The 144179-nt window shown below is 40.9% G+C and overlaps 2 protein-coding genes across 8 annotated transcripts; both read left to right on the forward strand.

The window, feature by feature from the left end:
• Positions 1-24195: 24195 nt before the first annotated feature.
• col8a2 (collagen, type VIII, alpha 2) lies at positions 24196-75831 on the forward strand. Of its 2 annotated transcripts, XM_005453852.4 has the most exons (4): positions 24196-24527; positions 24733-24952; positions 65735-65926; positions 70725-75831. In XM_005453852.4, the coding sequence occupies exons 3-4, from the start codon at positions 65764-65766 to the stop codon at positions 72626-72628; spliced, it is 2067 nt and encodes a 688-aa protein (XP_005453909.1). In that variant the 5' UTR covers positions 24196-24527; positions 24733-24952; positions 65735-65763; the 3' UTR covers positions 72629-75831. The 2 variants fall into 2 exon arrangements, with proteins under 2 accessions (XP_005453909.1, XP_003448963.2); XM_003448915.5 differs by having other exon boundaries at positions 24196-24952.
• Positions 75832-76919: 1088 nt separating this feature from the next.
• ptp4a2b (protein tyrosine phosphatase 4A2b) lies at positions 76920-99033 on the forward strand. Of its 6 annotated transcripts, none has more exons than XM_003448875.5 (7): positions 76920-77077; positions 94035-94372; positions 94703-94811; positions 94893-94985; positions 95078-95208; positions 96637-96711; positions 97732-99033. In XM_003448875.5, the coding sequence occupies exons 3-7, from the start codon at positions 94716-94718 to the stop codon at positions 97841-97843; spliced, it is 507 nt and encodes a 168-aa protein (XP_003448923.1). In that variant the 5' UTR covers positions 76920-77077; positions 94035-94372; positions 94703-94715; the 3' UTR covers positions 97844-99033. The 6 variants fall into 6 exon arrangements, with proteins under 6 accessions (XP_003448923.1, XP_005453910.1, XP_005453911.1 ...); XM_005453853.4 differs by having other exon boundaries at positions 94035-94327; XM_005453854.4 differs by lacking the exon at positions 76920-77077 and adding an exon at positions 77221-77351 and having other exon boundaries at positions 94035-94327.
• Positions 99034-144179: the final 45146 nt, after the last annotated feature.

Raw genomic sequence — 144179 nt, forward strand, 5'->3', positions numbered from 1 at the left:
TAGAATACAAAGCCAAAAGCCCTTATCATTCTCTAAATTTAAAACCCTGGGTGTTGGACCCAGAAACCATGACAACAACCTTAAAGGGGCTCTCCCATGCACATTCCCAGCTACAGTTTTATTTATTTATTTATTTTTGCTACTAGACTTTTCTAAACCAGCTTTCCATTACTCATCATTAAAACGTTCTTTATTTATCCTATACAGAGGCTGTACTGCAGTCCCTCAGTTCAACTACTGTTTGACACGACCCTCTTTGAGCCAACTTTCTTCTGATTGGCTGCAAAGTCTTGTTCAGCAGGTGGGTGGGAGTAACCCTAGTAGTTATAATAAACTATGTGCTGACCTCTTTAGTTGAAATTGTTTTATGTGGCCAAATATGAGCATAGCTACAACAGGAAAATAAAGGAAAGCATAATAGTTCCATATTAAGCACACCCTTCCCGTGGGAATACTGTGAATAAGACTCATTTCACCTGATAGGAGGCAGCCTTTCTGCAAATTGACTGACTACTACCACTCTCAGAGGGATTGCTGAAGATTTACAAATAAATGCGATCTGATTTACTGATTGCCAGCATGTTGCCATCAGTCTGAATGAGTCTTTGTCAATGAGCCCAGTTCGAGGGAACTCAACGGAAATTGCTGCCAGCTGATTGTGCTGTGGGTATGTTCCCGTAGAACAGGAAGGTTGCTGAGTGCAAATGTAATAGTTAAATGTGAATTTCTGTTTATATAGACAGCAACACATATATGATGTTTGACGATTTCTCACAGTTAATTGGTTTGTTGTCCGAAACAGACTACATGCAATTGCCAACTTGAATCTGGGCAGCAGAGTGACATTTATGGCAGGTTTTAGTGACAGTGTTGGTGTGCCTTACAATCTCATATTAATAACTAATGTAAGATAACTTTATCTTACTGGATAAAACAGAAAGTTTGACTTTAATGACATAATTTGCAGTTGACAAAGGGGGATAAATCACAGTATTTGTTATTGGAAGTTAAAAATCACCTTAATATCCTATCGTGAGGTAAGTATTGTCATGATATCGTATGGTGGGGGGTCTGGTGATTCCCACTTTTACTAAACAGTGTAGCAGAGGTTAAGCTTCCTCTACTTTTTAGTCATGCAAACAATATCAGTCTTGTAGATTAAGGACGGGTAAAATAAATCTTCAGGATGCAGTTCATTTCACTCATTTCACTGGAAAAAAAAACATTCGTTCTGATTTGTGTGGTGAGTCATGCAGTGGCACGTCCGGTTTGCACAGAAGATGCCATATTTGAGTCACAACTGAGTGAGACTCAGTGAGACTGCTCAGTCCTTTCTTTGGCTCTGCCATGTTTCACGGCTTGGTTTGAATTTACTGGAGATTTGACAGAAACTTTGTTCCTTAAAGCTTTTCGCACCGAGTGCAAGCTAAACAGCAACCTGAGCCGAAAAACTGTAAAGAATCTATCTGGTCAGGTAAGAGAACACTATACATAGTTACCTTCGGGGACTTTTGCAGCTAGAAAAAAGCGTTCACAAAAATCACATAACTCACCACCCGTACCTGGTACTGTAAGTTTGTAGTACTGACCTGGGAGACAGCCATAATTAATCTAAAGGAATATGTTCTATACTCCCACCCAAAGTGGAAAACGTTTAAAGCAACAGTGATTGACTGAGTTCCTTGATTTCAATCTGGAGTACATTTTAGTCACGTGTCTTCATCAGTTAAAATCCTTTAGTTGGAAATGTTTCTGTTTCTGTTAAGCATTTCTCAGACATTTTGCAAATGTTAATATAGCTATCTAGTGAAGCTAATCTTAAGTTGAGATCATATTCATGCACTAAGCATATAAAAGTATTTCTGAACACATTTTTGAATGTGACCACTGACAAGCCACACACATGCTTAAGCACAAGTTCAGGAAAATCTCAGACAGAGCGTCTCACAGAAATCACACCATTTGACAGTCAGATATTTAGGCGGATATACACCCACGCACGCATGCCATTCCACGAGTTAAACTCACCAGCTAAGTCAGCGATAACCTACAAAAAGCATCCTCATCATCTTTAAAACAAACGGGAATCCCTCCAAAGAGGCTAAGTGAGGTTCCGTAAAGTTAAAGATACTGGTGTTTTATGGCCTGCTATTGGAGCCACATGTCAGGAATCATTTAGGAAAGAATGGACTTCTACATGTGCACCCCTGTGACTTTTTGATTGTTGCAATTACATGTGCGTTGCTCTTGTTAAGGTTTCTGACCGTTTGTAGTTTCTGGCTGAGTACACAGGTTCAAATATTTTTTCTCCCAATTTATGGGGGAGCAGTAAAGATCGCCTCTGAGGCTTTGCCACAGATGGTCCCAATGATCTGTAGGCCCGAGGACCCCACACTGGAATATTTGTACCCTTTGCTTTTCTACCCCCCTTCCCTCTTTTGCTCCTTCTCTGCATTTTGTCATTGCTCCTGCCAACCAGCTCTGCTCCGCTCCCTGAAAGCTATAAAATGAGTGTTTAAACAAAAAACACTGGCATGCTTTTGCACTCCTTCAAAGTGGACTTTTCTGGCATTGGAGGCAGTACAGAGACTGGACTCATGTCTCATTGTATACTCTCAGACACATTCTCAATTGACAAACTCAGAGGGGTGGGCAAATCCAAGCATCACCACAAACATAAGACACATGGTGGACAGAGACAAAAGAGCTGAGTGACAACCAATTAAAAAAAAAATAATCAAGAAAACAGCTCCACTACATTATACCTGAGCTGGCCTTGAGAGTAAGCGTTCCCAGGACTCTGGCGCTGCAGTTCCCAGGAGGTTGCTCGCTCCAATCTTTCTAATGAGAGAACCTTCCAGGCTAGACATTGTGGGCTCTGGCTCCAGCTTCCAGCCCATGCTGTTCTCACCACAAAGAAACGAGCCAAGTTATTCACTGATTCCTTTCTGACATCCCTGGCCAAAATGTCTCCAATCCCATCGTCCTACGGCCACCACTATTCACTTTCTCTCTACCACTTATCCTTTTGCTTTCTGTTAATTTTCTTTAAATTTCACTCATTCTTTTCTTCTTGAATGTGGTCAGAGTTGTTATTATGACTCAGAGAATGCAGACGCTTCAATTAACAAAGGTATGAGCACTACTGGGAATTAACTTTCTCCACATAACTAGTTACATGCATGTAATTACATTACTGTTTCGAATCAAAATGTTGGTTAATGTGTTGGATTCTTATGTTTCTGGAATTCCTTTGCATCCTTTTGCTGTACAGAAATATGTTCCTTTGGCAGATTTCCAGACTGCACTACAGTAAAGTGTAGTCAGCAAAGCCTTGGGATAAACTAGCATGGATGATCATCAAGAATAGGATTGCTTACAAGGAGCTGTATCTGTGTCTAGAGGGAATACATTTATGCTGACATGTTTTTGATTAGGTGTCTTGTTTGAATATGGACCAGCTCTTGTTCACCGGTCAAATCAATGCACACTGCACTCAGTAACATAATGCTGTGTTCAGACCAAACATGAAGCAGAGCTGAGCCTTGTGTTGCTTAGAGTCATGGTAAAAAGAATTCTAAGGTTTTACCAACCTATCAAAACATAATAAAAAATAGCCTTATCCTCACCCAATTAGGTACATACAATCTCAGATGGCTTACAAACTGGAAAACTCAGACATGTGTCAATGCCATGGCCCAGTCTTTCCAGGAGTTGACATCACAAAGTGTCCCTCAGGTCAGATAATACAATACTCAGACAAAGTGTAAACAAACCCCAAGAGCAATTTTCAGCCTCAGTTAGTATATTAAAGGTTAAAGATCATGTCAGTACAATTTTGGATGGGTTGACAAGAGAAAGCCACTTCTTTCTAAAAAGAACATGGAAGAATGGCTTTGGTTTGCAATCTTGGATCTGAGTAATGCACAGCAACACATTTGGTAGACAGCACAAACATCTCATATCAGCTGTCAAAAACGGTGGAGGGATGATAATTTGGGCTTGTTTTGCAGCCACCGGACCTGGGCACCTTCCAGCAATTGAGTCGACCATGAACTTCTCTGTATACCAAAGTATTCTAGAATCAAATGTGAGGCCACCTGTACAGGAGCTGAAGCTTGGCTGAGGCTGGATCATACAACAGGACAATAATTCCAAGGACAGCAGCAAATCTACAACAGGGTGGCTGAAAAAGAATCAACATGCAATGACCCAATCCAAGTCAGGGACCTTAAGAGAGCTGTGCATGTACAACTGCCTGGAAACTTCAATGAAACGAAAAGAGAAACAAGATCTAGCACTGCTGTATAAATAGTTTGACAAACTTTCTCTACAGTGATGTGAAAAAATATAAATCCATACAGAAAATGATTACTTCCAATTATTGCAGCCAACGGTGGTTCCACAAGCTTCTAAATCAGGGGTGTCCAACTCCAGCCCTCGAGAGCTACTGTCCTGCAGCTTTTAGATGCATCCTTGTTCCGACACACCGGATTAAAAAAAAGAATGGCTTTTTACCAGGCCTTTGCCAAACTTGATGGCATGCTGAAGAGGTAATCCAATCATTTGATTGAGCTGTGTTGGAGTAGGGATGCATCGAAAAGCTGCAGGACAGTAGCTCTCGAGGACTGGAGTTGGACACCCCTGTTCTAAATCATGGGGTGTACATTTTCAAAACTTATGAGATATCTTAGCCATCTCTCTGTTTTTTCATGCTGTTTTTATGTAATTAAAACATTTATGTATATTTTGATTCAGGTTAGCTGGAACTCTGTAATCTGTTAGGTGTAAGATGCACAAATAGGAAATCCAAAGGCACAAATACTACATGGACAACCACGAGGTGAACTATCTCTTTCATACTTCTACAGGAGTACTGCTGTGCTTGGCGTCTTTAGTGAATGTCAGTTTTTACTCAGCATGTGATAGATCAGGTTGACAGTAGAGAGGAAATAGCATCGGTCAAAAGGTTGGCCAATTCTGAAGGAGGAGGTCCATCTGTGCAAACAGCACCTATACTGGAGTTATTAACTATCCCTCGGGGAAACCAGGGGTGAAAGCAGTGACGTAGGTCAAAATGTTTGTGCATTTTTTGAAAGATATTTCCAAAGGAAGTATCAGCTACAAATTTCTAACTCATGACATGTGATAAAAGAAAAATCACTGGAACATTTGGAGCGTCCTTCACATCAGGCAAAAAAACGTTTATTTCTCTCCTTCCTCACTGTCTACTGCCCTTAAAAATTTAGGAGAGAAAGGTCATTTGCTCTTTTTTTCACCCCTCCACTTTGCTTTCAAGAATGTCTGCAATGCTTCCCAAGAATCCTGCCTTGTTGACTTTGGTTTGGGATAAAAGGTGCAGTCGCCTCTGTTCTCCAAGCTGATCTGAAAGGTGATTAGGCTGGCCTCAACATGAGCCCCAGCATAGCCCAGCACATTGACCCAGACAGATTACTCTATGTTTCTCTGCACTCCTGTTAGTCAGGGGTCCACAGAGAAGAGACACATAAGATAAGAGGGGAGAAATTAAGGACAGAATGTGGGTATCTTAGTAGTGGTAGAGGGCACATTGTAATAAAAGGGAGGGGAATTCACATCATCATTGTCTTTAAATTACTGGATGCTGTTTTCTTCATGTGTCTTCTCCCATTGGACAAAATCTTACCAACACCCACCAACAGCTGGCTGTTGGTTCAGTGGTGAAGGATACTGTACATGCCATTCATTAAGCAAGGTGGTTATCATGGCTTTTTGTTTAAAGATAGAAATAGGTCATATGGAGTCCTCTTTACTAAAGCTTTGTTTCATGATGTCATAGCACTAATTCTAAAGCAGCAGATCTCTTTCTGTAGAAGCCTGTGGTAATGGTGCATGATTGTAGCACAGCCTGGTAGACCATAAAAAAATCCCACAGGCAGTGGAGTTTTTTTTTTGTTTTTTTTTTAACATCATTATCAGTTATATTGTAGCTTTATTCACTTTTGCATTATCACTCCAATGACCAATAAGCTGTTGCTTCTGTGTGGCAGTTGCTGGTCCTTGAGTTCAAATTTGGATTCAGCTTGTGGCAGTTTTCCAAAATGTGTTTAGTTCAGCACAAAGCACAAAGTAAGATAAAAGATATTTAGAAAATTAAAATTGACAATTATTTACAATGAAGTCAACATAGCACAATTATTCATGTGTATATCTTGTCTTAGTTCTAAATCTAACATACCGTGTTAATCATGTCACTCTCATTGGAGGGCAGCTATTAAGGGCAGCACTGTTAATATGTCTAGTTGACTAGTCAAATACATAGTTTACTGCCTACCTACATAGTTTACTGTATAATGTTTCTTGAGTGCAAAGGACATGAGCCAGCCCTCATTTCTTCTGCGCTCTGGGGAGGCCAATCCATGACTGTCAGTGTTCCATTGTGTGTTTTTCTATCTAGGTATGGTCTTTGCTGCGTTAGCAGTGTGTTTGGGATCATTGTCATGCTGACTGACAATCAGACACTTTCCAGATGGTATTGGATGGAGGATCTAATCTAACAATACTTTTCCGTGTTCATAAGACCTCCAGCATTTACCATAGTGATGATCGGCTTAAGTGCAACATACATGCTTAGGCGTACCGCTTCTTCTTTTGTCCAGTTTCCTGAATTTATTTAAGGATACATTTCACACCATACCAAGCTATGCCAAGTTTTACTGTAATAGCTCTTTGGGAATTATCTTGTTGGTGCAGAAACACTATTTTATGCCTGCCAAACTGTGTTATCCTTGGCATTTTTATTAGAATCAACTAAACAATGAAACTACTCTTATTGCAGTGTCTTTGCCTTACAAAATCAGGGAACCTTGAGGCAACTGTTGATCTGTTTAGTGGTATATAAATAAATTTTAATTGAACTGAACTGAATTAAAGAAATGGGAACAAATTGTATTTTTGTAACATGCTGACAGTAACACAGTTTTTAAACATATAATTTAAAGTAAGTTGTTTCCTATTGTTAGTGCTGTTACTGCTATGGCAGCATCCTGAGCGTCACCAAGTTCATCTTGGTGAGATGAATTGTCCATCACAGATCTACATCAGATCATTTGAGTATTTCAGGTTTTTCTAAATGAAGAAAATGAAGAACGCATTTTTTGCAAACACTTTAGGATGCAGTCTATCTCCATTTGAGAAACAAACACTTCCATCATTTATTATTTGCCATTCATTCAGGTGGTCTTCTTGTGCTGTTTCATACATAGTTCAGTTGTTCTCCAGCTGGGTTTTTCCAGCCCCGTTGATGTTCACTTGCTTCTCAGCACAATGTGTTGGGGTTGCTCTCATTTTGGAAGTGCTTTGAGGTCGTATATAGCCCAAAATATGCTGCCAGTCACATTTACAGATACATATGGAAAGCATGAGCCATTATTCAGCTGGATAGAATGCTGGACTGCAAACCTCAATGCACATGAATCAGATTACTGAAATGTTGGTAGGTGCATTCATAGGTGAGAGCACAGCTCTGTTGCTGTGTTTTCAGTCTTAGTCAAGATAATTATAGGGCAGACAGAGATCTCGGTCTTCATATCTTGCTCTTGGCAAGAAAGTAAATGAGTATTTTTCTTTCAACCACAAATTGTGCTACTAATAATCATGGATCATGATAAACCTTAAAAAAGTCCATTGATGTCCGAGTGAACATGCATAAATTCATTCTTTTTCCATCTTCAGTGAAACAGTTGATCTTGGAGATGCATTTTTGTTCCTTTGCTGCTTCAGTATTCTTTTCCTTTCTACACTGTAATTACCCTCTCTTTTTCCTGCCCCTCTCCCCAAAACTACCGTCAGGAAGCTGTAAGTAAAGCTGATGTTTTGAAATAAGGACTATTTCCACATTCGCCATGCACTGATACACGGGTGAGAGAAAATCGCGATTGGCTTGCATGGGCCAACAATAATATTGTGTTTAATCTAGATATCATTACATGCAAAATGAGCAGGAGAAATTCAAGGGCACCATTGTTTCCCTCGGTCAGTTTTTCAAGGGTTCAATGATGGGGTGTTTCCTTTAGAAACCCAAACCTAGAGAGATGTGGAGGTGCCACAGTGTTTAGACAAAATGATGAGAAAGACCTAAAATCACTGAGACAGATGGTAAAGGTTGAGACAGGAAAGAAATTAGGACAATCACTGCTTACCTTCTACTTGTTTTCTTCATACGTTTATGAAATATACTATTTGTGTTCGATGACAGCATGAATTATCTGGCACCCAATCTTGTAACCTACTTGGAAATGCATCACAGTGATTTCAGTCTTTGCTGTTTTTGCCCCCCTTCTCTGCAAAACAAATGTCAGAACCACTGCTGTTGAATCAACAGGTCAATTGGCTTCAGCGTCAGTGGGTAATGATGATTTTTTACTTGGTGAAATTGTACAGAATTGTGTGTGATTCTCAAAGAAAATGGCCAGAATATTACAAACATTATGTTGAAACATAACAACATTTAAACAGGTAAATCTCATTGGGACACAAAGTCTCATTTTCAAGAGCGACCTGTTTTAAATATCCATGCAAAATTACAACATGTTAAAACATACTATAGTCATTACTACAATTTGACAAACTTGTGTAATTAACGCTAATTACCAAAAGCTAATAAAATCTGAAGCCTAAATTTCAGCCAGCAAATTCTAAAGCTGTCAGCTAAAAAATTAGACTGAGCTTGATTTTTCTCTATTTTGGGATTTCAATTGCCAAAGGTCAGGAGTGGGAACGTCAAGTGGAAACCCACTTCTACTTGGCGTTCGGATGAGGCACTGGGACACAGGCAATCCTCTGCCGCCCCGTTTCTCATTGCCTCGCTCCAAGAGGAAGAACTAGGGCCAAGTGCAGCAGTGGAGAAACAGGAGGAGGAAACACAGGCAGGGACATCTGTAGGTTCCCCAAACTGAGCCAGAAAGACTGACGAAGACTTGTTGGAGCTTATTAGGGAGGGCACACAGTTCCAAGAAGACAGAGGAAGAGTGAGAGGAGCAGGGCAGAGATCAACTACTCATTTATCCTTTTTGGAAGAAATATAGATTTGTGCTTATTAGTTATACAAACTGGACTTGTGAGGAGAGAATTGATTTGTTATACAAACAATAAAAAGCAGTATTTACAGCCACATCTTTATTTCATCATCAGTCATGTATTAGTGAATGTGGCTATGTTAAAAAGGCTTAACTGAGTTGGAACTCATCAAGAACAATTTCTTTCTAAAGTAGTTTTTCTTTACTGACTTTGTTTATATTTGGAAAATATCTGGCTTTGGAGACCCCCAGTGGTAATACCCAAAATGATACCAAATGATGCCAATGCCAACAATACCCCATGTTAAAATGCACATAGAGCACTGTGCAAAATTCCCAAGCCACCATTCAGTTTTTTAGATTTTCCTAAAATGCAAAATAGGTGGAGCAGTTTATTGAAAAATGTGTAAACACACAGAATTACAGTACAGCAGGTGAAAAAAAGAGTTCGTCAACATAGCCTGAAATGATTTGTAAATTCTTCAAGTAGTCTTCGGGAATAGTTCTCCAAGCGTCTTCAATGGCGTTCAAAGCTTGTTTTTGGATTTTAACTGCCTTTTGTTCTTCTCTCTCCCAAGATGATCCTTCACTGCTTCAGTAATGTTTGAAGTCTGGGCAATGGGGAAGCCAATCCATGACTAATAATGTTCCAGTATGTGTATTTCTATCAAGCTATGCTTTTACTCCACTGGACGTGTGTGGAGATATTACCCATCAGTTTCTTTCTAGTTGGTATTACATGGTAGATCAACACAGATCACTTTTCTATGTTCTTAATTCCAACAATTTTAGCAAGATGCCCAGCACCACTGGCTGAAATGCAATCCTAAACTAAGACAGAGCCTCCACAGTGTTTTACAGACAGCTGTAGACGCTCTTTATTGTATCTCTCTCCTAATCTCTTCCTCGCTGATGATTTCAAACAAAGACTTTACATTTGGATCCATCACTCCATGAGACCTGTTGGTACCAATTTTCAGTCCAGCCTTTTTCAGCCCTTTCTCCTTATATGTAATGACTTCTTAAGCCATTGAGACCATTTGATGAGGCATCAGTAAATAGAGCCATGTACATCTCTCAGGTCCTGTGTCTTTCGGGTCTTTTAATTTTTCCCTATTTCTTTAGAACATGACTTTCAGATACTGTCCATCTGCTGTATATAGTTGTTTTTAGGCCATGTCTATTTAATTTCTTCAGTTTTTGTCTAATAGCTCTTTGGGAATCACATTTTTCATGCCAAAACACTATCTTATACCTGTGAAACTGTATTATTTCTGGTATATTTTTTTTTTAACTAATTTGAACTAAAGAAATGGGGAAAAATGTTTGTGTTACAGGCTACTGGTAACAAAGCTTACTCCTGGTATCTTTTTCATGTTTGGACAGGCCAAGAGGTGGACTTGAACTGTGTGAAAAAAGCACCACATACACTACCACAAAGTAAAACACTGAAAAACCTTCAGAAAACACGGAGAACTATTTCTCAAGACCGCTTTCACAATAACAGGAAAGTCTCATTCTTTGGAAGTGAAATACAAAGAAATGAGGGTTGGCTCAAGACTTCTGCACAGCACTCTATTTTCACTGGGTTTGTACTTTCAAGATGCTTTATATTGAGCTTAACAATGTTTCACGAGCACTTACTTTGAGCACACCAAACCTGATCCCACTATCCACATTATCTTTATGATCCATTATTCTGTAAATGGTGTAGGTGAGACCAAAATTACAGACTCCCTATTTCATGTTCTGATACCTTTGCTCCCGGCTCGATCCTTGCATGCCACAGTGTAATTAGTATCCAGTTTCAAATGAGGTTTCATTGCATTACACAAAAAGAAACCTCAGCAACAGGTTAAATATGCCATAGAACAAAGAAACTTTAAAGGAAGAATTCATGATGATGGAGAGGATGAGTGGTACAGGTTCAGGGAATGAGCAACAAACAAAGTTGAATAATGCAGAAAATAAACAGGGAACAAGAAATTAGTAACCAGGAGATTAGTGATGGTGGTAAATTTGATCAGCTGGCGTGACACTCAGCTGTAACTGGTTGTTATGGTGCTAGACATTGTTGGGAATGCGCCACTGCACTGGGTTATTATCCTGTCAGCTGCATCTGACAGATCAGTGCCAAAAACTAAGGCTCGTTGATCACTTGAGTCTGGCTTCCAAAGTGAGTCAGTCCCCACAGACCTTCGTGTTAAAATGCCCAACTTTATAGTAGAAATAAACATGTTTACAGCCTGGTGCAAAAGCGGTTTTGGTTTGTATGGGAAATTTCTCCCTGCATGACAACTTTACCAGGTGATTTTTCTTTTTCTTTTTATGTTTTTGTAACTCACTACTCATTACGCGCTGAAGTTGGGTAAGGCCTAAAGTAAGTCCTCCCAACTGTTTTGGAGCCTTTTTGACCATTTTATTCCAGATGATGAGAAACAGTAACTTGCATGACTAGCTAATTGTACCAACAGCCCATCCAAGAGGTTTGTGCTGTGTTTTTTTTTTTCTTTGTCTATGAAATTCTACTAGAGTTTTCTTTAATGTTAGCAGGAATTAGCAAATATTTATATCTGTGCACATGATCTTTGAATCCATCTTGCTAGCAAAGCTAGCTAGCATTGGCCAATAACTAAACAATCCACCACAAATAGTTTTTTCCTTCTATCCTTTTTTTCTTTGTATTGCTTTATTTACCCAAATACAAAACTCATCTTTCATGACTGGATACAGAGCATCAGATAAGCAGGAACATTTGCCAACCACCAGATTCAGATCAGTATCCACAATTGATTTACACCCTTAGATTGCCAGGGAAAGGAAAAGCTGCTGGTCTCCCAATCCCGTTCTTAATAACCCCTCAGAGACGACGAGAGGAAGATGAAGGAGGAAAAGGGAGCTCAGAGAGGGTGAGAGTGCCACGGGATGTGATTAGGCTGGACCTCCCGTTTATGATTTCTGTATTACAGGCGCTTGGTGCCAGACATTCTCTCCATGGAAGGAATGTCTTCTTAACCAGTTCCATGTGAATGGTTTAGGAGGGAACCGCAACCCACTGGTTGGGTTGAAGGCTTTATAATACACACACCAAAGGAAGAAATATGTAAAGGATGGAGGGCAAGAGGCTGCAGCAGAGAGAACACGAGCATTAGAAGGAGAAAGATGATGAACAAAAGATCAGAAGTAAGCCAAAGACTTCACATACAGTGCTGTATGTATAAGGTTTAATCCACTTTGAACCTATCATTTGTTTTCCCTACTACAACCCATGCCAGCTCTTAGTGAATTGAATGTTGAATTGCAGAATATTATGTTGAAGTGGTTATTCAAATACAGTTAGTGGCTTTAGGTTTCATATAAAACACAGACAAATATCTTTTCCAGGATAGCATGACTTAATCTCTATAAGCAATAAGAGAGGAAGAAAGATCAACCTCATGCAAGAAAACAAATATTTATGTAAGAAATCATCTATATATATGTGTGTTAGCATAATATTGGTTGAGATGTATATAAATCAGAGTTCATGAGGTACATATGGAAATATCATTGCCATGTATATATATATATTTTATACAGCTTTCTATCATGCCCCCAAATCTAGTACAAACACTTAAAACATACTCAGACATTAAACAACATCATAAAAGCCTTGCATGCTGTGTTTAAATTCGAGACTTCATGAATTACACCAACTGTGTTAGCAGCAATTTCACGCAATTTAACTGTAATTGCAACGCTAACAAATCATTAATATGCTTTTGTTCAAAATGTTCTTATTCTATTCAGCTTCTCTTCCCACGAGAAATTGGCCGCGAGCGTGCGCAGGCTCAGCTCCGTCCTTCCGCAAGTTATTTGTATTTTACCATTCAAGAGTAGCACGATATTGGATGCTGAGTGTAAACTTTTTTTTTCCCCCCTGGAATTTCTTCTGGACTTGATTGCGCTGGATTTTAGCCACATTAACAACACGATAACTATGGTTTTGTTGAAAATGGCTGCAGTCTCTACTCATGCTGTGCAATAAAAGGTTGCAATTAGAAGCCTATTCAAACTGTTGTCAAGATTACTGATTGAATAAACAATTATCTACCGTTCGAATAACTCCTAATTCACAGCTTCACAGCCTCGCAGGTGCTTAAATGACCATATTTAATGCCTGTTTTTGTAATGTTTATCCCCTGTTGCTTATTTTCATTCTTCTATTTTCTGTTCTTTCCTGAGCACACACATGCACAGCTGACAAAAGTCACAACCTAGTTATTATACAAGCTGCTGGCCTTAGCTCCAACAATAATGTTTATTCATCTGTCTCAGGAAAGAAAAGACACGCCTGCCGGTAGCAGCTAGTCAAAGCAGGAATTCTATGAGAGAAAATGTAGATATCCTGCATATTTTCAAGCCAACAGCTGTCACCCATAAACACTTCTAGATGTGCAGACAGACAAGACACAAGCCTGAGGAGAGATAAGCTATATCCCTGAGTCTGCAATGAGCAGTGGTAACTAGAGAAGATTTTTGGTGACATTCTTGGCCCTGAGAATATGAAAGCATGTTATTAGACAAACTACATTCTGCTACAATCCTAGCGTTTTGTTTTCAGCACTCGGTGCCATTGTTTTACAGATTCTTTCTTCCTCTGCAAGATCAGGATGTAGAAAACATGGAGAAATTTAGGACATGATTGTGTTCCTGGCAGGTAACCTCTGGTTCCCCTTAAGAGGTAAATAAAACTGACCTCTTTAGACTGTCATCTTTCCAGTGTATACATATTACTGATGGTTACTAGGTGGCTAGATTCAGACTGCCTTCATGTGCATGAGGTATTTCTTATAAACATTATATGTGTGTAATTGAGTGGCACTGTAATATTATACTACCCAATGTCAGCCTGTTATTGTTTAGTCCCATAACTCTACATTACTACTGAAATCCCAACATTTCCTAAGGCTACAGCATGTACCTAGTAACACATTGTCTACTTTTGCGGTAAAGCATACAAATCAACACTGATCTGCGAATCTTTCAAGCATGAAAAAGGGAACCTAATTAAAGACATGGACAAGACTTGAAGTTAGTGATTGAGATTATAAACTCTGAGTGTTTGAGAATGTTTACTGACATTGTGGCTCAAGAAAACAAGATGGTCCTTGTTTTGAAACCAGAGGAGTCGCCCACTGCTGGCCATTAGGGAAAATACAGGTATAAGCAATTTCCACATTGGCCTTACTTCAGATCTTTTATATCTAGTCAATGACTTTGAACTCTTTTATCCATAATCTCCTGCTTATATTGAGATAACCAGGACATGTGGGGGTCTGTGGGAAGAAGTATCTCCTTCAATGAAGACTCTTCTCGATGAATTTTAAGAGTACACTGGACTAAACTAAACTTCTTCCATGTCTCTGACAGTATGCAATTATACTGTATGCAATTATACTGAATACAGCATAATTGCTGGACACCCTCACACCCTTATTTTATGCATCACTACATAGCGGCACACTACTTTCCGTAGTTGCACTGAAAGTTGGCTATAAATTGTGAGGTGGAGAATACCCAAGGTTAACATAATTCCTGGAGATGCTGAACTGCATTATGTCCATTTACTCCCCTCTCTGTGTTCCTCTTTATTACTGCAACTGTTTTGTGGCACATCTGTGTCTGCCTCTTTACCCATCCATGCATGCCATACTCTTTATCTAGTAGCACCCACATCCAAGAAACTGATTTAGGTCTTAGTTGCTCACTTGCCACCGTCATGGGTGGTCCTTGCTGCAGTTTTTCTACTGTGGTGTTTGTGCAGTTCACGGGTCTTTTGTTTTTCTGGCGTGTCTTACCATGCTAACCAAAGCCGGAGGCCCGCTGCCTGTTTTCTTTTGCGTATCTACACATCTGCAGGCTTTCGGGGAGAAACTGGGCAAAAGAGTGGAGAACAAAAGTAGGGCGGAGGATCAGCAAGGCAGAATAACAGAAATGCTTTGCATTTAAACCTAACTTGCCACATTCTCCAGTAGGTGTGTATGTGAGAGTTAGTGTAAGCCCTGTTCTTCTGACATAAACTGTGGTTTGCAGGCAAAGGCCTGGCACTAATGTTGACAGCTTCATTATTTATCCTTCATTTTGACTGCTTGTTTTGTGTAATATACACACACATATTTCCATCCTTGCTCCGCCCTGTCTTCTCTGTTTCTCAGGAATAAGTCAGCATTATGAATTTTGCATGAAAAAAGGGTGTCCCCAAAGAGTGCATTACGCATGAAACAGTCACTCAGTCACTGGTGCTTTATGGCTAATTCACCCCGATCTGAACAAGGTCATATTGTTCGCTATTTATTCTCCCACAATGATGAAAGTTGAAAAACAATCCCTTCCGACAGTTAATATTTCTTAATGTCCCACTGAGAACCAATTTTGTGTTATTCAAACCGCTTTCCCAGATGCATTTCTCAGGACATATCACCCACTCCGAATGCGAAATTCATGATGTGATATCCACAGACTGTGCGGGAACTGACCCGTGAGGCTGTAGTGCAATTTCTCTGTTTCCTTGTGTATATACGACATTGGGTGTTGGGACACGTGGAAACAGCTGTTTAGGGAGGAGGTTCCTGTAAGCGCCAAGGTCAGGACGCACTCACAAAGCCAGACAGGACGCCAGGTGAGACGGGGCAGCAGTATACAGCCCATGAGTGTGAGCAAGTGTGCATGTGCAGACGAAAGCTTATTTGGCTTCACAGGCACTGAAACACAAAACAAACAACACTAGAAGCTCATCCAGGGTCAGCAAGTGGTCAAGTGAATAAATTAGTTTGTTATAATAGGACTAAACTTACAACAGCTTGTTTGAGGGGGCTGAGGAGACCTAAGGCATTTGCAGCAGGAGCACAGAATCTGCTTAGTGTGAGTACAGAGGCCAAAGGTCAGGGAAAAGGATTGCTGCCACTCAAGAGGTCACAACCCAGGCTGTTGTAATGCTTGGGAAAGCAATACTTGCAAACACAGTACTGGCTGTCAGGATTGTTGTCTTATCGCTGTATAAAGTTAATGTTTCTAGGTTTCTATTAGCTTCCTTTTAAACAATTCTGCTAATCCAGCAGGGATGGAAATTGATAAGAAACTAGTCCATTATTGATTTCACTTATCGGTTTGATTCCTTATCGATTCTCTTATTGATTTTCATTGGGTTCTCACTGGCTCCGCATGTTTGTGTTTCTTGGAGTCATTACTCAAAAAAAGTAATGGGTTACACATATTACACAGAACACTTGTCCTAAAAGTAATGCAGTACATTACTTCACTACTCTCAGGAGAAAGTAATTCTTTATACTACTCCTTATGTCGGTTTAGTGTTTTCTGTAAAATGACCTCAAATGCATTTTTTCTCATAATTACCATTTAACAATATACACTGATAGTCTACAGTCACACAAACCAACACACATCCTTATCCTAATAAGGACACATGCATGATTTTTCTCAAAGTACTTGGGTATAAACACAAAGCAAAGATGGAAACTAGCATAAAGCGATCACCACAGTGATTCTACTTTAGATACATGAACGTGCACAGCGTGACTGCTCCTCACTGCTTTTGTTACCTGTTATGGTTCAGGCTGTGGGTAGACAATACAACTGAGTGAGTGCTGAGCGCTGTTTTATCATCATTCTGGTTTCTTGGCTAGCTTAGCATTAGCATGTTGTCTATGCAGGTGCTTGTAAAGAGCTGAAGTTGAATTAGCTGGATAATGCAGATGTTTCTGTTCTGGATGAACTTTACCATTGCACTCTTGTCCCTTTGCTCAGTAAAAATAAAAGTAATGTCGATATCCACCCTGTAGGCTGCACCACTATTTTCCTCTTCCAGCACACAAACTGAAATCAGCTAATTGTTGCGCAAGAGTAGGCGGAACCAATAAACCAGCGGTCCCCAACCTTTTTTGTGCCACGGACCGGTTTATGCCCGACAATATTTTCACGGACCGGCAATAAGGTGTCGCGGATAAATACAACAAAATAAAACTAGTACCGGTACCGAAAAAAAGAAGATTTATTCATAACACACGTGAAAAGACCCAGGAAAACCGAGTTAACGATAAAAACCCTGAAAACCATACATTTCACACCTGAGCCTCAACTCTCGCAGCCCGGTACCAAACGGGGGTTGGGGACCGCTGCAATAAACAGAATTGATAGGCAGGCAGATAAACAATTCAAAGGAATTGAACTACCAGGAACTGGTTCTCTACAAGAACTGGTTATCGATTCCCATCGCTAATATCCAGTATGGCTAAGAAGGGAGAGATAAAGAGATAAAGATTTCAGCTCAATTTTCACCCTACAGCTACAGTGTATCAGTGAATCCCAGTTTTTAATATACTGTCGTGTGAAAAAATAAGTACATCAAACACCTTATCAGACTTTCACATCATTGTGGATGACCTTTGACCCACGTGTCTTCACGACTGGGTCAAAAGGCTTTGCGTCAGTCCCTTGAGGTTTATGTTCATTCACTTATGCACAGTTCTCTTGAAGATCCACCACAGGTTTGAGTTAGGTTGAGGTCTGAACTTTGATCAGGCCAGTGCAACATTTTGATTGTTTTCTTTTTAGCCATTTTGTTGTAAATTTTCTTGCTGAACTTGCTGATCATTGTCCACTCATGTTTGACTGCAAAAATGCAAAAAATGCAAAATTATTACCCCTCCACCACCGTGCATGACAGATGGTATCATGTGTTTGCGCTAAAATGCAGTGTTTGGGTTTCACCAAACATGGCTCTGCACATCACGTTCAAACATCTTTCTTGTTCCAATCTTTGTTCAGTGGTTTGTTCAGAAGCAACTCTCTAAAGCTTCGTCGCGCTATCATGGTCATTTTATATAGAAGAGGCTTTCTCGTGGCAACACTTTCAAACCAGCCATGCTTGTTCCGTCCTTTTCTAACTCCACTGTTATGAAGTTTAATATTTAACAAGCCAACTTAGCTACTTCTTATCTTCTCAATTCCTATGGAAACGGTGAAGATAGGCTTAGTTCTTCATAGGACTGCATAGAGACATTTTCTTTTTCACATGACTACACATTTAGGTGAGGTGAAATGAGTAGCTGAATTGATGAGTAATTTTGGTAACTGAATAAGTTAGTTCAATATCTTTGCATTGCTGCTTAGACAAGTAGGCTCATACACCAAGAAGTGTTACATAGACCAGTATTACAGCAGTTTTCACTGAACTGTATATTGTGTGAGAGACCAAGAGCAACACTTCATCTGGGTTAAACTCTAACCCGTCTCACTGGGTCAATCGTGTTTTAGTTTTCAGAGCAGGAATTCTGTAATGGTTACTTATCATATTTGTTTAGCCTGTTATCGCAAGATCACAGCTTAATTAGCTTTTTTTCTTCCATATCGGCCTTTTTTTCTGGCAAATTACTTATCTAATTATCTAGAGATAACAAATATGCATTGTGTCTTGCCAGTTATCCTGAGAAAACAGTTTAGGTCGCTATCTTGACATATCAAACACATTTTTGCTTGTAATTACAGTCTGAGTGTATCATTATGTCAAAATAAACCCTTTATTGCACCAATAAATGTGCTCCGTGGACCTGACCCATTGGATACGGACAGCGGAAGAAGAGCAGCCGTGATTACTCAGTAACTACCAGGGCTGCCGAGCAGAAAATAACCAGACGGTACGTTCATTGTTTTGAAGTGTTTTCAATAGAGTCAAAACAAAAACATGCTCGAGTCAGATTGAATTATTTAAGTGATCACGAGAATACGTCTAGTCAGTGTGTTTGATACCATGATTAAAATCATGTGTGCAAACGAATGCGATTAAGAGATGCAACAACTGGCGCCACACAAGTGAAATCTTATATAACTACATAATAAGATAATTAAGTCACAGCTGCGAAACAGGTTAATCAGAGACCGATTCAGATAATTCTGTTATTCTAGGAGGAAGAGGGATAACACATTCAGATTCAGCTGTCGCTTTGTTGCATTTCACCTCCAGTGGAAGTCCTGTTTACACAGAAGACATTTGATTTATTTTCTTATAAAAAGCAATCATAGTTAGGATACCCTTCAGTGAACTTGGATGCTCATCCTTGACCCACAGCATTAGCGCCACATATCTAACTCGAGTGGAGTCTTTGGATGTTCTGCTGAAATCTCTAAACTCCGGCAGTCAAATTTATTTATTGTAACCTGACTGTTTAGGTTTCGTGATTCTGTTGCTCCCGCTGTAAAAAGGAAATAGCTGTCTTGCCCAATGGTTCGGAAACGGAACACGGGTTTAAAAAATGTAATAAAACAAAAGCTAAACATTTCTCTGTCTCTATTTGATCTCAGTTCCCTTTGCCCTCTCATGGCCGGCTAGCCGAGACGGGGGGCTGTCAACAAGCGGTAGAAAGAAAACGGCATTCGAACAGCCGACTAGCTGGTAGAGTGATGAGCTTATCAGTCAAGCGCAGATCTCTGGGCGTCTTGTTTTTGCTGTTTGTGTGCAAGCATGTTGACAAAAAAGTTAGTGGGCAGGGAAATTGCCGTTTCAGAGTGTGTTTGTCTTTGGATGAACCTTTGAGATCAGTCAGTAAAAGGCAAAGAAGAATAATGAAGTTGGATTCTTGGACGTACAATAGCCCGATGATCTGGTGGGCTGGCTTTAACTCAAAGGACTTCTCCTTTTCGGGGCATGCACGTATCCCATGACCCTAATATGTGTGGTATGGGGGATATGTACAACAGCGCAGTGAGAGTTTTTTTGTGTTTGAGATATAGCAGCACTGTTGCACTCTGGAAACAATTACAAGGCAATAATCTTCACATTCTTTCATCTCACCACCAGCTCAGCTGATTAGGATATCCACTGGTCTGCGAGGCAAACCTCAAACATGCACGTACACACTTGCTGTTTTTTTTTCCTACCCTTCCTGCTCATACAGCACAATACAGTACAGTACAGTAAATGGGCTCGCTCTTCTTTGGTTACTGACCAACTCTCTTTCCTTTCTCCCACACACACTCACACACCTGACATCTGATTCCTGACTGATGATTAATGACCCCAGAAGTCTTTCAGCGGGGACCACCCAGGGTCAAAATAACCTGCCATAAATACAGAAGCAGTAAAATACCATTCAGTCGCCACTCTTCTATTTGCACATGCTGCAGCATCGTGTGTGTGTGTGTGTGTATACGTGTGCATGTGAACATAGGTGTGCCAGAGCTAGAAATCTGGACTTGTGACTGTGGAAACACTTAAAAATGTGCACACACCTCCCTGCCTCCAAACACCCCCTGCCTCTCCTCTTTCTGTCTCCAGTCATTTTGGTGCATGTGTGGCGCGTGTGAAGAAAGTGAGGGGAATTACTCCAACAACACCTTCCAAAATGCAGAACAATTCCCGCTATTCTCTCCTGAAACTCTTCTCTTCTTTTCCCCCGGTCTTCCCTTTCCCCAGTCCAACAGACGGAAGATTTACCCCAGCTGTCCTCTAATCTCCATAGAGAGCTTTTTCCCAGGGTGGAAACACTGTCATCCTTTTTCTCTCCACTCTCTCCCCTTCCCCCTTTTTATCAGTGTCAAATGATTACCCCTGGGGGAAACTGAGCTCGGCAACAATATGCGTCAGGTGAGCCAAGAGGAGTCTAGCCAAAAAAAAAAAAAAAAACTCCTCCTCTACCTGCTCTATCCATCCACCTATCCATTCTTCTCGCTTCTCTACTCTCTCGTGCCCTCCCATAACCCCACCCACACTCTCCACCCTCATGCCAACTAAGGGCAGAGCCCCAAGCCCATCTCAGAGGAATTTCCTTGTTGAAATTCACATAAATTTCAGAGGCTTCAAGTTTTATCCACAGTGTGTGAAACTACTGAACCTCCAATCTCACTCTAGCATTCACTTTCCATTCCTCCCTTGCTTCTGTATGGCACCTTCTTTAAAAGTTTCCGTCTTTTCCTTTTTGGTTATCCTCTTCGCATCAGCTTTTTAATGTTTTTTGCATCTCTGTTGTGCTGCTTTCTTATTCCCTTCTTGAAATTTCCTTTTCTTATGCCTTATCCCTTCCCTTCCTCCCTCACCAGCTTTTTTCACTCATCTTAAACTGCCTTGTGCAGGCACAGCCTGGTGAATGCCAGGCATTCCTTTGTAAGGTTAGAACAGACAAAGGTGGACCACATCACCTGAGAGAAAACGGCCCTTTTGAATTGTCGCACAAGGGAAAGAGAGGCTGATAGTGAATAAAAGAGGGACTTTAGAAGCACAGGAGAAAAGAGCAGGATGGAAGAGAGGAACACCTGTCCTCTGCTGTCCTTGTGTGAACCTTCAACTCTGACCTTCGCTAATGGATATCAATGGCTTGTTTGAATAAAAGGGGCTTAGCTGAAGGAAAGTGCATTAGGTGTAGGTGCTCCTAATCCTGCTATGAAAAGTGAATGAACGCTGTGAATCAGAATAATGACTCCAAACACTCTAAAGCGTTACCCATGTTAGGTTATGCTATCAATGCAGTCACTGCCATACAATACTTCACTCAGAGAGTGACCACTGAATCGAATAAACAAGGTCATATTACAACCCCAAATTTAATTTCAATCAAGCTCACAAGCAACTCCACCCTCTAACACACTCCAGCCATTCACAGGACCCACACAAGGAATACACATGCTCAGTGCACCCCCAAACAAATTCACTCCACCCTTAACACACCACCTTTGAGAACAGACCCCCATACGTTAGCACATAGGGAGTCTATGTTTGGGCACACTAGGTGTGGTGTAGGGCGTAGTGCATCTGTGACGCCAACCTGTCCCTGATGTCTTATTTTTGGGGTTTCTGACCAACATCAAGGGCAAAGCGGGTCCGTGTGATGCAATGCAACGATTTTCCAGCCACTGTTTGTTTTTGTTCTTACTAATGGAATGGAGCGGAGAGGGAAAAAGTGGAGTGAAAAAAGGCAAACTTATGACGACCAGGTGTTTTTTCCCTCTCCTCGGGAATGTTTCACCTTGTAAAAGCAAAGCGAGTGGGAGGGGGCTTTCGTACCACGTTATAGTGGTGAGTGGTGTGGGGACTTTTCAGGGGGTGAGTGTAGGCTGACCAAATGAGTGAACATAAGCGTGTGTTTTGTATGTGTGTGTGAGAGTATTAGAGGGTGAGCTGAGATTTGTTGATGAGCCCGAGGTGGAATTCTTCAGTGCAACTGTAGCATGGCCATAACTGGAAGAGGCGGAGGCTTTCTTGTGGTTGTGTGGGAGCCTCCGCTGAGTGATTCTTTTTTTTTCCTCATTGAGCTGCAAACAGCGATCGCTTGTGCGGCGGGGCGTGATCAACAAGCGGCACGCATGCATGCAGAAACACACACACCTGGGGGGGCGGGGGATGAATGGCAGGCCTAACTACTACACAGGGTTCCTATTGATGACATCATTACTGGGCATATGGTTACTCCACCCTTTACATGTTCAGAGGACCATTCAACTTGCACCATGGCTCTTTCACAGGAATGACGCCTGTTGCTTATTTTTTTTTAAATTATTCAATTTGGTCGGCTCCAGTCGTGAACAGGATACTTTTTTTAGCTGATCACGATGGCACAATTATCAGCAGTCACATTTATGACCATCCATCACTACAGATGTCTCCTTTTTAGCCCTCTCGTGCACGTCTAATCACTTTGCTATCTTGATATTTGCTGAAAAGAGTGCAAAAAAACCCGCATAAAACCCCATCTGAACTATAAATTTTGCCATAATGGCACCCTTCAAAAAGCAGATCCCCATTAAATATTATAATAATGATCCAAATATGCCCTTTTGAGACGCTCTCATGCAAGGAAAAGCTGACTTCAGCCCGACTTTGCTTATAAAAGTTGGTAGATTACACAGTCTGGGGACGTTTATTACTCTTCATGTGCAAAACATGAATGAGACAAAGTGCCGCGGGGCTGCCAACTTTTGATAACTCTCTGTTACTTGCAGAGTGACTGAAGCAATGAATCAGTGGATGCTGCCGAAATGACAGAGCCTTAAATAAACCAGTAACTGGCACAACGTCATAATGAGGGAAGAACTTGGGCAACTCTAAAATCCTCTTTATTGTTTCTCCCTCCCGCTCTCTCTTTCCTCTTGCTGTGGATCTGTTTGGAATCCCAGTCTCTATCTGATCTTTAAATCAGCCAATGGCTCTGTCCCAGTAGGTCTTTCAGGAAAAGGCTAGGCCAGCTTTCCTCCCAGTGCATCCAATCAGAAGCGTGGAACAGCATGCTCGTCAAGGTCCACTACCATAGCAAAGAGCCAGCTAGCACGCTGCCAGTTAAACACTGAATGCTAAGTCTGTTTTGATCCTACTAAGTTGCTGCTGTGTGGGAAGTAACCTGTACTAAATGATAAGGGATGACTGTGGCTCGTCCAGGTTGTCAGCAAACATCCAAAACATTACCAGTTTTCATGACAATTTGCTCATTTTCCCGGCAAACACTTGGCACGCTTCAAAGACGAGCAATAGTTGATACTTGTAATACGTGCCATGAATAGACGAGGTGGACTAAAGAAATGTGAAAAGATTTGATTCAGCACCACGCTTTGGTGATCAAAACAAAGAAAGTGGCATCATGTGACAACTGCACACGACCTACAGCAGGTTTTAGGTGATGGTGCAATGTCCCTTTGAGCCTTACCGTTGTCCACTCTCATGTCATCCACAGACTTTATCAATAAAGCTGCAAAAGAAATAAAGCATAAGCTGGATCTCATTTGCAGGACTGATTTGCGAGCATGTTTCAAAACAGTAAAAGGCTAAAAAGGCAGCGTGATTTCCTGGAGGTGAGTTTGGGAAGGCGAGGAGAACAGTGAGAAGCAGAACATGAGACGCCTCCGAATTCCCCTCTTCTCGTCTTTTTTCGTTCCCCTTCCCTCCTCTTCATCCTACCCCACCCCTCTCTGTGCGGCTGCTACCCCACCCCATCCTGCTCACTCCCCTCCTTCTTCACTGCAGCCAGCCACAGACACTTGCTTTTTGTATCAAGGGGGCTAACCCAATGAACAATCCTGTCTGTCTTTCCCAAAATAAGCTGGTGGGAGAGGGATCGCGTAGTAAGCCAGAGAGATTGGAGCAGCGAGGTGCACAGCCCCCCCCCGCCCCACCTCGGGTTATAAGTCCTTGGAGTGGGAGCACAACCTGCTTGGACCCAGATACACTGCCTCGCTGCCTGCCTGCCTGACTGACCTGAGTGACTAACTGACTGAGTTCCACTTCACTGCTACTCACTCTCTCTCCCTCTGTGTCCTGCTCCCTTGCTCCTTCCCTCCTACTTTCCACCCTGGAGAGCAAGAGCGCACAGATTGGGAAGGTGCTCCTCAGACCTGCGTCTGGACAGCTCGAAGACGACACAGAGAGGACGTTTTCCCATTCTCACCCTTTCATCACTCCTGTCACTTTTGCCACCTCTGCCCCCCCAAAAAGTACATGGATAGAACTTTTTTTCTTTCTTCCTTCCTTCCTTTTTGTTTGTTTTTGTTTTTGCTGGAAGCAGAAAATTAAAAGTTTAGCAGACAGTGATCTCAACCTACAGTTGAAGATTTTCAGTTTTTAACTTTTGCATTTTGGGTTTTTTTTCTTTTCTTTTCCTTTTTTTTATTTGCTTGTTATTCTTGCACCTGCGAGCAGCGCTGGACCAATTCCGAGTGCCAGATCTTTGCCCGGGAGGACCCTACTTGTTCACTGAAAACCTGATGCCATCACATCCCATGGGAGACACGAGTGGCTGAAGCAAGGAGGGAGGTAGAAGAGACCCCGAACCACCTGACGCGCACACCTAACGCTGCCCTTGCCCAGCGATCCTCCCCCCACCCCTGCTCTCCTCCACCGAGTCTCTGAGGAAAGAAAGGTAAGCAGGTTTCCTCTGAATCCATTAGCATCCTCGTGGCCTGTCATCTTTTCTTTTTTGTGCCTGAGGTGGCTAAAAGCAATTAAGAGAGAGAGCGGGAAAGGAGGAAAAACAGATTCCATTTGTTAGTCATGGGACTTGCATAATTCTCCTCAGTCCCAAGCCAGCGCACAGAGTAACAACTTGCAGATTAAAAAGAACTGAGTACACCAAAAGCACACTCAAGTGTTCCACTCACACTGTGTGGACGCTGATTTTTATATAAAATTGTAGCCGCGCACCGTCTGTTGATTTTTGAGTGTCCCGTGAGAGCGATGATCTGGATTGTTGCTTTGTGTATGTGAGTTTGAGGTCTGGGCTAAGACACTGTTGATGCATCCATGCCCATACATCTGGGACTTTAGTTGATGATGTTGAAGGGGGCGTGGTGTGCATTGCAAGTGTGTATCGGGGGGCTCGGCTGTGCAGCAGGATATGTTCAAGGTTACAGATGTAACAAGGGTGTCCTCCATGTGGATGGATCTGTGTTTTCTGTGTAATGCAAAAGCTGCTCTTAATCATATAATGATTGGTATGTGCAAGTGCAAAGGAAGATTGCAAACGCACATAAAACGCACACATGCTCTTCTCTTCTCTGCTCTGTCCATCCACTGTGATACCTCTGGCAGGCGACACTGCATTCCTTTGTAACGGCATCCTTCCATCGCAAACAGAGAGAGGACAGACAGTTGTGACTCCGAGCCCTCGGGTGTACTGCACGACAAACTAGCAGGGATAGATAGAGAAAAAAATCTAAAAGGGGAAAGAGGGCAAGACGTTATCGCGTTATTGAAGCTAATAAAACATTTGAAAGACAGAGAAGACTCCAAAATGCAAGCTCTGCTGAGGAGATACATTTTTGATCACGTGTTTTAGTGCACCAGCAGCAGCAGCAGTGGCGGCAGTGGCTTGCGGTGGCAGCAGTAGAGTTTCTTTGCAAAGGAAGGAGGGGAGGTAGAAAAATACACAGAGTAAGAGAGGTGTAGAGCGAGAGTAAGAGACAAAAAAGTGGAGGGAGGGAGTCTGGAAAAGACAGCGGTCTGGAGATCTGAAATCCAAAAACATTTGGCAGCATCTCTCTACTTCGCTGGCCTACGGCAAGAAAAGTCTACTAAACGTGTACCTGTGTGTATGTGTGAGTGCGTGTGTGCTGGTATGTGTGCAACCCCACATGCTCGCCCTTATGTGACTGGATCTCCACTAGAGTGTGTAAGCAATCGTATGGGACACACACTGAAGTGTGAGCGCTCTTCTTTGTTGGTGAGCAACAACAGGAGTGCGCAGAGCTGCTGGTGTGCAGCAGTGAGCCAGCTTCCAGTCAGCTTTCCACACGTGCACGGCTTTGTTTCGATTAAAGAATTGATAGATTAAAAGGTTTACATTCCTCTCAACTTCTTCAAGAATTAACGGCCTGTTTTGTGTTCAGCGCTTGACAAAACCTGGGCTAAATGACTTTCACCGATTTGCACCCTCCAGTGGGCGGCGACTGGTCAGTCAGTGGCTGACTTGTGGTTACAAGCAGCTCAAGTGTGTGTTTTGTGTGTAGTGCATTATATAACCGCAGTTACCAGACTCCAACCAGCTGCCCATGCAGGCCTTTGATACAGAGTACCAAAAGCGTGACCAAGCATACACAAGCAACAGTCACGCTGGATACACAGCGGCACACACGGCACACTTTATGCCCCGTGTAAAGCAAACACCTCCATGTGGATTTACACCTCACTCACTAACACACACACGTTTCCAACAGATGAACATACTCGCACTGTCAGCGCTGCTGCCAGACTGCCTGCTCATATACTGCTGAGCTTCTCATCCCCCACTGCATTCAGTTTATAGGCTGTAACATGTGAAGTTTTTACACTCCAAACTCAACACCAGCTCTTGAATTCTTTTCCCCTCAGTAGTTTAAAGGGAATTTATTTATTTTCTTCCTTAAACGTCACAGTAAAAGGATAAAGGACATCTTTGTGGATCTGTAAACTCCTGGGTGAGCTTTCATAGCCATTACAGCGGCACAGACCAGAGATGGCCAGCAGAAAACCTGTACTTGGATGTCGCCCTCATTACAAAGACCCATCTGTTTTGCTAATGTCCTGTATTTGTGTGATCCAAGAGCAAAACAGAAGGATAATAAAAATAGAAATGTTGCTGTGCCGATGACCTGTGTCACCCTCTTGTAAAACAGTCCAAAGTGTGTGGCCACAAGGGGGCAGAATAGCAGGCAGTTTCAAAGACACCTGGCACTGTAAACTTAAAAGCATACCTCCTCTTTACTAATTTTCATATGAACCTTTATTGAAACATTTTCAAGTAATCTTAAAAATATGATTCTTTTTATAAATTCCCTCACAACTCCGATAACATTCAAAGAGGTCTCCTAATTCTCTGTTACAGTACAACTGATCATAATTCATTTTCATTTTCCCTGACTTAGGGGAGGGGATATCAGTCCATCACATCACTTACCAACTGTACTCAGTTTTCAGCCTCCCCTCTCGTGCTGTTAAATGATGCCAAACCACTTTTAACAGACTGTATCAGTTTCATGCGCTAGATTGTGCTTCCTCGCAGTCCCTTTGTAGCCGTGGCTGTGTAAGCTTTTGCATGTGTGTTTGTGTTTGAGAGTGGGCAAGCACTTGTGGCTCTATTACTTTCAGTGCTAGCAGGAAATGAAGGAGAATGCCACTCATTTTCCAGCAAAAGTAAACGCCCACCTTATTCCTACACACACACATACACAAAATCACATGAATGGATACACATACAAGTTCTCCCTGAGCCTTTTGAGTCGTGGTCTTTTTGTTTGTCTGTGGTTTTATTATATAATCCTTATTTTTACTTTGTTCTTATTTTATTGGGGATTTTTCTTTTTTCATATCTCTTCCTTCTGTGTTCCTAGCTTTTGTTTGTTTGTTTGTATTTTACAAGTACTTCCTATTTTATTTAGAAACTTTTTCTATGATTTTAGTTTGCTCTAGTGGTGTGCAATACTGCAAATTCTGGTACTGCCGATACCAACACCGATGCCGATGCTTTTATCTTATATAGGCAGCTGATGCAGGGTAGAGCAGTGTGTAATGACTTAAGAGATAATCATCAAGAGACCTGGAATGTAAGGTCTCTAAAGCACTTCGAGTCAGCTTCTGTTGTTTAAACGTGCTATAGGCTATAAATAAAACAGACGTGACAGTCAACACAAAAAGGTTCAGGCATTTTTCATAGTTTGAGATATATGTTTTCATTTCCAAAAGAAAAAAAATTTATTTAACACAAATCAGCGGGCTGCATACTGATCTCAGAGGATATTAGGCTACTATCGACTCTATACCAATACCAGCACTGATATCAATACTTAGATATTCGGATCCATCTGTCCACCTCTACTTGCCTCCTATCTTCCTGTTTCTGCCCTTGTTACTGTGTTGTTTGGGTTCACCTACGCCATATTATGCTTTTCTACCAGATGTGTGTATTTGTTAGGTTGTCTGCTTCCTTGCTCCCCCTTCTGTTATTTTGTCGTCTCGTAAAGTTTAAAGATTTCCCTGCCTAGTGAGTCTGGATTAAAGTTCTTTTGTTCAGTATGCCAGCTGTTAGGTCAGCCTTAAGAACTTTCCTCCATGATTTTCCTAACATGACTCTGTGGTACACAAACAGACACAAATACTGTGCGTGCAATTGTTCAGCACTCATTATGGGGAATGCTAACTGGTGCTGCTGATATACTGAATGAAGAATTGCAGTGAAGGATGGGGGAAACACTATACAGGTCCTGGTCTTAATCAGAGCCTGGCCCATAACATTAAAGATTAATGGGCTGGATTTGTTTTTCGGCTAAAAGGGGAATTAGAAAAAGACACAGTGAAAGGCATGAACTTGTTTCCCCGTGCCGACGCATGGAGATTTGCATCCTGCCTCCTTTCGCTTCCTTTGACCTCGTGTGTTTATACTGCCTAAGCCTATTTGAACATCAACAGTAGCCATCTTGGCCCGCACATGCGAGCTGATATATGTGGAAGTCAGTTAGCTAAATGGCAGATAGTGAATCTGCGCAAACATACGGCCCTCCAGAGTGGATGGAACAGCATGTTATTAATCAGGCCCTTGTTTTGAAGGACATTGTTTTGGCTCTCAGCTCAGAGCTAGAGGACAGAAAGACGAGGAAAGGGGGAAAAAAAATGCAGTTTTCTCTCATTTGAGCTCTGTTTCATGTGGATTAGAATTTTGACAGCTTTGCTTATTTAGTTTTCTATTTGAATTATTCTCTGATTCATTTACCTGTTTCCCTTTATCTGTGTTTACCGATCTCCCACTCCTATTCCCTCATAACTGTGTCTGGACCAGAGGAAGTTTTTCCACTGGGCTGGCAGCAACAAGGGGATGGAGAAAGAGAGACGGGGGGAGAGCAAGCAGTGGGGAGGCTTGGCAGACGTGTTATTTTCCCTCCGCCTCCCATTGACTCTGTCAGCAGTGGTTCAATCTTTAAAAAAAAGAAAGCGTGCAAGCTCAAAGTAGCTTGACAACATACCCTTTTCGGCTATCAGAAGAAACTTATCAGTCATACAGCAGCAGGAAGAAACTGGCGGTGGCATTTCTACCCCACCCCCCCAACAGCCCCCTTTCTCCTTGACTTTTATCCAGTTGTTTCGGCTTCTCTCCGTTTTCCCCATTTCTTTCCGTCTTATTTTACTGGTTTAGTCTACAAATCCTTTTGGACTGAACCCCAACTCTTTACTGGGCTCAAACTAAAATCCCTGTGGTAAAGCAGCGTTCTTCCCCAATGCCAAACATTGCTTTTAGTCAGTGAGGCCTGAACAAGGCGCAGTAAGGAAGCAAGCCGCGGACGGAATACGTATTGAGCAACCGCTTCCCGGAGTCACATCTATGTTTTTCCAGCGGTGCGTCTGAGTGTTGTGGGATGACAGCTTGTGTTTCCAAAGGGAACCCAACAGGAACAAACAGGAATGAGAGCTTCGGTGCTCATCCAGCAACAGAGCTGTTTCTAGTTAATGAGATGTGACATCTGCTGTTCTGCTGATGAGGCTGAGTTTTCCTTGGTTTTAACTCTGGATGCAAGGATGCAAAAATTTCCCAGCATCTCCAGGGGATGTGTGGAGCGATGTCGCTGCTCAAAAGTCTCATAACACCGAGAGAAGCCAACAAGAAGACCATTTGATGTTTGGGCGGCCGCGTAGCCCACGTGTTTGTATGTCCAGATAGTTAGTGCAAATGACCATGTGTGCGCAGTGCATGTGGGCAAGTCTATTTGTCTTACCTCTCATTCACTGCCCCCCTCTCGCCCCCCACCCTTAACGTCTGGCGAGAGTTTTGTTTGGGGCTTCCAAAAGCAGGACTTTTGGCCAACTCTTAACAGGGGTCAGCTCCTCAGTATAAAACTTACATTATCCCTCTTTTCATCTTGTTGCAGATGTACTTCCAAGGCCAGCAGTTTATTTTTATTATTTCACTTCAGATGCGGGATGAATATATCTCTCTCTGATGGGTCAATAGTGAGTAAGGGTTTGGAAACAGCTCTTCTGAGACTATTTGAAAAGCTCCAGACTTTGTTTTTGTTCAGTCTGTGCTTGATTTAGATTTGTGCGTAGGTGTTTGTAAAAAAAAAAAAAAAAAAAAGGAGAAGAGAGACTAGGGTTATTGTGGTGTTATGATCCCCTTGGAGCTGGATAATAAAAAGTATTTTAGAAAGCCAGATTCTCTGGAGTAGAAAGGGGGATGCTTACTAAGTGACACATGTATCACATGCTAACACAGAGTAGAGTTTTCCCAGTGACCACTTGTAGACAACAACAACGTCTGCTATCAACAAACAACCACACTGCTAAATTTGTAGCTTCTAATTTCTTTATACCACAGAAATGTGTATTAACCAGATCCCTGGAGCAACAAAAGTGTCATCCATTTGACCTACGCCATCTAGTGGTCACAGGTATGGTGGCCTCAAACACACTGCAACTTAAGAAAACACCAGAAAATAGAAAAATGGTGCAACAGCACACAAAACACAACAGGAAAAAAAGCACCAAAAGCTCACCAAAACCCCTCACAAAACACAACAGAAGTATTTTTGGGAAGCCAATAACGTGACGGAACAGCAGCGGAAGTGACAAGCTAACAGTAAATGGCTAGCAGCAAACATGTATGTGCAGTATTATATGAGTCATGTGATTAAAACACACACTACCTGCATCTTTTCCTCCCTCACAACATGAAGAATCCTCCATGTCTTTTGTCTCGGAGCGACCCTTCACATGTTTTGGTTTCTGTCACTTCCACAACTGGTGGGTCACAGTAATGTCTCCGCATCAACACTTCCATTATGTTTTGTGAGATTTTGCTTTTCTGTACTTTCATTGTGTTCCATTCAGGTTCCAATATATTTCCATATTTCTACTTGCTAGTGTTTTCATAAGTTGCAGTGCATTTAAACAATCAGGACCAACATACATAGAACTTACAGGTAATAAGGAAGAAAAGGAAGAACCCAAAATTTTATGTTTGTCTCTCTTCATGTAGGTTTTTGTATATAAAGAGCCTACCTGTGCATGTACATGGAGTTCACTGGGAGAAGTGCGAAAAAATGTTTAAAAGAATTTTTAAAAAATTACACAAAAGCACAAGCTGTGACTGCAAGAAACATGTTTCATTGTTCTTAACTCTCAGTGTATTTTAGCTCTTTGTATTGTTACATTAGCTTTGCTTACTTTTCTGCAGCATGCTGAAGGACCAACAACAGCACAAGAAAGAGTACTTCACAGACTTGTTTGTGACACTGCCCCCTGGTGCCATTAAACAGCTACAACATATAGATGACAGTCTGCAAAGCTGTATGTGAGCAAATGCCGACAAGAAGGCAGTATCAAAAAAGTCACCTTTGTGCTACTGAGAGTGATTGCTGGCATGATTAAGCTGCGCTTGTCCACTGCGATGGAAGGGTTGCCGCAAGTCGGTACAAAGTTGTTATCAGATATCATCTTTATCCTGTGATGAAATATTTCTATGCCGATGGGAGCGGGAACCTCCAGGATGACAATGCCCCAGTCCATATGGTTTGAGGTGTCACTGAGTGGTGTGATGAGTATAAAAGCCATGGACTTTCACATGGACCAGTTTTAAACCCAACTGAACTCGCATTTGAAAGTGTTCTCCACTGTCTTCGCAAAAGCGCCAATACTTCTTATAGGAATGGTGCTTTGTCTCTCCAGAAGATCTCAACAACCTTGGAAAATCAAAATCAGGGCGTATTGGAGACATATTGGAGTCTCTGATGACAAAACCTCACTAAGACATTTATGTTGGTTTTTCATTTCATTTCTCACCTGTCTGTTAGGACTCAAGAGCTAAAGCTGAATTATTGTTGCTTCATTACTCTGTTCATACAAAGAAAGAAATCTGAAGAACTTTAAGTCCGTGTCTAGATGGCAGTGGTTGGGATACCTATATGGGCCAATCGTACATTGGGTTCACAAGGGAAAACTTCTTTCCCTATTTTCTAAATAACAATGGCTCCTTCTTGTATGCATACCATATTTCTAACATTTATTATAACTACACTTTATAGTAATTTTATCCCAAACCACAATGTTTACCTAACCATAATGAGGTACTAGTTTTAAAACAAACCAAGATTTCTCTGGAACTTTTGTGTATCCAGATTTTAGCATTAAGTTCGTCAATATCTCTAAAGCCAATCATTTCATCTGCAGCACTTGTTGGTCTTAAACGCTTTCAAAATATTACATTTTTTATGCTCATAAGATGGGAGAGATTTATTAACTTAAGTAACTATATTGCAATGATGATCATTTAAATGCTGCTCAGCATGATATAAAATGAAAACACATTAGACTGTCAGTGTTCCTTATGTCCTTTCACTTGCAGGTGACCGCAGGTACTGACCACATGACCACAAACATATGTAACCCATCTTTTATCCAACCTTAAAAAAACTAGCAGGGTTTGCCAGTTTCTGCCCAGATAAACACCTGAAATTTAACTTGGCTCTCAGTGTTTCTCGAGGAAGTGGGTTTAAAACAACTTATCCCTTCAGCGGACCACCCCCTCGCTTTTGAGCTGTGTCTTTTGAAAATGCTCTTATACCATACTATATTGGCATCTCAGTAGCACAAATTACACCTCTAATGGGTCAAACTGTCTTTGTGTACACTTATTTATATTTACCATGGCTCCGTTCCCGTATGAAGTGAAAAAAAAATAGAAGAAAAAGAAGAAAAAGTAAGCTCTTACATTATCCCCTGATTGTTCAGTGCAGGGTGCTTTTTCTCTCAGACTTTATGTTTAAATGGCTTTGGCTTAGAGACCTAATCCTTTCTGTAAAGACTTTGAGGCCATTGAGCAACATGTGTTTCATAATGCAAATGCTCAAAGGCTTTAGGCAGCATACAACACAACCAGTCCTTCAAGGCTTTTGTCTTGATCATTTCCTGTAATCAGCAGCAAAGTAGTGAAACGACAAAATGGAAAAAAAAGCTTTGTGCTCATTCCAGCTCGTCTGAGGTGCATGCAGTGCAAGCTTTGCTCTACTGTTCTTGTGTGTGTGTGTGTGTGTGTGTGTGTGTGTGTGTGTGTGTGTGTGTGTGCATGGTCCTAACTGCAGTTCTTTTGTGTTTATCCCAACAATATATGTAATGCTTTCTGGAGTCAGACAGCAGAGGCGATGCTGTTTGGCAGCGCTTCTAAGTCCCTAAAGAAGCTGTTGTGGAAGAATTATTGTGTTTCATGCTCACAGGAAAGGTTCTGCCTATAGAAAACAATTTAGGACGGATACATGTGGAGTTGCATTTCATGGAAAACATTTGAGATGCTGCGCAGTGAAAACCAAGATAAACACCAGACTGCCTGCACGACAGCCTTATCGGCTGCCTCTCCACTGTGCATACGTTCACAATATAGAACTGCTGTTGGCTCTAAAGCAACGCAGACATGAACTATTTTATTAAAAACTGAGGAAGGTCAAAGACTTACATGATCTGATTCAAATCTGGATATTTTGCAGGTGATATATTACAGAATAAGCGGACAGAAATAAAACATGCCTAACCAGACATTAACCATGCAAGTCTGTGATTGTTTGGACAGTGAACGCTACAGAAGTACAACCACTTCTGGGAAGATGTTCTTTGGCCAACCAACATAATACTTAATTAGGGAGGGCATTGAATCAATTACCACTCACCTTCATGTGGTTTGCAGATGGCTATGCACTCTCTCTCTACACTTTTCCATCTATTTCATCTGCAGGCCGCCAGTTAAAAAAAAGCACCCCAAAAAAAGCAAAAAAAAAAAAAAGACGTTGCCTCATTGCTAATTTGAACCAGAGGAGAGGTCATTTCCTAACAGTGGGCCCCGGCCGAACCAACAACCAGCCCAATGGAGCCTCAGCTGGATTGCTCCCAAAACTGGGCAGAAACCACACAAACCCTAGTCTTCCTGACATGTGGTGAAAGTGTGATAGGGATATGGGAAACATCAGCACGAGTTAGGAAAGAGAGATGGAAACACATCCATCTGGAAGACTGAAGTTGGACAGAGTAAAACTGGGGAAGGAGAAAAGTTGAAGGGCCTGCTTTTGGAAGGAGGAGGTAGGAAGAGATGAAAGCACATGGACAGATGAAGGTAAAGAACATAATACTGAGAAAATAAGCTCGGTATGAGGACACGTCACTTTGTAGCAACCATGTGCCATCTTTGATCTGGTTGAAGTTTTGAATGAAGTCACCAAAAACATGCAGGGTCACCTGTTTACTCCCAGATGCACATCATTTCCTTTGAATTACTAAATATGAAGTTACCTTTTTTCTATTCCAATAAGTGTTCACCCACTATGCCCATTTTTCAAATTTACCAACAACCTTTATAATACCCAAGAACTCTTGCAATCAACATGTCATCAATCTCTATCAGTCTGAGTATTTCTTTTAAGATTTAAAAGCCACAATTGATGAATCACAGTGCTGCCTTTATATTGTATTAATATTTAATTTAGCAACATGGTCTCATTTAGTCCTGTCATACAGGATTAATTTGTTCTACTCCAATCACTGTCACTAGATATTCTGTATCTGTCATTGTCTGGAAGGAAGAGGCAGGGATAACAAGGAGGTGGAGGAGGAAGACGAGGATGCAGACATGTCTGCCAGATCAATATAGTGAGACAACGTGTCCTGAATGCTGCGTCCCTGCCATATGACAGCCCGCTGATTCAAACCTTATGCTGGAAGCAGAGAGACAATGAGCAGACTCCAGTGTTAGAGGCTTGTTCACGGTTAAATTGCAAAGAAAAATTTGAGGAGGGCTTTCGCTTGTACTGAAGCCTTGTTTTTCTGAACTTTTCGTTGTTACAGTCTGGAATTTGCAAAGGGCCACTTACACATAGGGACAGTGTTACAGTGAATTATTGCAGATACCCCTGGCATTGTGGACTTTTCTTTTAAGCATTGTTGGTTTTAACAACAATGCTAACTCTCATCAGTGTTGTTTTTAGGTGCTGCAGAAGATTCAAGCAAAAAATCAGCTAAACTAATCACGCATATTTAGTCCAGCACCTTACAGTTGGAGAGTTGGGAGAAGACAAATGGTTTGAAAGAGAAGTGAAAGAGTGAAAGAGCCAGCTCTTTTTCCTAATGCCATAACCCAGTGCGTCACGCAATACTGCTAAAGAACACTTTGTGGGTTACTGACACACACTAGCAGTTTTGACAAGAACTGCATTATCTGACACACCAGAAATAGAAGTAGAAAGTAGCACGGAAACCACACAAATCTAGAAGTGCATGGTTAATTTAACCTGGCAGAAAGCATCTTCCCCCCATTTCCTTTTATTAAAACCAGTTTCTAATTGGTGTTGCCTCTTGCCGGGGTCACCGAGCTGCTGCAATGATGTAGGTTTGACGCAAATATTTTTTGGTTTCTTTTGGTCTAGAGACTGAACAACAACACCTGGCAACCTCTGGTTGTGAGAGAAAAATCGGTATTCCCAGATTGGTTGCGGACGGGTGAAACTGGTCACCAGGCGAAAGCAGATACTGCACAAAAATACTTCTTGTGATTGCTTTGTTCACTAGTTCACTAGCAGATTGCTGCAGTTGCTCATAGTTTGCATGGTGGACACAAACTACAGAAGACTTGTCTGCAGCCACTCACTATTTACCCTTTGAGATGTTGTGACACTTGAAAAATGTGACACAAACAGGAAACAGAGAGTGTTTGCTTTCAAAGTAAAAGTTTGACTTTTCATAAGGCACAGCTTTTAATTTTAAAGTGAATGTTTCGTGTTTCCAGTTTGTCTTGCATTTTTCACAGTTTCACTACAGCTTGGTGAGTATTGTTCATGGATAAGTCAGTGCAAACCACTGGTGACCACATCAACAGGCGACCTAAGGAATCGCAAGGAGGTTCTTGGGGCAGCATCGAATACTATTCTGCGACCAGTTACACGTAGCAACAATAGACGACTCGCAAACCAGTTAGGGAATGCATATTTTTCCTTAGTAACCAGTGACTGCTGACAACATCGAGCAACCACTTGCCAACCAATCCCTGAATACACAGTTTTCACTTCTCACTGCTAGTGACCACTGGCTGGTCTCCAGGCCTGCATGAATGGATTTTTAGCAATCGAGTTCACACCAACTGCCAGCAATCTTCAGCAGCCACGCGCAGCCTGCGTATTCTTTAGTGGTAGTCAAGTAGTCACAGACAAGTCTCTAGGCTAGTGTGACCGAGGCCTTAATGGCATGTTTCCTTGCTCTGATTGCTAATTCATTCTTGATTTTCATACCTCTGCAGGTCTATCAAATTGCCTCTGAGACATACTAGACTAATAGATTTGCACTTACTCATTTGTCTTTCCATTCCAGGCTTCTACACGAGTGACAAAACTCAAGACTTTTTCAAAAAGTCTTTTAGACATTGCCACAGGATAACAATTTTGTTAATTTTGAATATAATATGAGAATATGAGATAATAGGAGAATGTACAGTCCATTATATTGGTTGGTTCTTCTATCATTAGTTCTTCATGCTGAAACCATACCCAGGCTGCAAACATTTTCACTTGTTACAAAATATATACATTTTTGCCAGAATCTGTGTTTTAGCTTTGTCTTTTTTGTTTGCAGTCTGATGTCTTGTCTTGAGGTATGCTTAGGAAGCTTAGCTATGACAGACCAGGCCATTACCTCTCACGTGGAGACAATGATAAATCCAGACCATGTCAACACTTGTTGGAAATATGCAGATGCCCTGTCAAAAGCAGGACAGTACACTCTTATAGTGCCCTAATGAATTGTAGGGGTTTCCTTGGGGGGTCTTTATATGCGTGCATGTGATCCAAAAAACAGCTTCTCTGACATTTCTCTCTGTCTTGTGTCTCGTTTTGTTTCTGTGTATAATTCTGTTGATTGCAAATGTCTTGCTGTTTTCCCCAGAGTTTTGGTTGTTGAAAGGCGATCTCCCAGTGTGCACAAAGTGATGATGAGATTCAAATTATTCCAGACTTCTTTCCTAAGGCAAATGATGCTTCTGTTGTAGAACACATTCTTACTGCTATCCTCTTGCTGCTGTTAGTCACACTAATTTCACAGGTTTTTTCCACGATTCAGATGGTGATTGTTTGCTGGCATTTAAAACTTTTGACCTGTGAAATTCAAAATGTATTAGTACATTGTGATAAGAACATGTAAAAAATGCATAAGCTATGATTTGCACCAATACTAGGGTGTTACATCATGTTGTGTTATTGAGTCACTTTGGAGCAGCACTCAAACCAAATACAAAGCAAAATTTCATGTCACATTACTTGTGTGAATACAGTGGCATTGAAAGTACACACAAACACCCAGCTGCCTGCAAACCTCATGAGTAAGGATGTTCTCAGTGTCTGATCTGAGGTGAGAAGAGCTGATGTGTCTTTGCAATCCAGTGTAAAGCAACTTTCTGCATAAGTTTAAACATTTTTAGTTGTGCAAATGCAGATTCACCTGTCTTCTCTAGTCTTCATTCCATGTTTAGTTGTAGGTTGAACAAAATTCAGTCACTGTTAAGTTACGTACAGGTAATGCTCATTAAAGTGACACGAGAAACCAACACAAACAGACAACATAACATCACCTTTGCAGGGGACGAATATCAAAAGAACTAGGACTATAATAAATGTTTTTAAAAAACATACAGATGCTAATAATTGCTGTATGTGTGAAGACGTCAGTGCAAGGTTTCTTTGAGATTGCCCCACCCGTTAAGGAGGAGATATACCAATTAAACAACCTCCTTTGTTGTGGCGACGCAATAGCATTGAACTCAAACTCCTACACATACCACTACAGGCTAGTTTAGCTTGTTTATTCACAAACTGGTGTGAAAGCTAAGGTAGTTAGAGCTCCACCAAGCAGAGGTTGGCATCAGTGGTGTTCTTACTGCTGCTATACTTCTTGACCAGTGATGAATATCAAACAAATGGTAGAAATGCTCTCCACGGAGTCTGCGTCTGTTAATCTCCTAATCTACTCCATGTGACAAAATTCTCCTGCCTTTATCCCTACACATTACACTGCTCGCAATGCAGTCATTCAGATGGGGCGAGGGGGGGTTAGCTGTAATGCTGCCAGTGTTCAAAATTGTCCAAATAGTTCTTAGGCCTGCCAGACACAACAGCATATTCACAGTCTCTGCTTGCCTGTGGATTTTATTCAGTCTGGCACATTTTGATCCTGCATTTGTTGAGTCTTTTAGCAAAATTGGCATTTTGCTTTGCTTGGCATTTTTTGATACTTCCTACATATCTTGCTTGTCTATTGTCAAGAGACGCCACGGTGGCACCGTTGTCCGTGTCCATTTTCTGCAAAGTGCATGTGAGCCAGTTTGGCGGCGCTCCTGAACACATTCAGGTAAACGTCAGAGACAATATATGACTCATCTGTAACCTTAGATCTGCTGCATCCTATGTACTCCCTGCATCTTCTCTGTGTTTTCCCACTGGTGCTTCACTCACTCCACAGAGGGCGTCTGGAATGCGTCTGCAACCACTTTCGTTGCATTTTTCAGATTCAAGAAGAGAATTCAGACAGTAACACAAAGCATCTCTGGTGGGTGGGAGCATAGATACAGAGGACACAAAGTAATGGATCGTGTTGTTTGTTAGCTGAGAAAATGGTCTGATCCCCAGATATTGAAATTGAGACTGTGTAGAGTTTAACTGTTTGAAAAGTGTGTTAGAACAAAGAAACATCTTTGCTTTGCTTTCTTATTATTCTTTGGGAAACCCAGTTTTAAACGCACATGTTAAGGTTTTGTCTCCGCTATCAGTCTAGACTCCATTTATTTACACATCTGTGCTTGTACGATAAGCAAATTGTAGCCATTACCGTATGAGTGTGAGAAGGCAATTGTGTTTCATTTTTCTCCCCTCACAGTGGGGATAAATAAGCAGAGGCAGAACGGGTGTGGGGTGGGGGATGTGGGTCAGAAAAAAGGAAAAGTAAAAAACGTGCACAAGCAAAAATGAGTGTGACCACTGTGGGAGATGTGGTGAACATCAAGATGGGGGGGAGTGGGGTTGGGATGGGAGGGTGGGTGGTTGGGTGAAAGAAATTTGGCGTCTCGGATGGAAACGGGGGCCTGGAGCCGGCACACACTCGCACATAAACATGTGCGCACATACGCACACCAAGACAGTCCAGACACCGGCACTCATCATTCAAACGGCTTTTTAAGAGCCATTCAAGTAATTCCAATAAAAACCGCAGCCGTTATAATACCTTGTCCACGGGAGACAGAAAGAGACTAAGTTATGGCATGGGCAGGGGTGAGAGGTGGTAGAAAGAAAATGCAGGAAAAGTAAGTCAGACAATGTTTGTTTTCAAGTCTGTGCTTTGAATCCTTTTTTTTTCAAGACATTCTTACTCTCTGCTTTTCTCTGCGAGCACGAGGAAAGTTTGGCAGTCTGGAAAAATAATTTAGAGATACAAATAAGGTGCAAAGTTTTGGTATAACCACCATGCTTATCAGCAATCATTTTAATACCTCCCTTAGATAACAGTGTGATTTTTCCCACCTGGTTTTCTTTGTGCTCTTGTAGGCAGTTTCAAGTACTGATCCCATGTTGGCAACTTGCTGCTGGGAAACATTTGACCCTGTTGCGTTTTGCTTCCGTTTGCTACCTTTCTTATATCCCCTAATGTGTGACCCATGTGTCACCCGTGTGCTACTGTTTTTTGGCTTAGTGGCTTAGTCATCCCCAGCTCTCTCACTGAGACCCCAGAGTACTCTCTGACAACAACCGCCTCTGAAAATGTGAGACCAGATCAGCATGTAACAGGAAAGTAGGGGGAGTTTATCTGTCTGCTTCATGACCTTAAATCTCCATCCAAGGCCAACAACCACATATGCATCATTGCATTCCGACGACTGTTATTTTGGCATTACGTCTATTTGCACTGTTCTCAACTGAGGAGCTGTGAAAAGCCGTCTAAACACAGCTCTCTCATACCATGCAAGTCTGGCCAGCGTTAGGAAAGCCGCGTGAGTGCAAATATGGTCCAGGGAAATGGAGATGTTGGATAAGCAATGCTTCGCGACTTCATGCCTTATATCCTTCTTTAGCTCTTGGGTGTCTTGAGCTTTTTTTTTTTTGCTCTACTTTTTCACTCTATCCCAGTCACATTCTGAGGCATGTATATCTCTGTGAAATCTGTAAAAGCTCGTTTAACCCAAATGACGAAAACATATTTTCTCAGTTACCCTTTGCGTTGGATAACTAGGCAGATTTTTTTTTTTTTTTACTTCTCCATAATGTTTGTCTGAATTTTCTGAATCAAAGTAAATGAAATTTCATAAATAGTGTTTAGCAGATAAACAACTTCATTACAAAGGATGTGCAATTTGGAGTCTACCCAAACTTTCCAAACTACAGACAGTTTTTAGTGCTTAGAAGTAATAATTTTAATTTACACAGTTAGTTATGTTACTTTTTATAATACCCCAATACTTAAGAAGATTACCGCCACACCTGGAAAGCATCCTTCATTTTCTTATGATTATCCAATTCAGGGTTGTTGGGGGGTGCTGGAGCCTATCCTAGCTGTAATAGGGCAAGAGGTATACTTTGTACAATCAGTTGCATGGCAGACAACCATTCATGCTCATATTCCACCAATCACCACTGAACCCAACAACATGTCTTTGGACTGAAGGAGGCCAGGGTACATGGGGAATGCCCCTATAGGGGATTGGTTGAAGTAACTTTGAGTTACCAAAAATAAATAACCTTTGCGAGTTCCATGAATACGTTGATTATATTGCACAGAATGTACGTTTCCTGTTATGTCGTTTCCTCTGAACATACTGACTCAGCCTCATTTTAATGGCAATATTGCTAGCATGTCCTCCAACAAACAACAAGGTCATTAGTTTCCTTCAGAGTGACCGCTTTGTCGAAATTAATAGCTAGCTGATATTCTTATAGCACCTGTAGCTCTATCGTCATGCTCCTCTGTGGGCCACCAGGTGTTACGGCGTATGTTTAGTTAGCAGGTGCTTCTTAAAATTAGCATTTCACTTTGATTATGTTTTTGTACTTTTCTATCACAAATTAAAAATAACATAAAGTAAATTCTGTCCTTGCTGCCATTTTGGTAGCTGAGCAAGACATGTGCACAGACACTCCTCCTCCTCGACAGCGCCTTAGCTTCTTGACAGCAGAAGGTAAGAATCAGAAACAAATCCACCTCAAATTTACAGGACATTACAAAAAATACTGAGTACTCTGATGAGTGACTTTGTAATTGTAATGCAATCACTTCAACACTGTATAGCATACTATATAAAGAACCAATTATCAATGCAGGAAAACTCCTAGCATGCCAAGCCTTATGCTAACATGGCTGTGCTTTGCCTGCCCACTGCTGCCAATTTGCTTAATTAATAACAGAAACTTAAGCCACCTAATCAAACAGCTGCAGAATTATTAAATGAATTTATAGAGCTCAAAGTGGGAAGCAATACATGCTTGATTGATAATTTCAGCTACCAGCTGACTCCATAGTTAGAACTTGATCAGTATAAGATTTTTAAGACTGATACCATTACGAATATTTAGACTTAAAATTCTGACATATTGGCCGATATTTTTTTCTTTCAAACACGTGAAATATAAATAGATTTCTTTACCAGCTGTTATTTGTATTTTTGAGTCCTTATTAAGATTATATTTTGTTTCCATCGAAAAAGTTTCATTTTTAAATTTTTTTTATTTTTATTTTTATCACAACAAACCTTGGATTACATGACAACCACCTGACCCACAGCTAGTTGTCATGTTCAGAGTGCCCTCTGGTGGACAAACTATGCATTATCATGGTCATAACAAGGTTGAAGGGTGCTTCTCCCATCTCTCCTTTACTATTTACATTTTAATGTATCAACCATTATACCAATATATTGACAAATAGCTATAAATCAGCCCCTTAGATAGACTGATACATCATTCAGACTATCCGTATACTAAACTCTGTAAACACTGATTTTCAGCCAAGACTAGCCAACCAATATCAGGTAACACCTGTGGTTGGCAGTTGGTTTGCACTGATGTGACACTGCTATCTGAGAGTACAGGCATACATCATAGGAATCGTCATGGTCCTCTGTTTGCCAAATTCTGGTTTCCATTGCTGAAAAATTCCAAGACAAAATAATTAAAATCTAATACACATAAAACCAAAGCCATCTAGCTAAACCACTATATGTAATTGAGGAAATATGTTTGAAACTGCATCCATGCACACCGACATAAAACATTTTCTAAAGCTCATTCCTCATAATATTTTTACAGACTGTTCAAAAACAATTACCCAGATCTACTGTACAGAGCTTGTTCTATCGACCAAGACAAACCGCACCCTGGAGATACATCACCTGTCACCTTCAGCCCACCTGATGTTTTCTTAAACTTGAACATAGTCAGTGTCTCTTGTACCTATCTCATGTTGTTATTGATAGAAATAAAAACACACACACACACACGCATAAAGTGTTGAGGTTTTCACTCCTAACACTCCAAACCTAAGTAAACATGCTGGTTTCCAAACCATACACAGTCGCGCTAAAGAGACGCGTCAGTTGGGGCCTGGGGTTATGCTTTCTCAGCAACAGATGAGTGATTGAAAGGAAAAAAGGGGATTTGTGGGCAATTTACATACACGGGACTTTGAGTCACTTTGGGGTCAATTGCAGGGTGCAGGCAGATATTTCTCTACCTCTGGATGGGCTATCATATCTCTGTTTGATAACATGCTTTTTCACTATTTTGCTCCCAAAAAGTTCTCTGCACGATGGAGAGAGATTTGGGATGAAGGGGGAGTGGGGGAGGGGGCAGTTACAGTAAATGGGCAGACAGAGGGAAGATTTTCAGATTTGGTTGATGATGCACATATCCACCTCCCTTGCCTCTTTGTTGCCTGCTAGTACAGTGTTGCTCAACCGAAAAACAATAGCAGACGTTCTCCATCTGGTTGCAGTTTGGATCCTGTGCCAGTTTGAGTAGGAGTGATACAGAAACCTCCAAGAGGCTTAAAACAACAACAGCTCACAGTCAAGGGGACTGGTTGCATATTTCTAGCTACTGGAGCAATAAACATACTCTCTCTCAGATGCACACAGACACATGTTCAAGCACAGAAATCCATGGGTTCAACTCTTAAATTGATATAATTCGGAAGTCTGCTGAATTATTACATTCTGGAGAATCTCAAAATAAACAGCTATTCCGATGGCAATAAAATTAAGAATTGTGAGATGTGACAGGATGAGTATGAGGGATAGAAAGTATAATATGTACCAAGCCCATGGCAAGCTCAGTGGTAGAATGTCCCTAAGTGTTTAACGGAGTTTGCCTCTCCACACCTGTGGAACCAATAGTGAGCTACTGAAGTCAGATGTCCTGTGAAAATATTTGGTGGAATAAGTGAGGGATGGGGGGTGGGGGATCTGTTTGGAGGTTCATACCTAAAGACAGGCGTGTACTTTGGCTAAGGCGTAGGATTTCCATTAAACGTCAGGTTTGAGGAACAAGATAATATCTTCTCCAGAGTCTCTAGAAGCCCATCTTCACTTTTGTCCCTGTTACTCATAGACACGCTCTGAACCGTGTGCTGGCAAATCTATCAGAAGGGGGAAAAAAAAAGCATACGGTCATTCTTGCAGGGTGTATGTTTGTGGAAACTGCGTCACTCGCTATTGAGAGCCGTGGCCATCTGCATATTTTAAACTAAATGAAAAGTATAAATCTCTTTGTGGATTGAGAAACACATGTCTTCATTGCTTATGAAACCTGTTTTTTGTGGCAAATTGAATTGCTTAAAAAATGCTTGGCTTTCTCGCTAAAAGCAACTTTTTTTCTACTTTTTGCTTTTACCCGACAACTGTGATATGCTTAAAGGTTTTATAAGGTCAGAGAGGATAAGCAGCCAGAATGTGGTATGGAAATGGGCCTGGTAGCATTAGGGGATTGGTTGAGGCTTTCCACTGATGAAAACACTCTCTCAGTTGCTCCCCACTTCTTTCTTTGAAGTCAGTGATGGTAACAGTTAACACAAATGATGATGTTCCCTTTGCCTTTGCAAGTATGGAGTGAATTGTACTGTTAAGGCTGTGAAGGTCTTTTGCAGTGCTAAGTTTGCACGTAAGCCATTAAAGTCAAATATTTCAGCAACAGTTGGATGGGTTGCATTGACTTTTGGTCAAAGTTTTCATTTATGCTTGAAAGATGCCCTCATCCTCTCCGACTTCCGGCGCCCCCCGTGTGCGGCAGCCTGTTACAGCAGCTCTGCTCATTCTGAGTTTCTTTCCTTCTTATCTTTTTTCTTCTAGTAATTTTTATAACTAACGTATTAGTAATTAGACTCTGCAACCATGTTCTACCGTTTTGTGCTAGTTCTGGTTGTTTTTCTTAGTTTTTTTCTATTTTTTTCACCCGTGTCTGGGGACCCAGAGCAGGGATCCTTTGTTTACAGTAGGGATCAGCTGTTAGCGCTGCGTCCCGCAGCGGTACTGCCGGCGGACAGACCCGACATTCCCAGCGAGCTGAGGAGGAAAAGACGGGGGTGTCGTGCTGGGAAGGAGCGCCGTCGCCCGAGAAGGAGACGTTATCGACCATCTCTTCCTTCTGTAATTATTGGAAATGTACGATCTTTGCCCAATAAGATGGATGAGCTAACGTCGCTAACCTGGTCACAGAGGGAGTACCGGCAATGTAGCATCATGATGCTAACGGAGTCGTGGCTAACACCGCTAACTCCGGACACGAGCGTGACACTACCGGGATTCCAGATGCTGCGAGCGGACAGGACGAGAGAGAGCGGTAAGAGGAAAGGAGGGGGACTGGCAGTGTTTGTGAATGACAGATGGTGTAACCCTGGGCACATCACTGTAAAAGAACAACTCTGCAGCAGAGACATTGAGCTGTTAGCCGTTAGCATGCGTCCATACTACCTGCCCCGGGAATTCTCGCATGTTATCGCGATAACAGCGTATGTCCCCCCCTCGGCCAACGCGGATGCAGCCTGTGACTCTCTCCACTCAGTGGTCAGCAGACTGCAAACACAATCTCCGAGAGCCCTTCTCATAATATCAGGGGACTTCAATCATGCCTCACTGGACTCCACACTGCCCACCTTCACCCAGTATGTGACCTGCCCAACCAGAGACAATAAAACACTGGACTTACTGTATGCCAATGCTGAAGAGGCATACAGTTCATCACCTCTCCCTCCCCTAGGCAGATCTGATCACAACCTGGTGCACCTTGTCCCTGTGTATGAGCCCTTAGTGCGCAGGGAGCCACCAGCCACCCGCACAGTGCAGAGATGGTCGGAGGAGAGCGAGGAGGCTCTTAAGGATTGTTTTGAGTCGACTGTGTGGGAGGTGATCTGTGACGACCACGGAGAGGACATCGACAGCCTTACTACATGCATTACTGACTATATTAATTTCTGTGTGGATAACACCGTACCTACCAGGACTGTACGGTGTTTCTCCAACAACAAACCCTGGATTACTTCAGAAATTAAAGCTGTCCTCAAGCAGAAGAGGAGGGCCTTCAAATCCAGAGACAAAGAGGAGTTGAAAAGGGTGCAGAGAGAGCTTAGGGGACTGATAAGGAATGGGAAGGACAGCTACAGGCAGAAGATGGAGAACCAGCTTCAGCAAAACAATGTTGGTGAAGTCTGGAGAGGCCTCAGAACCATCTCACTCCACAAACATCAGAACTCTCTGCCTGGGAAGGATGTGAGGTGGGCAAATGAACTGAATCATTTCTTCAACAGATTTGATTCAGCCATGAGGCAGTCTCCAACATCGGCTGCAGACTCACCCACCCCCACTGCTGCTGTTCCACCTCTGACACCTCAGACACTTCACACCTCCTCTATTCACCCTGCTCACTCCTCCCCACCCCCAACAACAGCATCCAATACACACTCAACACAAGGCTCCAGCCTGTCTCTCTCAACCACCCAGGTTCGGAGGGAACTGAGGAGGATTAAAGCCAAGAAGGCAGCGGGTCCAGATGGCATCAGCTCGAGGGTCGTCAGGTCCTGCGCGGACCAACTGTGTGGTGTGATGGAGCACCTCTTCAACCTGAGCCTGAGGCTGGGAAGAGTCCCACAGCTCTGGAAAACTTCCTGTGTTGTTCCAGTGCCAAAGACTTCATGCCCCAAGGACCTCAACAGCTACAGGCCGGTGGCTCTGACATCCCACCTGATGAAGACCCTGGAGCGGCTGGTCCTGGCTCAGCTTCGGCGCCTTGTGAGCTCATCACTGGACCCACTTCAGTTTGCCTACCAGCCTGGCATTGGAGCGGATGATGCCATCATTCACCTCCTACATCGTTCCCTCGCTCACCTGGAGACTGCTGGGAGCACTGTGAGAATCATGTTCTTTGATTTCTCCAGTGCCTTCAACACCATTCTTCCCTCGGTTCTGAAGGACAAGCTGGAGAACTCTGGAGTGGACCATCACCTCACTACCTGGATTTTGGACTACCTCACCGACCGACCACAGTATGTGAGGACTCAGGGCTGTGTGTCGGACAGGGTCGTCTGCAGTACGGGGGCCCCACAGGGAACGGTTCTGGCTCCGTTCCTCTTCACCATCTACACTGCAGACTTCTCCCACAACTCCACCCAGTGCTTCCTGCAGAAGTTCTCTGATGACTCTGCAATAGTCGGCCTCATCACTGATGGGGACGACAAGGAGTACAGAGGACTGACTCAAGACTTTGTGGACTGGTGCCAGCTGAACTACCTCCAGATCAACGCCAGTAAAACCAAGGAGCTGGTGGTAGACTTCCGCAGGCACAAGCATCCTCCACTGCAACCACTGAACATCCAAGGTATGGACATCGAGGCTGTGGACAGCTACAGGTACCTTGGTGTTCATCTGAACAACAAACTGGACTGGACTCATAACTCAGACGCCCTCTACAGGAAAGGGCAGAGCAGGCTGTACCTGCTTCGGAGACTCAGGTCGTTTGGAGTGGAGGGCCCACTCCTGAAGACCTTCTATGACTCTGTGGTGGCCTCAGCCATCTTTTATGGTGTGGTCTGCTGGGGGGCAGCATCTCTGCTGGGGACAGGAAGAGACTGAACAGGCTGATCCGAAGGGCCAGCTCTGTTCTAGGATGCCCTCTGGACCCAGTGGAGGTGGTGAGTGACAGGAGAATGGTGGCTAAGCTGTCATCCCTGTTGGACAACATCTCCCACCCCATGCATGAGACTGTGACAGCACTGAGCAGCTCCTTCAGTGGGAGACTGCGGCACCCACGGTGTGGGACGGAGAGATTTCGCAGGTCTTTCCTCCCCACTGCTGTCAGACTCTACAATAAAGACTTTTGCAGCTGATCAAACACACAAACCCACACATGTGCAATAAGACTGCTATACGTGCAATTCTTCTTCTGACGAAGTTGTGTTTTTGTATTTTCCTACTCAGTTGTATATAGTATTTGTATTTCTATTTTATTCTATTGTATATATTATTCTATTCTATTTATTCTATTGTATATAGTATTTATTTTATTTTATTTATGTATTTTATTGCATTCCAGTGTTTTCTAATTTCTACTACATAACTTTGCACTTTTGCTGTAACAAAACAAATTTCCCACCTGTGGGACTAATAAAGGCCATCTTATCTTATCTTATCTTATCTACAGTTGCACAATAAAAGAAATGGAGCTTTTGAGATTTTCCTGTATATTTTTTCATACATATAAACATCATCAGATTTTTACACTAGTCCTGAAAGTAGATTAAGAGAATCAAAATAAACAACCAAAACAAAGATACTTTGTCATCTATTTAAGTCGTTTTACTGTGAGAAAGATGATTCACAAGTGGAAAACATTGAAAGACTGAAAAAGTGTGGTTCGTTTGGAAAGATTGCCAAGAGAAAGTGCTTCTCTCTAAAAGAACATGGCAGCACAGCTTAGGTTTGCAAAGCTACTTCTGAACAAAAAACAAGAACAATGTTCTTTGTGGACATGTTTGGTCATAATGCACAATGCATGACTCACAGCACCACAAGACAGAATATCAGCACAAACACCTTATGCTAACTGTGAAGCACGGTGGTGGAGGTGTGATGATTTTGGCTTGTTTTGAAGCCACTGAGCCCATCATGAAATCCTCTGTATAACAAAGTATTCTAGTCAAATGTGAGGGCGTTTGTCTGACAGCTAAAGCTTGGCTGAAAGTGGCTTGTGAAACAGGACAAAAATCCCAAGCATAGTAGGGTGGCAGAAAAATAAAAGAATCAAGGTGTTGCGATGGCCCAGTCAAAGTTCAGACCTCAACTTACAGCTTAACTTGATTCTTCAAGCTATTGAATCATGGAATGTATGGATTTTTTCTTCTTCTACACTTCTTCTACATCTTCTGCTTAGTTTTCATTAAATAAATAATGACGCAGTGTGGCATGTTGTGTTGTTGTTCATCGAAGTTGCATTTACCTTACTTTAAGACCTGTCAAGGAACAGATCATTTCTTGTTATGTCTTGAAATCCTTAGAACCCACTAGGGGTGAACTTTCTTTTTACCAAGACTTTATTTCAGTCAGAGATAAAAGTATTTGAACCTTAAGTATTAACATGTAATTTGAAGGTAAAATTAGAATCCAGTGCTTTTCATCAATGACATGACAGATGTGAGTGTGCAGCCTTTGTTATTTAAAGCACTGGGGTTTATCAGTGCCTTGTTTACAACACACTTAGGAATGTCATCATGCCACAAGCAAAATTCTGGCTGACTTCAGGAAAAGGGTTGTTGACGCTCATCAGACTGGAAAAGGTTACAAAACAATCTCTAAAGTGTTTGTTCTGCACTAATCCACTGTGAGACTGTACTGTACATATAAAGAAGAAAATCCAAGACCAGTGTTACCCTCCCCAGGAGTGGTCAACCAACAAAGAGGCTAGCCTGGATTCCTGGTCACAAAGGAATCCAGGGTAACTTCTAAGCAGTGAAATTCCTCTCTCAAGTTGGCTAATGCAAAGGGTCATGAATCCGTCATCAGCAGTAAAACAAAAATGGGTGTGCGTGGCAGGACAACAGCTACTGCTCTCCAGAATCAACACTGTTGACGGGCGTCTACAGTTTGCTCAAGGTCCTGTAAACAAGCCTTTTTCTTGCAACTGTATGCAGACATGTTTCCCACACAGTGTGTCCTGAAATGGTTGATCCTCAGACTTTCTGTCGATCATCCACCTGAGGTCGATGTTTTTGTTTGTTACAAATGGCTCAGCTTTGGTGATATCACCACATGATCTGATTTACATGTGTTTAGTACTGTGCTTTTTTGTGATCAACATTTTATTGATTTACAACAGGGTTGGGTTAGGGGGGTTTGTTCTGTGCTTTGTGGGTAAATTTTACTAATAGATAATATTATTCACACAAAGCTAATTAGAGTAACACTGTGCCTAAAAACGTCTAAAATACCAGCCAGAGGTGTGCATATCTATTTGTCTTGTGGCTTGCAACTCATCATTTCAAACTGCATTCATTCAGCCTACCTGGGGCTTTTATTTCTTCTGAAAACTTGTATGTGGATCCACAAAAACTGATTTTTTTTTTTTCCGTCTCAGCTGGAATGAGTTATGCTTCTGCATCTTGTTGGACTGCTATAAAAACTGAAGATTTATTCAGTGTATGAGTAAATAAGACAGAAACATAACAGTCAAGCAGTAATGTTTAAGGTGATTTTAAGGAGTGATGCTATGCCTTCAAAAATACATTGAAAGCACAACATACATGAAAATGGGAATGTTATCCACATTTACATCACACATCCTACAGATTTGTGTGTGTGCGAAGAGAAATACCATTCTGTCTAAAAGGGGGGGGGGGGTCTACACAGATTAGCTAAGTGACAAGGGTAACAAACGTGATCTGTAAGAGTTGCTGGCAGTGGCATGAGATTTGACCTTCTGAACCTTCCAAGTGCTTCATAATTGGTTACATTTCCCAGGTCATGGTGGGTCACAGGGTACACACAGTTGGAAGTGAGGAGGCAGTGATGGTCTGGTGGCTTTTGACTGACAGGTGCTTAGCTGGTGGGCAGATGGCGGGTGATAAATGTCAAGATGGAGAATCGTCTGAAGGTTCAAAGAGAAGCTTAGACTTTGCCTCCTTTTACAATGCTAAAGAATCACAGACTCCTCTGTGACGTAGACCTTTAAAGTCTTCCAGAGAAGTTAGAGCAGAAGGTATGAACAGAAAACGGCTACATCTCGAGTACAACGCTAATGCTGAGCTGTCAATTCATGTTTAACATGTCGGGCTCGGATTAGAGGTAACAAAAGCCCCTCTTTATTTTCCTGCCGTCTTCAGTCGCTAGCACGGAGCCACCAGTGGGCAGGAAGAGGGCGAATAACTCGGTGGATCAAACCCCCGTCTAAAATTGTGGCAAAGTGCCGGGCTGCCCCATACCACATAACTCTTCCCCTCACCCAGACTTTAATCTTTATTTCACTTTGATACCAAAGACAGAATCGCTAATGTGGGAGGAATGGAAGAGGAAAGGGAAGGAGGTGGAAAGAGAGGGGGAAGGGGCGGTAATGGGGGAATAATTGAGTAATATGGTTTCCAAAGCTGTATTATTTTTTCACGAAGCTGAGAAACGTATTCAAGTCTGCAGATCAAAGGATGTGAAGCTTTTTATGTTCTCAGACCACAGTGAACGAAGGAGCTGAGGTTTCCCGCAGCGGCCTGCTCTCTGTCATCCAAAGAACTAGAGCAGCTTTTCCCCGTCTGCCTCTCTTCTTTCTCCACTGTCTGTTCAGTCCTCGCGTTTAAGCTGCTGTGTCAGTTGCTGGAAGTGGTTTCTTGGCGCGGCAGAAAGCAGTTAAAGTCCCCTAATCAGCATGTAGATGATATCTTCTGTTCTGACAGTTAAAATGGCACACTGTTAAACCTGTCAGCCCTGCAGACCTGCACTACTATCTCTTATTTCCACATGAGAAAGAATAACAAGACCGTCTTGAGAAAAGCTTCAAATAAATCACAGAAGAACTGACTCGCTCTCTTTCTGTGGCTGTTAAAGTGTCAGGTGTTTAACAGAACATAACTTCTGCTGTGTGTAAAATTTGACAGATCATTAACACGGGTGTATCCCAGAGGAAATGACACATTTTCTCATCTATGATCTCATTCACACACTTGCGCACATGAGATTGGAGGCATCTGCCCAGGCAGGGCAAGATCACCCTAATCTGACTGACAGGACAACGCTTGGCCCCTTGGACCCTACTGCACTTCGCATGTGTTTGCAAACCAACAACTTGTAAACAAACTGGGTTTAAGAGGGTGCTCAACATCCACTTCTTCCCTCAAATCCTCTTCTTGTCCTGCCGGTTCCTTATTTTGGCAGGTCGGTCATTTAGGTTTGTTTGGAGTGAAAACATAGCGTCGAGAGGTTTGGTCCACTGGAAGCACTGAACATGACTTCATGAAGGTATACCTTTCACTCCCCTTGCTTTATTAATGTTCCACATTGCGTAGAATGTGTCATACTGAACAGAAGACTTATTGTATTGGAATGAATGTGTGGTAATGAACCCTTCTGGAACTTCTTTAACTATTTTTATCCACTTGAGGTCAGCATTCAAATTTGTAAACACAACACTGACACATCATTGCCTCTTATGTATAGCTTATAGTTTAGAAAATTCCTTTTTTAAAGATTTTTTGGGGGGTTTAGCCTTTATTGTAGCATAACGATGGAGTCTGAACAGGAAGTCTAGGAAAAATCGTAGCGGAAGACACGCAGTACCAGAGTCAGATTCGAACATCAGCCTCTGTTTAGCAAAAATTTTGCCTATTCATGCATTATTTTAACCTTTCTTCCCCAAAGGAAGTCTCTGATTTTTCAGTTTAGTCGATAACTTTATGTGACTGCTGTTCGGTGCTGGCATGACAGTATGCAGGCAGCATTTTTAGAGCTATTTTCTGCGACAGAACAACATGTCCATCATCCAAATACTTCAAAGGTATTTTCTCAAGACATGTGCACCTTGCGCTGCCTGTAAAGCCGACAGCCCCAATCTCTGTGTCTGTTTTGATTTATTTGGTCTGGACAGGGTCTGTTTTAGGAGCCTGGCCTCCGCCGCCTCTCTGCATCGGGCTGTCCTCCCCCGCTGCTACTCTAGTATCCAAGGATGTGTCTCATTCTCATGTCTGTGGTGTAAGTTTTATTCCTCTCTAATTCTCATATTCCTCCCACCAATCCTCCCGTCCCCTCCAGCTGCCAAGTGCAGACAAAGAAGCTGCTTCAGCCCTCTTTTGGTCTGGTGATTATCTAACTGAGCGCCCATCAATCTAAACTAACTCCAGACTCGAAAGAATGTCCCCTTCTTCTTGCTGCCAGGTCTGAGATAAACACATATCTGATCTTGAGAATCAGCCCTTAATGAACCATTAATGCATGCGGACTGATGTAGCCTTCGCCTGCCTTATCATAACCTTCCAAAACGGAGCTCCATTATTGCTCGATGCACTGATACAATCTGATTAAAAGCAGCAAGCACAGATCCTACTATTCAAAACCAGAGAAAACATGTGCCGAGTGTTGCTTTATTTCCTCCTAATTTCCAACCATTTGCTACACAATGCAAAACGAGACGGTTATTATTGCGTCTAGCCTCACCGTGGTTGAATGTGCTGTTTTATTGAGTCTTGGCAGCGCTGCAGGAATTCTATGAGGCAGGTGAACAAGGAAATGGAGCTCATTCAACACCACGCAATTATCTGAATGTTTGTTGTCAAATGCTTCCCCCCCCCTTTCTTCCTGATGGGCAGTGCTCGAGCTTGATTCTTGGGCTCAGACCAGGCACTTTATAGTCCGTGTAACCATACATTTTTTGTGCTTGCAGCAGTAACAGATCACTAAATTAAATCAAAGTTTGCACATTAAGGCCTCACATAGCATGCAAATATTATAAAATGCTTTAACAAAGATGTATAAAAGTTTGCAGATTTTTTATCCATTCCCCTGAACTGGGCCCGACTGACAACGTCGGCCAACGCCGTCTTTGATCTGCTCATTATATCTTGTCTCATCTGGAACATTCCTCTCTCCGCGTCTCTGATCACCTCCTGATGACTAAGATATGAGATAAGAGAGAAAGAATGAGAAAGGCTTGGTTTTAATATAAAAAGAAGCCCCGATGTAATCAATTGCAGGAAAGGGAACTAAACAGGGAGTCACCCTCATTGAGTTAACTGCCAAGAGAGTGGAGGGTTGTTGACAGAGCAGGAGGCGAGGTCACAGGGAGAAGCAGAGTATCAGAGTGAGGCTGAGCGATAAAGCGAAAGCCCGCCATCTTTTTCTCATCTGCGTCGTAAGTTTTTAGGGAGGAAATATTGAGTTAACCCCTGTATACTTGAGACATGTTTCCCCCTGTCCTCCTTCAAGCTCGAGTTGATTTATTTCACCTCTTCCCCTCGGTCTCACCTCCCACACTTCGTCGTCCAACATCTCCACGTTTTATTCTGTCCCTTGTTCACCTCAGTTCAGCTCAACAGACAGGAAAACGTACAAGACATGACAGATGTTAGAGAGCACGCCAGGAGAGTTTAACTGCAACTTTTGTTGAACGCTATCGCTGCAACCGGAGTAATCTGGTGCGGTAAAGGCAAGCGAGCAAGCTGCCATTTTCAGAGGAAGTTCATTTTCCCCCAAATGTTTGCCAGGGTGAACTGAAATGCTGCCTTGTATTTTTTTTTGTTTTTTCTCTTGGCCTGGCTGCGGATCTGCGCCACATGATTATTGAAGCAAGATGCGGTTCCGCTGCCAAACTGGCGTATCTCCGTCTGTTCTCAGGTCCTTGATAGCAGTGCAGATGTTCTCAGGGAAACGTCTTTAGTGTTCAAGTATGATTGAATCTGAGCCACACATCTCAAAATGCTGTATTATTTCTTTATTTAAATAAATGTATTACTGACATTTAAAAGGTGGTACACGAATATTAAAGGTTACTTTCCCAAATAAATTACATAAAACAGAAAAGATCAAGTATGCAACATTTATTTTACATTGTGGGATAAATATAGCCCACTTTGATCTTAGGTGGGCTGGACCAGTGGAACTCCCCTTTCTTTTCATATTCTCCTTCTTATTTCTTTAATACATGATAAAGAAATACCACTATGGTAAATGAAAAAAACGTGTCAGCATGACTTAAATTGTAAGAAAGAAATGTTTAAAAGTATAGAAAAAGAGAAAGTTTCTGTTAATTCACAGAAATTTTTTTGTTTTTACTTTATACCCATCATAAAAAATCAAAACAAAACAGAAATTTCTATAGGAGTAAAAAAACAGGAATTTTCTGTCCTTTATCGTTTATATACTACTTGATTACTTAGGTGTCACATGAATGGCCATGGGGGAAAAGCTGCAAAACATATTAAACCACAAGTCCAAAATGTATCGCCTTCTTATTTTCCAAAGGCATCCAGTGGGACTGATCAGACTCTTTGCTGGGCCAATTCTGACCCCCAGACCTTATGTTTGAAACCCCTGGAATAGATGATAATAAAAGCTGATCTATAGTAAAGTATGTATTGCATATACCTTTGAGCCTTACTGAATGTTATTCTAGCACATTGAATTTTGCTGTCGTGCCTGAAGTACGTGTTTTCCCGTGCATTATAAGTGGCTTTCACTGTAAATTCACCAGAATGCCAGAATGTATTTGATGCTTTTTGTAGGACGACCAACACAGACTTGGTTTAATGTGGACCCCCATTGTTCAAACTGAACACAGCTTTATGTATGTGTCGAGTACACAATGTACAGTTTGTAGGCACCTGGAGGCTTTATCTCAGTGTGAAATCACAAACTAAATCAGACATCTAGTAATACGCAGTGGTGTGAAGTAGGACTGGGCACAAACCCAGCTCTGCACTCTACTTGTCATCGTCTGACACTTCCCAGAGCTCCTAATGCCGTCTAGTCTGACCTATGCTTCTCTCCTGTGGCTCTTATAGCCTTCATAGGAGCTGGTGTGGGCCCACTGTACAATTACTCCAACGGGACATATCACTTGGTTTTCTTACAATTTTTACACGGCCCAGTGTGTGTGTTTCAGCCGCCAAATAGCTCATTTTATGTCTTTCATACTCAAGAAGCAGACTGATTATGACTGCACAGATGTAGCCGCACTAAAAATCCCACTTATCACATGCTTGCTTCGCTGACACTGATCAATCGAATTAGACACTGGCTGGAAAGTCTAAATTCTAGAGTGAAATGGGAATTATGGCAGGATTTTAAAGTCCTTCTTGCATCCCACCCTTTTAAATTTCTTTCAATCGAACTTTAATGTCATCTTTACAACGACATACATACTCTACCCACACAAACACAGATGCTTGAGCACACAAAGCTTTGTTTATACAATCCAGCAGTAGATTCGGGGAGGTGTGAGGCCAGAACTGGCAGGATCTTCTTACATAGCCAACAGTCATAGCCAGCAGCTAATAAAGACTTGCATTGATCCTGATGGGTGGGGTGGGCTTCAGCAAGGACCACAGTCAGAGGGGGCTCTGTGCTGTATGCTGGTGGTCTGGTTCATATGCATGTGTGTGTGTGGTGTGCTTTGTGGGCTCTTTTTAGCTGGTTATGTCTGAAGCCTGAAAGAACCAGCTGGAGTCAGCGGTGTTTAAAGTGAGTGATCAATCAAACGAGGGCCAGTGAATTGTTAATGGTCCTCAACTGGGATTCAAACCGTCTAATGAATATCGATTTAAAACATGTGGGTGGCTGAACGAACAAGTGATTCTGCACAGAGGGGGATTTAACAGATTTCTCTCTGCCCTTAAATGTTTAGAGAAAAAAATGGAGGAAAAAAAAAGAACCAATTTGGTTCCAGGCAGCAAAACTTTCATCTTTAGCATCTATCCATCCATTTCTACTTATCTATTTAGTGCCGTGGTTGAGCTGGAGCCTATCCCAGCTGGCGGTACATGCTGGACAAGTCTCTAACACAGACAGCCAGAGAGCCATTCATGCTCACATTCACACCTACGGCCAATTTACCAGTTAACCTAATGTGTTTAGATGTGTTTAGATCTCTGGACTGTGGGAGGAAACTGGAGTACCCAGGGAGAACCTACTCAGGCATGGGGAGAACATCCAAATTCATCCATCTATCCATTTTCCTCCGCTTATCTGGCACTGGTTCGTGGGGGCAGCAGGCTAGGCAAGGATCTCCAGACCTCCCTCTCCCCAGCTACCTCCTCCAACTTAGGGGAAGGGTGAGGTGAACACTGAGGTGTTTCAGATGAGATGTAATCTCTCCAGCGTGTCCACACCCACTGGGAATGAGTCCGACTTATTGCTGGCTATGCTTACCAAGCTCCTGCAATGGTTATACAGGGATTAAATGACTTGTAGCAACAGGTCAGATTGTTCTCACATGTAGATTTGTTGGGCAAACTTCCAGACACCCTCAAAATTCAGTTCAATTCAATTCATTTAAATTGATATCGCCAAATCACAAAAACTTTGCGATACCAGGAAGCAACAACTCCCTTTTAACAGGAAGAAACTTCAGGCAGAACTAAGTTCACAGGAGACAGGAGGAAGAGTTTAATAATAACTAATGATTTATGCATTTATTTATTTAGTTAGTTAGGTTATGGTGCTATGTAGTATTGGGTTAGATTAGCAGAAAGGGAAAAGTTAAATTTCAGTGCCAATCAACACTGAAAAATTCCAGTAGTTAAGATCAACTACTTTGGTCTTGTTTACATGTATTTAACTATACTTTACATATATTTAGGCCCCAAACAAATAAGAAATGATGAAGCTCATGTTTATTTACAAATTGCAGATTCATTCTTCAATTTCTATGTGGCGCCAAACAGCAGAATTTCTTTCTCCCTGTCTATTGTCTGCTTTTCGGCTGTCTGTCCGCCTGCCTGCAGAGAAACCCATTCAGATGGAGCTCAGTCAGTCTGTAGAGCAGTAGCCTCCAGCTTAGAGGCATTTCAACTCCTTCGGGGGGATTTGACCAAGATTTCCTGCCCCTTATTAAATTATAATCTCCCTTCTGCCTCCGTTCTCTCTCTCCCTTGCTCCATTTTCCTCCATTTTGGACAGAAAAATAGGTCTCCCTCTTTGTTTCGCTGCCAACTGATTTGTGCATTTGTGTGCGCTTGACACGTGCGCGTACGTGTGAATCTGTTTCAGATGCAAGCAGAAGCAGTGTGCATCTGAAGTCGCTCAACAGGGAGCTCAAGAGCCAAAGCTGTTGCTTTCCTCTTCTTTTTTATTTCTCTTCTGCAGCTCCCCGTTTTTCAATCTGCCCCTCGTTTCTTAATGACTTCACATCCTTCGCAGCTTCTCGTTTTCTTCTCCCCGTCTGTTGCTTCTCTCTTGTTTACAGTCGAAAGACATATTACCCTTTTTCCTCGTCCCTCGACACAACCACAAGTGGTAGTCTTTGACAATGTGATCTGTTATTGCTCTCCGTTTTCGTGGAGTGTCAAACTGTGGAATCCTTTGATAGAGACAGACTACCAGAGGATTTTTCTGGGCTTTTCCTTCCTGGAAGTTAGCCCCAGCTACGTGCAGCTTGGGATTTTTTCCAGTCTTGGCAAAAAAGAATGGAACAATTGATGGTTTGTGATTGTTCCGGGTTTAGGCCCCTTATTTCAGGGCCCCAGAACATTTCTCACCTTCAGAGCCCCGAGTCTTAAATAGACCCATGTGCTTCTTCTCCACATGAGCTTTGAGCCCTTGCCACAGCCAGCTTTGACTCTGGATGAACTGCCACCGTGAATATTTTCTCACATAGCAATAACAAAGCTGTATAGCAAAAACCTCACAGAGAAACTCATTAAAGGGAAATTATGAATCATCTGCAATTATAAATCATTGAAAGGTGGCTTGTTTTGAGTTCTTTTATTGGTCCCGGCTTTGTCAGTTTTCTGTGCCTTCCCTGACCTCTGTCTGCTGAACATTTCAAAGGCGCCATTCTGGCAGAAGCAAAGCCACCCACCCAGTGAAGGGAACAAGGTAACAGCTACTTGGAGACACTGGCACAGAAGCAGGAGACATAACACAGACCAAACCCAGCCCATTACATTAAAGACATACAGATTACTGTGTCCAATCCTTGATCCTGAACTACACCATCCTGTCTTAACAAATACGTGTTCACTAAGCCCTTCCCCTTCAGAGTGAATAGACTGTCCTGGTTAGCTTTTCGTCACCTTTTAAGATGTACTGTATGGGCCTCTAATAAGACTAAGATTAAAATATTTTGGAGGATGCTTTTTACAGCATTTTTACAGCTTCTAGAAAACCCAAACCACACGTTGTGTAAGAGATACTAAAACATGGAGTAAACATAACTTTACTAAAGCCAGTACATGCAAAAGTACATCAGTCATTTTACTTTATACAACCCTGTGACAAAACTCTCACTTTCAACAGGTCAGATGGAATATGAGTTTTCCTCCTGCAGGAGAAAAAAACATAGTTTGTTTGTACATGCTGTCATTAAAGCCTCAGTAACACACTCCTAGAGGCCTGTTGGCGACTATATGGAAACCACCGGTTGCTAGGGAAGAATGAGTATTCCCTAACCAGCTGTAAATGATCATTCACAACGCTTGACTCTTGGTAACCTCTGCATTGGTGGACTTCCCTTTCTTTGCATAGAACGAGCAATGCAAGTGGGCGCTAACGCAGAACCACAAACCTGCCTTAGATGGGGTGGAAAATCGAGCCTTGTAGCATAACTCTTACCCCCTTAGATGGCTACTCGGGGTAACCCTTGTTTTTCTTTTCTGAACTGAGTTTTTGTCATATTTCAGGCCCGTTTCCAGAACAAAATGACTGGCTGTGCATCAGAAGTTGGTGAATACGATCTCTCCCTATACACTTTGCCAGGGCTACCCTTGGAAAAACCCAGAACCTATTCAAATGGTCCGGAAACCACCCCTTTACTGCTATATACTGGGCTGACAGAATTCATTCAGGGTAAAATAAAAAAATCATCTCTTCAAACCATAATTACTACTAACCAAAGTACTTCCTGTGATAAACAGGAAGTGAAAATTTAAATAAAGACTAATAAAAGTAAAGGTAAACTGCAGTCTCAGATGAGACTCAAACAGCAACCATTTAGTTGAATGTTATACATGAAAATAACACATGATCAGTCTCCAGCCTTCTCATATTGCCTTCTTTCAGCCTTTAAAGTGGAATCACTTTTATAGAAACAATTAGTTTGGGTGTTTGTGGTAAGACCATTCAACCGATACGATTGTTTTGTTGGAGAAGTTCTTGCACTAACTTTGAAATTACTCATTTCTCCAAAGCCACAGCTAGTCTGTGTGTTCAGCCAACACACACCATAGTCCTCGACTAAAAAGGGAGAAACTGCTGTTTAAGTTTGGTTTATATTTAAAAGACATTGTTAAAAAAAAATCACAATAACACTTAATTGATGAAACGGCTGCTCTTTCATTGTGGACTTCCTCTACTTTGACTTTTACGTTCAAATAAACAGCAGGAAAGGTTCCGCTTTGCTTGCTTCTGGCAGCAAACAATAAAAGTATTCACACTAGCAATGAGCAGCACAGACAGCGAGCGGCCGGAGGAAGCCGAGTTTATTCAACTGAGAGCTGCATAGAGCCAGAGTCATCATTTTAGTTTAAAGATTAGCTACATTACTGAGCATCCTCAATGTTTTCCTTTTGAGGTGAGGTCACCTGCACATTGCTCTTATAACACCAAACCCTTCACAGTTGTTGCATTCCAAATGTGCAAATCTCGAACTTTATATTAACGTCGAATATTTTTGCACATGATGAGAGGAGTTTAATGTAACGTCAGTTTTGGAGAGTTTAGAGGTGCACTTTCATCGAGCATTTACTGGTCTGCAGAGAGGGAAGCAGATTGCTTTTTATAAGATTATTATTTTTACTATTTCCTTTCGATAACCTAATCAGGTACTCATATTGAGTTGAGGTGCATTGGCGGGGCAGACGGAAAGGTGTAGCTGTTGGTGTCTGCCCCCCACCGATTCCTCTGCATACTGTAATCCACTTCTTGGCAGGTCTGGGGTAACTCTGGGTGTTTTGCAGACTTTCAAAATCCCTCTCTCTCTCTCTGCTTTATCCTGATTCCAAATGCTACATATAAAGATGAGGTGATAGAGCATGAATTGCTAAAGCAGCATGTGGGTTAGTCTGGCTAATATGCTGGAATGGATTACTTTTCATGGGCCTGAAGCTGTTCCTGCTACGAACTGAAGAGCATATAATGGTCCCTTGTAAAACTCCCATGCAATTGTACATGTGTGAGGTCCTGGAGCTTTATAATTCTGAGACTAATTAGCCTCACTTTCACTGCTTTAACCCTTTGTCCCTCACACAGAGACATGTTCGTGAGTACAATACATCAACCTGCAGTTTTATGATTAGCGTGTCTGCTTCTGCACTCAGATTAAGTGCCCTAGGATATTAGACGTGTTCCTCTGAGTGAAGTCATCAAGAAAAGAAAACCCTCTGTGTGACCTCTTCACTCTCCCCACAGCTCCCCACACTTTACTCAGCCTTCATTTCCTTTATTCTCACATGTTCTCCCTCTTTAACAACGGCGTCAACATAAACTCGTTCCCCTTTGAACGTCTCACGGCTCCTGTAAATGTAAAGGGATATAAAGGGTATTTCATCCCGTAAGGTGTATTTCATTGGGTGATGTCTGTGCGTCAGCGCCTTCCTGAGGGCTGTTTGATTTGGTGTGCCTGCGTATTTGTAAATGTGCGGTCATGTACATATCATGTGGATCAGTATAAATAGTCTACCTCATGTCTCGACATGAGAAAGAACTATTTACAGTGTTTCTTATGGCTGCTTTATACTTAACTTATGATTCAGTGGAAACAAAAATAAGAGGACATTGGGGCTTTTATTGTAGCGGGTCAAAGGGGACTTTTTTTTCTTTCTTTTTTTTTTCTCCTGAGAAACAACCAAACAAAACTTTTCATGCATTTTTCCAGCTGCTGGTAACTAAAATAACAGATGTTAATGTCTAATTATATATGCATTAGCTTTGTGGCCACTTTTATACACACGCAGCCATGTTATGTGAACAGCCGTGCTGTTTCCCTGCTGCTTATTTGCACAATATTGAGTTCTTCAAAGCCAGCAGGAGTGTGACCGCAGCTCAAATATTACGCTCGGAGCTGACACCTTAACTTGCCACCGAGGCTGTTGGAGGGATTACCTCATACTGAAGAAGGTGATTCTCGAAGAAAAACACGCTCGCTTTTCTCGCCCCTTCACACACAAGCCCTTAGACTCACTACAAACTGTGTTTCGTGACTGCTGTGCAGACCTTCTCCTCTGTCTTTGAGTAAAATAAAGTGGCACATTTCTAGCACTTTGTCCATTTGTTGTCTTGACATCTCCAGGTGCATGTATTTCAACTACAAATCTGCTAAGGGCATTAACACTCACTTGTCTAGACTGCAGATTGATTAATAAACCACAAATGTATAAACTGAATTTGAAAAATCTTCTCCTTTTTCTCTCTGGTCTAGGGTTGCAATGGCTGTTGTGCCCATTCTCAGCTCCTTTCTCACTCTAAGGGCGCCAATCTTTCATCTCATTGACTTCCCCTCACAAGCAGAGGACTTGAACATGATTTGGGCTCTAGCTGTTTGCCTGAGATGACTATTTTAAGGATATCCACTCTTAACTGACATCACACAGAGCCAAAAGTGTAAAGAAGCGGCAGTGATAGTATCAGAATGTCTTCTCTTTCCAACATTTGCTTGTTAAATTCACAGAAAACTGGGCTGATAATGGAAGAGAGCTTGGGAATAGGAGCTGGGTAAGACTTGTGGGTTCATGGTTGGAGTTAGGAACGGTTATGGTAATGGCTGTGGCTACGGTTTGTCAGAATGGGATGAATCAGCTAAAATATTTGGTCAGGTTTTAAGTGCCGTTCTCCCTGCGAGGCTTGTGGTTTTAACCAAACTATTTAACCGCTATAGGCCTTGGTTGTTCTTGAACCATTTGGTGTTTTTTCTTTCTTTCTTTCTTTCGTTTTTATGAAAGTCGGCATAATGCCCTACATGATGTTAAGGTGATGAGTTCTCCACTCAGGGAGCGGCTCAAATGTTCACCACAAAAACAATCACCTCCTCTTCCCCCCATGACACACAACCCTCACACTCAGTGTACCTACTGTAATCTGTCTGTGCCGCATGGTTTAGGAAATGTCTGGCGGTCTGGTCCTGCACATGCACAGCTTAGGGGAAATGGAAGCAGAGTACCTTGGAGCTCACCTCCTCAGCGCTGATCATATTAGAAGGCAGACGCAGCATTAAGGGAATTGTGTCTCCTCGCCTGTCTGAGCAAGCCACTTGAGATGCTTCTGAAGTTGGGTTTGGAAGATGCCGAGTCTGCTTTGGCAGCTCAGAGCCTGCGTGGATTAAGGTTTTTGGCTCGTTTTAAGTGACGTCCAATGCATGTTCAAGAAAGGTGATTACCTAAGGGAATCTATGCTCCTTTTGCAAAGCTGCGGTGAAAGAGATGCAAACAAAATGATCTTGTAATTATGACTCCATATGCTATCATCATAATCATCTGATAATATTAGCACAGCTAATAATCCTCTCGTTCATACAGTTATGTGGAGAATGCGAGTACGCCCCACAGGTACTGTTGGCTTTTCTCAGAAATGATATGATGATGAGAGATGAAGAAAACCATCAGAGCATGGCTTAAAACGGCCACAGGGAGGTGCAAAGCTGCAAAAGGTAGATATAAAGCAGAACTGATGATCACTTCTGCAACAAAATGAATGAGTGGTGCCCTTTCACCTTTCATTGCGACACTCTCTTTTATTTCTTCGTTAATGTTCCTTTTGTGCTCTGTCCTTGTGTGTTTTTGGCTCTGTTGCTGTATTCTGTCTTTTTTCAGTCAGATCTGTTTTGTATAATGCGTCACTCATCCTGCCAGACGAAGCTTTCGCGCTGTAACTTTGGATCCCGCTCGTTGTTTAATGGTCGAAAGAGGCTTTAATTCATCATGAGCTCCCTCCACTCCACGTTCAGACTTGGGGTTTGTTATGATGTGTTTTGAATGGAATGATTTCATGTGAAAATGGGTGAAACTTAACAGGTTTTCAAGTATTTTTAAGCCACCCTGGATAACTGGTTTCTAGAAGTCTTGTGCTTTCTCATGCATACCAAAAGTGTGTGTTTTGTTACGTGGGTGTTCTTGTGTGAGAGAGAGCTCGTATGAGTCCAGCGGTGGCTCACGGTGGCCAGACAGACGGGATTGCATTTTTTAACATCCACTGCAGAGCTTTTCTACAAATTAAATACTTGATAAACAGATCGTAAAGGTCTCCCAAGTGCCTGTCTGTGACTTGTCCCTGTTCATGCACAGTTTCTGTGATGCCTTGCAGAATGGTGGGCATCCAGAGCTGCCTGTTAAATTGCATCTGCACCAAAAACCGCAGACCCCCATACCAGACGAGCTCCCCTGCCAGCCAGCCAGAAAGTCGGCCAACGACCAAACGGCGTCTTACCAACGCGGCTCTTTTTCTCCTGTTTATTTCTCTTAACATCTTTTTCTGCGCTTTCGTGATTTCCCGTAGATTACATTTTGATTTGAACACTTTTCGAGAGATCGTTGATTCTTCCTTACAGCATAAGCAAGCATAAACCACAGACTAATCATAATTTGTAAAAAGGAACCCCAAAACTCCCCAAACACTTTGATAAATTGCTCTAAAACAGGAATTGAACAATCTAGCTATGCAATTATTAAACAGTCACAAAAAAAAAACACAGCAGGAGAAAAGCTGTAAAGCAGACCTGGAGTCAGCACATATGGTGGCAATAAACACACCTTTTTTTCTGAGCATTTGTGATTTAAAAACCACTGTGAATACCCCCAATTACTCCTAATGATGCTGCCAATTAACAGCAATGTGCAATTTTCAGATTAGCAAACGTCAGTTAGTGTTGGCGTGTGCTTTCAGAGTGATCGCTCTTTTTGCTGTTGAATGCAGAGACTAACAAGCTTCAAACTCACAAAATGAACATGACAAGACAGGTATTAGTAATAAAAGAAGAGATTTGTGGGTGTTATTATTTATTTTTTCATGTAACTACACAGGATGCTGCTATAACACACTGACCGGGAGCCTTATATGATTCATAATGACTGAGACCTACTATAGCATGGCTACAGTGGTTCTGAATTTTGCTTGTGCTTAAAATAATGACCCAAAGTTATCAAAGTAACTGCAGAAATGAAACCAGCCTCCAGTACTGCCACCAAGCCTTAGTATTATTCTGTGCCCTAAATGGATGATGAGCCAGTTTAAGGAAAGCAATTCAAGGCACATAGTTTTCTGTGGCTGTGCAGTGCATTGTCCAGAGTTTTTATGCTTAATCAAAGCATGACATGGTTGGCATTTAAAGATGAACAGCGTGAGCCTGAAATGACATTTTGCATCTCACACCATCACAAAACAACTCCTGACAGTCATCTGTTCAAAGACATCTGACTAAAAGAACTCACGGGAGAGTTGCAGTGGAAACGTGAGTCTTTAATACACTGCTTGAAGCCAGCACACCTACAGTGGCTCTGTCGCACAAGCGCACCAACTGTTGTCTGCTGGTCAGCTGTCTGATCGTGGTTGTGAAAATATCTGGTGGGGAGTTTAATGTAAAGATTTCATGTAAAAAATGAAAGTTACGCAGTTGCCAAGTGCCATCTAAACCAAACACAGCCTTCGACTATGCTGAACAAATACTATAATGTAATAACTGTTTGTTATTTTTGCGCCTAAATAATGTGTTTGCTCATATACATTTTAAAGTATAACTTTTTATACATACCCAGTGTCTATCTTTAACATATCTGCAAAAGCAAGACACACAGTATCAATTTCTTATAGAGGACATAAGGAAAAAGATGCCACTGCATTACTTCAGAAATCTGAAGTAAATTCATTTAACAGCCATTACCAATAAATGAACACTCACAGAGCTAAATTCTCGCATCACTTAGGTGATTTTCTGAATGTCTGGCATTGTAAACTATTCAGTAAGATGGACCAAAGAGTGAAAGTGAGTTTTATTTTTCTGTGTCCTCTCTCTGTTCCTTTCAGTTCTTTGCGTGTGACACCTAAAGCCTGGGATGCTGTTGACCATGCTGCTGGCTTCTGTCTCTGTGCTACTGATGCTTGTGGTACCTGCTTTTGCCGGAGGGTACGCCCCCATACCCCACATGAAGTACATTCAGCCCATGATGAAGGGGCCTATTGGACCTCCGTTTCGCGAGGGGAAAGGACATTATGTTGGTGAGTAGTTCCTGTGAGTGTGGCATCTGTAGCCCTTTTATGTCTCATTTGGTCCTGTAAAAGCAGTCTAATAGGACCCTCACACTTTACTGATTGGTCATTTAGGTCATTGGAAAACACTGATAACTGCCATTTTAAAACCCCAGTTGCAAAACAAAATGTAAATCAAACAAACAGATTGTAGAGATTTGTAAAACTCATAAACCCACATTTTATTCACAATAAAACATAGAAAACAGACCATTTTAAGAACAATGCCACACATGTTTAAAAAAAGTTGGAATGAGGGAACAAAAGGTTGAAAAGTTAGTGGTACTAAAATAAAAGGCTAAAATGGGTTTATTTTACAGAAACACAACTTGGTATGAATGGTATAAATTATCACTTTTCTAGACAGAATCACAAAGTGCTGCACGTAAGATAAACAAGTAATAAAAAGGTAAAACAGACAATATAAAACAGGCAAAAATGTAACCAAAAACAGTTTTAAAAAGGTGAGTTTTTTAATAAAAAGAACATCTTAGAAAGGCAGAGATTCTTGGAAGTAAAGATGGGCAGAGGTTCGTCAATCTTCAAAAACCTGTGTCTACAAATTGTAAAACACTTTCAGAATATGTTCCTCAATTAAAATTTGTGAAGACTTTGCATATCTTATCATCTAGTGTACATAATATCATCAAAAGCTTTAAAGAACCTGCGGAAATCTCTGTGGACAAGGGACAAAGTCGAAATCAATATTGGATTCCTGTGATCTTTGGACCCTCAGGCTACACTGCATTAAAAACAGAAAAGTGCTTGCATGGGGAATACTTCATTAACACTTCCTGTGTTGAGGCAAAGTGGGAAACTGTTTTCTGTTAAAACAAATCAAAAATTTAATGTGTTTTTAGAAAACATGCATCCTCTGGACTAAAGAGGAGAGGGACTATCCTGCTTGTTTTCAGTGATCAGTTTAATGGCCTGCATCTCTGTTGGTATGGAGGTGCATTAACACCTATGGAACTAGCAGCTTGCACACCTGGACAGGCACGATCAATGCTGAAAGTACAATACAGGTTTTAGAGAAACACACAGTATGCACCTTGTCTTCTATGACGTCTTTTTCAGGGAAAATCTAGAAAAGATTAAATGAATTCAAATCTAACTCTAACTACACCATCCGCAAGGCCAGTGGCACCATAATTAAAAGATATAGGGCATAATAGAGCATAAAATGGGAATGTGTCATTGGTCTTTGCTGGAATTCACCTTTCAGTAGGTGTCACCAGAACCACATTTTTGCACTTAGTCTGACAGACATACAGACAGGCTAATAAGATGAAAACTGTCCCAGTCATGGCAGACGAAAAATAGAAGACCTATACAAGGAGTGTATCTCAACTAAAGGCATGCTTTGTATAAATGGAATTGAAAAGAATGTGGCAGAAGTTGGATTTCTGATATATGTGGTACATTGAATATGACTTTGCTGCCACTCTGTGGTAATCTGTCCACACTGCATTACTAATGAAATTATTCAGTCTTAAGTCCTCTGATGGACCGGCTGACTGCCTCTTACCCACTGTTGGCTTAGCATCTAAAAAAAAATGCCATATCATTATCTCTGGTTTTAGGCACAACCGTGATATATTAAAGGTGCTGTAAAATGTTATATGTTCAAGTTTTTTCCTAACAACCTAATCTTCTGAATACTTGTTCTCCCCATCCTGTCAGAGGGACTACATTAATTTAAATGTAAACATTCATAAATGTACAATACTACAGTGTGCACAGTGCAGTGCATAGCATGCTTTTATTACTTTGATTTAGATTTTATAGCTTTTCTCAGATTTGTTGACTCACTTTTCAAACAAGCAACAGTTGAAGTTAGCAAAAATAATTAGAGAAAGTCTTGAATGAATGAAATGAAAGAGAAACAGTGAGCATTTAGCATTCTCAGCTCAGCTCCCTACAGTGTGAACAGCTTTTGGCTGTTTATCACTTTTTGAAGTAGGTCATGTCTTCTCAGTTGAACTTCTTTATTCTCCAGAATTATTTCTGTGAGTCATCTGATGTCATGTAAAAAAATCTGTGATCCCACAGTTGATTAGTAAGAAGTAACTTGAGCAGATCAGAGTTATGAAAATTTGTCAACATAAAGGACCAGGTACTCAGGTAAACATTTTATAGAGGAAAGCGGATGCCCATAGATAAGACATAAGGAGGGATAAGCTCCTGTGTGAGGTAAGTGAGACGCTGTGGACTAGTTCTGTTCTGTGCACTGCTCAATAAATTGTCTTTTTTCTGTTTACTTTGTTGTGTGACCACTGCAGGAAAAATAAAATCTCTCTCTGAAAGTACATGCAAATGTAAGTGCTCGTTTGCATTACAAAGCAGCATGTAAACCTCTTGTGCTTTTCATATCAGCTTAGTATAGCATTCACTTTGATACACAACAGACGTCAGTTACCCCAGAAAAATAATAGTCTGGTACGGTGCAGTTTTTCTGAATTATTTTGGCATATTTGTCTTAACATTTTTGAAATTTTCATTTCACATAACAGCTCGTACATGTAGCAAAACAACCCACAAACAGCAGCATCTCATCCCAAACCATTAAATTATGTGTCAAAATGAGGGAGCTGTCAGTAAATAAGTTTTAGCCACTATGTAAATTATAGTGGTCAAAATGTTTACACACTTTGTCAAATTCTGAAATGCTGAAATCTTCATCTTCTAATTTCCTAAAAGTCTTTTCATGCAAGCTGTCACAGCAAATTCTTATTGTACCAAACCATTTCCTCCTATGGTCACACAGTACACTAAACTACAGTAACAGCAAAAAAGTTAATATACACAACACTCTACAGAACAAAATATGTAGCATAACAATAGCAAAAAAGAAAACATTAGCCTGCTATGTACAGGAAGAAAACAGCTCAGTGGATCACTATGCAGCCTGTCAGTCCTTTTTCTTTGGCCTCATATTTTCACAGACCTCACACATTATGCTATCCCTTGCAGTGTAACAGAAGAAGAAGCAGTGTCTTTGGCAGTCTTCTGCCATCCTCTTGCCTAGTTTTACACCCTGACACATCCTCGTCCTCCTTCCTGGCCAGAATGTAGGCCTGTAAAATGTGTATCTGAGCAGGTTCCTATATCTTTAGAAAATGCTGTAACTCTTTTGCTCTGAGTTTCTATGAATATGTTTTCTAATTTTCATATAAATGACTTGGACCTGTGGGCTTGGCTGATTTTGACAACTGGATGAACTGTTCTGCATGTGAAGACATACACAAGAAAATATTGGTATTATATTTTGGAAGTCTGAAGTATTCAACAGACGTTGTATAGTCATCTGTATTGCTCACAAAGACATATACCAGCAATGCTTGTTCAAATGTCAGCAATTGTGCTAAGTGATTTGCAAACACTAACAATGATCTTTCTGGTGTGCTCAATAGCAAACTGCTTGAAAATTTCAGCTGTCTGTAGGGGGCGATATTGGTCCATGGTTCCATTAGGAAAGCCATGAATGATTTCTAGAAAGTGTTCAAAGGCCTGGCAAGGGTGACGTTCTAGGGATGAACAGGATGCAGCAAACAGGAAGCCACATCAACCTTAAACCAAGGTTTAAGAATAACAATTCACATGACTAAAGGACTAAATGGATCAGATACGGCAGCCTCGTCAAGTAATAGAAGTTTTGCAATCAACCGCAGTTCTATTTAACAAAGATCTCCTTGTTATGAGCTAACATTCACCATTTAATCAGACTTGGAGTGTAATAGACATGAACTGTGTTGCTAAGTAACTGTGTTATTTGTTTTTTTCCTGTTTAAGCCTGGCTGTGTTGCACTCCACTGTATAGGAAAGATTAATGACAGAGTTTACAACCTGTGGCACACTTTCATGCTGTTTTCCTCTATGTTTCAAAATCAAAAGTAAACTCCAATAACCTTAATAGGAACTCCAACTGAGTCAGTTAGGACAACATCAAAGGTAACCCATGCCCACTGGTGTGTGTTTGTCACTTGTGATTACATAACAAGTGATGGACTGGTGACCTTTCCAGAATTTAGTCTAATAGAGTACCTTCAGACTGGGTAATATCCAGCCACTCACAGCACTGATAAAGTAACAAAAGAAATGAAATGGGAATGAATTACGCCACTGATTAAGATATAACTTTTCAATCTCTAAACTCATCCTGAAGTATGCAAAGTATTAATTTCTTAGATAATAATCTTGTAATATATTTTGTCTATTTCTCGAATTTTCAGTGTTTCTTGTATGTAGATAATTCATTCTTTGATTTCACAACAGATAAACACAACCAGCCTGGTTTTATGCCTTCTCTTTGTAGTACTAGTTTAACTCTTGTTTAAAAAATTACCCTGTGTTTTTACAAATGAAAAATTTCTTCAATAAAAAATATTTTTTTAATTCAAACAGTACTTTAATGATAAACTCACAGACACTTGCTGATTGAAAAGATGGATAGTCTGTCAGTTTCCATAACAGCTAAGTACAAAGTAGTATAAAGTAGTCTAGAGAATCTTAACTGTTCTTCTCAAAGAATTCAGCTAATTGTGAAAAATTAGAGATAGTTATTATAATCCAGTCACCATAGTAATGTGGATTGAGATGACATCTTTTCTCTCGGACATCAGCAATTTAAAAAAGTACTTAGAAATGAATACAGTACTTAGTAATACTAATGATGATGATAATAATAATAATGATAATAATAATAATAATAATAATAATAATAATACCCGTAACAGTAGTCCTAACAACCTGTACATATTTTTTCTAGATATGCCACCCATGATGGAAGTGAAGGGGGAACCCGGCCCCCAAGGGAAACCAGGACCAAGAGGGCCCCCTGGACCACCAGGCCTTCCAGGGAAACCCGGACTGGGAAAGCCTGGTTCCCAAGGCCCACCAGGTCCTCAGGGACCTTCAGGCTTTACGGGAATTGGTAAGCCTGGACTTCCGGGACTCCCAGGAAAGATTGGGCCAAAGGGGATGCCTGGGGTTAATGGTGAGGTAGGCCCTCGTGGTGAACCAGGTCCCCGTGGTCCTCCCGGGCATCCTGGGCTTCCTGGCCCAGCTGGACTGTCCTTGAATGGGAAACCTGGGCTTCCAGGTATGAGAGGCCCCCCTGGGGTCCGTGGCGAGCCAGGAATAAAGGGTATAGGCGGCCCACCAGGTGATCGTGGGCCTAAGGGCGAGAATGGAAATGGGAATCCAGGGCTTCCAGGTCTAAGGGGTTCTCCTGGCCCAAAAGGGAGTATTGGACCACCTGGTCCTTCAGGTATTGGCACACCAGGACTAAAAGGTTTGCCTGGAGTACCTGGTCCTAAAGGTGATCAAGGACGCCCAGGTGATCAAGGACTCCCAGGAGATGCAGGGCCCCCGGGACTACAAGGTTTGCCAGGGCCAGTTGGGTTGGGGAAGCCTGGGCTAGATGGACTTCCTGGATCACCAGGTCCACAAGGTCCAAAAGGTGAACCTGGGACCAGGGGTACTCCTGGAATGCCTGGAACTAATGGCTATGGAAAACCTGGTCCAAATGGACTAAAAGGAGAAAAGGGACATGGTGGATTTCCAGGTCTCCCGGGGGATAAAGGAGAACAAGGACCAATTGGACCAGTTGGGAAGCCAGGACTTGATGGACAACCAGGACCACCTGGACTTCAAGGTCCAATGGGATTGCCAGGAAAACATGGAATACCAGGACAGAAGGGAGAGCTGGGGCCCCGGGGTCCTCCTGGACTGCCTGGCCTTCGAGGTGACCAAGGCCCCAATGGACCCTCTGGAAAACCTGGTATCCCTGGGGAAAAGGGCATCCCTGGGCCCAGTGGTCTTATCGGAAAACCTGGACCTAAAGGTGAGGCAGGGTATATTGGCCCTCCTGGGAATCCCGGTATAACAGGTGCCCCGGGGCCTAAAGGGGAGTCAGGGTTTATGGGAGTTCCAGGCCCCAGGGGCCAGTCAGGTATTCCTGGTCTTCAGGGGCCCATGGGTCCCATGGGTCCACAGGGTCCCCCTGGCCTAAAGGGTGAACAAGGACTTCCAGGGCCTCCAGGGCTGGGCAAGTTGGGTGAGAAAGGTCCTATAGGTCCCCAGGGTCCTCCAGGGAAACAAGGCCCCCCTGGACTTAATGGCATACCTGGGCCCCCTGGGCCTCCAGGACCCCCTGGGCCTCCAGGAAATGGCCATACAGTTGTCGCAGGGCCAGAGAGTTCAAAGTTAGATGGGGGAGAAATTCCAGATGACAGGAAAGGCCCTGCATATAGTCAAGTTCCATTGTCTGCCTCTGTGGCACCAGCCTTCACAGCTGTCCTTACCACACCATTCCCTCCTTCAGGCATGCCAATCAAATTTGACAGGACCCTCTACAATGGGCAAAATGCCTACAGCTCTTCTACTGGCATATTCACTGCTCCTTTATCTGGTATATACTACTTTGCATACCACATGCATGTAAAGGGAACTAGCCTGTGGGTAGCATTGTATAAGAACAATGTACCAGCCACTTACACATATGATGAATACAAGAAAGGCTACATGGACCAGGCATCTGGTAGTGCAGTCTTAGAGCTGAAGGAGGGTGACCAGGTATGGGTCCAGATGCCGTCAGATCAGGCAAATGGCCTATATTCTACAGAGTACATCCATTCTTCCTTCTCAGGATTCTTGCTCTGTCCCACATAACCCTATCTTTTCCTTAAAAGATGTTGCTACATTGGCACCTCAGTGCAGCCCTTAACCTAAAATACCTGCAGCCATTATAGAAACACAAAACCCATAAAATACTCAATATTATTGCCATAGTCTTTATCTGTCTCGCCCTCAACAGCACAAATGAAACAAAAACTTTGTGAATGAAGTGAGTTTTTAAAGGCAGGGGAAGGAAATTCATACTGTGTTCTTTATTTCAGTGTCCTTCAAATGTGTGTTTTAGTTGTGTTTTATGTTGGTGTTTTTTTAAGCTTTTAGCTTATTTTAATTATTATATTGTCATAATTTTATTGTTATTATTTGGTCCATGTCATCATTGTTGTTGTTGTTTATTGGATTCAGACTATTTAGTGCCTTACTTTGTAATGTGCTAGAAACCTTCCCGTGTGACTGCACAACCTGCCCACATGCTCTGACACAAGGACGACATCACCAAACTCTGATGGGGGGGGGCGGGGGTCTTCGCTGCAGTCATGTTCCCCTGGTGTATTATTTAAATCATGAATTGCTATAATTATACTGAAGAGCCAAAATACAACACAATAAATATAGGCATACAGTACAATAGCAAAACTAAGTATTTGGTCTGCTGTGTTACTATTTACTTTTACTGAAATTTTTGGGACTCTAAATTGTTGCTACATAAAAAAAAAGTTAGGATTGAACTCAGCAACAGTTGGTTTTAGAGTGAGATATATTTATTGATAGTGAACATAAGCACCTGTTCAGGGAGTTTCTCTGCTTCATTATGCATTTAGTAACCTACCATTTCAGATAATAGGTCTTCCTCTTTCTTGTAATTTAGTTTACGTGCAGTTCAGAACAATTAATTCTACAAATAAACATGACCTCACATTAACAAGGCAGACACCTTTAAATTGCCCTTTAAAGAGATCAGCATCATCAAGCAAGACCCCCGCATCACCCCCCAGCATCATTCTTTAGGACATTGTTAATAATGTACACAGTCAGTGTTCACAGGCCAGAAACTAGATAGTGTCCTTACTGTCCATGGACAAATGGACAGTAAGGACACATATACTGCTGATTCAATGGCCTATTTCCTTCTATCGATCTGATTTTTTTTCCCATCACTATCCCAGGCATCCTGTTCACATATTCTAACCATCACGTCACTGATTTCTAATGTCATTAAAAACCCTTTCCCTGATTCCAAGGGAGCAATCTGCACTGCCATATTAGAAGAAAATATAATCCTTTAACAACATGATGCAAAATCCACAAAGATTTTGAAAGCCTGACTCTGCTGAGAAAACAAGGAGGCAAAAGGATAAGTAAAAAACAACAACAACTTAATTACTTCCTTCACTGCCAGTTCCTGTGTTGTTTATGATAGATGTTAGGCAAATGAGAGCAATTTTTAATCATTTGTAGCTCTGAATGACAGGATTTTCTAGTTATTTCTAAATCAAATGTGTCAAAAACTGTTTAATTGCTGAGCTTAGTGTAACATCTGTGGCCAGGATGTTTCAGAACTGGATAATGTCAAAGTGCACGGCTGGAAATGAGAATCAATTTGTCTTTAGTCCATAAATAGGTGAAAGGGTCTGACTGGGGCCTGAAGATTGAGAAATGCAGGTTGTGTAACATTTTAACAAAACCACGCCAGATTTCTGGGAGAGGTGGTAGGTCAGAGGTGTGTTTATTCATTTCTGTTGGATGAAGTATTAAAGATCCACTCTGTGCATGCGTGCACTTGTATGCTTAGTAGGTATACCCTTCAGCCCGTCACTGTGTCACTGCGTGCGTTTGTGTGTGCGGATTTGTCACAATGTCCCCTTGGCATTCAGGTCACGAAAACTTTAGCAAGGATAATAATAAACTAAAATTAAGTTACAAAACTGTAGGAACGGCTTACAGTCCCATCAATGTTCTACCAGAAGGTTTTGAGGTTTTTTTTAGTTTTAAAGAGAATCTTGTAGAAGATTTACTTTACAACACTCTAAAGATGAAAGGTGTAAAGGCGTGCAATAACTACTTTGTGCCAAGTCACGAACCAACAAAAAAAAAGAAAAAAGAAAGAAAAAAAAGACATACTATGAAATGTACAAAATGTTTATTCACTAGTTTCAGTTACGAATCACAAAAGATAACGAGACCTAGGCAAAACAGAACAAAGCTTGGTGCTTCTAACTTGTGCCACCCTGACGCTCGTAAACACTGAATTATGACTACCTTACATCATGATGGAAGAATGTCAATGTACACGAGCATGGTGCCAAACATTTAGCCTTCCCATTAGAATGAATGTATAATGTTTGACTGTTTTATGGTGGGTCACAGTGCATAAACAGTAACTCTTCACATCGCTTTGGAAAATTAGTGTGAGGATAAGGCTTAATCAGTATTTCTACATCTATGTAATGCACTTACTCTTAGCCCTTTCTGTCTCATAACATGAACACACCGACAACTGCTATGTATCATTGTTGCTATGTGAGTCTACAAAGCAGTCTCGTTATGTACTGTATGTTGCCTTTTATTTTTTTGAATCACCTCCTCTTTTTCGACACACGGTGAAACGGTGATGAGAGTTACATGCGGCTGTTACGCTCTGTCCTCATATTTTCATAGACAATGTCACTTGCTTGCTGAGTTTGCTCTGTGTGCAAATCATTTAACAAGTGTCAGTGAGATCCATGTACCGCATCAAATGTTTTGTTTTTCTTTATTAGAAAAAAAAGAAAAAAAAGAAAAAAAAATCACAAGCCTTGCTTCGGTTCTTAAGGGATATTTGTTTGTTTTAGTTTCAGTATACAAACGGCCATTCCCATTTGCACATGAAATTAATGAAGATGTATTTATACATTTATGATAATTTAATAGGGATGCCAAAACTGACCACCGAAGCCTGGGACATATAAATGGTATTTAACAGCATCGATGAGTTAAGAGCATTTACAACTTGTAGTTAGCATTCTAGAGTTGTTTGTGAAGGATTATTTGTATTATTTTCTATTTGTGTAATGTACAATGTATCAACGTATAGGTTTTTTTTTTTTTGTCTTACAAGGCTATTGTGTGCACTATGCAATAGAATTTGGGTATAAAATGCACTCCTTTTTGATTGAAAATGTTTGTCTGCTTATACAAAATCTACAGTACTTGATTGTATTGATACCACGTCAATAAAAACAAAGAAAAAAAATGCCTTGTATGCTGGCGTGAAACTTCATTGACTTTCTATTGTATGGTTATGTAACAAAGAAAATATATATTAACTGGAATACAGAGGCTACTGCTACATCTTTAAAAAAAATCAGTAACACTAGGTAAAAATTCAGTAGCTCGTGTGCAGAGCAATCTGTTGCATGTAAAAGAACTGACACTAGAGGGAGATATACAATTATAAACAGCGTTTCAGGCCTCAGACAGAAGGGTGATTGGATAGTAAGTTTAGGATTGAAAAGAGGAACAGGTAGGCTTTTCCTTTTCAGGTCAGCTCGCTGGATGTAGATGGAAGCAACATAAATCTTTGCATAAATATTTTGCATGTTGAATATATGGGTTATCACATAAGCAGAAGAGCATAAATGGATGGATAGATAACTACATTAAGTGCGGATAAACAAACATATGAATGAGCTGGATTTTAATGAAAACAACTAAACTAACTCTGATGCGTGACTGGAGGCGATTCAACAGTCTATACTTTCGAAACAAAACGGATCTTGTAGCCAATCCAAAATGTGCTTAGATAAGAAAGTAAAATCTATTTTTAAAAAACAGCCCATGAGTACAGGGATAATATGGTGCTATTACTTTCTGGAACTGTCGTCACCATGGTGAGCTGTCATCAGTCAACCGGATTCTTCTTACGTCGTACTGACGTCAGACCATCCATGCTGCATTCGAGAGATCCCGGTAATTCTGGCGCAGTGACCGCAGATACGACCTGATGCACATACTTGTGCTGTTATTGAGAGAGGTAATAGAATATATGAAAAGTTACCTACACTAAAGCAAAGTGAGGAACGATCTTAAAGCTAATCCCTTCAGATGTTGACATGCATGTCACTTGAAATTTATTCCAGTTTCCGCTTCCTGATAGTTAAATTGGTGTCAAGGAAACACTCAAACAAACAAGAAAAAAAAAATGCTAGGATGATCTGGGATACACGTGTCTGTCGTTTAAAGTTTTCCGAGGTTTACAGATTTCTCTGGTGGCCCTCATTTTGTTGACTATTAACTCGCACTGCCTGGTCTACATATTTCCGACGGTCCCTGAAGGTCTTGTACAAACTGAGGAGGAGGCTCCTCCCCGACAACAGTTCCCGACCTCCGACGAGATCTCAGGCTGCCACACTAAAGAGGAACAAAAAGGCGATCTGACAGCGCTTTCTGCACTCCCTCCACTTTCTCCGGGGTAGTCACGGGATTTCAATGTTCAGCTTGGTCTTTGTAAGTACTCAATGACGGATCTAAGCAAACCTCTGGGAACTTCTTTCTGCCTCGATTGTATGTAATTCTAGCGCTATAGATCCGTTAGAGCCCACTTAAAAGTTGAGTTCCATATGTTAGGTGATCGCCACACTGCCGGGCAGCCAAAGTAAGTTGCATGAGGGGTCGTCCGAGAAGAGTGTCCAGTATGTAGCCACGTTAATGGTAGCTCGCAGAGCAAAGCTTAAGACGGTTTAATCGTGTGCTACAATCAGTGTTGAAAATCCCGTTAAAGGTATGAATGTTCATTCTCACTGCCTCAGATATCTGTGATATCTACACTTGAGTTAATTACCTTTGTCTTGAGTGTTGCCGTGCTGCTGGTCTAAAAGATTGCTGCTAAAAGCAAAGTGCGTTAGCTATCCCGCTAGCTAACGTAGCTGCGCTAGCTTGCTATCGCGGCTATGGCTATTAACCAAAAGAAGAAAATCTCTGACTAGCATTAGGACTACTGACACGACTGTGTCGTGGCTTGTATTTTTCTTTTAGAACAGGATACGTTTAGTTGTATTCATAACGTGGTGTTTTCTAAACTGACCGTCGTTCGGAATACCACAAGTGCTAGCGCTACCTTAGCGCTATACGGTGCAAGGGTGTACAGGTTACCGTAGAATTTCTTCTGAACAACGTGTATCATATTGGCAATGAATACTTGTGTTAACGTTAACAATTGTCCTGGCTAGTAGTGCTAATGTTACGTGTATAAGATGCGTTAAGTTATTTGTAGTTGTGAAAAGCTGCGTGGTAACTAGATGGCGACTAAGCTAGCCAACTGCCTTCCGCCCTTTGTGACAAAATCTTGACCTGCAGTATAGTTGACCCATATGCTAAAGGCCAATTGCCAGGCTGACGGGTTGTTGTTGTTTTGTTTTTTTTAAACCGACAAACGATATGGCATGTCTGCTTATGTTTGTCGGCGCGGTTCCCTTTTGGACTGGACTGTCGTGCTCCTTGTCTTTATTGCTGGCTGTCTGGTTGGAGTCGGAAAATTTGCTCGGCTTCAACGAAAAAAGGAGAGAAAAAAATGGCCAACACTGGAGTTAGGTGGGTCTATAATTTAGCCTCGTCTGGTTTCCTAAAACAGAAAGCGCCCAGCCATTTAGCCATGTGGGTTGAAGTGAAATGAGGAAATGCACTTCGGGAGGAAGTTGCCTAGAGCAGCTGTGACACTAAAGGCCGCGGCACATTCCCATGCCTCTCAGTTTTCAATTTATGACCTTCCACTGATTTGAGGCTCCCCTCTGGTAGTAAATTCTAGTGGGCGGCTAATACACGCGAATAGCCATCCTACCAACAGGGCGGATGAGTCAATCAGTAACTGGTGTAACAGGTAAGCTAATTATATATTCCCGCTTATGAGTCACTGCAAGGTGACCTGGTTTGCCTGTTGAGAGGATGAGGTGAGTGATTGCGTTCAGGAAAACAAGCTAAGGGAATGTTGGCACACTACAACAGAAATAATAGAAAGTTGCAGTGAGTAATGTAATCGTACTATCAAATTGAGGTAATCAATAAGGTCTATACTCTTGCTTCATAAAAGGCTAGACTTTCACAACTTCAGTATTGTAGTGCTTTGGAGTTTTTAGACTCCACTGGCATTTTATTCTTTGTGGAAGTAGGTCATTTGAACAGATGACCCGCTTTATTTTGTAGCTAATTGACACATGATGCTCTGGCCAATCTAGAAATAGCAACTCTCACTCAATCTGCTTATATAGCACATCCCTCAGCTAAAGTCAGCCCTGTACTGCTGGGGTGGACACTCATTTTTGTGATCTGACTCTGCAAGGCAAACCTCTATTACCTGTAACTTTTAAGCCAAACTTGAATTATCCTTATTTGAGTTTTGCTATTTTCTCAGCCAAATCAAACTTGTTGTGTAAAGACTGAATACGCTGGTTGGTTGCAAATTTATGCCTACTAGGAGCATAGAAAAAGAAACTGCCCTGTGACAAGATGGGAAGTTCTCAGCCTTGGTTACCGTAACTGTGAAAGGTGAACCCAGTGTGCAGTAACTTGATATCAGCCTACAAAGGAGTGTTACTGGGGGAGAAGAACACCTATGTTGTAGCCTGCTGGCTTTCAGCCCATCAAGCCACGGGGGGGACTGAGTGTTGAAAGGTAGAGCAGAGGAGGCCATTCCATACTGACTGCTTTAACAGATTTTAAAATTTAGCTACTCTCCAGAGGTTTTTGGTTTTACAATGGGCTCGCTCCTGGCTTCAGTAGAAGTTGTTTTGAAATTGGTATAAAGTGGCAAGCTAAGATTAGTTGGCCACTGTTTGTGCTACCTCTTTTCAAAGCTATTAAGTGAAGCCCATATGTAGTTACGCATTAGTGGGCACCTTTTTGTGAGAGGCTCGTTTATTGCAAAGTGTGTGGATTAATGAATCATGCAGTGATCGGCACAGTGTTTACTGTTGTTGCCACAGTGTTGGGATAAAGCAAAGGCGCAGGCTCAGTGGCACTGGCAGCGTTTCACAGATTGACACCTCTCCTAGATTGCTGTTGCAGGGGTTCCCGCTGAAACTATAGCAACAGGTAGGAATAGGATCTTCCTTGTTTTTTGTGTTTACACCTGCCTTGTTTAGCTACAGCTGTCAGAGCTGCAGTTAACAGGGGAACACAGAGTTCTCTGCCAGAACATGCAATAGTAATATGTGTTATTGTTGTTTGAGCAGCTGCGTGTAGGTGCTTGCTTTCTCAGATTTTAGAAACAGTGCTATTTTTGAAGCATTGGTGGTCTAGACAACAAACCTTCTGTGTTTGCCCATTGCCTAGGTGTTTTTGTGTGTGTGTGTTTTTACTTGCACCCCCCACCCTGTGAGTGCTTCTCGCAACATGAGCGCAAACTAATGTGTTTATTGTGGCCATAATCTCAAAAAGATGGATTTGCTACCATGAGCTAATCTGAGATCATAGGGTGTATTATAGTTATGTTAAGGGCCGTTGGTTTTTAGGTTTAAATAAAAGTTCCTCGATGACAGCGTATAAACAAGCATTAATTGTCATTATTACTGCAGTCTTAGGTCTTCTTTAGCTTTACTTTGTGAGCGTTTACTAAGCACCATTGCTCCTTTTTGATTTCTTATCAAGAGACACCATATTCCCCACAGGAGCACTTGTTGCTACCACAGGGATAATTGTTGATATGGCAACAGGCATCCCCTGATGTTGCTGTCAGAAGGCAGTTGGTTTCCAAATGTCAGAAGAATTGATGTTGTGGTGGGACTCAGCACCTCCCGGCAAAAATGCGAGCAGACATTCTCTTTACTGGCTCGGTCTGTTGCCGAGTGTTGGTCTCGGCACAGAAACTGACTTCTAGACAGTCATGGAAGTATACTTTTCTTAATGTTGGGTTATTTTCTATTTTTATTTTTTAAATTGCAAATCTGTCATGAATTGACTCTTGCACATATCAATTATAGCTAAATGAACCCATAAGCCTGGCACACTTGTAAACAAGAACCATTGTGCCTTTAAACAACAAGGCAGTTAACTTCTACAGGGAGCAGCTGTCAGTTATTTGCTAGAGTGGAAGTAATTGTTAGCTGGAATGTTGAAGGAACACCTTGTATTTTAACTTGCCTGTTCTTAAGGATGCACCAATTGTGAAAGTCTGCTATTTGTTTACCCATATATGCTAGAGGGGGAAAAAATCATCACAATCAAAAGGAAATGAATTTTTTTTTATCTGTATTTTTCTGTATCTGTTTTAGCTCTTATTTTGGAACTCTGTGTAATGAATTAACTGAAACTAGAAGCTTTCACTGTTCTTGGCAGTCTTAGAGTTATACTTACTGTTGGTTATTCTAGCAAATGTTTTTAATCGGTCTTTGGTTACTGTCACATTAAGCAATAAAATTAATAAGAAATGCATTATTGTGAATATTTAAGGCCTTCCCCGTTTCCAGAAAAGGAAGTAAAACGTGTATATATATTTGTAGATTTCGAAATGGTCAGCACAAAATAGCCTCACTATTTGTGGACCAACAATTAGCAAGGCCAGTGGCGGCTTATACTTATCAATAGCTACATGTTCTGCATACTAGCTGTGTAGCCAGTATGCAGAAGATGTGACCACAGCAAATGTTCAAAACTTTGTCCAGCAAGAAGGGGTACATGTGTTTAATCATAAAAAAAAGTCACTATAGAAATGGTTTTGTTTTTTTGGGGGGGGGGCACACTCGGGTGATCCCTCAGAGAAGATGAGTCAACATTATGCTTCTGATAGACAGCAAAAAAAAATTTGCCAAATCAATTAGGAACAGTGAGGTAAATGAGACAGTTTACTGCGTCATGATTCTAAATTCAAGGAATACGAGGTTAAGTTTCTATATTTTAAAAAAAGGGAGGCGGGCGGGGGGCGGGATTAAATTCCAGAATTGAAAACCGAACAAATTCTTAAAAAATTATTCCATGAATAGTTGACTCTTAGTTGACTCTTTGGCTACAGCACTTTAGATTTCTTGTTAAAATGCGTCTTTAATGCTGACTTTCAGTGCGTATTTCACATGTTAGCTTGCAGGTCAAGGTGTCTCATTGCTGCTTTGTGTTCTGTCTGTGTTGAGAAATGTCATCCTGGAGCAGATTTAGGATTGTGAGATGAGATTATAACTTATCAAAGGCGCTCAGATGGCTCAATATAGTCTGGCGACCCATATTCCAGATCAAGCCAGAAAACTAGTGCCTCGTCTTTGGAGACTGCAGTCATATTTGGTAATGGCAACTACGATAAACATTATTATATACTATGTAAATAGAATCGTAAAGGTACTGAAGGTTTAGAGTTTTCTTGTAAACAAATGTTATTTTTGTATTCGCAATTGGTTATTGCTCCACAAGTTTTCTGAAACCAAGACTCCACAGTATAACTTTAAAATGCGGGAGTCAAAGTGCAGATGGTGACGTCAGCCTGATGAATGCTGAACTTTGTAATCAGCATCTGAGTTGTTCTGAATGGATGAGTTTTAACAGTCTTCTAGTGATCATTTAAAACTTTGGGAAAATGTGTAACGGATTCGGGTACAAACGGTTTAAAGTTTTCTGGTCTCTAACTGGAGCTCCCCAGTAACGTTTTTTGCTAGTTCATCTCTGTATGCACGTCATTAAAATTTGCCTGCTACATCCAGCATTGGAGATTTTGTAAGTAGAAATTTCTGCTGTACCTCATTGTTGTTATTTGCTATTTTTCATCTCAAAATATGGATTTTTCAGTTGGTGAGCTGGTCCACAATCTCAGTTGTAGATTTGGTGCTCCTGCCATTTGTATCTCAATCTTGTACGATTTGGTAACTTGCCCAGCCTTTGTTGACACACGTGATTGGCACAAACACTTTATATTACCACCTTTTGTCTCTTTTATTCGTTTCCTTTGTGTATTTGCACTTTTGATTCTCATTGAAATCACAGGAAAAAAGTGTTTTTTGTTTGACATATAATTGGGCAGTCTGTGTTTGTTTTGTTTTTTTCCTATTTTGTGAAAACTGTGATTAAAAGTGCACCTAGGGCAATTATGCGAGGGCAGAACAGACCTTTGTTTAAATGTTTTCCACCTTTTCATTCCCATTTCTAAGGTACTGAGCCCTGGTCTCTTTCAGTGTATTCCAGAGATGGATCAGTCTTTTCCCTCCCCCTCTAAGCTCTATCAGAAGCCTTTGATCGTTACACTGTTTATCTGTGCTCACTCAGAGGCAGCAAAGCAGTGTGATAAGTGGGCTTTGCCATGTGCAAGTGCATGTGTTGTGGGTGTTCGTCTGTTCATGGAAATGGAGGGTGGGGGTTACATGTTCCCATACCTCTCTCTCTCTCAAACCCAGTTTACACAGACAAAAAAAGGCAGTACAACAAGTTCCATGCAGGAAGATTACTTCTTGTGCTTGAGGGCTACAGAGAGCTAACCTGCTGTTCTGAATAGGGATTGGAAAGAGACTGCCCATTTATCACAATGTCTGCAAAATAAGCTTGGCATTTAAAAGCAGCACCGACAATTACACTGATATTTTTATTCAAATATCTTAAAACTCTTATACTACACATACTTTCAAATATATATAAATGAGGAAATGCTCATGTAGAAAAAATTCATATAGACTTGTACACCACAGGCTCTAAGGACTATTGCACAGCAGTTATAATAAGCTCTGATAAAAGTTACACCCGCTCACAACAACATAACATACTTGGCTGCCAGTAAGTAGATCTAATCAAGATGCAAAATAAGTAGACCTAACAGCTGCATTTGACATCCTCTTTTTTTCTCTTTTTTTTAAAATTTTTGCTGTCACTGTTCTGAAAAATCACGTGTATTCTTTGTATGATTTGCAAGTTTTAAGAAGTAAAAATGTTTGTCCGCTTTTTAAAGGTCAGCAGTATTAGCGCTACTCTATACTAGAGTACCAAGGTTTACCAAGGTCCATGGTTTGTCAAGAGACACTTAATAAATGTGCTGAAGTTACTCCCAGCCATTAAAAATGTTTTAGTCAGTATTTGTGAAGATTAGATCAGTTGCTTTGGAAACCAGTCCATTTGACCAGTTAAGCAAATTTGTCGCTTGCCAGTTTAATCTGTTACAGCTTATCAGCAGTGATTTTTGTGATTTAATTACAAAGAGGAATTAGCTGATGTCTAGGTACTGTGAGTAAACAATGCAGCTTCTGTTCTACAGTATGTACATCTAACCAGGTGTTTCTAAAGAAGACTGCTCTACGATCGCAGTGAGTGGGGGCATACATTAAAGCCTGAAAATGATTGGACAGCGTCAGAGTGTCTGTCTGGTCTACTTTCAGTGGTTATTGTTGGGATAAATAGAAAAGTGCTGCCACAGTTTGAATGAGGTTAGATGGGCAGTTCTTGGAAAATGTGTAGTGACAGGTGATTATGATGTGAAGTCCCATGACTTACCTACATCAGTGTTGCTGTCCTTGTTTTTTATAATTATTAAGACCCAACAATGCATTTGTCTTTAAACATTGCTTACTGGAAAAGGCCTTGCCTAACCAGTATATCACCTTTCTCTAAAGGCTTAAATAAGAAACATACCATAGCTCTTTTAAACACTCCAACCGTAACAGGAAAACACCATCCTGTTTACCACCTTAGCATGATAATTATTTACAAACAAAGCAGAATGCACTCTTTTAAAATGTATTTTCTAGATGTTTGTCACAATCATTTAAAAACGTACTGCTGCACTACTGCTATTATGCTAATGTTGCATCATGTCACCCAGTTATGTTGTATGATTTTTATTTTTTTTTTCTGTTTTTATTTTACTGTAAGGACTGTGTGTGAATGAGAAAATATCCCAATCCTGAGTCATTTTCATCTCCCCAGAGTATTTGCCAGGGTTTATATTAGCTACACATTAGACCAGTGATGAAATGAATCCATGTCATAACCATTTTATATGTATGCTTGAATAAAACTACTGATTCTACAGTTAAGAAGCATTGCTATAGAGCGATTAAATTAATGAGTGTCACAGTCATTCCTTTTTAATTTGAGGTCCGGTATGGGCAGCTTTTGATGAATAGAATCTATTAATATTATAACAGTGCCTTAGCAATTGCATGATGATTAGCTACAGTATTAAAATATTAAGACAGAGCTCTGATATTTTTTATATGTCTAAATGGGTTTTGAGTAATTAAAAATATAATTAAGCAATCGATCCTACACTTAAGTTATACAAGTTATGTGTGGAGCCATATTAACTGCTATACAACTTAAATGCCTGGTTAGCACGTGCTAATGGGGCGAAAGCTGTAATATTTGAAGCATGCTCAGATAAGAAGGAAGTGCAAATGTATCAGAATAATTGAGCTTCAAACATTTATGGCGATCAAGTGGCCTCTGATTTTAAAAAAGGAGGGGGTGGGGGAAGAAACTCAAGTATGAATCTAACCATGGTTTTGGAGTCTTGTTACACCCTTTATTATGATTGATGAAAGCAGCCATATCAAAGGCGAAACTGTTAGAATGGGTGCATCCTGAATGGGCACAGAACTAGTTTTTATATAATGATCATCTATACCGGAGAGCTGCATATTTTTATTTTTTTTTTTTAAATATTTCTTCTTTTTGGGTTAGTTGCTACGCAGGTGCTAGACCTTTTGGCAGTTCATGTATTTTCAATACTGTTTGAAAATTAAAAGCATGTAAGCAAGTTTAGGTGAGATGAGATGTTTAAGTGAGTCTATAAACAGGGGTGCACATAAGTGGTCCGCAGGTGCGCGTTCGCTGTCAAAATAAAAGACACGCACCAGATAAGAAGTTGCAACGCGTGTTTGCGTACATATAAAAGGCACTGTTTTTGTCCGCTAGAGTGGGATTTACACGGCATATTCTGCACCACATCTCTGTGCGGTCATCATTTGTTTGAAGCCAGCTCACCTCCTGCAACCACTTTTCCGAGAATACGCGTTTCTTTTGCGGTTCGGACTCCTCCTGACATTTCTTTGGAGGTGGGGGAACACCAAAGTAATTGCTTAAAGGAGCTTGCTTCTTCGACATCTTTAAGAGTTCCAAACAAATGTCTGTCCTCCTCCAGAAAATCTTATGTACGCAAACGCGCGTTGCAACTTCTTATCTGGTGCATGTCCCTGACTATAAACCCTTTAAAGAGGGTCTGCTGTGGCTTGAGGAGTCCAGCTGCTGGGCAGTCCTGAGGATGTCTGTATCTGCTGGTTGATAGATTCATAGAGGGTCATTCTTTAACCCAACCTATTTGTAGCCTGATGAAACCGTGGCAGTCCACACACAGGTTTTAACAACAGGAATGTTTTCCTTTCCACTTGCTGTTACCACTTTTACTTTTTGATGGAGTGAGGGAGAGCAGGTGCCTTTCCATGAGGTTTAGTCGGGTTTTTAAGTAGTAGTACCAAAAGGGGACTGCAGTAATAGCCCTTTAAAATACCCATCTTTGCTATATTTCAAACTAGATACACCATAGGTCTTTGTCACAATGTCTGTGGAGTCCCACTTTGACACAGGTAAACACAGACATGACCGGCTATGATTCACATGCTGATTATAAGGATTTAACAAGGTTATGATATTCAAGGGCCGGCGATGTCTCATTCAGCCTGAAATCATCAAATGTTTTGTCCTGTTGTTCTATCAATTCTGATGACGTATAATAACTCAAAGTGTTTTATTTACATCATTATATTGTTTGTGTTATTACTTTTCAGTTTGTCAATTCAGTTGAGTAGATTTCTAATTCACTTTCCCATTGATTTCACCAAGTTGGTGAACTTTAACACCAGAATATCCTTAAGTGTTTTTCAACTAATGAAACGTATTGTCCTATCAATATTTTGCTCTGCACTTAGTGCTGGTAGTACTAGGAAAATGGCTTGCGCATTACTGTATAATCCAGCTTTGATACTCCAACCTCAACCCGCACAGCAGGTGAAGAAATGTTCTGCTGTTCTCAGAAATGTTTTGAATAGGCGCGCACCAGTTCTTCCCACTTCTAGCCTGAGTCTCCTCTTTGTAAATCCCCAGGAGTGTGCAGCTCATGGGAGGCACAACAACAGTTTGGATTCACTATTGCAGTTCCCAGTGGAGTTTTTGCATACAGGCCGCCCTCCCTTAATACAGTCTTGTCCAAGCATGTCTGGGGATTTTGGTTTGTTTGTCACACTATGAAAGAAAAAAAGGGAATGGTGAGGCAAAAAAGGGGGGTAGAAGCTGAACTAGAGTAGGGTTTTGTGGGTGGTTTGTGTTTTATTTATTTATTTTTTGTTGTTGTTTGGGGGGGTTGTAGTTTTGTGCACACATGTTTGCTTGCAAGCATTTGTCTTTGCGTTTTCAAGCATGACTGATGACAAGGGCGTGTTGTGCTGCCCATTTCTTTTTAATGTTTGTACTGTTTGTTGAATACTTTGGTGACCTGTCATCATAACCTTCACTGACATGGGTGTTGCATTGTCCTTGGAATTATTAGTTGTTTTTTTGTTTTGTTTTTTGTAGCACATTGTAGCACAAAATCTCAATCTAGTGAGTTAGTGTGATAGACATTTAGCAATTTTTTTTTTTTTCTAATTGCATAACTTTAAACCATCAAGAGATGCCAATGAAGTATTTTTCGAACACATACGGACATATGGAACAATTTCAGCAGATCATTTGGGTCCTGCGTGCTGGGGTTTCTTGTGTACTGGGCTTTATCTGGCACCTGCTGTGGCCCTTCAGTTGAATTGGATCTGAGGGGTTGGGGGAACCTGAGAACTTTTTGCAGTGTGGTGGAGCACATTGTTCTGCTAGAGGAAAAGGACCTGAAGTTTTCTGGTAGAATGTTTCATTGTAACAACATGAACAAGCTTTTGTCTCGTGTAAATGGGGAAAAAGAACTTCTTTTTTTCTCTCCCGGTCCAGCTGGCAGGGTTATTTAAAAAAAACAAAAAACAAAATAACAGGAAAAAACAGTCGTCATGCAGCTGCACCTGAAGGCTAGACCCTTGTTTTTCATGATTGGTTTTTACCCAGCATGTGACATGTAAAATAAACAAAGGCAAACTCGTTGGAGGGATGATTATGATATAATATATAACATAATATAATATTGGGAGAGCATATTTTGTTACAGTGTTAAACAAATAAGTGTTCCATACAGTAAACATTTTCATCTTGGAAAATGGACATCATCAAAGCTCACTATGGATAACCATTACCTACTCTGGCTTCACATATGAGTTTGACACCCACCCACCCACAAGCAAACCAAAGGTCTGCAGGCAATTTGTAATTGGCTTAAGTGTATTTTTTTTTAATTTAATTTTGTTTAAGTTCTAAAAGTTGTTGTGCGTGTGCTAGTATGGCTGTTTGTATCAACTTTTTTTTCTCTCCTACTAAAACATTAAGTTCTTGCTGCTTCATTCTTTCTCTCTCTCTCTCTTTTTTTTTTTTTTTTTTTTTTTTTTTTTTTTTCTTTTCATCTTAGCACTGACTTACAGTAACAGTAGTGTTGTAGTGAGTGTAGCGCTTTCTTCTTCATCTTGGGTTTTTGGTGTGAACACTGTTAGGGCTCCTCCAGTTTGAGGTGACATACACCCACCCAGCCTATCGCTTGTATTGACGTCACTACTAGGAACCAGCTGGACCATTGGGCAGGTGTGATCCTCTGTTTTAACTCGGCTAGTTTTTACCCATTGACTTTTTGTTTCTGTTCTCTACTCTTTTTGCTCTTTTCCCCTCTTGTTCTAATCTTGCTAATCTCTTGTTATGTCCTTACAGGATGTCTCTTCCAAATGACATCTTGCTGGCTTTCTTCTTGGTACTATTTCTTTGTCTCTGTCCTCTTTGACATTTCCAAGTATATTAGTTATCTTTTATTTGGCTCTCATGGAGGCCACAGGAATGATACTTGGCTCCGGTTGTGCTCCTCCTGGTTTGTGGTTTCTCTACGTTTGTTTGCAGCTGTCAATGCTTCTCAATCTTCTCAAGTTTCACATCAGTGCCTGTCATATTAGAGAGGTAAAGGGAGAATTTAGTACTTTGCTGTCAATACAAGGTGTCAGTATTGTATTTATGTTTGTGAAGGCATTCTAAGAATGAGGTGGGTGCAGCAAGCACGTAGGTGAGTGTGTCAGAGCTCTTTTCACTATCATTGCATGTTGCTGTCACGTCAGTGAACGTGGTTTCCTCTAGCCTGCCCTCTCACCCTTTCCTCCTCACGTGACAGGTGTGCTCCTGAGCTTTTCGACTTGGATCTCATGGCAAAAATTAGGCCTCAAGCTGCTTCAAGGCATGACCAGACTGTACTCAGTCTGGTCATGCCCAGTCTGGCTCCAGACAAAGCGTCAGTAAAAGACACAGAACCTAAGCTAACCTCAAACCACCAGACTGGGATGCATGTAAAACTAATATTTTTCACTATGGGGGGAGGGTGTACTCAGACATTTTTATACAAAGTCTGTTTCGTCATTTGGTGTTCCACTCTGTATTCCATGTCTCACTTCTGTGTGTTGATGTATTTGTCTTTCTAATTTTAGAGCAGCCCGCCTCACCCACTCCCTAAGCTTGTGGCTATCTACACTATGTGAACACTGTGTGTGTATATAGTAGTCCTGGTGGGAGAGTCATGGAGACGGGCCACCTGATAGCTATCAAGTGCCAACAAGAGCTTCTCACAGCTTTAGCTTTGCAGTTATGGAGTCTTGTTGCAGTAAAATCCTTAACATGGCAAAAGCCTTTTAATTAGCGCTCCCACTGTAGCACTTTACTCTTCATGCACTTAAGCTGTGATAACTTCACAGCTGCCACCTGCAGCGTTTTATTGTTGATATTCTGAGCTTAGTTACCACTTATCTTGCACTACAGGATAATGCCATATTCATTCAGTTTGTTTTATGTCTGACTTGACTTCGTACTTCACCAGACAGTTTGATGAATCAAGCGAAAAAATGATGAGTTAGCAGCTGCAGGATACCCACACCCTGGTTCCCATTCTTTTGCCATTTTTTTTATCACCTGTTTAGGTTTGCGTGTCCTTTTCTGTTCTGAGATACTGCAGTCCTTATCAGCTAATACTTGAACTCCTCACTCTCTCATCCTCACAGTCTTACTCACTGTCTGCCATTGCTTTGCCTTAGTTACTCTTAAGAGGGTTCTGGTGAGGACCAACCGATTTGAGAAGTTCTTCCCATCCAGCCTCAGTCCCTTTCCCCTGTTTCTTGCTCCAACAACCCTGTTCCAACAGTGAACACGTGATGTTGAACAGGGCACCAAGGGAGCTTTCTCTGAGCCAATGTGTGGGCCTCTGCCTTTACTCAGTGACCTTTCTCCCAATTTAGAATATATGTTTATACATGGACACACATGTGCAAAATGCCAGCTGTAAGCCCAAGTTCTTTATAATACTGTTTCTAGTATTTATAAAATGGTCCAACATTTAAATAATGTAGTAATTTTTGCAATCTTACTTTTTAAAATTTAATTTAACTAACTAATTTTGAATATGGTTCTCACATTTAGTAGGTGTTTTGGTCTGGTTTAAAAATGGCAATGAAATTTTATTTGCTTCATTTGTTGCCAATTTATACAAATAAAATGGTACTGGTTTAGTTGGTATTTGTAAATAAAATTGGGGTTAACCAGACAGGAAAAGCTTAGCATCATGAGCTCTGATGATTTCAGGCTGTCTTCACCTTCTAGAACTTTTTCTATTTTTATTACATATATCTGTTTTGTTAAATTGTGTATAATGCTGCCCTGTTTTGTGGCAGTGCAGCTGCAGAAAATGTTTAGCCTGTATTTAGCAAAGTACAGGCTAACATTTTTAGCCTGTGTTTTTTTTTTTTTTTTTAATTAGTAGTTTGTCCTAGCTTTCTTACAACATTTCCATTAAGTAATACCAGCCATTCATGTCGAAGCGACTAGAGAGATCGCTTACACGCTTTCGGTCTACAGTTTGAAGGTTTTTCTGTAGACTGCTGCTCGCTTCCTGTGTGGTTAAACATACTTTGCTTGTACAAACACATTTGGTGTGTATCTCTGTGCATTTTTTTTCTTCTGTCTTCCTTGATCTAAGCAGTGCATAACTGCAGAACCAGTTTGCAAATTTCAACAGTAATTTGCATGCATTCCCGACAATGTTGTGATGGCAGACTGGGGAGCAGCTGGGCCGGCCTAGTGTTACCACAGTTTGCTTACTTCCTCTGAGAGGCTTAGTCGGAACTGGTGGCCAAAACATTTCTTCATCTTTCCTACTTTCCTGTTTATCTTCTGTTATGTAATGCAATTTATGAATAGGTGACAAATAGCCAGGTATGGCTGTTGGATTTGAGTTGAAAGTTCAGAAGATTCAGCACGGGACCCTTCCCTTTTTCACTTTCTTCTTTTTCTTTTTTGCTTAATGTACCTTATGTCAAAGACTTTCTGTGGTCTCAGGCCTGGAGTTGGTTCCTGTGCCGACATCCCCTATAACGATGATGTTGGAATTCACCTTAGGCGGCTCATTATATTGTTGTTGTTTATTGATCACAAAGTGCTTTGTTAATAAAATATTCACAGAGGAAGAACTTATGAATGATGACTTAATAATTCATTTAAAAAGCACATGCGCTGGTCTTATCTGCACAAACAAAGCTGACTGTGTGTGTACTCTTGACCGTACAGCACAAATAGAATCCAAATAGACTCGAAACGTACAAACAGAATAGCAGAAACATAATAGATTTCTGTCAATCAACAAGTGAATTATGTAATCATTACAGCTCTAGGGTAGTGAGTACAGTGAGAAGGGATTGCAACAAAAACATAAAGCGCCTGAATTTAGCTTGACTGAGGCTGCATTTAGTGTAATACTTGCTGCTTAGCCACACCTCATGTTCTGCACCTGGCCCTGAGGTGCTTCAGTTCACATACACTTGTGTTAATTCTAAAACCGGGTTTCCCATCTGCCCCTCTCCCTCCCTCTGTAGCCCTTCTTGTGGCAGCATTTGGAACACAGACTGTATGAAGTCACTTGGTCCATCTGGGCAGCTATCCACAATCCAGTTGCTTTTCATCTTTTTAGCATAAGCTGTCATTGTGGTGTCCTTGGTGTGTATTTGTGTGCGTGTCTGGTTCTTTTGTTCTTTGGTGGTTTTTTATTTTTAAATTTTTTTTTTTTCAGTCTCTTAGTCTGCTCTCCTCCTTTTCAGTCAGGTTTCTCAGGTGAAACGCACATGCTAGCTGCCCCGTCTCTCCACTTATCTGTCCTTTTCATTTCTGGAGGATTAGGAGCTGATGAAAACAAACCTTAGAAGCCTGCCCGCCTTTTGTCCAAGCTTCAGTTGTCAGATTGTAGCCATGCCACACTCTATTCTGTCGGGCTCAGAGGTGGTAATTAAAGGCATCACAGATGATCTCGGCCATCACACACCAACACACAGGCGCAAACAAAGTCAAGGCTGCTTTGAGTGCCATTGCAGCTGTTCCATGGGTTGACACACTTCTTGTGTAGTGGCGGTGTGGTTGATAGTACATATCGGGCTGGTTGACTTGAGACAGGCTAAAGATGGGGGGAAAAAGCTGTCACTCAATTTATTTAATATTTGAGTGTATAATATAAAGGAGCTGAGAGTACAGAGTCTTGTTTCATTCAAAAGGATTTCTTTCTTTTTTTCTTTTTTTTCTTTTTTTATAAAAGGGGGAGCGTGGGATTGAAATGCTGGGGCTGTTTGAAGCTTTGCCCACCCGTTAATCCGCACCTTGTGACTACTGCCTGTGACATGGTGCTAAAGTCCGAGCCCTTTTTTTTCTTTAGTTACCGCCCACTCACACACACTGGTGTGTGGTAGGTGTAGTGATAGTCAGCTCTTGCCTTTTTTGTTTTGTTTTTAAACGCTACCTCCCCACCTCTCTTACATTGCTATGAGACAGTTCCAGCCAGTTTGTGGCGGCTGGGTTTAGACTGTCAAGGACTTGGCACAGTTCAGCTGACTGCTCCGTGGCTAGTTACAGGCCAGACATTACCTGTTCTGAAAGACACCCTTATGAAGTGTGTCTGCACTCCATGCTGTGAATATTATTAGTTTTCCATTTCAGTGACAGGTGGTGAATTGACAGTGATGTAATCCAAAGGTGCTGTCATTTCACTGCAGGATTAACTGGCTGGAAGGTAGAAACAGTCATGATGGGGATTTTTGAGTGTGTATTCACTGTTGTTGTTGCATTTTTTTTTATTTTTTTTTAAAGCTACTTTTAGCTGCTTTGTTATTCACAGGGGGTCACCCAAGCAAGTAGCTCCATATGATTTAGTTTTTAACACCAGGTGACCTTCCAGATGCAGCCCCAAGGGGTTTGTCTACCCCCGGAATCAAAAAGAGGATCTTTTGCTTCTGTGACTGTGTAAACCTCTACAGCATGGAGCAACTTTTCTCTGCATTTTGGTTACATATTCCAGAAGCTGATATTTGAGAAGTGAAAACACTGACAACAACTACAAGCAGACTGCAGATCATGTTTCAGTTAATCAAGACTGAAATGTATACCTTTAATATTAGGGAAGTAAGCTTGTTGGCTAGACACTTCAGTAATGGTGGTGGTGGTGTTGGTTAGCATCAGAAATACTTGTTGGATTAACTAATGGTTTGCATGTATGAGTCTGGGCTCCTGGGTAGTCACCTGCCACCTGTGACTGTGTTATGGAGAGTTGTAAATGAGTAATGTGGAAGAACAGACCTGCAAACTATCACACTGGCGTGTTATTTTGATCTAAATTGTTGTATGTAGTTTAATCTGGCATAGCCCAACTTCAGCAGAGGTGTGTGGCAGCTAGCTTGCAAGGAAACAGGCTTGCTGATGCTAGCACGGTTCGCTTAACCACACTTGGTGAACTAATCTGACATTTTGCGTGTGAACAGTATTGTGCAAGGCTGCAAAGTGCCACACATTTCAGCAGCTTTTAAAATGCTGTTGGAGCCACTGAAGAATGTGATCAACAGTTTTGGTGGTTTCCGTGAAACGTTTAACAATGTTTGAAGATGTTTAACTTTGTCCTTTTTAGATTGTTGTTAATTTGAATCACGTGTTTAATGTAGTCATACATCCCTAGTTATTATAGAAAGCCTTTTTGATGGGGAGGAAAAAATAATCTTGTATAACCTGAAATTCCAGATTTATATCTGGCCTATTAAAGGCTCCTTTAATCTGTACTGTTGTCCACCCAGTTCTCAAAAGTCAACATATGTGGTATACTTAATCTCCGAATTAATAGTCAAATATAATCATGATATGCAAAATGTATTGTGGTTATTACTGTTAATCAGCTGCAGCTGTGCAAATTTAACAAGGACCATATTCTGTAACGACCTGAATCGGTGGCCTCCTGCTTGTGCAGACACTGGTTATCTGTTTTAAATAAATGGGTGCTGTTTGTGTGCGATTTCGTTACATTTAAGTCTCCCTTTCTGTGTTCTCTTCACAGGGTTTCTGTGTTGACTTGAGCCGTACCTATATGGCGTGTGTGAGCGGAGAGTTCTGCCAGGCACAGCACCTCACCTCTGTGGAGAAGTGAATCGGCCGCCCCCCGAGGGACTACGCTACCCAGAAACCCCCCTGACTGCCAGCGCACTAGGAACTGCTGACTTTTCCCAAAGGCCCCCTGGGATATTGCGTAGCCCTTGGCCTGATTGCTCTGCCCTGTCCCAACCGATACGAAAACCTTTGCTTTCTACTTTCTTCTTGAACAGCCAATCACAAACAGCTCTCCTGAATGGGGTAAACTGATTGGATGACTCCTGGATAGTCTCCTCATCTTCTTCTGTGTGTTATTTTTTTTTTTTGTTATAAATTTTTTGGGGGGTTTTGTATTAATTTTTTTTTAAACATCCCAAAGTACTGTGGACTATTTTTTTTCCTTTTCTTTTTTGTTATCCTTCTGTGTACATCATCCCATAGTGAATACCTGTTGTCCTCCTGAGCGACCCCCTCCACGTGTTGTCATTTTTATTTATTCTACCCTACATGAAAACATACGTTTCCTAGCAGTTTTTGGGGTTTTTCTTTTTTTTCGTTTTTTTTTTTTTTGCTGACTTCTGAGCCAAAAGTCGCTTTTGTTTTGTAAGAGTTTTGTATTGTAATTGTTTTTTAAAGCCGTCTCGCCAACATGAACCGCCCCGCTGCAGTTGAGATTGTCTACGAGTGCATGAGGTTCCTCATCACCCACAACCCCACCAATGCCACACTTAACAAGTTCACTGAGGTATGCTGTTGTTTGTGTTATAACTGTTTATCAGATTGCCAAGGCTCTGTCTCAAATGCTCCCTTTCACTTTTTCTGCCAGGAACTGAAAAAATTTGAGGTGAACACTCTGGTGAGAGTTTGCGATGCCACCTATGATAAGGCTCCAGTAGAGAAAGAGGGGATACAGGTCTTGGTAAGTGTTGACATACATTTTTGCGGCAGTCTCTTACTGGATGTTTGTACTTTTCAACTAGGTTATTTGATGATGTGTGTTTTCTGCTTTAGGACTGGCCTTTTGATGATGGTGCCCCTCCTCCCACCCAGATCGTGGATAACTGGCTCAAGTTGCTCAACACCAAATTTCGAGAGCAACCCGGCTGCTGCATCGCCGTACACTGTGTGGCGGGCCTCGGACGGTATGTATGGTGTACAGTTGGCCTCCTTTTCACCAAAACCCTTTTTTCTTACGTGCCCAAATAACAGTCCTGCGTGCAATAAATGAGAAATGTAGTGGTGTGTTTTAAGTTGGAGTGTTAGAAAGTGGTTATTTGGGTCCATATCAAAGTGGCGGCAGAGCTAACTGAGACATCTGTTCTCGAAGTTAGACGTGCCATTTCCAAGGCAGCAACACAGCCTGTCCCTTGTGTAACGCAGCCCATTTGACCCAGTGTCTCATCCTTTTGTTTTTTCCCGCCCTGTTAGTAATCTGGTTAGCGTGACCAGGGACCATTTCATTGCTGCGGTATTAACAGTAGCTCCAGAGAGATGTGGTCAGAGAAAGCATTCACTTGTTGTTTCTTCACTATTGATCACACAGCGTTGGCTGGTCTTGCCCCTCACCTCCTCCTCCTGAGTTGAATCTTCAATACTCATTAGTGATTCATTTAGTAACTCAAATGCTTGTCTCCTTTTTCTCCTCCTTTTAGAGATCATTTAAGCAGCTGATTGTCTGTTTACAGAGCACTATCATTAGTTACAACAGCCGGGCACTGCTTCCGGGGGGGAGAGCGGAGAGCTTCTAGCTTTCGAATACATTCTGTCTGGTCATGAGGTTCCAGAGGCGAAGATATGCACACTTCTTAGTCACAAACCAGTGTGACAGTGAATTACAAACAAGTTATGCTGAATAACAACCCAAGTGTGAAAACAAATAAGGCAGAAGCACATGACGTGGGGGGTGTTGGTGTGAAAATGTCTTTCCTGACCACAAGTGCACAGTTAGCCAATCTGCTCTCAATGGCTTCTAGCGTTTTGCATTGCTGTGGCATTCCAGAGACTTTCTAATTTCCAATATTGGTTAGACTGGCATTTTCTGACTGCGTCTCCTCTCCTTCTTCCCTGTACTTTGTTTACTGCAGTCACAACACTTAAGCCTTCAGTGTAGGAGGCACAGTTATGTGCCACTTTTTGACAGAGTCCACACAACATTCTCACATTTTGTCTGTCTTGAATTGTATGTGAGAAAAAAGCCACTAAAACAACTGCTGTCAGCACTGAGCTCTAACCTGCCGAGTGGTCTGGAAAGTGTTTATGTTTGTCTTTTCTCACCCTATCTTCTGTTGTGAGAAAGGAGAAGCCTTTTACTGTAACTCATCAGTTATTTTTGTGTTTGAGGCTCAGGGTGTGAGCACAGTGCCCCAGCAGGGCAACAGTGAACTTGTGCACCCCTGTTGAGTTCCCAGGCCTCTTTTTCAGGTTTAAACGCCCCTTTCTCATTCCTTCACCGCCGTATTACTGTGGAACCATGTGACTCTTGGCATTTAATCTTCTCTTCTCCTTCTTTCTTCCTTGGATGCTCTCTGTCTGCTTGAACTGGCGGTCCACTGGATTTCTTCACCTCACAGAGCTCCAGTCTTGGTGGCCTTAGCCCTCATTGAGTGTGGGATGAAGTATGAGGATGCTGTGCAGTTCATAAGACAGTAAGTATACTCTTTGCTTTTGTACTAGAACCATAAAAGGAGGCCAAGTCCTATCAAAGATTATTGCCTTTTTAAGAAACTTGCAGTGTAAATCAGACACAAGGTGTGCTGCTACTGAAAACTCAGACCTTATAAAAACATAAGAAATGATTAAATGCATTTAAGTTGGAGGGATTTAGAGTAATGGAACTTTTTTTTTTCTGCTAGGTGATATCACAGGTGCTTTTGGGAGGAAGGTGCTTTCAGAACTTTGTTTTTTGTTTTTCCTTTCCTGGTTATTCATGTGATCATTGGAAAGCTAATGCACTGTATTAGTGAGTTTGTTGATAGCATAGCAACATTTGGGCTGTCAACAAAAAGTTAAAGGATGCTGTGAACAGAGCTATGGACTCATGATAGTCAGAGTTAAAAGGGACCTATTTTTATGCTGTTTTAATTTAGATAACCTGGCAAGTGAGGTGGACTGAAATGCCTGATTAATATGTGCTTTTCACCCACATTACCAGCATTTGCTGCTCTCTGCCCAAAGATAGCATCCAGTAAACTATACCAATTCACTTGGTGGTTATTTCCTGTAATCTTGCTTCATCTTAATCACTTTTTTGTGTTTGGATGGCCCAAAGAGTTGAAGGGAAATGCTAGCATGTTTTGTTTTATCCTTTTTAAAGGGCTATTTGTCATTTACACAGCTAATGTCAAAGTCCTTCTTTTAATGTCTGCTGTTTACATAGGTGTGTTGTGTTTGCTTTAAATATGCCAGTTGCCAGTGCTGCACCAAAACATCATGTGATCCCATCTAGACCAATACAGTACACTTGAGTCAGTGAAAAATTCCCACTTTTAGCCCTTAGGCCGAAGTAGAAGATGGAGTTCTAGGAACTCAGAAGTACTAGTTCTGACTTGCTCGAAAATGCTTGTCAATCTTTTATAACTCCTGTAATCACCGTCATGTTCTAATGTGCTGCGTTCTTTGTTGTCACGTTATTTAAATGGCCTCTCCTTCTTTTCTGGTTTTCACAGGAAGAGACGTGGAGCCTTCAACTCCAAACAGCTTCTTTACCTCGAGAAATACAGACCCAAAATGCGTCTGCGGTTCAAGGATACCAACGGCCACAACTGCTGCGTGCAGTAGGCTGCCTGTCAGTGCGTCTTTCTTATGCACATCTAGTGGGGAATCTTCCGATAACGGGAGAGATTTAAAAAGAAAAAACAAAACAAAACACGGAGAGTGCTATCAGTAATTATTGTGATGATTTGTTAACACTGAGTCATGGTTAATTGAGAAGGAAGCGAGTGATCAAATGAATGAATCCAGATCTGGGGATCCACCAGCCGAACCAATGAATGGAAGGTTAAAGCACACAGATAGGCCCGCCACCCGGTTTATACTGTTCAACCACGGGCCAGAATTTTTCAACTTGAGTCCATCCTGTTTCTTACGGGGTTTTTATTTTACTTTTACTTTTTTTTTTGTTTTTTGTTCCAGTTTTAATCATGGGATAACAGTTTCCATTTTTTGTGAATGTTTATTTTTACACAAACGTGGTGATGAAATTATATATTCTCATTTTGATTTCCACTAATTATTGATATTTTATAATTGGGCCAGAACGACATACATTTTTTTTTTTTTTTTTTTTTTTTTTAAACACACATTGTGACTGTCTTTTTTGCACAAAACTCAAAGGTTCACCTGAAAAATGCAGTAATGTTTTTTCTTCTTCTTACCCTTCACTTGCTTAATGTCACTTTCAGTTTAGGGGGTCACTGAGTTTGAATATGTCTGTAATATTTATTCACAAGATATATGTGTGGCAGTTAAGAGTTTGGCAGGGGCAAGGACACTTTGTCATCCAATAGTTTTAGTTTTATCTGTTTGAGAGCCATGTCTTTTCCTTTTTTTCTTCTTTTTTTTTTCTTCTTTTTTTGTCTTTTTTTTTTTTTCTTTAAATCTTGTTGGAGTGCAATAATCAGTCCACCTCAGATATGTCCGCCAAACCCTGCTGAGTGTCCTACGCACACATACACACAAACTTCAGATTATCATCCAGGCCGTTTAAAAAAACAAAAAAAACAAAAAAAATACAACAACAAAAAACAAAAATGTAACTACAACAGGTACTTGTAATTTCATTCTCTCTCCCTTCTGGGGCTACAATAGGACTTTTTCCAGATATGCATATTTAAACTCTTACACAGAGCCTAAGATTCAATCTGAAAGTCAAGCTGGAGAAGGATGAAAGTGGTCAGTTTTTTATCATTGTACCCATTTTGAAAACATCCCCAATTCATATTGGTTCTTTAAAGATAAATAAATTCAAATAAAAAGCAAACTTGTCTCCTTTTTCCCCCCCAAGGTTTGCAGTTGTCACAATCTGAGTGGGCACGGGCGTGTTGTGTAGTGAAATGGGTGTTTCATATGGTGCTTAGGGCAGATAAGAAGTCCCTGCCTAAATGCCACTGTCCTAAAAGTTCACTTTAACCAGAGGAGCTTACAAGAGATCCATCTAAAAGGAAACCATGGGAATGCATGGTTTCCTTTGTTTGGAGCAGTGAAGTCTAATTTCATCTCTTGGGCCACATGCAGCATACTTTGAGCTTAAATGGGAAGTCGGTGTAAAGACACTTCACCTACACAATCCCTGAGATATCTTTATATAGTATGCATTTAAAAGAAAAAAAAAAATCTTAATTTCTTTATTAGTAAGTTACTTTGTTCTTTAGAAGTAGGGAAAGCTGGAAAAGGTATGAGGAAAAAGTGAAAAATTCCACACTTTTTCAAAACAATTCAGTGGCTGAATTAGAGACTTAGCTGCACAGACTCTGGCCCCCAGGCCTTATGTTTGATGGCTTAGAATAAAGTTCAGGGGGGGTTGTACATCCTGTTGGATTGTGCGGTTGTCTTGTTGGGTTTGCAAGGCTGCAGCCTGACCCTTCTCCCTCTGGGGGCAGTGGCCAGTGTTTCTGGTCTTCCTGTGTATCTGGCTGATATCGGGGGAAGGGTCCAGCTGCAGTCCCGACAAGCCAACACAAACCCCCAATCCCTCTTTACCCATACTTGATTCCTTACCCGTGCTTTGTGAAATGCCTGCTTCGTTATGCTAAAGTATGACACACTTGGATACAGCAGGATATCACGGGATATCTAAACCAAGACTTCCTACTTCCTGTGCCAGTCATTGTTAAAAGTTCTGGTATGAAGATGGTGTGCATTTAAAATCATCACATAACAGTCAGTGGGTTTGAAATGTAATGTCAGACAGTGCCATCCAGGATGAGTCAGTACTTCCACAGGCATACATGAGACACATCACACTCCAAGGATCCTGAATTGAAATCTATGGAACAATTCTGTAACAGTAGAGGTGGTGGAAGTTCTCCCAGGGCTGCGGAAAGCTTTTTAAAAGCTTTGTTTTGTTTTTGTTTTTTCCAAGCCTTTTCTCTGATCTGATTGGTGATTCTGTACATGTATTTTAATGTTTTTACATGAAATGACAAGTGCCCGGAGGTGTTACAAACACAGGTGCTGAGGTGAGACTTGTTCTTAGAATAGCTTTGATACTTGAGTGCCACACTTAGCCTACCTACACATTCTACATACTCTTTCATATGTGGGTATCTGTTTAGTCATGGGGTAAAAAATTACATTTTATTTGGAAAATTTTGATCTTTAAAGCAAAATGTCATCTTTGTCCTCCCCTTTTTTAAATTTTTTTAAAAACATTTTTTTTCCTAAACTGAGCAACAGCGCCGTCTCTCACCTTGCACTTAGTGATAAACACAATCAGTGCTTCCTAGACAGTATGTTCTCATTAGACATGTCTGTCAAAGGCACTCCTCCGTGTCCTTTCCCCATCTGAGGGTGAGTCAGCACCACGTGGAAAGCACAGGACACCGAGGTACCGAGCGATGACTCACAATCTCAAGTGGTAATCACGACTCCTGCCAATACCTCAAACAATTGAAAGTGCCCCCTCTGCTGCTCAGCGTGAGCAGTGAAGTCATTGCAGTCACGCTGAGAGCGATGACAGTTCATTGGAAGTTGCAATGCGTGTCTTCCTCCATTTTTTTTAACCTTTGCAAAAACACAAGTTGGATGAGATTAAAACCTACCACTTGTGCCTGTCTGCACTCTACATGGGCATCCATGTTGCCCAAAATCATTTACTATTACCTAAAAATGGCAAGTGCTGGAAGTTTCCATTCCTTAGAAAAAGAAGCACTAAAACACAATGAAAACGCGTCAGTACACACAAAACTGTATTACTGGAAAACTAAGCATAAGATAGCAAAAGTAAAAATGATTATTCTACATAAAAATGTTCCCCATCAGTGTTAAGTGGATTCATATGTTGAAGCTTGAGCTCATTTTAAATACTTTATATTAAACTTACTGTCCAGCATCATATTCTATAAGTCATATGTTTGTAGTGGTAACAAAATAACAAAAATCAGCTGAATTCAAAAGGCTTGAGCAATGTGTGACATGGTTAACTGTCAACAGCTATCTCCAGGGAGGTTTAAAAATATGAATGAAAAATGAATGTCTAGTGTTGGCAAAGCAGCTGATTAAACATATTACATTCAGACATTCTCATAGATGCTAATCTGAAAATGCTGCTGAGCCTGCAGCTGCTCAACTTGCCTGTTTTATTAGACCGGACATGGTCAGAGCAGCTTCCCCCTCTCCATCATCCTCAGAGCGTTCCTTGTTAATGTATTAAAGAAGTTATTAACAACTTTTTCATAAGCCATGTCCTCTACATCACACGTTACCCAAGATAGTTACCAAGAGGAAACTCATCTGTCACCATGATAAGTCACTGAAGCTCATTTACTTGCTAATGTTATATAATCTTTTCCTGTATAATATATTTTTCCTCACCACATACATAATAGTTCTCTCTGCAAACATGATTCTGTTTATATTTAAACACTTATTAAGAGTCCTCGGTGAGGAAATTGGAATAATGAAGTGATCTGACATTGATGTTCTGCTGACACTGACATCAATGGAGTATGTCAGTTATTGCGACTGCCTACAGCAAGCTAATTACTGTGTTGCCAGTTCCTTGTTCCGTGCATAGCTTGCTTTGAATAATATGGACGTCATTTACTTCCAAATCTATGATAAGAGGACAGGAAAGTGTCGTGCAAGAGGCTGATTGTTACCCACGAGGAAAAAGGTTGCAACCACTTGATAAATGACTCAGAATGTCGTCATTGCTGGGTACAAAGGCCCAATCCTGTTGCCCTGTGCTTCTTCCTCAGCACCAGAAACACTCATGTAGTTTTGTCTGAGACTGACATCATCACACCATCATCACAATTTGGGTCCACTTGTCTTAAAATACCCTAAAGGTTAGTTTCACAGGCTGATCAGAAACTGGACTAGACGAGTGAGAATGTGCAATAAAGCCTCAAACGCTTTGTGCTCAAACAGCCACAAAGACAATCTGAGGACAGTTGAGTGCATGGGCCACCCAGAGGCCTGATATCAACATTATGATTGTCAGAAAGCAAAGAAAACACCAATGAAGAAGATGATGATACTTCGAGCCACCCACTTGCCTTGTACCTTGAAATCTGGGTAAGTTTAGATCAGATGTTATTTTCTCAAAGTGCACTCTGTATGAAGGTAATTGATACAAAACGCCACCCTCATTTCACTTTTTATTTAGCACTGCTCAAAGACACCTCACCCTTTCACACTCTTTTGACACGAAGTACTGAATGACGTCGCAGTGTTTGTTGCTATGGATAACACGGAGCGCTGAAAGCTTTAAAAAGCATCAAGCTGACAGGTGGCCACGTAGAGATACCAAACCCCACAGTGCCTGTGGATCTGAGGCAAAGATCGAGCTGCTGTGAGGCAAACAAATGAGTTGCGTTTTTATGTAAATCTGATGATGATTAATTGATTAAATTTAGTTTGGGTAAATGTGAGACTTACAAACACTCTCGATTTTCACACACATTTGTAAATGGCACAGGAGCGAAAAGAAAAGCCAAAACAAAACGGGTGTTATAGTAATTAAGCAGCAGCGGTTGCATTTCATTTAGCTGCTTGGTTTTATGTAATTTGTTGATTGTTACCTTCAACTAGTTTTTAACAGCATGACTTTGATGAACCCTGCAGGATGTTGGAAAACACCTATGCCAACCCCTCATTTTAATATTTCTCCAACCTGAAATATATTTCTCTCTCTTTTTTAAAAAAAAAAAAAGAAACTACAATCATGCCAGCAGGTATGTAAATTTCTCTGCTTGTTGTATGATTCAGGGGAAATGTAAACTGGTTATGCTAAAGCAGCAGTAGGCCAGAATTTGAAAATAGAAAGCCCCTTCCCCCCTCTTTGTTGTACTGCGTCCCCTTTCCTCCAGAGGAGATCGGGCATGTTACATGTACCTCAGAGATCCTTGAAACAGTGAGGGGAGGGATGGAAAACCCCAGTCTCACAGCCTAACCCATCCCATCACCCTGTCTTAGGCCGTGTATGGATTATTTTTCTTCTTGTGCTTTTTATACTACCTCATACCTGATCGGGTCAAAAAAAAAAAAACTTGCTATTGACCAAAGTCCTCCATCACAGCCTGGCCTGTCCAAAGCCTGAAAATAGAACCAGAAGAGGTGAATTCCCTCTTCTACCCCTCGAACTACAATACTGTACTACTACTTCCTACTATAGCTTTTGCAGGGCTGTCATAGATCGCCAATCTATTGTAGGACTAACACAGAAAGACAGACAATCATTCGCACTCACACTCACATTAGAATTGGCAGTTGACCCCAACCCATACACACATAGTCTGAAAGCCACCACAGAAAACCCAGAACGAAGTAGGGCAGCTAATGAGAAGGTTGGAGGTTCAATCCCTGGCTGCTCCAATGTGCATGCCAAAGTATCCTTGGGCATTGCTCTTAAAGCATTGTTTAAAGGGCTTTTAAAGCAGAGTAAGGAGTCAATTTAGTGTTTCATGTCTTGCAGCATGAATGATGTGTCTTTCAGGACAATTTAAATAAACAAAAGTTTGCAGCTTCCTGTTGTCTGGTTTTGGTTTATTTAAAAAAAAAAATCTGTATTTCTGCTTGTTTGATTCTGTTTATCATGTGTTGGCCAAATGGGCTTGTGTGAGCGCCAACATCTGGACTGGGGGTTGTTACGGCTGTCACTTTAAGGTCTGTGTTAAGCATAAGGCACATTCATCTATTGTTCTACATCATCTGCCATTGCCTGCATATTTTCTTTTTTTTGTTATCTGTTTCTTGTTTTATGAAACAGTAATGGGAGTGAGTTGGAACTCTAGCAGCCTTGTCTGTATGTTTACTTTATTCACTCTGTTTCACACTTGGCTGCCATATTTCAAACATTTCTGTTCCTTCGTGAAGTTTGTAAGTGGACTTTTGTTGAAGTTGTTAAATGAGTGCTGAGTGAAGTCAGTGTCATCTTGGGGATTGCGGATGTCATTGCTGTGCTGCTGAATTGCTCCGGGTTAATCTGAGAGGTGTGTAAAGGCGCAGTAAAAAGAGAATATTCTAACCCCGGCGAAAGGCAGGGCTGTTGCAATTAATTTGACCAAAGTGAATCTAATAAAGAAGCAACTGTTGCTTCACGGTCCACATTATACACAATCCTCTGTGCTCTCGTGTAGAGGAAAGTAGCCTATAGCGAACTCATTGATGGAAGCTGAATTGAATCGCTTTAAACTGGACATCAAAAGCTCAGTCACTACTTTTATGATAGCTTCAAAAAGTGCAAGAGAAAAATGCCAAAAGGTTTAGGTCCTTCCATGAGAAGACCTTGATGTCTTGCAGCACTCTGCCCAATCTAGGCCACACTACTGAGCAGGCAGCTCTGGAGAGTACGCCATTGTGAATCGCGGCCCTTTAAAAATGCATGTTTGCTCTCGGCTCTGTATCTTTAATGAAGTGTGTCTGAAATATTTGATAGCCTTGTGCTCATTTGTAAAACAAATACGTTTATTTTCATTAATATTTGATACGGAAATGAATATATGTAAAACACATACATTAATTAGTCTGTTTTGATCAATTGTCTCTGTCGAATGCAGAACGTGTGTTTCCGCGCAGTAACTCCCCACAGGCTACTCGGCTGCATATCATTCTCTGGTGCTTCAGAGCGAAACCATTTAATTTTCAAAGTGGGACTTAGCATCTTTTAAGACTATGCACACTCCAAAAGAAAAAAAGTCATGCATTTCCACTCGGCAGTTTGCAAAATGGATGTTTGTCACTTTGAAATGTGTTTTTTGAAGGATGAAAGAACAGGAATACAAAGATGACTAATGTGCCATCGCAGATAATGACTATGATAATGGAGTACTGATTTTGCCTTCAAGGCTTACAATCAGGTTTGAACCTGTATTTGAGGTTTTGGCAGCCAAAGGGAAGTTCATATGTTACTTTTTTTTTTTTTTAATGATTGGAAACTCTTTATTCATATATTTGAGGACTTTAGGCCCAGCCGACAATTACAAACAGCGAATAACAATATAAACATCTGGTGGATCAAAATATGAAACAGTAGTATTCAAAACAAACAGGGACTGTGTTTAGGGGACTCGGACTCATGATGTCACCATATTATAATATACTCCTTGTGGCTGTGACCACACACACTCACCCATCACTTTGTCAGGTAGAGCTGTTTGCTCAAATATCTAATCAGCCAGTCGCACGGCAGCAGCTCAGTGCGCTTGAGACAATACGAGTTGCTGAAATTCAAAGTGAGAATCAGAGTGGAGAAGAAAGGTGATTTACGTGACTTTTAAATGTGGCGTATTTGTTGGTGCCAGATGTGCTGGTCTGAATATTTCAGAAACTGCTGACCTTCTGGGATTTTCCCACAGAGCCGGTTTACAGAAAATATCCAGTGAGCAGCAGTTTTCTGGGAGAAATCATCTTGTTGATGACAGAAGACAGAGGAGAATGGCTAGATGGCTTCCAGCTGATTGTAAGGCAACAGTAAAACAAATAATCCATTCTAATTTGAGTTACTGATACAAGATGACAATTTGCTTTCAAATTCAAGTGGTATGCAGAAGAGCACCTCTATGTCAGACCTTGAAATAGACAGACTACAGCAGCAGAAGACCACACCAAGTGCCACACCTGTCGGCTAAGAACTGAAGCTACAGATGGTAGGGTCTGAATCTGGTGTAAACAACAAGAAAGCATAGATCCACCCCACCTTGTTTCAATGGTTCAGGCTGCTGCTGGCGGTGTAGTGGTGTGTGGGATATTTTCTTCACACACGTGGAGGTCCATGCTGACTTTGTACATTTATACACCACAGCCTGCCTGAGTATTGTGGCTAACCATGTGCATCCCCTTTGTGATCACAGTGCAACCATCTCAAACTGGTTTCCTGAGCATAAAATGAATTTAATGTACTCAAATCTCCTCCTCCACAGTCTCCACAGTCACCAGATCTCAATCTATTAGAGCACCTCTGTGATGTGCAGTAACTGTGTGATGCTATCCTCACAAAATGGACCAAAATCTCTGAGGATTATTTCCATCACCTTGCTGAATCTATGCCAAAATACAATTAAGGCTCTTCTGAAACCAAAAGGGGGTCTCACCCAGTACTACCCAGTATACAGTACAACCAGACATGCTCCCTCTCGCAGCCTGAGATCATGCTGGTAGTCCCACGAACACATTTTAAGACCAGAGGAGATAGATCTTGTAGAGCGGTGGAATGCCTTGCCTCCATCATTACGTTGTCTTGACTGCATTTATTCTTTTAAACAGCAGCTTAAGACTCATTTATTTAGACTGGCCTTTAACTAGATTTGTGCTGTTTTATATATATATCTGTTTTATATTATTGTGAAGCAATAAAGTAAGGTACAATTTTGGTCCTCGGTAGATTTGACTTTGCCTAAAACTGCATATGCATAAATCTACCTCTCTGATATCCATTCTTTCAGGTGTTTATCAACAATGTCTTCTTAAAAGCATTATCTGAGGGCACACATACACACACCACCTCTTCTTTTTTTTTAACAGTAATGTACAGAACGGCTAAAAGTGAAAGAATGTAAATGCATTCTGTCCTTTGGCCACCAGATGGTGATGTAGACCTATATGAACGACACAGTAATGCGTGAAATGACCACGAGAGTGCAATGCCATCACACCAACCTCTCATCTGCCAGTTTTGGGCTGCAGTGTTGAGAAGTGTGATGTATTCTCACTGGCAGCACCTTGGACAGCGGCAATCTGGTGAGTCATTCTGCCACTGTATTCAGGATGTTTGAATCCAGCAACAGAGGCCATGCAGTAATTAATAACCACATATTTACATTTGGGACACGACAAGATGTGGGGCGGGTGGGGGGCAGCATGTTTATCTCCTCTGTGACTCAGCTACCTCAGTGAGCAGCAACTGAAACAAGGAAAAGCTTTTTTTCCCCCTGACTGCACCAGCAACATTTCTTCTTCTTCTTTTCCACATGACATAAAAAATGTACTATGTTGCTTTTTAACCCCTTCACTGAGGGGATGGTGACTTTAATGCTGTTTGTTTTATATCAGAAGTGCTTAACGCAGCTCTCAGATGTCTTGCCAAGAAGAACGCAGATGCGTATTGAAACAGAACTCTGAGCCGGGTATGTTGTGTTTTAAAACGCTTCTTTTTCAAGTGGCGCAGTGGTTTGGCATACAGAAGCTTCGTGTGGGTGAATCTTATTGTGCATTGCTAGCTTTCTGCCCTTGGCTCCATTGCAGGGAGCCAAGCCAGTGTTGATGAATATGAGAAGATGGTGAAAGACAGGCGGAGACGCTGCCAGTCAATCAGCAGGGTTGTCTGGCCCCTCTCCTTCACTCTCTGGGGGATAAGATATGTGTCATTCTCCCATGAGGCATCTCACCACGGCGCTGCCTCCATCCGCCCTTTACTGTGCCAAGTCCTCTCCACCTTACTCTGTTTCTGCATGTTAGTCTGCACAATTCTACCTCTCTTCTCTTCTCTTCCTGTTTCCTTATCAGCCCATCCTTCATCAGCTCAACCTGCTGCTTCCCATCTTCCCATCTATTCCTGTGGATTTGCAGCTCTGCAGTGCCTCACAGCGACACCCTGTAACCCTGTTGATCTCTCATCCACCGGTTTATTTCTCTTTCTCGAGCATCATCCTCCCTCCTTCACCTCTTTGTTCTCACCCTCGAAAAAAAGCTGGTCAAAGACAAAAAACAAAACAAAAGAGGACAACAGCAAAAAAAAAAAAAACTAAAAAAGAAGCACTGAAGCATTAGATTACTTACGGTTTAACCAGCGGAGCCTAGTTCGTTTGCCGCCTGAAACAAAAGTACTACAGAAAAGAAGTGGGACTGGTTAGCCCCAAAGCATTTTCCCTTTTTATTGCACTTGTCAGCAGCCATATCAATATCCCCAAAGCAGCCATGAAAGGCCAATCTATCCTGACACAGCAAGTGTAAAAGTGGCTGTTTTAACAAGCTCCGCAACTAATTGGCTGTGTTTGAGCTCTCTATTCATTAGTAGTTGAGGTCACGCCATTCCAGCAGACAGGTGTGTCCACCTCCTTGTCGTATCGTTCACTCTCTCTCTCTACCTGACTTTATTTCTGCCGTGCTCTGTGATTCGCAGGAGGCGTCCTGCGTCTTGTAAGCGTGCCCTCCACTTCAGCACGGATCTGATTAGCTTTGAAAAACCAGTGTGCAAAAAGTGTCATGCAGCACGCGCATGCTGCACATTACACGTTCTAATTAGCAGCCATCTTTCATTCCTTCACAGCTCGTGAAGACATGAAGACATGGAGAAATGACACCTGACCTTTTTAAATGAAATAAATAAATTAATACATGGTCACATTCACGGATGTAGTATACAGACTAAATATGTGTCTTTTTAATGTAAATCACATGTCTCAAATAACCAAATCAAATCAATCAAATTGGAAAAAAAAAAGAAGATAGAGAATATCAGTGACTCTAGAGTGCACGGAGACCTTTTTAAATCTCTTGTTTTCCTGACAATTTAATTTAATTCTGTTATATTTGTACAGCCCAGTATCATATATGGCAGTTCAAATGGCCTCACAGGCATAAAAGCACATACACCCACACAGACATATACTAAAAGTGTCTGTAACTAAAGTATAAGGCCAATATGACAATGATGCATATGGTCTGTATCTGCCAGATTAGCAAACGTGGCTGAACTCAGCAGGCATGACTGTGCAGTTATATTAGTATTATTAAAAAGTGGCTTCAATAGCTAAATAGCCAAATTCAAAGGGTCACTTTGTTGAAACTGTCTGTAGAGTTTGTTTCCTTAATATTTTGAGTAGTTTGTTTCAGAGTTTGGGGTCATGAACTGGGAAAGCTGCTGTCCAAGTACTGGACAGATTTTCAGAACTATAAGAAGTTCCATGGCAATTTAGGATTTCATACACTGTACAAGTAATACATTGAAATGCATTGCGTACAAGCAGTAGAAAATACAACATTTACTCAAATACCATCAAATCTTTGGCATCTGTTTTTAAGTTATGACTTAAATAACTCGGTGATTATGAGAATCGCTGCTGTTCAATTGGCTTTCCAGCAAATGCTTGATTACTTGAGCAATCAGAACTTTCATATGTATAGCGGATTGAGTTCTTGTGTGAACACAACCCATCCATCCTTATTTGTAGAGCTTGTAACTCATATTCTAAAACTAAAGAACTTTAGATCATACTGAGGTAAAACGATATGATTAGTTAATGTAAAATACACAATGGTTGTGTAGATCAGTCCATTGGCAAAAAGTCTTTAAAGCAGTATACACTTGGTGTTATATGGCCATAAATTTCTTTCTGATATAGTCATGTTTTATGAGGCAATACAGTAGGCTATACCTCCTCGAAGGTTGGTGGTCCAGTGGTGGTGGTCCAGTCTGCATGTCAAAGTATCCTTGGTCAGGACACGGGACCTGAAGTTGTCCCCGATGGGTTATATGCAAATTGTACATGCAAGAAGCTTGAATCCTTTCTCTCTGAAGTGACCTGTCCAGGGTGTAGCCTATCTTTTACCCTAGGAAAGCTGGAATAAGCTCCAGCCCTCCTGTGAGCCTGAATTAGATAGGTGGAGCAAGATGGACATCTGTCTGCCTCTTTGTTTTTGTTTTCCATGCCCCATCCTCATCCACCCTCGTAGGCACCAAAAGAACTGCCCAAGCCTTTGAGTGAACAGATACCTGCCTCTTCTCCATGACACTGGTCCTGATCTATCCCCCACCTGTCAAGACACAGCTGCGCATACGGTTGGAGGTCGTGGTTCTTGTTTGCTCTTTAGAGCCATGTGCAGTCCTCATACCTCAGCCAGTGTTAAAACTTATATGAACTAACTCTGCTTCCCTGTGATACACTGGTGTTTCCATGAGACATCACCCTTTCGGAGTCAGCTGTCAAAACACTCTCTGGAGACGGCGTCAGTATCCCCGGTGTAATCTGTTCTGGCAGACAGCTGATCCTTGCTGAGTGAAGCGTCTGCCAAGGAATCTGGTCTGAATGCCAACACTCCCCTCTAGTCTCTCACTTACAACAAGTGAGCCAAGTCCATCTCGAGGGTCAAACTGCTAATCAAAACAAAGGCATTAGCTATTCTTTAGGAGCGTACAGAAAATGCTCTTCCTGCTGTCTTACAGCCTTGCTTAGAGTCACAATTCAAGCAATGCTAATCTCACAGTAATGGTCAAACCAATGACTCAATAATGCTTTCTTTTCAGTGCTGCCCTTTTCCACTATTGACTCTGGGTACAACGCTTTGCTCATTGACTCCTGCTAGTGATATTCCAGAAAGTAGATGAGAGGGGGTTGGAGAGGTGATCTCACTATTATCCCCTAGATGCTCCTCTATTGTGGGCAGATCAAAGTGGTATTTATGCTAGGCCTCTGGATATGTGCATGCCACACTGCTGTACAGAAGGATACTCAAATGCAATATGAAAGCCTCCCCATTAATGGATGAAAGGTTGTTGGCCCAAATCATCAGATGGAAGCCTGATTGCTTGGGGCTAATCAGGCCCCGAGCAATCCAGTGTTATTATTCCAAAGCATCAGCAACATGCAAAAGGCTGCCCCCTTTCTTAATAGTCAAAAAATAAAATTACTTACTTTTTTTCCTTTTTTGCTGAGGATTAGATAATCCTGATAGCAACTATCAGCTATCCGGGCACAAAGGATTGGAAACTTAGAAAAACAGCTAGCTTGGGGCTGTCCAAAGTTAAAAAAATCAGGTCTCTTAAGCGCACAGTCTGTTACTATTTCTATTACTATCTTCTATTTTCTACTACTATTTATGGGTGCCGAGTCTCCACTTTAGACTGCACATAAAAGACGAAGAGTTCTAAGCTGATGGTAGTGAGTGGCATCCATAAACTATACAGGTTCAATGCACAGATGGATGCATATCATTAGTCATAACTAACAGGCTAATACATTTCACACAGCAAAACTGAAGCAGGAACTTTTCGAATGGGCTGTACCACACAGCACTGTCCGGTATTTGTCAGACATGTGGATTAAAAATGCTTAGAAAAGGGCACCGACACCACAAACGCAGCCATGAGCTCCACTTCGGTGACTTAAATTAGCTAAGGTGAAACCTACTAGACCGCTATGGGCTACAGCTCCTTCTGTTGGCATATTGATCAAAGCCTTGCAGATATCCTAATTGATGACAACATATAAGTTTTATAGGTTTTATGAAACTATCTGCAGAGGACGAAAACATTTTGTACCAGATTTAACCATGAGCAATTTAACATGAAAGTCAGTTGTAACCAGTTTCAAGAGGCCACTACAGGAACTGCTACATTTGGCACTTTAAAAATGTTACTTTTTGAAAACATTTTTTCATTTGCTTTGTTTTGTCCAGTCGTTGGAGATGCTGCTCGGTCTGCACTTCCCATCACTGCCCAGCAGTAATCTTGGCTATGCCCTTATGGCAGTTATTTCAGGTAGTTATTTATTCCACTATACATGGGCTGGCTCCAGTGTAACAACATGATTTGCTGGGTATGTTTCCCAGTTTGGCTGCTATAAACATGGCACCTGGCTTTTGGGGTGTTAGGAGTGGGCTTATTTTAGCCAGTGGATGAAATCAGGGGCTGCACCAAAGCCCAGCATAAGAAAAATGAGGGCTATTTTTAGGAGTGACTCATGCAAAGCAACTCTAGTGGAGTCAGTAAAAAAAAAAGAAACTGGAAATTAACATGAAAGCTTCATTTTTTGTTTTACATCACAAGCAAAGAGAACAACATAACAAGATTTTTTTTACTTTTATTCTTAAAGTAGTTTAAAAATCTACAATGTTCACTTGTAATCAGTCATGAAGTTAAAGGCACGCCTTTGCTTGGAGAACTTTCATACTGTGTGTTCTGCTTTACAAGAGAAACACTGAATGATTGACTGAACGATTCATGTTAGAACAAACTGCTCTCATCTGTTAAACTGTGAAACTTTGAAACAAAGTTTTTTTTTGTTTTTTGTTTTTTAAAAGGCTCAACTGTAGCTACCACAGTAGGAGGTGCACATTGAGTTTATCACTTTACATGTAGGAGCTCATAGCTTCTTTCAGTCTGTAGTTATGATCATAAGTGTTGTCTGCCTGTGTTCCAGATGAAAGTACAGGCGTTGATGTTTTCATTAGGTCACAGACACTGTGCACCAGTCTGGGGAAAAAAAATGCCTTTAATCTTTGCAAACTGCCAGAGTCTCTCAGGCTGCTTTCCTTCTCCTTAAGGGATTTAGACATCAACCTTCTGAACCTGTCAAGTACCACACGTGCATCTTTGTAGTCAAGCGATGCATGTTGAGGAAATGTCCAAAAAGCCTGTTAAATGTTAAATAATTAATCACTGTTGCAAAAATGTGCAAGCCACCTTTGGCAATATCAAACTCAGACAACCTGTAGCTTCAGAGATGACAGTTTAAGGTTTAGGAAGCTGCTGCTGATGGCTTAAATGTTCCTAATGTATTTATTCCTTCATCATCCCCCCTCAACAGTGTGAACTTTTTCCTCTGTTTGCGCATGTTCATTTTACTTTTACTTTTTTTTCTTACTCTGTCTATAGGAAAAATTTGTAAGAGACGGTGGCATTTGCTGATTGCTGATAGTGAACGCACTGCATGAGGCAAGGCTTGCATACTTAATGCCGGAAGGCTGGAACTCCGATTGCAATCAGAGGGTCTGAGTGAGGGAGATGGTGGGAGGGAACAAACAATAATACATCCAAATTCAACAAGTGCTGTTGCCAGAGGGCACCAGAGACAGGGAGAAGAGTGGCTGAATAGGAGGCCAGCATAATTGACAGCTGATTCTACATAGACCTTTGCCGCTTTGTTTTTCTCTCCCCCTATTTTCCCACTCCACACACACACACACACACACACATCTCTAAATCTATGTATAATTCAGTCCTATTCCTGCAGCGGCGCCTGTATAGAAGCATCCAATAAACTCATTTAATATTCCAGCCATTTACTGCATGGCAAACACCCACCACTGTAGATGTATGGAGGATGTATAACCATTTTCCTGTTTCTGCAGGTAATAGGAGTGGCTGGGCAGGAAATCAGAGGGGGTCGGGAGAGGTTGAGGAACTGATGAACTTGTCTTCATGCAAATGCAACAGTGCGCTATTCTGTATGTGCTTCTGTGAAAGTGTTTGTGGAGCACCAACTTGATGGTAATATGAACTGGCCATGCTGGGACTTGGAGGCAATTTTCCTAGCTCATAAACAGCAGGATGTTGAAATAAACTCAAGAGGGAGGGCAAATCAGGAATTGCAGGAAGGGCTGTGTGTTTGCATAATATATATGTATGGAAAAATGTCATGCAAAGTCTTTGCTAAATAAATTCATGCCGCCGTGCAGTGTTTACTTGTAGGTTACAATTCTACCTTTGGAGCCATGCACCTAAGGCTCTCTCCTTCCGTGGCACGTGGAGGAAGATTCTTGGGAAAGGTTTGCCAAGGTTTTGGCCTCTTGTATCTAATCAAGTCTCTCTCCAGGCTGCTTGCCCATTCAAGGCCTTTGCCTCTGTCAGACTACAGACAAAGACTTGTTAAGGATGTAAACTCCTGGTGACAAACTGTGCTGTTACTCTAGGGGGGCTTGCGCATATCTTGCATGCAGTACACTCAGTCACAGAGAAAGGCGACAGCATAATCATGCAAATTTTTCTTCTTACCTATCCTCATAGCATGCTGAATTCTCACTGCAAAAAGACTTGATTCTCCATTTTCCTTAGCTGTTGTTCTCCCTACGGCACGCAGTTTATTCATTACTCCATCACCAGCGAAGCCAGAGTGGCATGGGTTAATCTCAAGTGACAGGATTCAGAGGCCTTACATCCTTTGGAGAACGATCACAAACGGGTGGCGCATGGATGTTGACTTGATCGAGTGCGGCTCTGACAACTGTAATTATCCGCTGACAAGTTGCAAATCAGTGGCTTTAAGGAACAGACTTCTTAGCAGGAATGTTCAATCCAAGCTTCAAATGGGCTCAACATGTTCTGCGAGGAAATTCGATACCGGCACCCATTGTGTTGCGGGGCATCTCATGCATGTTATCGTCGTTCCATCAGATTGTGTGCAAGAAGTCCAATCCAATCCAAGTTTGGAACAGTGGAAACACAAAGCACAGAAGTTTCCTTTTCAGCTTGCAGCACCAAACACTACTTGCACAAGCGCCGCAGTCAATAAATATCTGAGACAATCTCCCCTTTTTCACCCTTATATCAGTCAGACTCTAAATCCAGTCTGGGATGCATTCACTGCTATCTGATCCATGTTGTCACATTCCCTACACACACTCACACATACATACAGACATATATACACACACATCTTGGTGCCAACAAAACTACCCCAGTTTGCATGGTTGCCTCTATATTTCATAATGTGTCATGTAGCAGTGTGAGATATGGTCCCTGATTTCATTTATGTGGAGCAATGGTGGCTCTCTTATCAGTGCTGCAGTGAAATAGCTGTGGATCAGTACCGTTAATATGTCAGTCTCGAACTGATGGAGTGTTTACACGCTGTAGGGAGTTACAGAGGAGCATTTGGTAACTATAGCAATTTAGGAAAGTTCACATAAATGTAGGCATTCCTTCATTTTACACTGACGTGAATCTGATTTTCACTCCAGTAAGCTGCCACTATTGGGCGTGACTTTCTTGTGTTTAAGCCAAGATTTGTGGAAGGGCTTTGTGAGTGATTATTTTCACATATGTGAAGATGAATTGTGGATAATTACTTCTATCACTATCTATTACTTGACCTTTTTATGCTGTTGACTGATGAGTTTGTCAAGCACGTTACTGGAAGTGTGATAAAAGAAACGCTCTGAATCACACTGAATGCATTTAATGTTTTCACAGATATGGGTGCTTTAATATTTATTCCATTAAACCGAAAAAAAAAGGATGGTGACTTAAATCGGAAAAAAATGGATATGTGTCTGTAAAATATTTTGTGCTAGTTTACGTTTTTACCCCAAATCACCTCAAAAACCTCATATTCAGCTGAACTCACCAAGTTTACCCAGAGTCTTTCGGTATCTGGGTAGGCTCTCAGTCCACTGTTTAACTCAGCTGTCAATATGCCAGATGAGGATCATCCACATCTATTTACTTTGGAGGAGTCTGACATGAGTCAATGTGTCAGTGAAGCTCATTTCTGTCTGATGACAAAGATACTGAAGAGAGTTTTTGAGGATATTCTTTACTTTTCCATTGGTAAGCACGGCTATTTTTGCCACTGTTAGCTTCTGGTTAGCCGCTGTTCACTGGCGTTAGTGAAACTTTCTTTGAAGTGAGCCTAACACAGTTGGAGACTCGCTCAAAGCGAGAATGTTATCAATCTGTTTATCAGAGGGAAAATGCATTTTTATGATACTGAGCCTAGCATTAGCTGACACAATGTTAGCTTAAACCTAGCTGTTGTCGTTTAGCTGGCTTGCTGTTAGCTCCAACTGCACCAATATCAGGAGTAAATAAGTATTTATGCACATTTTTGTGTGTTAGAGCCCTGACTTCAGTTTAGGAGGTTTGAGGTGAGCGGAAAGAGCACAACGTTTTATTAATATGCTGGTGGTGTTATCACTTTCCTTCGGGTTTTCGCTTCTTTGGTGAAGGTGACCCCTTCTCAGATGATGAAACATGGGTATGATCTTTCATATCTTCAGTCTGAAGGTGCAGAGAGGAATTTAAATGTCCCTTCATGGCAAGCGGACGCCTGCGAGTTCTGCACTCCTTCACTTTTGGCGTACTATGTATGTGGCCAGTCTCTAGCCATATACATAAAACCCGATTAGTCAGAAGGGAGATGTTTTTCCAGGCCTTTCAAACTGCTACAAATGATGCGAAAACTGAAATAGGATGGAAAAATAATATACAGGAAGCAATCAGTGGGTATTTTTAATCAAAATACCTCATGAACCAATTCCACTATCTTTGAATTCTCTATTCTTTTTTTTAAGATATTGAATCATATTGTTAATTTCCATCAGTCAATGAAAGCTGTGGGTTTTGTGTGGTTGTGTGCTTTGTGCTCAGTAATTGAATCTGATGCTCTGGTCCAGATGGAAACTTTGTGTTCTGAGGAACAGCAAGCTGAGCTGTTGGATTACCGAGATAGCAAGTAAAAAAAAAAAAAAACATCTAGCCATCCAGACCCCACGAGCATGACTAATCATTGCAAAGCTTACTGCGTTTTATCAAAGCAACAGAAACACGGAGGGACTTTTTTATTTAAGATTTCACTGTATTTGAACTGTGTGAGACGTACAGGCACCGGTATGCGTGCCCAAATATAGACCATCGCTGCATTTACCTGCACAAAATCAATCAGCTAAAATTTTCTGCCTGACCTGGATCATCTCGCTGTGAATACGAACATCTGGGCATGTGCTATCTGTCAGGAACAGCTCACAGCAACTCGCAACTGGATCCAAATCCTTCACGTCGTTTGAAATATGACAAACTGTCAATGTGCAAACTTCCTTTTGCTTCACACAGCCTCTGGAACACATAATTGTATTGTAGTTCAACTTGAAAAACCCCTTCTTGGCATCATAAACTGCACTCCAGTCACTAGTTGCCGTTCTTGTTTTACATAAGCAGTCCACTCATTCCCTAAGGTTCAAGCAAACTGTATAATAATGCCTCTGAATACCAGATATGGAGTTTTAACATTTGAAATTATTCAATAATTTCTGACTAATGCGTGTCTAATAGCTTTCTTGCTCTTTCCGTCTTATACCCTATCTCCCCTCTCGCTTGGCTCTCAGTTTCTAAAAGCCTGATTTTACAGCTTCTTTCCCGCAGTTTGTTCGGAGATGCGGCGAAAAGAGAAAGAGAGAAAGAAAAAAAACATTGGAAAAGCGAGGGATAAAAAGCTGCCACTTTGCCAAAGGAAGTTTTAATTGGGGCCCATGGGAAAAGAGCTCCTCCCGTTTTTGCAAATTCTCTCTGCTCTTTATGGAAGCGATGAGCAGCAATCTGATGCCCAATAGGGAAATGGGATGCAGTTACACTGACTTAAAAAAAAGAAGGACAGTGCGCGCTTTCATAGTACGCCTGCTTGTGTTTATATTTTTAAAATGCAGGGTCTTCTGTTTCTCCCAAAATGACACTGCGCTTTTGTAATCAGCCGTTGGTGTTTCGCTGTCACTCAAGATTTCATCACGCAGTCCGGGATGCCTCCGAGGACTTGGATGTGGCTAACTGTGAATAATATGTTATGCATGTAAATAGAAATTAAAAGACTCTGGCATGCATAAATTACAGCTTTATTTCACTAAAACCTCACAACAAAGGCTGTTCAAGTCTTTGGGAGTCATGTTTTTTTTAAGTCTATCTCTCCCTCTTTGCCACTTCTAAAGCTGTTGTCTCACTCCCTCGACCTCCCTCACGTTCTCTCCTCCTCCCTCCATCTTTATCTCCAAGTTCATTCATACTTGGACTGGCCACATATCGAGTTTCTGTCCAGACACACCCACAAACTGCCAGCAACGCTCGGCCCGAACTCTAAAGAAATGTCTATCAAAAGTCAGGCAAACGGGTGGAGCCGTGCGCAACAACAATGGCGGCAGGAGTGACCTCTTGACAGACTTACATCGCCAAGAGTAATTGCCTGTCATGTGCCGTACTGTTTCACATTTCACATAAAAGTCGTCTCTGTTATTCATTTAAAGTTAAGCCGGGGTGGCCAAGGTCGCCACACTTGTCCTGTAAAGAGAGGGATAATTGAACACCACACCTTCTCTCCGGACTGCCACGGGATGGAGTGACAGCAGAGTCAAGAATGAGTGGAGGTTAAGAAGATAGGCATTTGAATTTGAATGCGGCTTGTAAGATGTGTTGGTGGTGCTTGAGTGTTTACATAGTTGTGCGTGGGCTCAGGGTGACTCTTTATCCTGCTTATCATTTTCCCTACCGTTAGTTCTCAGTCCTTCCTCTTCCTCCTCCTACCATCTAACACTGGAGGAAAACAGAGGAGAAATGCCATCCTTTTCTTCTTTAAAGCAGTGCCTATTTTTCTTTTTTTTTTGATAAGCCTTGGCCCAAGCAGCATAAAATGCTCATAACAGGCAGCTATTGTTGGGGTTTGATGTTTTGCCCAACAGTTATTGCATGCAGTGCACAGTATGTGAATTCACAGCTGCAATTTTTAACTCTGTAATTCAAAATGTGATCGACGTGCCTATTTCAGCTACAAGACTAAGTGAATAAAAATGAAATCATTAAGGGATATGTGTATTTTATATTCTGCATTGATATATGATACCTTCAAGCCATTCATTAATAGATGTTTCAAGCAGATGTGTTTTATTAAAGTCTCTGCTCATGAAAAATGTCATCATTAAGTTCCCCCCATAACAGAACTTGTTCAATGCTCATAACAGCTCGAACTTTGCAATGATACTGCTGTTAGGCAGAAGTTGTGTTTAAAAGATTTACATAGCCACTGTGACGCCACCTGTTGGTTTGACGCCTGTGGCTGTCGACATTTTGAGTTTTTTGGAACCAGAAGTGACCAGAGTGCTACAATAACTTATTGGCTAATATTAAAATATTACAGTTCTGTGCAAAGGTCCAGAACCACACTCATTTCTTTATATTTTTGCTTCCAATAGCCAGACTTTCTTGATATTTTTAAAAGTGGTTTTAAGCAATAATATATCTTGGTTTCTGAGATGTTGTACTTCATTTTTCAGCATGACAATGACTCTGAAAGAACTGGAATACACACTACATTGATGGGCATTTAAAGTTCAACAAACAGCTAGCATTTGTATGACAGATAATTGCATTAAAAATGCCCCAAAATCCACAAATGCCATGAGTGTGGTTGAGAGGTCCAATTTAATGACATGAGTTAGTTGAGGTGACACTAAGCAAACTGCAAGATGCTAAGCCTGCCTGTGCTGGCAGCCATTCAAAGTACCACACCCCTATTAATGCATAACTTAGAGCCTTAATACAGTCTAAAAGGGTGAGACATAAAAACATTTACCCCTTGTACATTTTTAAGGGATAAATTGGCAATAAAAGACCAGAAATTATTATTTTTTTATGAGGCTGTTGTTTTGCTCTAAAGTTGGGTATTCTGAGGTTTTAACCCTAACCCTAACACCGATATTTTGAAGAAAGGCAAAATGGGAACAGTTTTTTCATGTGTATCACTTACAATGATTATTGTCTTTGTTCCCTGACAGCCAGGACTCGGGAGAACAAGTGTAAAACACCCAAAATTACATATTCGTATCACCTGGAGTTAGAATCAGGTTTAGGGTTGGGGCTGTCACCGATGACTTAAACCTTAGAGGGTGAACGGTAGAGTTTGTAGGGTTTGACTTTCTCTTGGAACCAGCCTCAAGTGGCTTGTAGGAGAACTTGTTTTTGGCTTTTCTATTCCTGTTTCATTTTTCAGCTCTTGAGGTTGTCACTTGCTGTTAAATCAAAGTTTGAATTAAAGGCATTAATACAGGAACTGAAAAAGCTGCAGCTCAAAAACATACCTGGGTCTTTACCCCTGTGAATTTAAGGTTCTGTAACAAATACAAACTAAATACTAGTGCTGTGTAATACTGCAAACTTTGGCATCAATCTAATACTAAGTAAATAAAGGGCCCGTATTTGATGATACCAATACAGATAGCAATATTTTAAATGTATAAAGGCAGCTTATGTAGGGCAGAGCAGCGTGTCATGACTTCTGAGATGAATCACCATCAGTTTGCAGATTCTGAACACATTTTAATGAACACTAAATAACTGTGATTTTTACTTTCCACAGTAATTATAATACACCTTTGAGCTTTTTATGTATTTTGAACTGGGTTATTTTGGAAACCTGGAATATAAATGTGCCTGTCTCTGAGGCACTTTGGCTTAACTTGTGTTCTTATAATGTGCTATAGGCTATAAATAAAATAGACATGCCAGTCAACACCAAAAAGGTTCAGACATTTTTTATAGTGTACGTTTGAGGTGTGTTTTCATTTTTTCCAAAAATTAACTCAAAAATTAACTCAAAAATTAACTCAAAAATTAACTCAATTAATATTGAACAAAAAGTATCAATCCTATCGCACTAGAATCGATCCAGTACCAATATCAGCATTGATTGATTGATTGATTGATTGATTGATTAGTATTGATAGATCGATATCTATGATAGATACGATCAGTGTTTGGATTTATCTGCCTATATCTACTTAATATTGCAAAATTAGACTTAAGAACAAAAGGAACCAAAGTTAGATTTAAAATTGATGAAAGAAAAATGTAATGCTTGCAAAACAGGGGGCTACATGTTTAGCACAACTGAAGTACTGAATTGTAGTAACTGTAGTCATTTTAGTGTGTACAATAGAGCTGGGCGATAGAACGATAACGATATGTATTGCGAAATAACTTTTTCTCGATAGAAAAATTAAACTATTGCGATAGGCCTCATCTCTCTTGTCCTCTTAAAAAAAAAAAAAGAACAGCCAATCAAAATTAAGTAGCGCAGAGCTGAACCAATCACAGCCGCAGCGTCACGTCACGTGACTTGTTACGTACAGCACAAGTGCCAAGGCGCACATGTGTATTTGTTTGGGAAGCAGCCAGCCGGGCTGCCCAGGTAATGGAGGAAATGAGTGCGCCGACTAGAGAAAAATCAACTGAGAGCGTGAGCGAAGGTTACTGAAGAAAAAACAGATGATGGTTCCAATGCCGGAGAGATTGTCGAACGGAAGGGCCACAGAAGTTCCGTAGTGTGAAGGTATTTCAGCTATTTCAAGTCTGACAAAAAACAGAGTAGCGCGCACTGTAAATTGTGCCGAAAGCAAGTCTGGAAATACAATAAAGCGGTGCATGCTCAATCTCTGACTGAAAGCGCTAATTCGTCATTCGGCTTTTGTCAGACTAAAGTAACTGTTAAAACTGTTTGAAAAGCTAAGCTATACAACAAGGAGAGATTGAGAATTTCCTCTTAGTTCTCAGTTTATTTGATATTGACAAAAGTTAGTCAATTTTGTCTGTTCTTCTGTAAAACAAACTAAGATTTATTTTTAGAATTAAAATTTTGTTTCTAAGTGGAATTGACAATTTAGTGGTCTGTTTTGTTTGTTCTATTTTGAAACTTAAACGCTTTAGCGGCTGCCTTTTGTGTAGTTTGCAATATTTGCCTTTATTTATCTGAAACTGAAGTCTCATGTTCCTTAAGTACATCTGCCCTGTTGAACTTATTATGGGAAATAAATATTTAAATCAAAACAGGCTGCTGATTATTTCACATTTTACTTGTGAGCAACGGCACATTTAAATCTTACAAATATAGTTATTTGGCTTATATCGTGATATATATCGTTATCGCCTGAAATGAAAAAAACATATCGTGATATGAAAAAATCTTATATCGCCCAGCTCTAGTATACAGTAAGGAATCTATGTGCTGATGCTGATAAAAGTTGATCAAATAAAAAACCCAAGACTGACAAACAAAATTAAAGCTGAATGATATTGAAAAAAAAAACTAAAGAAAGGTATGAATTGTGCGATGACTCATTAGAAAAAAGAATAGGGGGAGGCAAACTGGTCAGATTAGCAGTTGGTAAACCGCTAGACTGACAGCTAACAAGGAGAGCACAGGGCTACATATCAACAAGAAGCAAACAGTAGGTGTAACTAGTGAGGCCAAGGCAGACAGTCTCATTGGAGGGAAACAGACAAAGACAGGAAGTAAAATCAGCAGAACCTCACAAAGAAAGCGACTGACAAAATAAAACAGGAAATGACTTAACAGATGCAGACACTGGGTCCACACTAAGAACAGATTTTACACATTTTAAAGACCAAAACAGTAAACCAAATGATTTCTATCATTTCTATACTTTTAATTCGTGCTTACATTTCGTGCACCTTTTCCACACACTCACAAGCTGATTCCATTCAAAATATGAAAGGAAGTGCTGCTACAAGCAGCGTCTGCACCTTGCTAGCTATAGTCTTCTGGGCAAAAAAAGAAGCTATTTACAAAAATGAATTTTCATATTAAGATTCTATCATAAAGTGGGCAGAAACAAGGTAACACGAAGGTGCTCGCGAGGCTGATGGAGGGCGGCGATCTTCTGGAAATGACACAAATGGCCGATGATTACTATGGTAATGATTTATTTAAAATGCTCTCTAAAAAGTGCGCAACCTGTTTATATGGGTGTTTCTGCGGTTTGATGATGAAGAGGAAGCAGAGTGGAGAGAAGGCGGGGAGGGCGGAGTGGAGAGAGCAACTGTTGCAGAGGTGATGTGATAAAAGATTCATAGTGCAGCGGAGCCCGGGTCAGCTGGGGCCTCTGCAGCCTCTCTATATCACTGGCAGCAGCTTACTTGATGCAGAGGCAGGGAATTTGAGCATGCATGTGTGTGTCTCAGAGAAACATAGACACAGGGAGAGCTACACAAAAGTATAAAAATAGAGATTCTCTGACGAGAATAGCTATCTTTATAGATAGTTGAGCGGCTCAGCTTTAATACACTTTAATGTCTACTTAAAAAAAACAACAACAACTTTTTAAGTTAAAAAAAGACTTACATATCAGGTTATACACAAGGTAAATTCACCTGCACTAAGATCTATATTGCAGTTTGCGTTTGCTGTATTGAGATGCCAAAAGTTGCATGTGGGTTTATACAGATAAGAGCAGGTGGCAACACTCCCCACCTTTAGCCTATAACGCAGTGTGTCTGACAGTACCAATGAATATGTTACCGGCTCTGTGAGATTAAGAGGGACAGGCAGAGTGTTCCATATCAAATCAGGTGGAAGTCATTTCCACCTCTGCCATGCATTTATCATTCCACGTCATTCCACACCCACCGTGCCCCCACCCACCGCCCCGTTCGCTCTTGTTCCCCCTCGCACTGTCAAAACAACACCTTTGGCATCTACCAGATTCCATATATATTACTCTTCCCCTCACTCTCATGAGGAGGAGCTGAGAATTAGAGTGGGGAGAGAAATGAACGATCCGATGATGAGTTAGGTGTGATTTATAATAAGGTGTTCCTGTGCAAAGTGCAAAAAAGAAGTTTCATTATTTGAACTATTTTTTTTTTTTCCTAGAGATTCTGTAATGATGATGTATCGCCAGCATTACCTCCTGCTCTGATTTGACGCCAGCACCAGCAACCATATTGAACTTTGTTTCCAGGTTCTTTTTCTGGTGCTGGAGACGGAGGGCGAAGGGTGGGGTGGGAATGTACATTACCGACGGTGAATTCTCCGCAGCCAGGCGTTATTTTTAGGGCGACAAAGGCTTGATGGCTTGCAGGCGAAGATGTCATAAGAATTTTATTTTGTTGCTATTTTCCAGCAGGAAGAATACAAACACAGGCTCTCTGCACCACAGCGGAGCATTGAGAGGAGTTAAGTTTGACATATTTTGATTAGAGGGAGATGGAATACTGCTGACACTGTGTAAAAATGCAAATCAAAATGTTTCAAAATGTGCCTGGAGTTTTCCTTCCAACCCTCACTCCCCCCCCCCTCTCTGTATCTCATATTTTTGAGGTTGCTGGTGAATACACAGAAATAGAATTTATGGTAAATCAACACTTTTTGAAGTGCGCAGAAGAAAAGTTAACAGTGGAAATGTGGACGTGCATGAACGCCTGCGTGGATTTGAATACTTGCATATTGCATCTCCGGCCATGATTAAATATCCACGTTGCCGCTGTTGTTCCGTCACTTTTGATGACACTGAGCGCCCCTAACGTTGCCTGAAGCCTGGTTTATTTTCACCATCGCTCCCGTTATTCTGCTCCCACTCATTGTCTTTCTCTTCATCACTTTGCAAATGGTAAGCATTTCTCGGTGGATCTGACATTGCTCATATTATTACACGCTGTGGAGAAAATGAAGGGAAAAAGAATGGGTAAGAAGCAGGAGTGAGGAGGAAAGGGTTTAATGTTCAGGATGAGGGATACAAGGGGAACATGGACACACACATTAACACACAAACCCAGACAGGCAGACAGCGTTTAATCATCTCTGCTACATTGGCTGTGTACTGTAGTTCTTATAGAGGCTTTTAAAAGGATTGCTTCTGTAGACACCAGACGGCTAGACAGCCAGATGAAAGACGAACTCTCAGAGATTCTCAAGAACAATGTTATTGCGATGAAGCTCTGGGCATAGCACTGACAGAAGTGTACTGACCGAGAGTGAGACGGAAGCACTGCTGAAGACATTTGAACTTGGCATTTCAAGTAAAAAAAACAACAACAACTAGATTTTATTATTGTTTTGTTTTTATTATTTGATTCTTGAATTGTATTATTGCATAATTCGTGGCCTTAAAAATATCCAAAGAAAGAAATTGGTTTATATCCTCGAAGATAGCTACTTCTTATTCAGTTAAACTGAAGAGGATACTTATTATCATATTTCTTTTTTATCTTTTTTTTTTTTTTACCCATTTGCACAACCCTTTGTTTTTGGAGGAATGTATATGTGTGTGTGTGTGTGTGTGTTGGTGGGGGGTGCATTATCTAAAATAAGATGGCATTTATCTTTTAACTTACATGTTGGAAAACAATAAAAAACAAATAGTTTCCTATTATAAAAAGCGTAATACTGTTGTGTCTTAAATTACTCTTTATAGTTTGCTTCCAAGGAGTTGGACTTTCTTGTCATTTTTAAAAGGATCTTGAGGAATAGTTCCCCAGGCTTTCTGAATACCTTTCAAAGCTGTTCTTTGGACATTGGCTGCTTTTCCTTTCATTTTCATTACAGAAGTGCTTCGCAATGATCTCTGAATCATTCAAGCAAGAAACAGGCAACTACTGCAACCCAAGGGATGAACCAGTTGTCTGTTATTGTGTCTACACATAAATGAAATGGTCAGAAATAGCCTCAGTGGAAGGATGGCTGTCAAGAATTGTGGAAATTACACAAAAACTGAATGGAAATGAATGGCACCAGATGTGACGGACTGATGAATCCTAATTTCAAAATTTTTGGTTCAAATCATCATCAGTCTGTACAGAGGAGGTCAGGAAAGAGGCATCCGGTCTTCAAGTCTAACGTCATTAGCCGTTTCCAGGTCCAAACACTGCTTCAGGTCCCAAAGTCAAATGAACACTGCAGCATCACTGAGAGTTAAAAACTGCCTAAATTCTTTCATCTTTAACAAAATGATCAGTGTGGCTGCTCTACCAGTTGTAACAATTAAGTTTAACATCCAGGCATCCATGAAAACAGGATTTATCAAATTTAACGGAGTTAGAAGTTAGCAGAAAGTTAGCTCGCTTGTTTCCAACTACACATAATATACCATATTGTTACTGAGGGATTTCACTTCTGACATAAGTGAAGACAGGAAACTAAACAGCAGTGATGTTTGTAGGGTTAGTGAAGTTTGGCTAGCTGGTACATTATGATGTGCTACATGGTGGCCAGCTACACAGGTATAAACACATAATATAAACACATTAGCACAGTGAAGCTGGAGGATGAACGCTAACTTCTTTCCACTCGATAAAAGTTAGCGTGAGGGTTCCCGATGGTTAGGGACAAATGCAATCGCATGGCAGGATGCTGTAAACGGACCAAACTTCAGTCAGGAGAACAACTGAGATAATCTACACAATACGAGGTTAGTCATTAATATACTGCTGAATGGGCTAGGCTGTAGTTATATTGAAAGGTTTTAAAAACTGAGCTTTAAAATGAATAGCAGCAATAAAAACCAAGAGAGGCTGGCATTGATCACTGCCTTTTTAGGGGCTTGTTCAGATTAAATAGAACAAGATACAAAGCATTAAAACATGTTAAAACCACAACAGCCTTGATAAACGCAGAGTAGTTTGGACCTGGAAGCTGGGTTCATCACGTCATCACTTAAAGACCGGATTACAGTGAGTGTCTACAGTCATCTGTAAAACACAGTGGAAGCTCTGTCATGGTGTGGGCTTGCATTTCAGCCAGTGGTGTAAAAGATCTTCTCAGCACTCATGGATTTATGAACACAAAAAAGTAAAAGCATAAATGGATATAAAAACAGACAGTGGAACACTATGCGTTATAGATTGACCTCCCCAGAGCCTGGATCTCAACATTACAGCAGCATCATCTTCATAGCCGACGTCCAACCCAGTTTTCAACCTGATATCACAGCAAAGATATTTTCTCTTGTTTTAATGGTCGCTGCACCTATTTCCCAATTTCCTAGCAAACGATAAGGAAACAAGGGGTGGGGAAAGACTTTTTTTTTACAGTACTATAAATAACAACAAAAGCCAAAATATTGCTATTGGTGTTGCAACTTAGCCAGATATATATATATTTTTTTCACATCTCCACAGAATTGTGCATCCCTACTAATCATTTATCATTCTATTGTTTTTTAAACGTTCTTACTAGCTCTGTTATTTAAAAAGAATTTCCATCACAACTTCCTAGATCTTGAAATTTAGGATACACACACTTAACAATACATATTATACCCAGGCACGTTTGCCCCCGCCCCCCAGACACATAAGCAGCATGTAATGGCCTCCGCTGCACTCACACACACTAGGAGTCTCCCCAACTACTACAATAGTAGGACAACACCCCCTAGCGGTGCTATATCCCAATAAGGGTTGTTACAAAGGGTTAAGTCCCTGATCCACTTGAAAAAATCAGGTTCAGTCACGGTACACAAAACTGCTCCAAGCATGAAACTTAAGTAATTCATAAATCTATTGGGCATATTAGAGGACAGTGTGTCACTGCTTCCAGAAACAAACCCAATTAAACTACAGAATGCACAAACTCAAGATTCTCATTGTGCTCTGCATGACTGCTTTGCAAAAGTTGGGGGTGTGCAACGGTGAGCGAGAGACAGAGGGAGAGAGAAAAGTTGAGTTGCTGAGATAAAATGAAGCTCACAGATCGTTAAGCACAGTGTTCAGTGTAGCCCAGTGGTGGAGTGGGGAGGAAGGACAATCGTGCTCGAGCGCAGTGCAAGGAACTCTGCATGGTGTGACCCTAAATTGCTTGTTTTATATGAGCAACAGTCCAAAACTCAATTGAAACCAGATAATTTCCCAAGAGATAAAACTATTCCTTGATGATTTAGAGCTTCAGCTCACAGCCTTTCAATATGCATAAATTGGCCACAAATTCTCTTGATTAATCTATTAATCATTTAGTCAATACATAAAGAGGTAGCCAAAAACAAATTCAGTTTATGATCACGTAAAATGCTGGGTCTAAGAAAAATTATCGATATTAAATAATTATATTAAAAAAACAAACTTGTATGATTAATTTTAAATCAGCTATTTTCATCAACTATCCAGCTTTAAGTATAAGTTCTAAAAGGATCATTTAATAATTAAAATTGTTAAATGGCTGTCAGCTGGCTAACAAGCATTTAAGTGTTTATATTTACACATCTGAGGAAACCCTGATGTTCTGCAGAATGCAATTTAAACGGTTTCTGCTTCACTTGATGAAGAAATAAGCATCAACTAAAGTTCAATTCACTATTTTATGTAAAATTTAATATAATGCAACAAATCCAGGCAGCATGTGCATTTTTGAACATTCTCCTGAAGGGTCTGCTTAATGCGGACATGTTAACAACAACAAGTTAAGATCAAATATTCATATGAGTACTGATTCATTAGCCTCACTACTGAGGTATAAAAACCATTTTTATAGGTAAGTGTGACAGTGAATAGAGCCATTAACAACTACAGCATGCTTCCCCAGTAATAAAAATCACACTCTTATCTAGATGTGGCTATGGTAATTACTCTTCACGAGACAGAAAAAAACACTTTGATATTGATTACTCTCATATTTCATTTTCACCTTATGAGACATCTCTAGAGGGGGAGAGTAAAATATGCTGGCAGATGAGCAGTGCGTCTTCAGCAGAATGTTTTCCCCAGCAGGCTTTGAGGTAATAGATCTGCGCTGCAATGATTAGTGGGAAGGAATGATGAGTCTTCACAGTAATCTAACACAAATTTGGACGTCACCTTTGAAAAAAAAAGGATTTCAGTAGTGCTACAAGCAAAAATGAAAACATTTTCAGTCTCAGCATGTCCTGATATGTTAGTGTGGGCTGTCAAGGAACCATTTTTAAGGAAGGTAAACATGGAGAAAAGGCTGGGGTATTCTAAATTACACAAGAAGCAGACTCATAACGGAGAGATGAATCCAAAATGTGTCAGTATGATAGGAGAGAGGTTCAATAAAGAGTGTTTACAGTAGCCTGTAAAGCACGGTAAAGGCTGTGTCATGGTTGGAGACTGTTTTTAAGCAACTGGCGCCAGATTGCCAACATTAGCCAGTGGTGTTAGCAATGCCGTCGAAATTGATGGAATTATGAATGCAGGATAGTACCAACAGATTTGATTCACCATTTAATAATATCTGGTAATCATAATAACCGTCTCATGGGCAAACGCTTCATTCTTCAGCATGACAATAACCCCGAACACATATCCAATACAATAAGGCCATATCTGGATATTTCTCGGTCTGACTTTGTCAGCCACATGAAGAATTTCTTTTGATCTACATAAATTTTAAGCAAGCCTCCTTATTTAGCTAAAAGTACATTAAAAGACAATTTATGCCCAAAATGTTAACTTTAAATAATCTAATTAAATGTGAAATGTCCATGTAATTTTGTTATGTAAGTCTAATGCAAAACTTTACATTTAATGGAATTTAAAATCTAAAAGATCTCAAAAAGTAACAGCACGCCACAATAAAAAAAACAGCTAAGAAAGTCATTGACATCTATCAGTATGGGAAGAGTTACAAGGCCATTTCTAAAGCTTTGGGACTATAACAAATCATGTTGACAGTCATTATCCACAAATAAAGAAAACTTGGAAAAGTGGTGAACCTTCCCAGGAGTGACCAGCCAGCCAAAATTACTCCACATCCATTACAGCAAGCTGGTGACTCATCCAGGAGGTCACAAAAGAACCCAGAGTGTCATCTCACATTTTCCAAAAAACAAATATCATAAGTAAATATCCTTGTTGACTGACGAGTTGAACTTAGTGTAAGTTAGCTTGAACAACAGATTTGATCTTAAGAATAACACCACATTCTTTAAGGTTTAGGACATGATGACAGGGACCCAGGTTATGAAGGAGGTATACAAAGTGTAACTTTGGTAAGTGGGATGAATCTCTAAAATTTTTGTTTTACTTTTATTAAGGAAATTTTGTTGTTAATATCACTGAAAAAGTGGATATGTATGAATGAGTTAAAAAAAATAACTCTTACTGGTATCTTTTATCAGCAGCAGTATAAAATAAAAAGAAAAAACAAAGGAAACCACCTAAAACAGTTTTTTTCTTACACATTACAAAGACACAGAGCAAAGGGTGTGAATTCCTTTCACTTGACTTAGTGGCACGTGTGATCCTCAAACTCAAATCTCTGCTGTATTACCAACACAAGTGACCTTTACCACATGTGCTTTCTTATTAGTTGTGTTATAACTGGAGTTTAAACCATGTACACCAAGTGACATTCTTTAAATGTCATCTCACTCGAGATTTTTGAGACTTTACAAAGATATATCATTAGGGGTGTATAGCATGCATGTTCTGAAGCCAACCACAAACTCCAGAATCTAACAAATGGATTTAACTACAAATCACATCTTATTTCTTCTTCTGAATGTTTCTCTTTCTTTTTTTCTTTCCCCAGCGTTGTCTTTCTCAGTAACAGCACTTGGCATGTCGACATCACACGACGGTGATGTTATATTCCCAGTGAACGCATAAAGTCAAAGAGCTGAGTAATATGTGAGGAACCTGAGAATGTTTTAATGTAAGAAATGAATTGTACTTGTATTAAAAGAGGAAATTGCTTAAAATTGCTGAGAGACAGTCGTACTTCAAAAGTAAAACAAAGATCAGGCACTCTCTGGAGGCCGATGATTTAGCCTTCATTTTTTTCTCATTTTCCCAGAGTAGCCGGAGGAACAATAATGAGGACAATACAGAGAAGTTGTGAGTTTTTATTTAAATTAGTGTAGTTGGATATTAAGAGCGTCTTTCAATTGCTGCATATTTTATTGAACAGTTGTTTTTTTAGTATAGTGACCATCTCAAAGACAAGTAGTACAGTGTTTCCCAACCTTTTGGATCCACTGCACATATTTCACATTAGAAAAATCACACGGCACCACCAAACAGAAATAAAGTCATAAAAAGCATATTGATAAATTTTCCCCGCCCACCAGGTTTAGCGGAATTGGTTTGATTTGTCCTCAGCAGAGATGGGCTGTAACGCGTTACTGTAATCCGATTACTTTTTTCAAGTAACGAGTAATGTAAGGGATTACCATTGCATTCCCGTAGGAACGCTGCGTTACTGCGTTACTAAAACCGTGAGTTTTTTGCGAGAATGTCTCATGACAGTGACGTAAGCGAGTGCGACGTTCGTGACAACAGCTGTCTGTCAGATCAACAATGGATAATATATCGAGTGCGGGAGAGAGTATGAGCGTGCAGCGTTTAAAGCGTGGAAGTACTGACCTTATTTTGAGTCTGATTCTGTAAACAGTGACAAAAACATTAGTGTCTGTTGTGCGTGGGAAGAAAACTTCTTTTTACAGCGAAAAAAACCCCTAAACTTCCAAGCAAGCACAGAATGCGCTACGACTGTAATGGGAAATTCACAGAGAAACTCACGGAGTCTTCAACTGACCGCTGCGGCACACCTGCACCAGGGTAAACCTCCGCCTACCCCAGTCCTGCTTTACAGGTGAAAATAGAGCAACTAGCCTTTGACTTTATTTATTTTCTGCTGTGTTTTACTTGCATCTATTTGAAATAGTGAGTGTAAACACAAAAACATATTTTATTTTATGTGCTGGAATGTGCAGAAAATAGGTTTAAATGTTAAACAAATTTCTTCCAGTCAGAGAATGTTGCATATAATTTAATTTTTGCTTGATGCATAAAGTTAAAAGATTAAAACTAATAAAACAAGTTTTAAAAAGAGACATTTCCATTTGATTACATTTTGTATGATGGATTATGCAGAAAAAGTAGAATTGGGCTGAAAGATCTATCGCTTTATCACCTATTCAGGTTGTAAATTGTGTTTTTAAAAAGTAACTAAGTAATTAAGTAATTAATTACTTTTGAAAATAAGTGATCAGTAAAGTAACGGGATTACTTTTGGGGGGAAGTAATCAGTAATTAGTAACTGATTACTTTTTTCAAGTAACTTGACCAACACTGGTCCTCAGTATACCTTTTTTGCTTTCTTCTGAACACTACTCACGCTGGAGCCTTCATCTGGGTCGGAGTTTTCTCCAGGACCCAGGTCAGAAGTAGTATTTTTTCTTTTAAAATATTTATCTATTGCTATTGCACGCTTCGTCCTCTCACAGCATGACTATTATCTAATTTCTTCTTCATCTTCTTCTGTTTCATTGGCAGTTGGCAACCCATTTAATTAGAGCAGGTAGTTGTACTGCCCTCTAGTGGAAGAGGATGTAATTGTTCTGCTCTTTACTCACGCAGATCGCTTAGAGTACTAATCAGGTGGAACTAGATAATCTTCCATGGCACACCTATGTGCCGCCGCACAGTGGTTGGGAAACACTGGTGTAATATATGCATGAAGGATAGACCATATGGATTTGTGAACTTTCTTTAACAAGCTACTGAATCAGTATTCTAAATTTTCAATTACTGTTTTGACCTCACAGTGTGAAAGCTGCTTTACATAAATTCCTTGAAAGTCCTTACAGAGTGTTTGGCAGTATTTAGCTGCTATTTAATCATTAAACTTGCAAAACATACTGCAAGAAATGTTCATGTGTGTCCATGGACATCATAGCAACATGGTTGGCCTGGGCCAAGAATCCTCTAATAATAATTGTTTATATCAAACGTTGAACTGTCGATCAGTTTAGAATGTATAAATCACTTCTTTGATATTAATAAATGTATGACTTATCCTTCACAGATGTTTCCGAAAGCAGGGAGAGTGTGTTTTTAAAGTTTTACAACACTGATTTTCAGAGAAAGAGAAAGCAAAGAAATGTTCTTGCTAAAGAACATAAGATGACAAAACTTGAGATTACATTAGGATCACTTTCAACCTGCTAACTAACACTGCCTTATCTCTCTGAGGTCTAAACCATCATAAGCACTAGCCTGAACCTTAATCCAGATGTAGCAAATTTAATAATACAAATAAACTTTTGATAAAAACACTTCATTTTCCAAAAGAAGAAAAAAAGAAAGAAATATCTTTCAAAAAAAATTTCAAGATTTAGACATAAAGGATTAATAGTTACTGATGTGTGTCAGTTATAGTGTTTATTTTCTTTAATCCCTGATTGCTAAGAGTGGTAGAACAGTTTATTAAAAAGCATAAATCACATATTCTAATTACACATTGATAGCGTTACAACTGCAAAAGTAAATTTAGGCTGCCACCACCTCAACTGGGAAAATCCACAACATGAAAATATTATTGTTATATATAATTATCAAATGTTAATTATCATTAACATTTGCTACAGCTTAGGCTGTCTTTAGTGGGTATAATATTTGCTAATCAGCACTAAACACAATCACAGGGCTCAGCGAGTGATCATTGTTTGAGTACTACAAAACAAATAGACATTGTGACTTGGTGATGCCACCAGTTAAACAGCCACAAGATTGTCAGTTATTGAAATTCACAGTGTGCTTTCTGTTTCAAATTTAATGGCAGTTTCCTAACACTCACTAAAACATTTCACCCCGTACCACAAATATCAGTCTTGTGCAGACTACAATATATCTGGTCCCAGCGGTGGCGCCAGATGAAAAGTCAGCATTCCCAGTCATCAGTGTCCAACCTCTTGGATGTTTTACTCCAATTGAATTTTCCCTCTAGCAGCAGTTGAGCTATTTCAGACTAAACCGTAAATGGTGGCGACACACAAGAGACGCACCAACTGGCAGCCTCACACAGACTTGCCAGAGCCTCGCTGGCTAAAAAAACTCCAAAAGCTCCATCCATTTTCTCGAACGCACTCCAAAAAGGACGAAATCGCCAGGAAGTGCGAGACTGCGGTGCTATACGTCAAGTGGGAGAGGAAGTTAGTCCTCATTACAAACCTCAGTTACCAAATGCCATGCAGTTGTGATTGAAGCGTTTGGCTGCACACTCATGAAAAGCCATGTTTTTCAATGAGACACTTGTAATCAAATGAGTTCCATGATTATCCTGCCACGAAACAACAAGGGAAGATAAGACCATGTGCCTAATCTACAGAGAGGCCGCTCCCTCTCTTTTCCTCGCTATCTACCCACTCCCTCCCCCCTCCTCCCCGCACCGTCTCATTCTCTTTCCAATCCTTTTTCTCATTTTGCCTCTCAAAATGAGCCTCCTCTAATGTCTCGGACTAATCTCGGACTCCGTTTCTCTTTCCTGTCCATCTCTCTCTGCCTTTGCTCTGCAGCTCCCTTTCTTTCTCTCTCCTTCTCCTCCTCCTCCCTCCATCTCTCCCTTCTTCCAGTCATCATTAATTCATGCGATGCAGCGCAGCAGAGCCTTCGTGAGTGATACACTTCAGCCATAACAAACAAGCCCAAATATCTACACTCAGCAGGAATGATCTGCATCAACAAGGGCTGGAAAAGAGGGAGAGTGGGCTGGGGAAGAAGTATGTTTACCAATTTATTTTATTTTTATTAAATTCTTTTATTTTTGACAGTTAAAAAGCAACTTTTCCCTGTTTTTGTCCAAACTTGTTTAGCTATTTGCATTAACCAGCAGTTTGATGAGAGGAATTTTTTATTAGATGAGATTTTTTTCTGAGCTTAAAGAGAATACTGAAATATTTCAAAGAAGCTTTGCAGTCTTTTGAAAGCAGATCTACAGAATTGTTTTCCCTATTTGCCCCAGTAACTTCAACCATAACATAACTCATGCAAGACAAATTCTGTGCAAATAACAATATGAGCGCACTGAGCAGAAAATAAACTGGCTAAAATATTTAAATCCACTTATGTAACTATCAAATTCATCCGGAAGCGCACTGTGTTGCGGCCCTTTTGTTGTTTCAATTAAGGGACGATATAAAATATTTGTTACATCTGTAGCTACTGATGCTGCCGCGCAGTCACAATAATGGAACGTTCACATCATCGGAGTTGGACAAGAGTCTGCAAAAAACACAGCAGCCTTCCCACATTCGTAATTAGCCCTTCATGTAAAATCACAGTTCCGCCAAAAAGCCCTAATTCGAGTCTATTTTCTGATAACTGCCTCATCAGCTTATCACGCCCTCCACCCGTCAGAAAACTCTAATTTTGGGCCACAGTCCGGCTTGACAGGAGCGGCTCAAGTGCTCATTGTGCTCATTGTGCTTGTCCTTGAAGCTGTGCAGCCTTCCAGGACATTGTGCAGATTTCATCCCCAGAGAGTAGCGCTGCCTCTGAGTACTTTTTGCTGGCTCATGTCCCTCCTCTATGGACAGAGCAGCTCTGGCAGGCTGTTTGTCAAAATGCCACGTTATTGTGTGCCTATGAGAATGTGCTCACCCAAACCGAGGGCCTTGTCACGGCCGCGCTTCTCGTGGATTAGTCTGTTGGATTTGTGACTTTGTCTTGACACTCCTGTTCTATTAAGTTCGAGTGCCGCGTGTGTGTGTGTGTGTCACGCTCGCACACGCTGTAGTCATCTGCATCCTGCTTTCGATATCGGCCACTCTCATTCTCTCTCGTTCAACAAACCAGGCGCGAGGGGCTCACAGACTTGTGCCTCTTTGGCTTCTTAGCATCTACAGCCACTTTAGGCATAACAAATCCCACCGCCTGCACCCATCAATATTGCATGACATTTTTATAACATTACCCCATCTTACCACAGGCTCGTGCTCTGGATAATACAGAGGCCAGCACCCAGAATAGCCCACAAGCCTTTAGAGACAGACGGGGTGAGAGCGTGATCACAAAAGAATGGCCTTTTAAAGTGGCTGCACCTTTTCTCTGTTATTGTTTTCAACATGGACTTGTATAAAATAATTGGGGGCAAGTGGGTGTTCCTCTTGTACTCCGGTACTCCACCGTGTCTTTCAGGCTGTTATTTTTACCATTTCAGACACTTTCAGTTGGGCTTTTTTTGTGGTATATCATACAGGAATAGTACAGAAAGATACATGAAGAGCTATTTTTCTGTTACCCTGAAACCAATGAGAAGATTCATACCTTTCTTAGTACAAAGATTGGAAGAAACAGCAGTATTTCAGGGAAGAAAAGGCTAATTCTTTGCTACTTTATTTCTTTCTCTTATCCTCTTATCTCCCCCCTTTCTTTCTCATGGTGGCCTAACATGAATAAGTTCGCCGCAACCTCAATAAATACAACACCATGCATCCTTGGAGTCCTTTCTGTCCCTGCACAGCTGCAGCCGAAGTTTGAGCAGGAGGGAAAAATACATCCTATGATCAGTACCCAAGGTAATGCAGCGGACGTCATAATTCTTTTTAAAATGCTGAATGATTGCTTTATGTTCTTGAGCCTTGAGCATGTCCTTTGCTTGATTTCTATGATCACAGGGACTATTTCTAGGCATCGTCTCTGGGCTTGAGCTGTGTTTTATTTTCCACTGGCGTTTGTTTGAAGTATCATCAAACATGACTCGCAGTCTGATGAGAGAAAACGTTGAAACCTGAGCTCACCTTCTGAAAGAATACTTTTCTTATCTGCTCTAAATCCATTTCGTTTTCAAAAGACAGATTTAAATATAGTCCGTGCAATGTATGCAAATGAACTGTCCTGTCAGGTGCATAATTAGGCACAATTACAAGTTCCTGTCCAGTTCCCTGGAGTGCTACCAGCACCTGACATCAGAGATTTCCCAGAGAGGAATTCAGCTATGCAAACTGAGTGACCCTACATGATTAATTTGTTCACTGCTCTTAAGGCTTGTGTCAAAACTTTGTTGGAAACTTTGTCTAGGGTTTTATTTCTTTCTGACCTTTGTTTTTTTTAAACTAACCTCAAACTTTGTTTTCATTTCTATTAAATTACAGGTGTGCATGGTCACAAGGAAAGCATACTTGCTAAGCCCAAGTTCAGGAAATTACCTCCGATATGCGCGAAATTAATAACATGCAACTTGAATTCTTTATTTCTTTTTGTACACATCAATCCTGAATCAGCTCACGAATGGTCATAATCACCCTTAACCCCATCTCCTCTACCTCCTAGCAGCAATGCAGTAGGCCATTATCCTACAGTTTAATTAGACATAAAGAGCAAGGACTATGTAGACATCAACTACAGTTAAATGCTGTTGTAAGATAGCAAATGTAGGTATGTACCCTGTGCTTTGCATTGTAAGCAGGTACATTTTAGTCCAAACCATTTTTACTGGCCATCTAAACCTAAACAATAGCTTGAAAAAATGAAAGAAATAATCGTGATGTAATGTAATGAAAGTCCCAAAGACAGCTAGTAAACTCTGTTTAGATACAATTCTCAACCGTGTCACATTTGAGAATCGAGTGGATTTTGCTACTGCTACCCTTCTTAATGCCACATCTATTAACTAGGCAGATGTTGACTTAGCGGAGGACACCTACTGATTGCTTTCAGAACTGCCTTCATTCTTCATGGCACAGATTCAACAAGATGCTGGGACCTTCCTCTGAGATTTCTGGGTGAAGTGAAACATGAAATTCATTCCTCTGACTGTCAAAGTCTTCATTTAAACAATATTGATCACTAAATTAATTAACATGTGCTGTTATACATGTTTGCCAACTCTGCCCACAATGCCACAGGCTTACATTTGTGACTGAGATGCATTTGCCAGTTAAAGGCTTTGAGTGTCTTAATTACAATAGTTGGTGAATGATTTAGGGAAATTTTTATCAGGGCGAATGTGTTGACCTTCCACATGGAGGTGAGGACCTTTTTGCAGTGATGCCCAGCCAATGGAAATGATTTCATTCCTGCCCTGTAGTCCTCTACCCATTAAGTTTAAGTAGCTTCTCCCAGTGAAACAGCCTCCAGGCGAAAGAGAGAAGCTCATTTGAACTTTGCTTTAAATAATGCTCACCTCATCATTAACTAAATGCTGCAAAGAAAGATGTGGAAATCAGGGTTGTGGGATGACCCGTTATCTTTAAAACATTAGTCTTCAGGTCCATTTAATACTCTTAGGATCGTTAATGGGAACTTGCCGCTGGAAAGTGCGCCCTAACTACTTCATTAGTCTTCTTTCCTTTTTTATTTGTTCCTAAACAAACATATTTTTAGTTAGCAATTTGCCTAATTGTGCATAAACAATCATTGTCCTGTCCCTTAGGAAGGTTGGACGCTGTTCAGTGTGTTTGAACAGTTATTGTTATGGCGTACCTCCAAAAAGAACTACAGAATTATCCAATCAGTGCTGCATCCCCCCATCACCCACCCACGGTTCTATCCTTTTTTTAATATCCTTTTTCAAACGGCATGCACGAGACATCGCTCCCATCTCTTCCTCTTACTCCCCAGTAACCACGATGTATTCACTGCCGCATTACTTGTTGTAAATAATCAGATTATCAACCAAAGATGGCCCCTGATAAACAGAGCACGTGTGCATGTTGGTGCCTTGCTGCTTACGCAGTGCGTTATCATTTTAATGAAGATCTGTCACTGTGTGTCCTTTTTTTTTTGCAAACTGCCTTTAATTTGCCACAACACTGCCACTGGGGCCAGTGAGAGAATAATTGAATGAGATACAAATAATGAATTAATATAAATGCATTAAAAAGATTCTTCTGTAGGGGGAAACACAGGCACACACACTTTAACAGCTTGATTGTCAGGACTAATTTGATTGAAGGCAACCCGTGGCTTGTTGCAATTAATATCAACAGTCAAAACAACTTTCAGAGAACTATTTATTTAAAGATTTTTGCAGCTGTGTGCAAAGCCAGCGATGCACCAGATTAATCAGCCGTCACAGGGCCGCTATGCTAATGAGCAGCAAGCTGGATGAATCAAATTTTGACTTCAGTCATGTTCAAAAGTTTGGCCGGTGACAACTGAGAAAGGAAGGACACGCTGGTGAAATGCTGGGATAGAATCGTAAACGAACTGCGACAACTAATTAGCCGGTAATTATGCTGAAATAGATGTGTTTCACATTGTGTGTGAGTCTACACGACTTTCCATAGTGCAACACAAGCCAGCAATTGACACATTTGTTCTGATTTGATTTTGGCCACATCTCCATGTCATGACTGGAAACGCAGATAAAGAACAATATAAACCCTGTCAGTATAAATACTTTCATATTACGTCGAATAATGTATTTCTGCTCACTGTGGTTTCATGCATTGATTTTGAAAGATAAGTCCTCCAAACGCTCATCTGGCTGTCACACATATTTTAATGTGAGGGGTTTGTTAGAAGTTAAAATTGCCTTGTCGTGTGCACTGCAGCCAAAGCGGCTATATCTGATGAAACTTTAATATAATGTTCTTCTTAATGTTTATTTTCTTACGCTTTCATAATCCCTTACAACTCTTGTTTTCCATTCTTTTAAAAGTATAGTTCACATTTAAGCATTCACGTCACCGAGTTCCCAGGTACTTTTGAAAACAATTAAATTATGCATAAAGTATTTTATTTATTATTAAGTAACCCAGACCATTAACACAAACCATAACCCGCCTTTTTATGAACTTAAGCTTTTGGCTCTTTTGTCAATGTGTTATTGGGACAATTTCACAGTCTTATAATTTTAGATTTATATGCTACGTCAGACACAGTTAGCTGTCAGCCATTAAGGATAATCATGTAGCTGCATTCAATAAATGTCAAAATATGTCAGTATTTGACAAAAAAAACTCCAAAACACAACAATAAAACCATCCAAAGTGAAGCTGTTTTATCTTCTGTTTAGCAGGATTAACAGAAAGATGCTCGTCGTTCACTGATCATGTCGGTCCTGTGTTTTTCTCTTTGTTCTGTTGCTAAGAGATCAGATCGTCACCTTTCTAAACACTAGCAAATGCATGTGACTTTTACTACTATAGTCTGAAGTAGGTACACAGCAGTGAGAAGATAATAAAAACTGCCCAGCCTGTGCCACAGATAAAATCGTCGGTGCAACGATTGAAAAATGAGTGAGAATTTTACCATGTCGCTGTGAGTTGTGTAGGTTCACTGAAATAAGCATGCTTGTAATATGACAAAGAACTGAGGGCTGTTTCCAGTTTTATGGATAAAATAAAACAAAGACGTTTGATTTACGGAAAAGAGATAGAAAGAAAAGAGAGGCTCACAAATAAAACGCTTGAGATGGAGACAGAGCAGGGAGAGAAATACAGTGTTTTTGCAGCATAAACCAAAACATCTAAATTCCCAAATTATCATCCCAGTTTGCGCTGCTGCTTCAGTCTTAGAGCGTATTTTCTGCTTCTCTTCTTGTGATTTGTTTTTTTTTGTTGCTGTTTTCCAATATATTCAGAGTACGGCATGACAGGGTACGATATTGAGTCTATGTCTGCATGAGCGACTGTGCATATATGCTGAGTGTGTGTGTGTGTGTGTAGCTGACCTGTCAATGTGGCCACTTAGATGGTTGGAAAGAGGGTTGGGAACACAGAGGGGGAGCAGTGAGTGAGTATTTGTATCTCAGGTGCACTGCAGGAAATGAAAAATGAAAATGAAAAAGAAAAAATCGAATGTGAGAAGCACTTGTCAGAGATGGTGGCTGCCATTTCAGACAAGAAATTAATAATATATTCTTGCAAATTTGCTATGTTATTCTGGATTGGAGGCTTGGACTAGTGTCCTGTTTGGTGGACTACAAAAGGGGAAGAATACTGATTTCGGGAGAGAAATCTATCTATCTATCTATCTTGCAGAATGTCTCCAAGGGCAAAGATACATTGAACAAAAAGTATATACATGTGCTCGATATAAAACTGTAATCTATTGAGACAGATGTGTAAGTGTTTTCTATGCTGGCAAAGAGAGCTCAGTACAGATGTTAAAAGAGCACATTGAAAGAAACACAGAGGGGAGTAGCATCTAAAATATAAATCTTTAATCCTGGCAGGGGTCATACACTTAAAGAGGAGAGCAAAAGAAAAACAAAACAAAATATTGAAACCAAGACCAACGTCCTTAAAGTGGGCATCGGTATGATGGAGAAAGGTGATTGAAGGGATTTTGAATGCAGCTTGGTGGTTGGTGCCAGATAACGCATGTTACAAAACTAGATGACTGCATTGAGTTCTGATAGTCTTTAGAACTCAATGCAGCACCTTTAGGTTTTAGTGGAACAGGAGATTCACATCATGGATGAGTAGCTGACAAATCTGCAGCATCTGTGTAGTGCTATCATGTCAGTATGGACCATCTCTGAGAAATGTTCCCAGGACAAGAAAAATTAGGCCAGTTCGGAAGACAAAAAGGAGTCCAGCTCAGTACTAGTAAAGCGTACTTAATAAAGTGCCTGGTAAGTGCATATACAGATGTACAGGGCCACATTTAGTGGCAATGCTACAGGTGCAGAAAGTCAAACACACAACCATGCAGTTTGTCTTTGCAAACTTTTGTGAAATAATGGGTTTTGACTTTATAGTATCATCTTAGAAATTATGTCTTTGGAGTTCAACCATCTCTCCCATTTACACATCAGTAAAAATATACATGAAGTCTTGATTACCCCCTCCAAAAATGTGTCCGCATGCAGGCTGCAGTAAACATCAGCCAAATTACTCATACAACAGATGCATGAATAAAAAGGATTCTGTATGTAAGCTAAACAGCAGTTATTACTCAGGCTGTGGATTTACATCCTGTCGGTTGGATATTGCTTTCCCGAGCGTGGAAGGTCAGCTCTCATTGCTTTACTAATATCCTCAGGTCCTCCTTTCATTTTCTAAGGCATCCTCTTGTTCCTCTGACTGCATTTGTGTGTGTGCACAGGAGCAGCTGAGGTGTGTGTGAGGGCTCTTAAGGCCTCTGTGTTCAGATCAATTTTATGGCTGGCTTCATCGCAGCTCCCCGTCTCTTGCATACATCAGCTACGCTACTGTATGGTCATATGAACGCTCAGTAGGCACTATAGACATCAGTGCACTGACATCAATTTTTGGACGCTCCAAGTGTACGATTGTACAGTTTTCCACCCTTTTTTCACCAGCTTCTCTCGGCTTTCAATTCTTAGTTCTTTTTCTGTTACCCTTCCCATTTCGGTTTGATGTGATCTGTCTTTCAGATGACTGACAGCGTGTTAAATATTGAGTCTTACTGTCAGATGCTGGTTGCATTTAGGCACAGCAAGTCACACCTCCCTCTTAGCCTCCAGCTTCTAACAAAACAGATAGCTGTGATTTAAAGAAAAGCAGCAGGAGCGAGAAAGACAGAAAGAGAAAACGGGGCAGATGAAAAGGATTACAACATCTTATCACTCTTCCAGCAAATGGACACATCCATTAATTATTGACTCCGACGCCATGTCCTGCCATTTTATAGTGGCCCACGTGCCGTAAGGGATGACTCAATCTGCTAGTCGGGAGGAGAGATCAAGGACGGGGCAAAGGATGACTCTCGCTTTGACATCTGCATCAACACAGTCACACGCAGAGCTCATCAGTTTCAGTGAGAGCTTTTATATCTTATGGTATGTAGTCACTCTGCATGGATTAGGTTGGCTTCAAGAACAATATTACATTTTTTGTGTGTGCAAAATGCAGTGATAATAAAGCTTGCTTAAATCCCTTTATTTCTAAGGCCTATGGCAGAACTCCCAATGTATTCATGTTTGAATAATTGTGATTATTTCATAACTAGACACTTCAATACCGCAGACATGTCCTCTGTGATAATCAGGTTGAGTTTTTGCACTAGTTTGTGTAATAAAGACAGCGTTTGCTTCTGTCCAAGGGCCTCAGCTCTCATAACTAAAAATGATCTTGTATTAAAAACCCAAAAAACAGACTGTGAGATCTGATCTTAGTCTTTATACACCATTCCTCCTCTAGACGCAGTCTCTACTTTTGCTTTGAAATAGTCAGAGCAGTAAGAAGTAATTATTTTTCCTGCTCTTAGCCTAATAACAGACTATAGTATAATTCTGCATTGTACAGATGGTCACTTTGTCAGATTAGGGCCATTACAGAGTAAATACTTGGCTGACAATGAGTCATGGAGGACTGCATGATTGACCAGTCCGGTCATGGTTTGCCCTCCTTCACAATACGAGGAGCCAGGGCCTGACGTCAATGTTCCACCCGATAGAAGCGACATATGAGATGAACATATGAGATCACATTTTCCAAATGAATATGAATTTGGGGCAATTTATCATCATTTGATGAGCTGTCTCTTTCCTCCTCATTTGGTTGAAATCGAGTGAATTTGCGCACTTTCGCTGTGCAGAAGGTGATGTTACACCGGTGTAGAATTAATTTGGTGTAATGCCCCCGACTTGAGGGTCATCTCGACATCTTTCTGCAGAGATAGGATAAAAGAAGCGTTTGTCGTGCCCAGTGCTTTTTAAAAAAAAATTTTGGGTTCTGGGCATCTCACGCCTGACGTAGAGGTCGAACGTTGGGCAGAATTTGCATTAAAGTCCTATTTTTCTTCATCTCATGGACTGAGATAATTTAATTCATTAAATATATAATCTATAGGAAGCCTGGTTAAAATGTCTGTGTTACCCAAAATAAACCAGGACTAGCTCCAGTGGAGATAAAAGGTGTCAAACTAAAGGCCAGCTGTATTAATGCTACTTCTCCAGGAATCTTCTTGCTGGCTCCATTAGTCTGCAACCCATTGATTTAATTTCACCTCGCATGCATTGAGTGCATTCCAAGGTCACATTTGTCATTTGCCCTTGAAATATGTAACCAATTTTACGGATGGGTCATGCCGAGAAGGTTTGTCCCTCCATCTGCATGTGTTTCCCGCAAAAAAAAAAAAAGAAGGGAGGAGAAAGAAAGAAGTAGTCATGGGTGATTGGTTTGGTAATTTACAGCAAGGACTGCTATATGGAACAAAGTGAGTTTGAAATGTCATCTGTCATTTTCTGTGATTGCATGGCTGGAGCCGCTTTTGCTTTTCCACGCATATTCAGAACCTCTCTTTCTTTTTTTTTTCCACTCTCCCACACAAGCAGATCCACATACTCACTTTCAAATAATTGGCTGTTTAAAAGTCAAGGGAAGGTTTTGTGGAGTGCGTCACAGATCTTTTTAAAGGCTGCTATCCGCATAAACCTTGCAGCTGAAATCTTCTCAGAATAATCCGTTGCATCAGTAAAAGCTAAGCTAAGAATCACGTATGCGGAGCGTGGCTTCTAAAAGGGAGCTCACAAACAATGCCACAAGCTATCTCTTTGCTAATTTTCTTCTCGGATCTGAACGGAGTCTGTTTTCGGCAAAGCCAGAGGTCAAATAAAATGAGCACAGACATCTTCAGCTCAAGTTTAATTGTATTTAAGAAAGCGAATGAGCAAGTGTGCAGATCTCTTGGTAGTTAAAAGCACGTTTAGCCTTGTAGTGGTCTGTGTCTGAGTGAGTGATTTTTGAGCAGGTATTTGTCCCGACAATTCATAGCCTGCAAGTGAGTGTCGTGTATTTCCAGTAGTCACAACCAACTTGATATTACAGAATATTCAGGTAAATAGAACACCACTTATCATTCACATTTCCATGTCACGTTGATTTCTTTTAAGAAGTTTGAAAAGGTTAAAGTTAGGGTGTTGTTCACGAAGGTTCATCTATTTTCTCTTCGATTTAAATAGATGCGAGCCACGTGAATGGAAATGTGGCTTGAAAGAATTTTAATCATACATTCAAAGACGTTTCAGAGTGACAGCCGAACATAATCAGATGGATCAAAACATTTTTTTTTCTTTGAGAAACGTTTATTAATTTTTCTGTG

The sequence above is a fragment of the Oreochromis niloticus genome, linkage group LG22 (genome assembly GCF_001858045.2).
Source record: "Oreochromis niloticus isolate F11D_XX linkage group LG22, O_niloticus_UMD_NMBU, whole genome shotgun sequence".
NCBI classification, from domain to species: Eukaryota; Metazoa; Chordata; class Actinopteri; order Cichliformes; family Cichlidae; genus Oreochromis; species Oreochromis niloticus.

Bases quoted from the DNA above. Each gene is read 5' to 3' on its own strand.
- col8a2 (XM_003448915.5), top strand. From the start codon at position 65,764: ATGCTGTTGACCATGCTGCTGGCTTCTGTCTCTGTGCTACTGATGCTT. The intron at 65,927-70,724 runs GTGAGTAGTTCC...TATTTTTTCTAG, and splicing joins GGGGAAAGGACATTATGTTG to ATATGCCACCCATGATGGAA.
- ptp4a2b (XM_005453853.4), top strand. The intron at 94,986-95,077 runs GTAAGTGTTGAC...TTTCTGCTTTAG, and splicing joins AAGAGGGGATACAGGTCTTG to GACTGGCCTTTTGATGATGG. The intron at 95,209-96,636 runs GTATGTATGGTG...TTCACCTCACAG, and splicing joins TGTGTGGCGGGCCTCGGACG to AGCTCCAGTCTTGGTGGCCT.